Here is a 139,332-nt window from a genome sequence, read left to right as displayed (position 1 = left end):
GCTATTCCTGGGATGCTGGATGTCCATCTTTCGCTGCCAGGAGGAGAAGCTGAGGCACAATGAGAGGGGAGCCTGCCCCGCAGGGCCAGGGCATGCTGCCTGGTTCCCAGCGAGCACGAGGCTCCCTCCCCACCTGTGAGGCCAGCAGCACCCATACTGTGTAGGACATGGACGCTGCGGGGGGCTTATCTGCCCGGCACTGTAGCCCGCGGGAAGTACAGCAGCCTGCTCTCTATTTATGCAATACCCCAGCAGCTACTGAGCATCACCTGCCTGCATGCACCCGCCTGGAGAGCTTGTATGAGCCGTGGGAAAGTCTGTAAGATACCATCTCTCCCCTGTGGCCCAGTCTGCCCCGTGCTGATGGCGCAGCGAGTGCTGCACTTGGCCCTTGGCAGACTCCCTCCCTGCCCCGCTCCATCCTGCTCCTCCCCTGGCTGCTCTAGTCTGCGCTGGAGCCCATGGTTGCACCCCACCACAAGCCTGTAGGCTCCAGGGTGCATGCTGCCCCGCCGGGGTGCTCGCAGGCAGGCAGCTGCCCACTGCCTCCGTTGGAGAGGGATGCCAGGCTGCCTGTGCTGGCTGCTCTGCTGTGGCATGGGGAGATGTTGGGCCTGCCTGATGGGAGAGTGTAAAGCCCTGCAGAGCGCAGCCCTGTTTCAGGGATGGTTTTCACGCCCAGCAGCTGGAACTGGAGCTGATGCTGGTCCCTGGTTGGGGAGAGTAGTGGGAAAAAGGCACTGGGAAAAGCTGATATGACAAAAGCAAAATAATCAATGGGAATGTATTGATTTTGTCAGTGTATGGAAACATCCCAGCCTTTCTCCTCACAGATAGCAACAGAGCTCAGCATGCCACAGCAGCCAAAGTGACACAGTCAAAATGAAACATTTCATACCGGTGTTTCAGTGTTTTCCAAAACAGAGTATTTCAGAGGCTGTGTAAATATGCTAAACATTGAAGTTTCGACTCTTTGTTCTGAACCGGGACAAAGGAAACACTGAACTGTCAGGACTTTCCACAAAACGGAAAGGCTGAGTGGCACCTGGGCCCCATGGGCCATCGATGGGGGTAGGCAGAGTACCATGGGCCCCAGCCCCACCGGCTGCCAGCCAGGTAGGTCTCACAGGCAGAGTCTGCAGATGGCTGCCTGCTGCTGGGAGCTGGAGCAGCCTGAGAGGAGTTGGCAGGGCAGGGGACAGCATCTCCTGCTCAGGGAGAAGCATCCTAAACAGCCCTTAATGGATGCCTCATGCCAGCCCTGCTGCCATCCTGCCTCTCTGAAGGGGAGCAGCACGCCATCTTGCCGGTGGCCTGCCCCGGTGGGGCTCTGGCGGTCAGTGCTGGGGGCATAGGCAATGCCAGGATGCTTTGAGAACCACAGGGGGTCTACATGGCAATGGTCATGGATCTCCCTGGGTGCACCGAGGGCGATGCCGTTGCAGCTCAGGGTGCCACAGCCCGAGGGCAGTCCCAGGGCCAGGGCTGTGCTGCTCAGCGGGGCCGTGGTGGCGGCGGCACACCTCTGCTGCAGTTGTTTTTCAGTCACTGAGGGTGGCACACCCCACTTCCTGCGCAGGCGGCCCCGGCGCTTCCTGCGCCTGCAGCTATAATTAGAAGGGCAGCCGGCGGCCAGGGGTGCAGAGCCCTCCCTCGGGGGCCACGGCACCCTCGGGGGGGCTCGCCAGGCCAGCGGGGCTGAGCCAGGCACCCATCCACCCGCCATGCTGCCAGCCAAGGGGTGCAGAGGTGGTGTCAGGGCAGCATCCTCTGCTTGACACCCCATCCTGGGGGCTGCCACCGTGGGGCCATCCCTGCCAGTGCAGGCATCAGTGGGCAGCAGGGACAAGCCTGCCCAGGCAGAGCCAGCACGCCAGGAGCTGGAGAAATCCCCTGCCAGCTTCCCACCTGGCACTTTGCACCTTCAAAGGTGCAGGCAGCTCTCTCTAACCTTCCCCCACCCTGCCACACAGGGAGGTGATTTTATCTTCGTAGGGCTGGTGGAAGAAGTGGAGTCTAAAAAACTTGCCTAAGGGCCCCAGCGGGGTCCGTGCCTTCTCAGGGCTCAGCCTTGGCCAGGCAGCCCTGCTTCAGAACCTCCCCAGGGTGCTGCTCTTCCTAGAGGGGACTGAGACCTTCACCGAAAGGTGGGGGAGCTTGTGGAGTGGGCTCCCCTTTTCCCCACGGTGTCAGCATGCTTCTGAGCATGGCTGGAAAGAAGGGGGTTCAAGCAGCTGCAGCTGTACACAGAGCAAAACTGTCTTGGTGTTCTTGCAGGGGTGCTTTGTGGGGGGTTTCTTAGTGGGTCTGCTTGTCAGGCTGAGGCTGGCAGTACCGCTGAATTGAGCATTGTGAGCCGACATGAATAATGAATAGCTGTCACATGAATATTTTAGAGACACAGTCCTGAGATATCCCAGTGCTGCCTTAGAGGAAAATGGAGGAAAAGTTGTCCAGAAAGAACAATGTTTCCTTTAGGCAAAAATGCACTGGTGTCATTGGTTTTTAAAAAAGAGCTGCTTGCTGCTGCTAAATAATTCTCAGGATTTGCATCAAAAACTGGAGCAGTGGTTTGGCTCCAAGGCAGAAGAAGTTGGGAGGGAAGCCAGCCCTTTTGACACAAGTTGATGATTAAAATTCTCTAGAAGGACAGCAGATTTTACTTCATCTATGCAATGGTTTTGCGAGAAGTCCCAAAGCCATGGCCACCCTCCAAAGAGCCGGCAGTGCTGGCACTCAGTTAACGCACTTCAAAGGAGCAGTGAGAGGTTCAGTGATGCACAGGGGTTGCTTGCTCTCCCAGGACAGCATTGCACTCCAGCCCGAGCACTGCTGTCAAAGAGCTGAGTTGTAAAAACAAGGCCCAGCAGCAAAAATTGTGCTCATTTTGCGTGCCATGGTAACTGCTACATCGTACAGGAGCAGGCTGCAAATCAACAGGTTTGTGCAACAGGAGAGCATGCCTCTCTCCTCCATGGTCTCCTTGGCTGTCCACGCTCTTGGCATGCACACAGAGGTACCAAGCTGCCTCTGATAGCTCTTGTGACAGCATCTCCTCCTCGGTGGCCCTTTTCACTGTGTGCAATTAATCCACTCATAAATGTCTTCCAGGAGAAGCAGGTCGTTGTGTTTAGGTAAAACCAGAAGAAGCCTATCTTGGTCAGGTAGGCACAGCAGAGCAATAGAAGTGGGATGAGAGACACTGCAATTAGAAATAGGCAATTAAGACCCTAGCTGAGGCTCTGATGTCTCTGTTACTTGTATCACCCAATCTGTATCTCCTTCAGCATTGCTCTGTCTAAAGCGATCCTCGCTGTGCTGCTGGCATCAGCAGACAGAGATAATTCCTTAGTGTTTATGAAGCACCCAGAAATGTATCTGTTGCAAGAATGAGGGCAATTTGGGTATTTCTTCAGCAGCTCCCACAGAGGTGGCAGAAAATATCTGCAGTGGCTGTCCCTGGAGCGCTTCAGTCTGGAAATGGGGAATGGCTTGGGAAAAAAAGGACAACGTGTGGGAAAAACATCCCAATCAAAATGCACAGATCTTTGCTTTTCAGGTTACTCTCAAACCTCACCGCCCCCAGGATGCGCAGAGGGTTGCAGGCAGTGGAGCAAGCCTGAGTCTCCTTTTCCCACCGTGCCAGCACTTCTGCCTGTCCCTGACTGTCTGTTTCCAGTTCATGCCACTGGCCATGGCTGTCTCTGTCCCACGGAGGTCCACTGAGCTCTGTGCTCCACTGGTGGCTGTGTCACCAGCCAAGGACACTGGCAGGGCCGAGGCCACGCTTCTGGGGCTGTGCCGATAGGATTATTAAAGTGTTTCACCCCTGGTTGGGGAGCCTGGGAATGGCATTGTGCATGCCTCGGCTGTGGGGTTAGAAGTGCTGCCAGACCCAAGATGTGCGGAAAGGCCGGGCTGGCTGGCTGCTCTGGTTGATGATTATGCAGTGTAGAAGGAAGGTAACTTTTAACTGAAGTATAAAAGAAATACAATAATGAGTGCTTATATTGCTGCCTTGGTGCCCACATAAAGACCTGAGATGGTTTTATTAAAGACTTGATTAAAAATGAATTTACTAAATCGCTGCGTGCTGTCTACGGCCCACCAGCCTTCCACTGAAGCACCTTTTGTAAATGAAAAGGTGAACACTGAGTCCCCTTTCATCTGTCTTATTTGCCTTTAGGAAGCAAAGGAGGGGCTAGGCCAGGCTGGCGGTGGTGGCAGAGCCTGGGATAAGCATGGCAAGGGTTCAGACGTACTTGGGAAATTATGCCGTATGGTTGCCGGCTTTGAAAAGGAGAAGAAGGGAAAAAACTGTGTCTTCCCAATGAGTGTTTATCATGGGGAGGCATCATGTAGTGCTGAGTGTGAGAAAAGACCCCTGCCCACAGGGTTTTGCACGCTGCCATGCTGCTGGCGGCCAGCACCTGAAGTTAAGCTTTGCCTGCCCTGTGTAGGCAGTGCCTGTGTTTTCCAGGGACTAGCTGGGTTATTCTCCGATTACAACTGATACATGTTACAGTTATGGTAAAAAATGTCTGGCCTTAACCCAACACCCATAAAGGAGAAATGGTTCATAAATCAGTTCACTGTGCAAGAACAGGTCGAGTTGTTTATTAATTTAACCTTCTCTCCCATCTTGACCCAGACTGGCCACAGTGGCTGCTGCTGAAACCCGTTTGATGGTTCCCTAGCTGGGTGGGCAACGTCTTCCGTGCTGCAGATGCCCAGGCTCTGGGTAGATTTTGGCAGCTACCTCGCAGCACACCTTCCACCTCTGCATCCAGGATGCCTCTTTGTCTCCGTCATATGCACTATTTGCTGTGGCAGGATGATGGAGGCGGGGATCCTGCACTGGACTGGGTGCCTTACAGGGTGCAGGGGCAACCTCAGCCCCCGGCAGCCTGCAGCTTCCCCCGGGGGGGATGCACAAAACCCCTGCCCCCATTGCCAGCTGCCGGGACAGGGTTTCGCACGCCTCACTGCTGGCGTTGTTTGCTTCCTGGAGATAGCATCTGTGCCAGGCCGAACCGGCAAGCGAAACCGGCCCCGGCAGCTGTCGGTGCTGCTGCCGTGGGCTCTGCCGGGGCTGCTCCGTGCAGCTCCGTGCGTTGCCTCTCCACCAGGGCCTCCTGCAGCAGCACAGGCCTCGGGGCGCAGCGTTCAGAGGTGCCCTGGGTTTATTGAGTGCCATGTGTTAATGGTGGGGCTCGTGGCTGCTGTGGGAGTAAGAGGGCTGGAGCTGGGCTGGGGGAGCGCTGGAGAGGCATGTGTCTGTGCTGAGAGCCATGGGGATGGATGGATGGATGGGTAGATGGATGGGTGGATGGACGGATGGATGGACAGGCAGGGCAGTATGGGGGTGGATGGACAAATGGGCAGGGCAGTGTAAGGAGGGATGGATGGATGGGCAGAGCAGCATAGGGAGGGAGGGATGGACGGATGGATGGATGGATGGATGGATGAATGGATGGATGGATGGATGGATGGACAGACAGAAGGGCAGGGCAGTGTGGGGGTGGGTAGACAGATAGGCAGGGCAGCATGGAGATGGAAAGAGGGACGTGCATGGGTGCAGGTGGACAGTTGGACAGGCATGCAGTGCGTGGATGGGTGCGGAGGGACGATCCGTGGACGCACGGGGCGATGGAGAGGCAGGCGGGATACGGGCGGCCCCGGGACGGCCGGTCACGGCGGGGCCGGTCACGGGCGGCCCCGGTCGCGGCGGGGGCGGTGCCGATGCCGCGGCGCCGCCCGGCGGCGGGCGTGGGGAGCGCGGGGCCGCCCCGGAACCCTCCTTCCCGGAACGCTGCTCCGCGGGCGCGGGGCGCGGCGGAAGAATCAGGACGGGGCCGCGGAAGTGGGGCGGCTGCCCCTGCCCCTTCCGTCTCGGGCGGCGGCGGCGGCGGCGGCGGCATGGGCAAGAAGCGGGGCGTGGGGCTTGGCCGGTGCCTGCAGCGGCAGCGGGGCTTGCAGCGCCGCGGTACCTCCGCGTGGGTAGGCCGGGGGGCGGCGGGGGCGCGGGGCGGGGGGCCGGGGGCCGGCGCGGCCCGGGCTGACGGCGGCGTCTTGTCCCGGCAGCTGCATGCCAGCGAGGTGGAGGGCGAACGCGGCCCGGAGCTGCGGTCTGCGCCGGAGCAGAGCCCGCTGGAGGAGTTCCTGGCCACGGCCGAGCTGGCCGGCACCCGCTTCGAGGCCGGTGAGGGGCCTGCGACCGTGGGGCGGGGGTCCCGGGCAGGGGTCCCGAGGCTGGGGGGCCAGGACCGGCTCCCGGAGTGCCGGGGGCGGGAGTAGGGCTGGGGCTGGCAATGGGCTTGGCCAGGTGGGGGACCCCGGGAGCGGCCCTGGGGTCCTGAGCCAGGGCTGGGGGCCGCAGGGGCAAGGTGGTGGGGGGCAGCAGCGGCCAGCAGGGCTGGGGGCTGGTGGGGATCGGGACAGGGACAGGTGGCTTTGGGTGACCCTCTCTCCTTTCCTGCAGAGCGTCTGAACATCCAGATCGTCTCAGCGCAGAGCCGCACTGGCCTGCTGACGGCCCAGGAGGCCCACCACGTCCGGCAGATGCAGGAGGAGAACCGGCAGTTCCTGCGCATCCCACGGAGGCAAGTCCTGCAGGGCCGGGCCTGGTTCCTCTTCTGCTGAGGGGGCCCGGCCCCTCGCTGGCTGCAAGCCTAGGGACAGCCCCCTGCTTTGTCAGTACCCTGTTTTTGGGAAGCCATGCCTAGCCTGCATGAGACTGCTGTAACATGCAGCACAGGCGCCTGCCTGCATGCGGGTGCTGCCAGCCCCAGTCCCTCTGTCCTGAGTGTGTGGGTTTCCTGCTCAAAGCCTGGTGCTGCTGGAGCATCCAGGCCACCTAGTAATCCTTTCCAGAGGTCTGCGTGTGGTGGACAGAGCGATGAGTCCTCCATCTTAAATGCCTTACGAATCTTATCTCATAAAGCTGTTTTTTCAAGATCTAGTGTGCATAGGGGAGCGTCCTTTTAGTTTGTAGAGTTTAGAAGGAATGAGGGGAAGGGACACCTTTTTAGGTATACTTAAAGCTGCTGAAAACAGGTGCACACACAACTGGAATATAACCATCTCAGTGTAGCTGAATATGTGGTGCTTGTGTTCTTTATGGATGTTTGCTGCAGTAGTGTAACAGGTCTAACTGCTGCTTCTGACCACTCAGTCCAAAATGTGCTTGTTACAGGCCACAGTGGAGTAGGACAACCAGTGCGGAGGACTTGAAGCAAGCTGAGAGGGAGAGCTTTCTTGAATGGAGGCGACAGCTTGCCCGGTGAGTATGCCACTTGTGTCTGGGTGAGTAGCTGGTGGTGTTTGGAGGCACAGGAAGCAGTGGGTTGTATTTATCCTTACAGACTGATTGAACTAACGTCAGTAGCTCCCTGTACTTGTTGTGGAAGGCTGGACATCCCAGCCACAGTTCAGACACGTCTTTGTGGTGAGCTCTGCAAAGCTGTTTTGTGTGTGCATGTTCTTGTATTGGTTACAGTTAAAATTCTTGAGGATGGAGTGTGATGCTCTGTTTTTGCCTGTGAAGGTGAGGAGTGGTGAATGTCTTCTAAGAGCAACAGCGCTGCTCTGAATAGAGTGTGGTGCTGCCAGCCTGTGTACAGCAGCTTGTGCTGGTCTGGCGCTGCACCTGCTGGCCTGGAGAGTTGGTGGTATCTGCTCGCACCCTGCGAACCCACGCTTGCCCTAGGTGAAGTCATTCAGGTGTGGTGTACGCAAGTCAAGGGTTGTACAGAGCCGCTTCAGGTACTATCTCCAAAGTCATGATTTTTTTTCCAGGTGGTACTCGATTGAGTAATAATTGCTGGCATTTGGGATAACTTCTCTGGTCTATTCCTGCAGCTCTGAAATTTCACGGGCAGATATTTGATGAGTTTTTGCTCTTTCCATTGTTTACCACTTTTCCAGTGGTGCGGTCAGGAGTCACTGTGTCACTGCTGAACCAGTGTCACACCAGTTTACCCAGGCGCTTGGTCTATTTCTAAAACTAGCAGAAATAGGATCTACTATATGAGTCTGATTTGGTAGCGCTTTCTGAAACTAAAGCCTTCTGGATCTAAGGAAGGGCTGGTGGTGTACTTACTGTCTGACATGAGTCAAATATGTCTTTTTTTCTATTTTGCCTTAGCCTTGAGGAAGAAAAAAAGTTAATTCTAACTCCGTTTGAAAGAAACTTGGAATTTTGGCGTCAGCTTTGGAGAGTCATTGAAAGAAGGTAAAATATATTAATGTATGCTTTTTAAAAGTAACATTTAATATGTTTTCCTGAATTGAAAGGTTTTGAGCTTCAGGTCTCTGAACACAGGAAAAACAATTACAGTCAATAATGTTCTGTTATCAGCACTGAAGTGATTTTCAAGTGATCAAAATGTGACGTGAAGAAGGGCAGCTGCTTGGTGGTGCACACTAGCTGTCAGCACTGTGATTCTGCAGATGGTTCGCTGTGAGACCCTGGTGATTCTTCAGATGCTGCTGCTCTTGGCTTCTTCCAGTAACTTTGTGTGGGAGGCCTCTTTTGAGAATGTGTCTCTCGGGTCTTTTGCCAAGATTTACCCTTTGCTGTCTTTGTCAACCACACAGCTGCAGCCTGATGTTCAGGGGCAGGAGGCAAGGGAGATCAACTAAATAACATTGGGAAAGAAAGAGCCTCTTGATCCTTGGCCTCTTGCCACACAGAGAAATTGCAGCAGTGCACAAAAGACAACAGCCTGTCATATCACACAAATCATTTTGTTTGCTCTGCCAAGCTGTAATACAATAGGAGTGCTATCTGCTATGTTAATCTAACTGGGGCATTTAATTTCACTACTAATTAAGTTTGAGATCATCTCATCTGATTTTCCTAAAATTGAAAAATACTTCACCAGTGAGGTCATGGTGAGCTGGTACTTTAACAGAAGTGGCTTTGTGCTGGGTGCTGCTCAGCGTTTGGCTGGGAGAGGGCTGCATAGGGAGCATCCAGCAGAGTATCATGTTGTGCAATGTGAGTGTATTGTGTGTTTTGAGGTGGCTGGAATGTGTTATTAATGCCTTTCTACTCCTGTTGGAGCTTTTTATTTCATGTAGAATGAGGATGCTGTCTCAGAATTGAATGGAAAAGTTGTCCAGTCCCTTACTTTGCCAGATAATTTGATCTGTTGTCAGCCTTTTCTTGTGTTTGCTTCAAACTAGCTCCCAGCGGTGGGGTTCAGTTACTTCTCTGTGTCCCATCCCAGCACCATGGTGTCAGCTTTCTCTTGGATTGATCTTTCAATTTCTGTAACTGTTCAGTACCTTTTTGTACCCATGTGGCTTTTAAATTAATCCCTTGGGGGGTTTATTGATCTTTTTTGTTGTTGTTCTGTTTATATGTAACCAACTGCCTAGTGAGGCATGAAATTCTTCTATTCAATTCATGGTGTTCTGAAGCTGTCCTGAGTTAACAGAAATCCCTGTCAAACAAATAGAATCAGCACATGGCCACCAGTATTTTAAATTACCTGCCTGGAGAAATTCTAATGGAAGAGGCTGCAGTTAAATTTTCCCCTTCCCTTTGAAAAAAGAAGCATGGATGCATCTGGTGTCTGAAGCCAGTACAGTTTAATTCATGTGTAGAACCGGTGGGCGTTGCTCATATATGTGGTAACAGCCTGGTGTCTGGATTTGGAAAATGTTACCTAAAAGCACTCTTGCGAGGCCTTGCTTGCATGGGGGATCAACATATTTTACTGGAGTCTAAGAATATTCTTTCACTCTTCTATGCTTTTTGTGACAAGAAGAGCACAAAGGAAGTTCTGAAAATGCCTGATAGCAAACCCTTATAATGTGCAGGTCATTTGTGGGAGACTTTGTACGTCTTGCTCCATGCAAAGGGGGCAACAGTGTTCTAGAATATCTTGCTGTGCAGAAAAACCACCTCTTCTTCCTCTCTGTAGGCACCCCGCTGCAGTTTGGGGATGAGACTAGAAAGAATATCAGAAATAAAATCACAGTTTTTAGTAATGTTCTAAAGGATAGAATACCACTACTCTGGTTCTTGGCTGCTGAGCATTTCTGAAGGGTAGATGGGTTGGCAGAACTCGTGTGCTTCCTTTCCCCTTGCCGGCTGTACGGGAGAATTAGCCAACTGAGGCAGAAATTCTGTGCAGTAGTACTGTCTTGTAGCATGAGTGTTGCTCTGTTGGGGCATGTGGGATACTGAGGTGCTTCGTTAATTCAGTAAAGGTACTTAGTAGGATAATACAGTTAAAACCATTAAAATTCCAAGCAAAACCTAAAAGCAAGTAACGTGCCTTGCTGCTTTCTTTGAGGCAAGGTAAGGAAGAGTACTTTATGGGGCTTTTTTTTATTTTTGCAGTGATATCGTAGTCCAGATAGTAGATGCTAGAAATCCCCTTCTGTTTAGATGCCAAGATCTGGTAAGTAAACCACTTTCTTGAATGTTGTCTTCATTTTATTTCTTAGAGTTTATATGATTTCTTTTTTGTTTAACACATTCAGCCACCTTGAAGCTGGTCTGCTGTTGTGCCTAACTGGATATCTTATTTATTTGTGCAAGTATTCTGGCATCAAGTTCTTTTTCTTCAATGTTTTTTGATATTTCACGCAGAATGTTGTGGATTTAGAGGCAGTTCTGCAGGCGTTATATTGCAGATATTACATTGCTCTTTATTTCCCACCAGGAGTGTCTGCGCTTACAGGAATTGTTCTGTTTAAAAGCATAGTGGAATATGAAAATGGATGAGGATTACTGCAATGAAAGTGAAGGATGAAAAGTTATTGAAATGACAACTTTCTAATGATAGACTAGAGAACTCCGTGCATCAGTGAGATATGAAATCGCTCAAATAGTTGATCTTAGGAGTTCCTGCTGTGAGGTCTGATGGATATCTTGTCGTAGCACTAAGCAGACAAGGTGTTTGCACACACGGCCAGAAACAACCCCTGCAGCATGATCTGATCAGTCCTTGTAGCTGTCTGCTGAGCACCAGTCCCATCTAGCCCAGGGGACAGCAGGCTTAGCTACACTTGTGTGGAGCTGGATGGGGTAACTTGTCTTGCTGCTCTTAGATCACCTTATGGGGAGGAGTTGTCCAAACCAGAGCACGAGCTGATCCTTCTCTTGTTTTCTTCAGGAAGGTTACGTTAAGGAAGTCAGCAATGACAAGGAGAACATGATCCTGATAAACAAAGCAGATTTGCTGACTGAGGAGCAGCGGGATGCTTGGGCACAGTTCTTTGAGAAAGAGGGCGTTAAGGTGGTGTTCTGGTCAGCTTTGGCAGAGTGCAAACGGCTGTCCGGAGAAGTAAAGGTATTGTACATGACCAAGTCCAACTGGATATGTGCTGGCTGCCTCTGATAACTTGCTTTGTAGTTATGCTTGTGATATACACCTAAGCACCTTTCTAGGAAAGGCACAGTATTTGTCTCAAGGAAGGATTATTCTAAGGACCTATGTGACTGTAAAACAGCATTTTAATGATGGATTCAGAGAGAAAAGTGAGGAGAGTAAAATGGTGAACGAAGTTGTACTCCATTCAGTTGCTGTTCGTAGTGCTTGCAGTTTCTGTTTCAAAGTTAACGATATTATAAATAATACTGAAGTAGAATGTAAATTTGTTCCTTAAGGCTATGAATTCATAGCTACAGAAACAGCCCTTGTAGATATGTTTGCAAACTCTTAACTCATTGACAGAACTGGAGTCCTTTCTAAGAGGGATGGATGCTGTGAGGGATGTGGTTATCTGTACAGAGGATTTTTTTCTCTCAGGGAGGGGAAGCGTTTCTTAGAAAACGTAAAGCATCTGCAAGCTTTCTTTGCCCAGTGGAACAAACTTTGCTGCTGCCCTGAGTTATGTGTTATCAACAGGTGCCACACGCAGGTTTTACTGGATTAATCTGTTACAGCCATCGTTATTTTGCTATGGAATATCCCATATCACCTTCCAAAAATACCTCATCTACCCAGCTGGGTTACAGTCCTTGGATAAAATGTTTTTTACAGATTGGTTTAAAAGTGAGACTGAATTGTTGGCTCTGTTTTCTTTTTTGGAAAGAAATGTCAAAATACTGTTGTTATGAAAAGGTCTTCCTTTTTGAATGTGAACTGTTTGCAGGGAAGAAATGTAAAGAGTTGGGCTGAAAAGAAGACAGCTTGAAATTATTTTAAAGAAATGTTTAGAACTAAAGCAAAATGGTTTTGTCTTTACATTTCACCTATGAAATACTGTTCACACAGGAACTAGACACTGAAGATGTGGCAGAGGACTTGAGTGATTCTGAGGATGAAAGCTCCAGCCAAGAAGAAGACGGCACAGCACAAGATAGCACAGAAAGCATACCCACAGGCAGTGCTTTGCAAACTGTAAACCAAGTTCTGGTTAGTGATGATGATAGTAGTGATGAATATGAAGACTGTGAAGATGATGAAGAGGAGGCCTGGCAAACTTGTTCTGAAGATGAAGGTGGGGATAAAGTAAAGATCCTTCACCCAGTGAGGATGGAAAGCAGGACTGATGGTGCTGCAGTGCAGCATGTAGTGTGGGAGCAGAACAGGAACATCAGGAACTTCAGCCATCTGGTAGAGAGACGTGAGCTGCTGGAGATATTCAAAACCATGCACAACGGACCAAGGGTGAAGGATGGGGAAGTAAATGTTGGGCTGGTGAGTTGGACTTTGTGCTTAAATGGAACTTGCTTAAACAAAATTTTAATTCCACATGCCTTCCTGTAGCTGGGCTTCCTATAAGGGTAAAAAAAACTAGGAAGCACAGATCACTGAGGGTTTTGTGCAAAGATGAATTCTGAAGGTCCTGGAGCTCAATGTTCCCCACTGCTTGCCTTAATTTTTTTAGTATGTTTTATTAAAGTACTTTTGTGTCAGAGCTCTGCCAGTCTTCTGGCATTGCCCTGCCTTATATCACTGTTACCATTCCACTTTTTTGTCATCTAGGTGGGTTACCCTAATGTTGGCAAAAGTTCAACCATCAACACAATCCTTGGAAATAAGAAGGTGTCAGTGTCTGCTACTCCTGGCCGTACGAAACACTTTCAGGTATTGCTAACAAAGAGCATTGATCTGTTGGGGTTTTTTTCCACCCCCTCAGTGAAAGAGAGTGTCATTATCAACGAATTGTAACCAGGTGGACTCCAAGAACTCTATCTGCCAACCTGAACTCTGCCCAGCAGTTTAGGTTGGAGAGGGGTTCAGCTTGATATATATAATTTTGAAACTATAGTTCTTGTTTCCAAACTCTTGCTGCAGTTTGAGAGTTGCTCATGAGAGCTGCTGTGCAGTGGGAGATATTTTCCACCTCCTGATTTTATATAGGTAGCTTGGCCCTTTTTGTTCCTCAGCATCAGTCATGAGGAAAGAACCTCTGAAAAGTGAGTGCTCCTCTCTGTAGTTTAAGGTCAAGCTTTCAAACCATCCTTCTTGTACGCAGTCATTGCTGTGAATAAGTCTATGCTGATGTTTTCATATTGATCAAGCTCTTAATTTTGAGGTAGCAACTCCAGTGCTATAATGAGCCTTGTGGGACTTGTACTTGTGTAATCTCCTACCTTTTTCAAAAGGTCCAGCACAGTTAAAGGTTTCTGGAGTGCTTTCTCCTCTCCCATCAGTTTGGAGAGCTGAAGATCTTGCTGCCCCTATCTGGACACCTTATTTATGAACCTTGGAAGCGCTGCTGTCTTCTACATCACATTGCCTTAATTCATTGGCTGGGGCTAGCAGGGCAGATGTCCATGTTAGTAGAATTTTTGCTTATTCTCATTTGCATCCTTGTTCCATGTGTATGTTTGCTATTTTGGTGTTTTTGTTCATTCCTTTTTCCTCCATGGACACTGACTTGCCTTGGTGAACTCATCGGTTATTTATTGTGTAGACCCTGTATGTGGAGCCTGGCCTGTGCCTATGTGATTGCCCTGGTCTGGTGATGCCATCTTTCATCTCTACCAAGGCAGAAATGATTTGTTCTGGAATTCTGCCTATAGACCAGATGAGGGACCATGTCCCACCCATTTCTCTAATATCCTTTGCGTGGGGTTTGTGAGAGAGTCTGCAAGTGCTGGATCTGGAGTACGCAATGTTGCGTGTTCCAGCCCTGCTAGGGGCACATGTGCTCTTCTGATGAGGGTGGTGGGGACTCATATTGGATAAAACAGCACTGCTGTGTTGGTCTTTACCCATCTCATTTCAGGTTTGTCTTGTTGTCAGCTTTGCGTCATTTTTCTAGTGTGCAACAAAATCCAGAAGTCATTCTTAATGTGTGCTCTTGGAGTGACTGGGGCAAGGTTAGTTCTGTAGCTGAAAATCACCAGGTGGTTTCCTTCACTAGCTTACGTTTGCCAGCATATCCCGCGAAACATTTTGGAAGCAACCTATGGAATAAATATCATAAGGCCAAGGGAAGATGAAGATCCAGATCGAAAGCCAACAGCTGAAGAGCTGCTAACAGCATATGGATGTGAGTGATGATCCCTTTAAAACCTGTCACCTACACTGTGTGCACGGTCCTGAACATGGAGAACTTTTTAAAGTTAGGCCCAGCTTGGGTTTGTCATGCATTGGACTTCCCCATTAGAACTTGCCCTCTGCTCAGGAAGGGCCTTTGTTAAAAGCTGATCTCATGTGTTTGTTGCAGTGTGCTTTGCCAGTTTTGTCCAATAGATGTAGTGATTGTGTTGAGGATGTTGGTGAAGTGCCTTGCCAGTCTGTGTAGTGTGGTGCTCTCATCCTTTTAGATAGCCTCCCATCAACTGTGTCTTGAATTAGGCTTCAAAGAATGCCGTGAAGGTTTATCTCCCTTGTCAGATTCTCTGATCCAATTAATCTTCTCTGGCCTTAAAACAAAAATAAAAGATCACCAGAAAACCTGCTGGTAGGGAGATGTCAGCTCTCATTCCTTTCAGGTTAGGATGTTTCTGCAGTACCTCTACAGTCAGCAACGTTCCCTTTTTTTCCCTGCTTTCCCCAACAGAAGCCTCTTTCTAAGGGAGTTTTTTGAGAAGGGATACAGATGTGCAGTTAGGCAGCAGAGATTAGTGTATTAATTCTCTTGTTGTACTGACACAGAATGTGCTTTGGAATTGTTTTCCAGACATGAGAGGCTTTATGACAGCTCATGGACAGCCAGACCAGCCAAGATCAGCTCGATATGTGTTAAAAGACTATGTCAGTGTAAGTGCTTCCTACATCTGGGTTTTCTTTCCTGCTAGGAGGTGAATTAAATGTTTCACTGGAGCAGGAAGAAGCACGAGAAAGTGAATCAGTGTATGTTAAAGTACTCATTACATCAGGCTATTTTTATGTTTTAAAGGAATAAATGAAATTCTCCTGCTGCTTACTCTTAAAAAGATGATTGCTTAAAAACAAGGTGCTAGCTAAATAAATTATCATATCCCTACAATAGGTAGCAGATATTCAGGAAACAAACCCACTTTGTACAGTTGGATCAGTTTTTGGTGCGAAGGACTGCAGTTACAAGTACTGTAATACTTCAAGCTACTCCAGCCCCTCTCAGCAACTTATTTTTGAGTATTTCTTAATAAGATCCTTCAGTACTTCTGAGAGTTTTGCACTGCATTGTTTGCAGCTGGATGTTGCGGCTGGAAATGGTGATTTGAAGTAGAGGTAGAATGGTGCTTTAACTTAAAAGTCAAGCCAGTTGTTGCCTGGGAGGAGGAATAAAATGTACTGATAGTCTGCCAGCCTGAGGCCCTGGACTTCCAGGGCCCTTCTTAGGTCTGGACTTGTTTTCTTTCCTCTCTAGGTCTCTCTCTGAGTTTTTTTTGTAATAACTGTATCCCATTGCTTTCACAGGGGAAGCTGTTATATTGCCATCCACCTCCTGGCATTGACCCAAATGATTTTCAGCACCAGCATCGAGGATGCCCAGAGAGCAGAACTGTGCAAGCCAGTGGACACGTGAAGCCTGAGAAGAATACCAAAGCAAAACAAATTGAAAATGTGGTGGACAAAACATTTTTCCACCAGGTAAATTCTGGAGGAGATTTATTCTAGGAGTTTTTACAGCAGCACATCTGTTTCATAGTTACTGGAAAAAATAACTCTGAGGGTTGTTAATGGGGTTATATGCTGTTGGCATCTCCACATAATTTCTACCCAAGAGCTCTCCGTTCTTTTTATCTCCTAAATCACTGGGAATGTCCTAGGTGACTGAAAGATAGCTAATGAAGGGTGCATAGTTGATTTTTTAAAAAAAAAAAAAAATTCAATGAAGTAACCCTCATCTTTATGGGCCTAACATCAATCCTGAGCAAACAGGAGAGTGGCTGGGAAGAAAGACAAAGGAGGGTGGTGTGAAACAGCAACTGACTAGGAACATGGGTTTGGACTAACAGGTCCTTCAAACTAACTTTCCTTTCATCTCAGTGACTTATTTAGGGGACATGATAAGATTCTGTAAGACAATTGATTTAGTACTCCCTGATTGTTTTGATTCAGAACCTGAAATCAGATGAAAAGAACACAGATTTAAAATCTAATTGAGAAATCTCAAAATTCAAAAAGTGGAAAATGGGAATTTCACTTGTATGCTTCTTATTAGGTCCCACAGGGATCTGTTTTGCCCCTATGCTACTGAAAAGATTTATTAATGACTCGTCAGATCCATAACCGATTATGTCTGCATACCTGACAAAGATCAGAACAGGGTGTTTAGCAGTGAAGAGGATGGGTCACAGATAGTGTGGTGCTTGATGTTCTGCTTCATTAGCTGGATATGAACAGTATTTGTTTCAGCACAGCTAAAGATAGTCGTGCATATTGAAAACAAGAACTCAGGCCCTTTTCAAAAAGCAGTGAGCTGTTTCGGAAAGCTACAACCTGAAAAGAATTTTTTGGATTGCCAGACTCTTCCTCTGGCTGCCCCAAATGCTGGAATGAGCTGTGAGCCCCAGCAGTGCTACCCACGCTCCAGACTTGAGCAAGCTATTTTAGTCTCTGGCTTTCACAGACGCCAGATTTATTTGCAAAGACAATTTGTTGTGTGCAAAGCAGAGACTGTGAGAATCAGAGAATCAGTCCTAGTGCCGTAGCTAATGTCTGTCAGAGCTCAGTGTCTCTTGACACTCTGCCCCTGCTTGCAGTGGTAGACGCCGAGGACCTGGCACAGCGAGGCATGGCTGCAGACAGAACTGGAGCGTGCTGGCAGGCTTTGACGTAGCTGTGTGGTGTGACCTGCTCAGCCCCCAGCTCCAGAGCTGCAGGAAAGGTCTTTGCAAGGTTTGAGCTTGCCTGTGTCTGGTTGTAGTCATATATCGCAGTTCCTTGTGGTTAAATACCTTCTCATCAGTCACTGGTGATTATGTCTCTTCTTCCAGGAGAACGTTCGTGCCCTGATGAAAGGGGTCCGGGCTGCAATGGGATACCGCCCTGGCAGCGGCCTCGTCCCTGTGACTGCGCCCAATTCTGGGAATGTGGTAGGAAAGCCCTGGAAAAAACATGGAAACAGGAACAAGAAGGAGAAAATTCGCAGGATCACTAAGCACCTAGAGGCTTAGCTGTGGCACCGGTATCTGGCCTTTACAGGGCAGGGACTGCACTGTCCTGCGAGCCTGAACTGAGGGGAAAAAGGATAAGTGGGCACTGCTAGCTCACCTGGGAGCTCTGTGCTGTGGATTGGCCTGGGCAGGGGATAAGAGTGGGCTCTGATTGCTGGAGCTCATCCCTTCCAAGAACAAAAGAGACCTGGCTGTTCCTGTTATCTGGAAGCCAGCCCAGACATTTGACTGCTGCTGAAACATCCTTTCAATGGGAGCAGATGGAGCCATGCGGGAGTGTGTTTTCCTTCCATAAAGGATGTATTTTATAGCTGTTGGGATCAGAGTAAGCCCTGTAAAACTGGCTAAAGATCTTTAAACAGTTGAATCTCAATGAGTGATGTTTGTTATGTTTTGAGATGCTATTGCTCATCTCTTTTTTAACATTTATTTGTTGATTTGACAGAACATCTTAGCGTTATGAAAATTGAGGTAAAAGGATCTTCATTTCCCTCTTCCTTCTCTGCTGTACCAGCCCTATTCTGTAGAACCTGGTGCTGAAACTACTCCCTGTCTCCCAGCTTAAGGCAGAGCAGAGCACAGCACACCATGCAAGGAAAATGCTGCTTTTACCTCCTTTACATTGAGCTGGCATCAGTTGTTTTTCTGTGTGACTTCCCGTTGGTATTTTAAAACATTAGCTCTGTGTGATTAGCCAAAAATCTGGTGCTAATATGTCCTTAAATATATCTGAGATTTTACTTCCTATATGGCGTCATGTTTTGCCTTATTGACGTGTTAGGCATTGACCTAGTTGCAGAAGTGTTGTAACAGCAAATTTTAATGCGTACATTAGTAGTTGACACTAAAAAGACTGTACTTAGGGTCATACTTAAGCAAGATTTACTCCTTGGTTGCCCTGCTGAGAAAATGTTTGTCTGCTTGGTCAGCGCTCTTCATTCCTAGTCCAGAGCAGGGAGTAATGATAGGACTGGAAAGGCTCACAAAGATAAGTTGTGTTTTCTTTTTAGGTGGCAAAGCAGAGTGATGGACGACACTGGTCTCTGATACAAAAAAAAAACCCCAGGATTGCTGCCTTGTAATTTTGTACTTTTCAGGCCTTAAGTGTGGATGGAGGGATGAAAGCCACTGCTGAGCAAAGCCACAGCAGATGTGGGGCGTGCAACTAAGCTGATTTTGGCTTTGTGACCCTTTGTGCTTGTCCTGTATAGCCAGTTTGCACTGTGTGTGCAGAGGGTCCCCTGACAGCAGAGCTCTCACCTTGGCTCCTCCTTCCCCTAGAGCCCCTGCTCTCACATTCTTAATTACATCACTGGAGGGAAGATATTTCCCTGCCACCTGTAAAACTAAAGCATAATTATACTGAATGAATATGGTATTTTAGGTCTGTGTACCATAGTGGAAAGTAGATTCTCAGGAGAGACTATTTAATCTGGTTCTCATGGAGAAGGTGATTTTTGCCTTTGTTTCCTGAAGAGGTTGTGCCCTAGCCAAATCAGTCTCTGATCAGACTTTCTCACCCTCCTAGGAGAAATGGTTTCTGCTTTTGTCTGTTATAATACTTCAGGAACCTGATTGCTTAGAAATGCCCATTTATTTTTGTCCTGTCTTTTGTGAAGCTACTATCTGTCAAATTGCCCATCAAACTGAAGTTGTAGTATCCTTTATTGAAGATTTAAAATATTTTTTCTCTTCTACTTCTCTCCTTCAAAGCATTTTCAATTCTTTGTTCTCATTGCACATACCTGAGTCGTCGTCTTCTGCATTATCAGCCCTTTCCTGCCAGCTGGGCCTCCATGAGCCCTCCTTGCTGGACAGGCTGGGTCCTGGTGTAGACCCTTCCAAATCTAGTGAATAACAGCAATCCGTAGGGCCTGAGGCTCAGGATGACTCTGCTTGTTGCTCTCAGAAACCTTTGGCCGCAAGACCTGCCAAACCTCTTGCAGTGTTTGCATGAGTGCAGGGAGGATAATGTAAATACGACTGAGCAAATAATGTTTGCTCGGGTTTGTTAAATGCAAACTGCTCCTTGCTGTGCTAAAGGACTCTTGCCTTGATAGAAGGAGGACCATAAACAAGAGTTGTGGACCTAAACGATTGTTAGTATTTTATGCAGCTATTGAGCAGTGAGCAAACTAGGTACTGGGCAAGAATTGTGGTTAAAATAATGCTTTCCTGTGGTGGTTTTGTCTGTTGCTGTACCACATCTGCTCTGCCCTACCCTTGCCAGGGAATGCCAGCCGGACTGTTGACAGCTCAATACAGTGCATGCAAGCAGCTGGCAGGTGTGAGGCAATGTGGGGGCTGCTCTGTTGTCAGGAGCCTGCACAAAGGAGACCTTGTGCTTTGCCCCAGCCACCTGCTGAAGGAGCCTCTCTGCTGTTCCCGTTGATTTCCACAGAAAGCAAGTTTCCATTTTTGAGTGTTGCTTTCTTAAAGTGCCTTGAGCATGTAGAGGGAGTGTGTGGGCTGCAGCTGGCTCCAGTCTGTTCTTTGGGATCCACAGCACTTTCAGCACCCCAGCAGTCTGCCCCCGTTTTAGGGGGCTTTGCTTTATAATGCAAACAGTTTGGTTTTCTGGCTGATGATGTCACCTGCTGCACTGATATCTGCAGCAGAAGCGCAGAGCTGGTTTGGGAATAGGGTTTGAAGCTGAACTTCTTTTTTAGTGTCTTGTACATGCATCATGAAGTACAATTCTCCCTGCAGGGCAGGAGCTGGAGCTGCCATTCTCCTCCAGGTTTCTTCCACCCATTTTAGGGAGCCCTAGTCTGACCAGGAGTCTGGCCCTCCCCTGGGGGAGCAGCTGGGTGCTGTGCTGTGGGCAGAGGGTAGTGCTGGGTGCTGTACCTGTGGGGCGGTGTCAGCAGCCTGTGGTGGCACTCCCTGCCCAAGGGTGTCGGAGCCAGCTATACAGGGGATGCTGGCTGTGCGGCACAGTGGCTCTGCTGCCTGGCCAGTGGCTTGCCTGGCCAGGGGACCAGGCTGTGTGTCCTGGGGCCTCTGGATGCTGGCTATGCTGTGCTGGATCGCTGCCCACTCGTCGTAACTCCCCGGGGCTGGCCTGGGCTGCAGGAGGCTGTGGGGCTGCTCTGCTCTGACATCCTGCAGCAATGGGCACGGCTGGGGCAGCCTGTCCCTCTGCCCTAGGCTGTCCTGTGGGTGCCCATGGCAGGGCCAGCAGCAGGCGTTCGTCCTCTGCCTCCCGTACAGCTTCCTGGGCCACATCTACAACACAGCTGGGCGCTGCTCATCAGCCCACTTGATATCCCGGTGGGCAAGGCTTTGTGTGGCAGTGTGGACATCCCCCTGCACCCTGCCCAGCCTCTGTTGTAGCCATGGGACCCACATCTGCCTGCCAGAGGTGCTGCTCTGCTGCCCTGGGGTGCTGAGCCTGGAGGGGGGCAGGATTTGGCAGCCTGGCTCAGGACAGCATGGCAAATGCAGCGCCTCACATGGGGAGCTGTGAGCTGCTGCCTGAGGTTTTGCATTTCCGGGAGGTTCAGCCTCCCTGCGCTGTCACGCCTCTCCCCAGATCCTCACAGGCTCACGTGGCTGTGGCTGACATCATCTGCTTCCTGCCCACCCTCTTTCCCCTGTGCCCACCCTCTCTCCCCCGTGCCCACCCGAGTCCCAGAAGACAGCAGGTTTGTGCAGAGGTGCCCCTCCTGCCATCGCTGCGGGTCAGTGGCAGCCTGCTGTGAGCTGAGGACTTTGCGGGGCACCGCATGCCCCCGGCTGGGCAGCTCAGTGCGGGCACCTTGGGGATGGCAGTGCCTGGGGTAGCGATGTGGCACCCTGGGTGAGCAGGGGGGGCTGGGTGACCCCTGGGATGGGCGAGAAGTGGGGGACCCAGTGCAGCCTGTGAGGGTGGGATGGGGCAAAGCCTGTCCCTGAGGATGACACCCTGAAAGAGGGTCTGTGTCCTACGCAGGTCTGCCCCACCGGTGGAGGATGCGACAGCTGTTGTGAGACAGCTTGCTCACCCTGCCCCTATCATGGGTGCTGGCAGGTCTCTGCTGGCACCCAGCCTTCCTGGGAACAACTCCAAGGATCCTGCCGGAGGCTGCTCGGGGCAGTGTTTGAGGTGAGCTGCCCGCTCCTCCTGGGCAGCAGGCAGAGCCTGGGCGAACACAGGCAGAGATGCCAGGCTCTGAGCACCAGCAGGTGTGGTTGTATTTTCCCCTTTAGCACCCTTGGTGCCACCCAAGCTGGTGTCTCGGGTTCCTGGGGCTTTATGTCCCTGGGGGGCCCTAGGCTGGTCCAGGGGTGCTTTGTGGTCTCCCAGGTCTAAGCCCAGCCCCTGCACCCCTGGGGGTGGGGCCCAGGAGAGGCAGCCCCTGCACACTGTGGCACTTCTAGTCTTGGCAGGAGGCGGGTGAACTCCTTGGGATCATTGGAGGGCCTGGAGCAGCTGGTGGGGACGGGGCTCCTGCTGGGTGGTGTGTGCTGGGTACTCTCCAGGTGGACTGTGATGGAGGGCTTCCCCTGCCTTCCCTGTTTCTACTCCTTCCCTCAGGACAACAGGAAAGTGCTGGGGTTTGTCCTGGGGCTGCTCTCTGCCTTCATTTCCCTCACAGCTAGGATCCCTGCGTTCTCCAGGGCAGTAAGTGTCTTCCTGGCACAGCTGCCCTCGTGCCCCCCAGTCCCAGGCAGGGCTCCCCAGCTGTGACAGTGACTCCCGTGTCCTGTTGCAAAAGCTCTGGGGGAACATGGGGTGCCATGCCCCCTAGAAAATACCTTCCAGCTGCTTGGTCCTCAGGGCACCTGCAGGGTTTGGCACAGCAGCCCCCTTTCCAGTAGGGTGCAGTGTCCCCATGCTGGCTGCAGCAGGGTCCCAGTCTGGGGATGGGGTCTGTGGCTCCAAAGCAGGCTCAGGGTGGCTCAGTGCAGGGGGAAGCCGTGCCCGTGGAGGTGGCTATGGGCCACCCTCTGCTCAGCTGCAGGCAGCATTCTGTATGCAGCAATGTTTGTCACCCACAACCAGGAGCCGATGCATGTCCTGAGGGTCCTGCCCTGGCTCCTGATCCCCCTGGGCTCAGCTGCCCTGGATGTGGCTGTGTTCTTTCCCATCTCCTTTTCTGGGGCTCTCAGCTGGGATGAGGAGGTGGATGGGGCACAGCTCTTCTCCTCCCCCTGGTGCCTGGGCTGCAGGAAGGGGGCTCTGCTGTCACTCCAGAAATACCCTTAATGCGGCCTCAGCTCCTGTTCCTTGCCTGTATGGCCAAGAGCCAGATGGGCCAGCAGCTTGTACCAGAGGTCCCCAATGCCTGGGCCCTCCTGGCTGGAGAGGAGGAGGAAAAGGATGGGGGAGCAGAGGAAGAAGAGGTTTTTTTCTTTCAGGTTGAAGGGTGGAAGGGAGAGCTGCCCTGCTCAGTAGTGTTACTGCTTTGCCTTCCCAGGGGAGGGTGGTATGGAGGAGTAGTAGTACACAGGGTTAGCAAGCTGCAGGGCACAGCTGGCACTGGGAGTGTCGCCCTCATCACAGGGCCACATGCATTTTCCTGCTGTGCTGACCTGGCGCGGGTTGGTACTGTTCTGTAGCTCGTAGATGCTCCCCTGGCCGCAGCAGCTGCTGTGAGGGGGAGGCTGTTGGGGATCCATCGCTCTGGGAGGTGGGGAGAGCCTGGCTGCAGGATCTGACTGTGTCAGCTCAGCACCGTCTTGCACCCACCCAGGTCCCCAGTTATTGGTGTGGCTACAGTGACACCACTGTTGGAAGGGGGTGGGCGCTGTCCCCCTTGGCGCAGGCTGTAGTGTGGGCGCAGCTCTCCTGGTTGTAGCTGATGTGGCTTGCTCTCCTTTGCAGACTGCAAACTGGGCCCCACTTAACACGTTTCTAAAACCCAGATCTGGGTGCAGGATGGTGGCAACCAGCCACTGCCTAGACCTGATGATCAGGCTGGTGCAGCAGGTGAGAGGCTGCCAGGGCTCAGTGCACACCCAGGGCTAGGGCAGCATCCGTGGGGGGGGTCAAGGATGCTCCTGCCCCTCTGGAGAGAATGGGCTCTCTGCAGATGACTGTGAGGTGTGTGCCTGCATGTGTGCGGAAGGAGAGGATGCATCTGCCTTGCTGTCCTGCACAGCATGGAGAGTCCAGCAGCTTGTGGATGCTGTTGCAATGTGAGTCCTGATGTGCTGTGAATGCACTGGGGCCGTACCAAAAAGTGCTTTCCCCAGGGGTATTTCCCTTTGACCTCTTGCTTTCTGTCCCCTGTCCCAGGGGACAGAGCACGCTGTGCTGTCCTTATCCAGCTCCTCCAATGCTGACTCCATCAACTCAGAGCCTGAGGTCAGTGCCTGCTCCTGACTCTTCAGATGCTGTTTCTTCTCCCTTTGGGACTCTGCCCTGGTGTAGTGTGTACATTAAGGCATCCACCCCATACGGTGACAGCCTTGGGCATCGAGGGTGGGTCAGAGCACTGTTCAGATGGGTCCGTCCCAGAGCAGTGCCCAGGACACTGCTGAGGCACGTGGGCTTCTTTCTAGAGCAGAGCTCAGGAAAGGAGCGTGGAGGCTAGTTTATTCTATCAAGGTGTGGGCAAACCACCATGGCATCTCTGCATCCCCTCACACAGGTGTGCTAGCCCTGCTTGCAGCCTCACCTGCCCAAGCAAGGAGTCTCCATCCATGGGTGCTCCTGACAAGGCTGGAGCCAGGGTGAGCTCCAGGCTGTCCCAGGCTCACTCAAAGGTCTTTTTACTCTGGCTGAGCTGTAGCTATCATGGCCCTGCAGAGAAGTTGCTATGAAATGAGGGATTTCACAGGGCTCTGTGGGTGGTCCATTGGCCCTTCTCTTTCCACTGTGCCTACTAGTTAGTGGAGTTTTATTATCAGGAGATAGGCAAGACTTCTATCTTTTCAGAGCTCCTTTGCTACCTCCTGGTAGTCTTGCTTAGTTTCTCCTAAGGGCTTTTCCCACTTGGGCTGCTGCTGTTGGCTGCGAGAGGGTTTCAGTGCAGGTGTCCCTGGTGCAACACTGGCCTCAGTTCTGCCCTGGAGGTTCAGAAGGCTGTCCTTCACACCCAGGACTTGCCATTGCATGTCAGAGCTGCTGCCTAGGCTGCCCATCTACTAGAATATATGCTTTGCAGGGTCTGTTTTGGGGGAAAGCAATATTTCTTACTCTATCAGTGAAAATGAAGGCATTGCAGGTGAGCAAGTGAGGGGGATGCCAGGATGCACTACCAACTGCAAACCCCTGAGCTTCTCTGCTGTGGGGCACCATGGCTTCTCTAATGCCACAGTCCACGGCAAGTGGTGAACAAGGCTCACTTCCCTCAGCTTTGCAGAGCCAGCATTATACAAAAAAGTCCTTTTCCCATCTGCAGACCAGACATTGTGGCTGGGCAGGGTCACGGTCATGCTTCTGTGACCTTTTCCCGACATCTCAGCACAAGGATCAGTGGGACAGTGACTTTTGCACAAGGGAGTCCCTCAGTGAGGGACTGCCGCGTGTGCATCTCACCAGCTTTCTGCAGTCACAGCCTGGATCAAAAATACTTCATTATTCCCCTGGAGGAGGCTGAAATCCTTCTCTCCTGCCGTTAGGGGCCGGCCTTTACAAGGCAGAGGGAGGGCAGCCCTGGCCATGCAAGCGGGTGTCCCCAGCGCAGCAGTGTTGGGTCCCGTTGCAGTTAGGGATCCCAGCAGAGGTGCAGGTCCCCAGGGACTCCCCTGGCAGTGCCCCTGCAGAGCAGCGCAGGAGCCAGCTGTCCCAGCCAGCCTGCTCAAGAAGGAGGTCAAGAGGACCACAGTGGGCAAAGCAGCTTTTGCCCTGGTAAGTCAGGGGCTGGGTCCAGGGCCTGTCAGGCTGCTTCTGCTGAAGTTAAGCAACTTTTTCCTATCGTCCTGAAACACCATTGCTTTAAAGTAAGAAGCAGCCTTTTGGGTGTTTTGTTTTTTTTTTTTTTCTCTGCTCAAATCTCCTTCCCTGCTCCCTTGAGCTTTAAGCCATTGCCAGGCCCCAGCAAGTTCCCCAGCCCTATGTGTCTGCAAGGGGCAGTGTTATTCTCTGCAAGCCGCCACCCCCCCCAGCATGGTGGCTTCTGTCCAGTTTTTTTCCTAAGATTTTTTCAGCAGCAGAAAATATTGGGGAAAAATATCATCAGGCTGCTGGGAAAGAGGCAGGGAGCTGTTCCCCAGGGCACCTTAGAACATTGATTTCAGGGCTAAATGCCTGAGGTGTTCAAGAGATCTTGGGATGTGAAGAGAGGTCATGGTGAGGACAAGAGGAAAAGAAACCACTCCTGAGTCAGAGGAACTCTGCCCCAGTGTTTTTTCTTGCTGTGGCTGTGGGAAAAGGGTCTGTCCTGTGGGTCATGTCAGGACAGGAGGGCTGTGCTTGCTGGGTGGAGCAGACTTGGGTTTGCACTCCTGGAAATGTCCTCCTCTGATCCCCAGCCCCTTGTCACTCAGGAGTCAGAGCAGTTGAGACAAGAAAACAGAAATGTCGCCTGTCCCTGTTGGGGAGTTCCCATGCTCCAGCCAGGCTTTTGGTGCCTGCACAGAGCAAAGGGAAGCTGGAAGCCTCTGCAGAGCCTCTTTGTGTTGGCTGGTGTTGGTGAACCAGCTGTGCTTTGTCTGGGGCTTCATGGGGTTTTTAGCAAGGGTTGTCTCTGCTTGGTGGCTCTTGGAACCAGCTGTGCTCACAGGAACACAGGGGAGCATGCGTTCAGCAACTGTTGCTGTGGGGTGTCCCAGGGAAAAGGGATTCTCCCTCTCTTGACACACCCCATGTCTTGCTCGGCCACTGCTCCATGTGCTCCTGAGCCCTTTCCTCACGTTGCCTGGGTGAGGAGGGAAGTGCATGAGAAAAATGGAAACCAGTGGTGTTCTGCTTTGAGCTTTGCTTGCATTGTTGTGGAGAAAGAGAGAACCAAATAGTTTATAGTTTCAAATGTAGCCAGTTCCCCTTTCTGGGAAGAGGTGGCACAGGCCCTGTGGTACTGCCTGATCCTTTCTCTTTGCAGTGGGAGTTTGAAGACGTGATGGTGCAGTGGAGCCGGCCCAGCCCTGCTGCTCAGTCTCACTCCGTGCTGTGCCCAGGCACCTTCAGACAACCTACAGCCCCTCCGAGACACCCTGAGCACCCATTCCTCTGACTGTGCAAGCAGTGAACAGCAGAAGGTGCTTCCTCAGGGCTCCCCTGGGAGATGTGATAAGCTTTGGGGTGCCATTACAGGCTGCTGTGCCATGCCTGGAGCACTGCCTGGGTGGAGCAGTGACAGCTCCCATGATCTTCTCTCATCCTTGTCCTGCTGTAATGGAGTGGGTGGTTTCACGTTCCCTGCCACTGTTGGCCACACTCTCTGGCATTGGGGCTGTGGGAGGGGGGCAGTCTCACAGGTGGGTTTAAACCCAGCAGTTTCCCCTTTTGGTTGGGTTGGTGTTTTCCTCAGCGTTGGGGGTTACAAGAGCCCAGTCATGCTCTGCAGGCTCTGGAATTGAAGCATCCTGATCTGCCCAGCAAGGCAGGAGATAGGGACAGTCCCTACTGTGGCTTCCCGCTGGTGGTTGCCATGCTTCCCAGTCATCTCTGACTGCTGAACACTAGCACTGTGAACCTGGGACCAGTGAGACAAAAACCCGCCTGGAAAGTTATGTATGTCTTAAGTGCTGTATGTAGGGGCCTGACCTATCGTTCATGGTCTGCCTGGCAGATACCATCTACTCCCACCAGCTGCTATAAGGCAGAGTGCTGCCAGTTCTTGCAATGGGGAGGTGAATTTCTGTCCTGGGATGATTTTGTTCTTCAAAATGTGTGTGGTGCAGACCAGAGGAAGCTGCAGAAACACAGGAGCCCACACAAAGGTCTGGAGGGAGCAGCCAGTTTGCATTCAAGTGCCTTGGGCCCCATGTGCACTGGTGAGGTTGCAGCTGCAGTGCAGGAATCCCCAGGACCCTGCAGCCCACGTTGAAGGTTTTGTTGCACTTGAAATGCTGCTTTGTCTCAAACCTCATCTGTATCTTTCAAATCAATGGGCTGTGATCTGCTGCACCAGCCCTGGGATTTTGGGAGGGGAAGCCCTGGGTGTGTTGGACACTCAGCTGGAGCAAGAAGATCCAGGATGGGGACTTGAGGACCTGCCTGGCTGCTCTCCTGTTCTCTCTGTTATGGAGCACAGGGGAAGAGAAGAGCTTCCCGGACAGGAGAGAAGTGGAGAGCACAACTAGGACCAGTTTGCTCCCGGCAGCCAGAGCTTAACACTTTGCTGCAGGATGGGTGGTGGCGGCTTCTACAAGCAGCACATCAGCTACAGCCCTGGGCTGACAGTGTCTCACATGGGCTTTTCTGAGGTGCTGGTGGCTTGTTGCTGTCCTTCTTTCCCAATGGCATGCATCCTGCCCTGGCCCCTGGGCTCTGCTCTGGCTGAATAAACTGGAAGGAAGAAAGAAGCAGGAGACCATGGTGTTTCAATGCAATGCTCAAAGTTCATCAAGCCATGGTGCCTGGCACTGCCATCGCTCCAGGTGAACAGCTGAGCTGGCACCTGACTCAGGCAGTGGAAAATGCCTGAGGGTAGTGAGACCCTGCCTGGTTTGCCTGCAGCAGCAAAAGGAGCCTTTGCAGAACTCCTGCTGATAAGAAGTGCCTACATTCATGTTTCCAAAGGCCCGAGTGAATTGCTGAGTGGTGAGGCTCAGAAATCCAGACGCCAGACAATGGAAAGGCTGGAAACATAAAGGAAAGGAAATTCTTCTGCTGTATTGCCTTTCCTATGGCGATAAGATAACCCAAAGTGAAACAAAAGTCTCCACTGCAGACGTTGGGGTGGGCACCTCAGTCGCTTTTGAAGGCAGGAGGATGTCTGCATCAGGGGGGATCTCCTGTGCCAGTGGGGCACAGCCGATGTGCATGGCTGTCACACAGCTGTGCACTGCACTGCAGTGTTTGTGGTGCTTTGCAATGAATCTTGAAACAACAGGTAACCTGCCCTGCTCCAGCTCCATCCTATGGGCCCTTCCATGCCCTTCATTTATGCACTGACAAGAGAAACCTTACTTTTCTCAGCTCTTCCAGAGCATTTAAAGTGAGGCCACAACATTTGCTAGTGATAAATACTTATTGGGTGTGTGAATATCACAAAGCTGGTGGCAGAATGTGTTGAAGGTGTTTAGTACTGCTGCATGTTAGGGAAGTGGAGACAGGGACAGAGAGCGTTTCCTTGTGAGCAGGGCTGGGAGCAGGATTAGCTGCTGCCATTGAGGAGGCTGGTTGTGGGAGTGTGGTGCCTGCTAGGGCATGTGTGTGTACAATGCTGGACATATCCCATAGCACCCAGAGCTATGTCAGCTATGAGAAGAGGAGCAAGGGGCATGGATGGCATCTGAGTAAGGAACGACTATATGGGGCGAGCCTCTGAAGAGGTGTCCTGTCCTAAGGAGGGGATGCGGCGGGGTGGGTACCATCGGGGCAGCAGAGGAAAGGAAAGGACAAGTGCTGCATCTCAAAGCACAGGGGCAGGGAGTTCTGAAATGAAACTGGCCAGAGACAAGTTCAGGCTACAGCCTGCATACTCAGAGAAAGCCCAAATTAACTGCGGAAATCATTGTGGGCTATTTTGGGCAGTAAGTCTGGGATGAATGATGAGAAGAGTTCAAGGAGGCAGGCCAGGGCTGCTGCTCTGGTCCAGGGAGCCTGCTGGGCTGTGGCCTCTGGGAGCAGCAGGGCAGGCTTCAGGAGGTCACCCTGCACTGCCCTGCTCCACTCTGGCCCCAGAGGAGAGTCTCTGGTCTGCCCCATCATTAACAATTAAACTGCAGACAACAGCAGGATGGGCGCTGTGCCCAGCAGGGCAATGCCTACTCCCTTCTTGTGGAGGGTCCCAGGATGGGAGCTGTGAAGGGGTGCAATGCTGTTTGCTCAGGCTGTGAGAAGGGATGGTGCAGGCTGTGGGGACCCTGGCGAAAGGAGGAGCTGTGTGGGAGGGTGCTGGTGCTCAGGCACATCACACATTACTGTGGTTTGTAGCTCTGCAGCGACTGCACAAGCTCTCTGCCCTGGGGCACAGCGAGGGGAAATTAGTGGTCTCAGCCCTTTCAGATCTTGCATTCAGTCCCCCTGGGTATTTTTCCCTTCAGTTTTACACTGATGGCCCAGCTTTAGAAAGCAGAGGGCTGAGCTGTAGGTATAAGGAGATGTGCAGGAATCAGGACAGCAGCAACTTTGGTCAGATGGTTGTGATGCTTCTTGTAGCACCTGGCAATCTGTCCCTTCTTCCTGCCTTGGGAGGCAGGACCTGGTAGCAGAGCAAAAAAGGGCACAAAGCACCATAATACCATGCAGGATTGCACATCTGTGCAGCGTGGTTTGCTGTAACCTCTCTGCCCATTCCCTGTAGCCCTCTGTGACTGGCACTAGCATCTCTGGTGGGGATCACCCCTCCAGCAACCAGCATCACACTTGGGGAAATGAAGAGCTTTTCCCCGTGCAGAGCACGCTGGAGCGTTCCCAGCACTGCTGCCAGGCCAGACCTGCTGTGGCCACATGTTGTACAAGCAGTCACACAATAAGGTTGGCTGCCTGCACCTGGTGTGGCCCCTGTGCTCTTGCCCCTCCCGCACAGGTGAACTGAGTGGGCCAGGCAGGCATCCCCCATGGGACATCACTGGGGGCTTGTGCTGGCTGTCCCGATGGCTTCACAGCTGCCTTTGGGATCTTCTCCTGCCCTGTGGCTTGCAGCAAGGTTGAGCTGAGCGCCTGCTGCTCCCTGCTGTGCCGAGGCAGATGGTTTGTGGGTATCCGGACCCACTCAAGAGGCTCTTTTGGCCCTCCCAGCCCTGCTGGGGAGGGTCCCCGTGTGGCCTTGCAGCAGGGAGGAATGCAGTGATGACAGGAGTGATCTGCTCTCCTGCCTGTGGGGATGATCTGCAGGCAGAGGTGGGCTTGTGGGCTGCTCTTGGACTTCCTGGCTCTTCAGGAGAGGATCCTCTTTGCCCTGGGACTGGGAACAATGTGCCTCCTGTTGCAATGTGTGTTTCAGGGTCAGTCTGAGTGTCCCAGGGTCAGGATGGCTGCTGGGTCCCTTGTACTGTGGCGGCATGAAGCTGAGTGCCTTTGAAGTACCCTGCACTGCTCTCTGCACTGCTGCTCAGCAGGATCTGAGCAGCCATTGTGCAAAGCAAAACAAACCCTTCCTATCGTGTCAGAGGCTCAGAGGGTGGCTCTGCTTCCAGCTTTGGGACTGAAGAGCAAACACCCTGCCAGACCCAGCTGATAACCATCTCCCCTTGCAAAAGAGTTCAAGTCCCCTTGCCTGGCAGGTGATGTGACCTTATCAGCACTTGAAGGCTCCCGATAAAGGGATCAATCTAACTCCAACGGCATCCCCACCGGGGCTGCAAACGCAATGTACGGGGTGCAGCCAAAATGAGCACAGCCGGGGCCCTGTGTGCTCTTTTGCCTTTGGGAGGGTCGCAGCTGCCCGGACCCCATGTGGCGCAGTGCCGGGGCTGGGAACAATAGCAGCCGCAGCAGTGCTGTGGCCAGGGTGGGTGATTACCAAAAACCATGTGCTTACCCCGGCTGCAACAGAGGCAATTTGTCAAAGTCCCATTTTCCTTTCCCTGATAAGATAGGACTCGCAGAGTACAATAATGCTTTCCTGAGATACAATTGTGGCTCTTCTACCCGGCATACACGCAGGGGAGGCTAATTTTGGTCTCGCTGGGCTGGCGGGGGCTGAGAGGAGGCCTTCATCTGTGTTGGCGCTACGGTCCAAGGGGCAAAGCAGCTCTCTGAGCCCCAAAGTCCAGGACAGCCCCAGGGTCATGCTGGCTCCCACGGGCTGGCATGCTCACTCCCTGCTCCTGGAGGGTGCCACGGCTGCAGAAAGAGCTGTTACCACTAGCCTCGTGATATGGAGCTGATACGATGCAGCACGATGCCGCAGTCCTGCTGATGCGTGGTAACCCGTGCCCTGGGGTTGGGGCATCCAGGGCCACCAGCCCCCCCTTACCCTTGCAGGCACCCAGTGCATATAGCTGTACCCTCATGCCCTCTTCCCCTCCATGCTGTCCTAAAGATGGCACTGTGATGCGAGGCCAGTGTTCATGTCCTGGTGGAGGAAAGCTGCCCGTTCCCAGCTGTCTGCACCACAGCTTGCTGGCCAAGCGCAGGCAGGAAGGCAATCTCTGCTGCCTGCTACAAGGCAGTCCCTCTGTGGGCAGCTCTGGTGCAACCACAGTCTCAAGAAGAAAGCAGTAAATGGCACCACTGACAAAGTCTAACCTTATGAAATCCCTGGCCTCACTGGGAACCGGACCTTTTAAATAATATATATAATATTTGTAGATGCTGGATCTGGCCTTTCTTGGGAGGGTTAGGAGCAGCACGCCCCTCCGGTGGAGCCGATGTTTCCATTTTGGCATATTGCTTGGGATGCACTTTCTGCGCAGGCTGAAATCTGAGCCTGAGATAGTATTACTACTATCTTCATGAACCACATTCACCAGTCTGATAATGTGACCCAACAAAAGGTCAATGGAAAAGCTAATATAATTTATTGGCTGATTTAAAAAAAAATCTAATCATCTGTTTTTCCTTTTTCCTGACCCCCCCCACCCGCACCCAGTGCCCTGCTGACATTTTCCAGCCATTCCCAAAACAATGGCCAGGGTGGGAATGCTCCGAGTGGGCGCAGCTTTGGAGGAGGCTTTTCCTGAGGGGCTGCAGCCGCATCTGTCTGCTCGCGCACCCCCTCCCTGAGAATTGTGCAGGGGATGTTGTGCTCAGCTGAGGTCATTGGCCTGGCCAGGGACAGGGCTGGCGCCAGGTTGGGTTTGGGCAGACAGTGTGGGCTTCAGTGTGTTTGCTGGGCATCCTCTGCTCCACGGGGTGACTTGAGCTCACCTGCTTTGAGCTCCAAGGAGGATCTTCACATCTACTGGTTCCGTAGCTGTGGACAGGAGGGAAGGACGGTCCAGCCAGGTCCCCAGGTGTCAGGCACAGCTGCTGGAGCAGGGTGGCCTGATGTCTTGGATGAAGCCATCAAGGGCCCCAAGATCATCCTCTCCATGGACACAGCCCTTTGGGGAGGTCTCCATCAGCACGTGCTGTGCTGCCTCACGGGAAGGCTGCGGGAAGTCCCAGTGTGGTGCACAGGTGTGTGCACAAGGGTGCATTCCTCTGCATGCATGTGTGAGCAGGTAGGACTCGCTGTCATGCAAGCACCCCTCTTTGCAAAGTCCTCCCTTCAGGTTTCTCAGCCACAAAGAGCGTGCTGCCGCTTGCTCAGCCCTGGGCAGAGCGCTGAAAGCTGCTTCACCCCGTAGCTACTCAGCAACCACTCCTCTCCTCATGCCTGCACTGGCTGCAGAGCCCCGAGAGGTGTCTGGAGCAATCAAGCAGCCAGATGGTTTGTCAGGGCACAACCTGTCCAGAGGAGGAAGATGAGCTTGCTTCATTAGGGTTGATCTGCAAAAGTAACCAGTCATTACTTATGCTAATACCTTACAGATGCAAAAGAAAGGACCCCAGAGGGCAAGGGATGGTGGAAAGGATCCAGCAGCTTCTCATTCAGCAGTAGCTGATGCTTAGAAATAGTGGCTTTGGAGCTGCCTCTCTGCTGAGCCATGGGAGGGAGAGCACAGGGAAACCATTTTCTGGCATGGGTTGGGGGAAGGCGAAAGCCCAGAGCTGCCCGTTTCTGTCAGGCTGCAGCACTGCTGAGCTCTGTCATGGTGCTACCATGGCCTGGCATGGAAAACCCTGGCTCCTGTCAGCAAAATGACTGTCCGCCCTGGCTTCTTCGCAGGTCTCCAGGTCCAGCTGTTGCTGAGGAAACGCTGGAGAGATGGAGGGATCCCAAGCAGTATGGCTTGGAAAGCATCTTCTAAAGTTTCTAGTTTCAGAAAAGCAAAATAAGCCTCAAACATGACCTCACCTTGTGTTTTGTAAAGCTGGTTTGAGCATGTTTGTGCATGAGGCTGGCTGTAGCCTGGGGGCTCCCTGGTCATGCAGCTCTGCCTGCTGCCCATTCTGCTTGGTGCTTTGGGCTGTTGCTGCCTGCCAGCAAACCCAGCCTCCCAGACACGGGGGAGCTGGGCTCCCAAGCTGGGGATGCTCCTCTGCCTCGCTTGGGGAGCTCAGGAAGAGAGGAGAGCTGGAGGCAAAAACCCAAGGCTGGGCTCTGTCACAGGTAGCCCTGGGTTCTTCAAGCCTTTCACAAGCAGGAGCCTTTGGATGCTGTTGTGCCCAACAGCCTAGTGCACAGGTACCCCTGGCCAAGGCCAACAGCAGACATCCCTTGTGCAGAGCTGCCTGCCTCTTGTTGCTCTGCAGTTACCAGGCCGTGCTGCTTGTGTTCCCAAGGCTTACTGCTCATCCTAGAAACTGCTTTTCAGTGTCCTGTGGGTGAGCTGATCTTCTCTGGCCTTTGCACAAGACATTCTTTGCCCACCAGCACATTTAACTCCCGCTCCGTTCCAGCTGGTGCCAGGCCATGCAGGCTGGGCATGCTGGTCCTGATGGCAGCGATGCCGCTGGTCTGCGGGGCGAATTGGAGCCACTGGGGCGGCAGAGGGCATTGCAGAGGCACAGATTCTCAGACCGTAATAAACTTGTGGACTTTATCCATTTAGTTGAAACAACAGAGAAGAAAAAGTTATTAGTGACGATGACTGACAGTGGGCCAAATGACCAGACAGCGTAACCTGCCTAGCCTCCTTCTCCAAGGCACCATGCCAAGGAGAGGAGAAGCACACAGGCTCTGACCTCTCTGAAAGCAGGCACGACCCAGCCTTGCTCTGGAGAGCACGAGGCAGAAAAAAGGCTTCTCAGCCCTCCAGTTTGTTGTAACAGCACCAACCACCGGTCTGCCGGGTGGTTTCCCAGGAGGTGCTGTGAGAACAAGGTTGCATAAGTTACTTCAGCAATAACTCTGCTTGCTCTGCCCTGGACCACACTGTTAAAATCATGTCCTGTCTCCAGGCACAGCAGGGGTTAGGAGTTGTTCCTTACCCTGGAAGCACAGGGAGATCTTTGGTTTGAGTTCTGTGAGAAGCTGTGGATGCCAATCGTCCCCCATCCTGCCCATGTTGCATTCCTTGGTGGCATGGCAGTAAAAGGGAGATTTGTGTTTGATTCCCTGATGGGAGGGTACATAAGCTGTCTCCTCACCCTGAATTTCATTGCGCTTTAGCTCCTTACTGCATGCTTGCCCGCTCTGGGCCAGCCCCAGTCAGAAATGGCCAGGATGGTGGTCTGCATGGAACTTCAGCCTGGCCCAGGATGGCTGCAAGAGCTGCTGCTTCTCTGAAATTGATGTTGAAGGACAGAAGGTGAAAGCAAATGTTGTATATGCTATAAAAATCAAATCCAGTTTTTTTTGTTGTTGTTGTTCAGTAGGGAAAATTTGCTATGATAAATATGTCTCGGAAACTGGGAATCCAAACAGCAATTGTTCAAAGACATTTTTCCGGTGCTGCAGATCTAAAGCTGCTCATCACAGCACAGCCCTTGTCAGGCTACGTGTAACAGGGATCGCGTCCTCGCTTCCCGCCAAGGGTATAAAAGCAAGGCACTAATTCGCAGATCTTGAAGAATGTGCCAGTGGTATTTCAGCAGCTCTAATGCTCTGCAGCCTGTGAAGGCTGCACGGTAACTGAAAGGAAATATCTTTGTTTTAATTCACTTGGCTTTATTCCTAATTCACTCTTTGATGCCATCAGCCTGGGATAATACATTTTCAGAGATATGCTTGAAATTAAGGAAATGAGTCTGATTAAGTCCTTTAAACATACTTTGAGGGAGAAATGTACAACAATAGAGGTATTAAAGGCCCTGCTTTCAGGCATTTCTAATATGAAATCAAAACATCGCGCTGCTGGATGGTGAGGTCCGTTAGCAGTGTGCGTGCATTCTTCAGCTGGAGAGGGTATCTCCTTCTCCAGCTAGGCAAGTTGCCAGAGAGCTTGAATCTGTCCTCTGTGCTGGGTGGGCAATGAGAGGCAGATTTATTTCATAACCCCTTACTTGCAGCAAATAATAAATGCACAAGCACTTGCCCTTTGCCAATTGTACTCTGCTAGGTAAAAGTGATGGTTTCTCAAGAGTCTTGCATCTGAGGCTTGCCTGCATGGTTTCTTTAGCTCTGTTTACATAGGTGCTTTATTTTTCTTAGCTGTCTTGAGGTAGTTTATCTGTAAATAAGTTACCTAGTATGGTGTTTACGCTGTCCATTGGTATGGGTGGAGCTCTCCCTTTTTACTGGAATACTTCCCAGTGAAGTCAGTAGCTTTGCAGGTACCTGCTGGGTCCCCTTGGCAATTTTTCCCTCTGGCTGGGGCAACGGCTACTAAATTCAAACCTCCTTCATAATGCCTTTGCACTGCTGTTACCACACCAGCGCTGCTGTTGTGCCCAAGGATTTCAGCCCGGCCTGGAGGCTGGGTGTGACAAGCCCTGTGCAAGCCATCAGGAGACGGTGTCCTCGGTGGAGACAATCCATCAGCGAGCTTTTGGGTGCGCGCTGCATGGCAGCGTTAAGAAATAATAGAGTGCAGGTGTGAAAGCAGGTAAAGGCATTCAGATCCCACTTTTCTTTAGGTATGATATGGGCTAGGTGAAGTCTGACAGTCCTATTGACTGAAAGACTTCTGCATAATTCCAAATAAAGAAGGGGGGGGGAAGGGACAAGCACCAATAAAAAAGACGTGCCAAGTAGCTACACAGTGATTCAGTTATGGCTTTGTGGCAGCAGGGATCCAGGACAGGAGAGGGGATGGTAACTTCTGGGGAGGGAATAGTCTTTAAAGGCCCTGAGATGTAACCTGGAGACAGGCATGACCTCCTTTACTGCTTCCCATGGCAGTCGTGGGGCTAGCAAGAAGACTGGGAAAGCACAGTATTATTTATTCCATCTGCTATAACAAGTGACTATTTAAGATATCGTTTCAGTAAATGGAGCAATGAATTCCCCTTTCACTCTCCTGCTGAAAGCATGTGACTTATGAGATATGCTGCTGTTGTAATAGAAATAACTAGCCAGGCTATTTTAAACCAAGAACTGGATGTCTGGGGAAAAGGGGGAAAAAGGATTGGGTGGCATGAGAGAAAAGAGAAGCTTCATCTGTGACAGTCTTGGGCCTTTTGTACAATTTGCTCTTTAAGCTGTTTCACAAGCTTTTCTGGCAGAGAAGTGATAATAAATTGTTTAACAACTCAGGCTTGCCAAAGTAGTTTAAGGAGCTTTCAAAGGAGACTTTTAAAGACTCGTGGCTTTCAACTGCATGTGAATCATCTTCTTGAAGACTGAAACTGTAACTGCAGGCTGCTAACCACTCTTTCTTGGGTCGCCATATACCTGTCTGTGCTTCCACAAGCTCTGGCACTCAGTTCAAGAGTCAGATGTTCTCATGCAGACCCCATGCCCACGTCCCAGAGCCCAGTGCAGCAGCAATGCCATTGTTGTTGCCAACCTACTGAACTTGAAAATCTCAGCTGGCAGAGCCTGCAAGCAACTGAGGTTCAGGAAAACAAATAAAGGTAGGAGGACAAAAGACACATCCACCCACAGCCAATGCCTTCCCCTCTGTGACTTGGGGAAGGCATGGAGACTTATCCATTCTCAGCCCCTTTTCTTATACGGCTCTTTTTATTTGCCTAAGGATGTATGGGGATTAGACAGAGAGGGCCATGGGGACTTCATCCCCTAAACATGTAACACCTTTGCCAGGCAAGTCAAACAAACAAGGCCAGAGATGTCCCACAGGAGGCCTCACGGCTGTCCCCGGAGAGGGCTTGGTGCCATGGGACCAGCGGAGGTGTGCCTGTAGCATTGTAGCATCTGGGACCAGATGTGGCCAGCTGGGCGCCTGTGCACTGCGGAGGTGGGCCTGTAACCTCCTCTGAGCTAAGGCACATATTTATACAGCCCTACCAGAAAAGGCAGGGTGGAACATGCTAATATACACACATTAAAGAGACTGAATAAATAAACAGTAAGTCTTGATTTATTTTCTCTGCTACTTGGATATCTTAGGTTTGGCACAAGATAGATTCTGTACACAAATGTGATCTCCAGATAGGGTCTTGTCCTGGCTGGTTTAGAAATCATGTGCAAAGGAGAAAAATCTTTGCAAATGTTCTTAAAGCAAAATGATTTTTACACTGTGTACTGCTGAAGCATGTGAAATCCTTGGCCCCTGTCAGCTGGGTAATATACAGCAGGTAACAAAGCGAGTCTCTGCCCTGAAGGATTTACAGTTTAAGATGAGAGATAACAGTGGATACAGTCACACTGGGAAAGCACATAAAATATTATTACTCAGCCTGAGACTCACTAAATGCTGCAGACATAATGAGCATCGCTCAGCACATCTGTGCCACCGTCTGGGAGAGTGCAGGGTTTGGTGGGGCAAAGCTGGACACGGAGAACAGTGTACACCCTCGACACTTTGCAAAAGGTGGTGGGAGGGAGCAGTTGAGAAACATCACCTATGCAAAATGTTCTAGTCACAGAAAGTTGTAAGTTTTACTGTGGGACCTGTACCCAGCTCAAGTTCAGGTGGAATATATGTGACTATGAAATCAAAACAGTCACGGGAAGCCCATTAAGAAAGGCTGCTGGGAGTGACCTAAGCAGGCTGTTACAGCTCCTCCTTCCTCAAGCCCCATGCTGCTTGCCTGCTCCCACCTTACTGAGCAAAGTCTTGAGGAATTACACTAGCTGTGACCAGCTGTAACATTTCCAGAAGTGGTGACAGTGCGGGACTGCGTGCTCTGGCTCACTTCTTCCTGTCAACCAGCCTCACTAAGGTGAACTGAACAGAGGAAAAACTGTTATTTCTCTTGTAATTTTTTCCTATTCTTATTCCTACCAGGTTGAACACCTGATATTTTAAAAGCACCAAACACCATGATTTCTATGTAGGTCATAACTCAGGATGCCCTGTGACCCTTCTCTTCCCTAAAGAAGCTGCAGCCAGCAGTGCTGCAGGAGAGCAGTGCTTGCCAAGCACTTCCAGCAGTTCAAACCAGCGTGAACGCCTGGAAAGCAGCTGAGAAACAGCTTAAGGTGATGGGTGGAGGGAACGTGCCAACCACAAAATTAATCTCTGAATTAATAAAAGCAGGCATGGTTTGAGGTTTGTGAAGCAATAAACAAGTTCAAGTTTGCCAGAGACTGAAAAAGAAAAGCAATTAGGTGTTAAGGGAAACCTTCTAATGGGGGTAAAGATAATACAGTAGAGTATGCAATGGGTTGAAAAATGTGACGAGAAATTAACCTTTAATTGAAAAATGACTGAAGGAATTTTGACGAAGAACACAGAAATTTATGTATCAAAGCAAATCTTTCTATTTTTGCTACTAATAGGGAACGACAGAATAAGAACTTCTGTTTAATAGCACTAATAACGTAATAATATTTTTACGGTAAGTCACATGGTAGACTCCCTTCACCAGTCAATGCTTAGTCCAAAGAAATCTCCTCTTTGGCTTCCCCTCATCATAGTCATGTTTCTGGGTCTGTAGGGATGTCTGCTATTTCTGCTTATGAGGTTTGCCTCGCCTCTGTTTTTCTCTTTCCATCAATACCCAGGTGGAATGGTACCCATTTCAATCTCCCTGCCTTTGGATGAGTCTACTGGGGACGCTGCTGCCAAGCTTGCAAGGCTAAAAGCAGTTATGAGCAAAAGCGAGCCTGAGGAAATACTTCAGTGCGATCTGAATGGAAATTGGGGGAGTTCTTCATCCATGTGTTATTGCTCACAATTTCAGCATCACAAAAGGAGGCTTTTCTGATTTTAAAATGAAACAAAACATCCTGCTCAAAAGGGGAGGTATAGGCAACAATAAAGAATTGTATATGGGTGGAAATTTGGCAAGCTGATAGCAATGGGTTAGATCAACAGTTTCGAAACAGGAATAATGAATTAGGGATATTCAGTGAAAAAATATATATGGCCAATACAATTGATCACCACCCAGTGGTGTTTCCTTGAGGTATAAAGAAAATCCCAGCAGTGATGTCGGCTGGATGTTAGACAAAGACAATAACAATTCAGTGAAAAAAAAAAAAGCTGAAACTACTCAGTAATTTTTTATTGTCTTTGTTTGGAAAGTGGACAGAACGATGTCCCCATATTTAATGGGGGGTTTTGTCTTTGTCTTTTTGTCTTCCACGTGCAACCGGAGTGAATGAAAATCTCTGGTTAATACCCACCTTTAAAGCTTGCAGGCAAAAGTTTTTTAAAAAATGCCTGAGAAGATCACCAGTCACCAAACCCTTAGTACTGATTTCTCAGCAAATACTGCATCACTGAATGTCCAGAGATTCAGGGGAAGAAACTGTTGAGTCAATGTATAAAAACCAGTAACTGATGTGTCCCAGGTAAGCAGGAACGGAAGCTTGGCTAGGCTGACACCAACCTTTGGCAAAATCGGTGAGGAGGGCAACAAAGCATGCAGTGAACGCAAAATTAAACTACAATAGTACTAGAGTTAACACGTTAACAGAAAATAGATTGGTTTACTTTTTTTTTTTGAGTAGAAGAAGGCAACCACTCTGATTTGAGCCAGAGCAGCTCAGTATTATGCCTAATCCATGGGCGGCTGCCAGAAGGGGCAGTTTTGTTTCTCCTTTTCCTCTCATGCTCCTAAATAGTAGTCATGTGTCTGCCTGGTGAATCAGTTCAACTCACTGGTCCAACTGAAAATGATGCCTTTTCTTTTCTTTTTATTATTGGCAGATCTTCCTGATGGATCCCTGTGCTGGGCTGACTTACCTCAGAGCTGTGGGGTCATTGAAGCTGGTGCGGGAAGCCGAGAGTGCTGCTGGCACAATGGGGTGCTCTGCCAGGTGGATGTAGCCCCTGTTCAGTCACTGCTGGGGTTGCATGTGATGAGATATAATGGTCAACGGCCGCCTTAATCTGCAACGGAGGAGAACTACTGGAAAAAAAATAGTACTATGTGAAAGTAAATATAGACAGTGTTGTGGTTTACAGCCCCCCTAAATGGTTTACAGCGTTCTTAAAAATCTTTAACTGATGCATCTGAAAACTTAACCCGCCATCCACCTGAGGGTATGTTTAGTGAAGTCACGCAGGTGTCCCTTCTTGCCTTTACACTATTGATTACCTTTATGTGTTACCTGGAAGTAGTAAAAATAATTCCTGATAATGTGTCTGGAGAGATGCATAAGTCAGTGGGACAGGGACGGAGTGGGCCGTCAGGCATGCTGCCCTAGCTGGCTCTCTTGGCTGGGCGTTTCTGAGCAATGCAAATTTTATAAAATTAAACACCGGCTTCTAGTCACTGAGAGCACAGCGCGCACAAGTCCCAGCTGAGCACGCCACGGAGGGCAGTGACACGGGAGAAGGCTGCTGATGAGGAAGATACAGGCAGCTGAGCACTGGGCATGTTCCTTGGACACCATTACCTTTCCAGATAAGTGTATCATTAGCTGGCAGCAAAAGTATTTCACATAAGTAGAGATGGGTTATTAAAGGCAGGTTGTATCTGACAGTGGCGTGTGCAAATCCCTTGTCACTCCTGTCAGACTGAGGGGAAGAGGAGCTGACCCTCCTGCTGGCTTTTTTAAACAGGGGGGCCTGGATTGTGTCCCAGCCCTAGCCTGGGGTCTGCGAGGGAGCCCCTCGGCGGGTGGTGCCTCTGCTGGGACATCCCAGGGTGCGCTGAGGGACGCTCACCTCTTACAGGGAGGTTTCCATGAGCCGTTCCCCACCCTCCGTCGCCACTGTGTAACATACAGAGTGGTTGTACAAAGTTATATAGTGGCCCGCTCCTGTGGGTGCTGGGGTTGACTGCCAAGCCCACGATGCATGAATGCCTGTGCTGGATGGGGTCGGTTCCCCCCAGAGAGGCTTTAAAGCGCTTGGCCCAGCAGCGGGGTCCCATGCCTGCAGCGCTGCTCCCCATCCCACGGCGAATGACGGCTGGGGGATCCCAGGACGGTCACTTGAGGAGCTGGCCCCCGGCTCCATGGGGATGTCTGCCCTGCAGCTTTTAGGGGCAATGTCCAGCTCCCCAGCCCCTGCAGGATGCCCCACAACCAGCACCGTGGCCTGAGGGACCCCCACGAGCCTCCGCTCCCACGCTGGTGTGAGGCCTTGCAGCCCACTGCCCACTGCCAACCCTGGCCAAGACAAAGACTCCGGCGCTGCCCCATGTCTGGGGGTCTCCGGAGAGCTCCACCCCTGCTCCCGGAGGGGAAAGTGCTTCCCTGGGCCCCACTGCCCCACAGTCCTACCCCACAGAGCTCACACAGCCATGCCTCCCACAGCCATGGCCCCCACAGCCATGGCCCCCCATAGCCATACCCTCCATAGCTATGTGCCCCCACACCCGTGTCCCCCATAGCCATGTTCCCCACACCCATGCCCCCTACAGCCATGTCCCCCCATGGCCGTGACCCCCCATAACCATGCTCCCCCCTCCAAGACCCCACCTTGCCCCCACCCCCCGTGCGTCTCCCCTGCCCCGCCCCTGCCCAAACCCCGCCCCCTCCCCGGGCGAGGCCCCGCCCCTCCTCCGGCCCCGCCCAGCCCTGGAGCCGCGGCACCCGCTCTTCCGGCGCGTGACCGGGGTGGTGTGGGGGTGGCGTCACTTCCGCGCCCCTCCCTGCCCCCGCCCAGCGCGGCCGGCGCGTGGAGCCGGTTGGCGGCGGGTCCGATCGCGCCGCGCACGAGGCAGCCGCGGTCGCGCCGCCGGGCTGGCGGGGGGGGGGCGGGGGAGAGCCGGTCCCGCGCCCGCTCGGGTCCCGCGCCCGCCCCGCCGGCATGGGGCTCGGCTGGGGGCGCCAGCGGTGAGTGGGGCCGCGGGGCGGCGCGGCGCGGCCGGCAGGTGAGGGGGGGCCGCGGACTGTGCCGGGCCGCACCGGGCCGGGCCTCCGTCGGCGGCCGTAGCCCCGCGCCTGGGCTCGGTGGGGCCGCCAGCATCGCCCTGCAGCCGCTCCGGCCGCTCGCAGCGGCCCGGCCCTCCCAGGCGCGGGGGTCGTGGCGGGGCCTCCGCCCGGCCCCCCCACCCCCGCAATAGCGGCCCCCGGCGCCCTCGCAGCCGGTCCCGCGGCTGGGGTCGCCCGGGGCGGGGCGGCAGCGGCCGCCCGGGATTCCCCGGCCGCCGGTCTGCCGACACGTGGGGCACCGGCCCGGCGGCCCGCCCGTCCCTTCCCGCCGCCCGGCCGGGTCTAGCAGCCCCGGGCCCGCTGGGGCACCTCCGGCAGCCGGGCCGGAGTCCCAACCCTGCCCTGCCCGCAGCCCGGCCCTGCTCACCGGGCACGGACCCCCGAACCCCGGCCGCTTGGGCAGAGCTCGGCGGGGCCGGCGGGGAGCGTCCGTGGCCGCGTCCCGAGGATGAAACTTCCCCGGCAAAGTGCAAGAAAAGGGCTCAGGGCGCCTCGTCCGTTTTCAGCGGATGAGTGCGGGCGTTACGCCGCCGGCGGCAGGGGCTGCGGGGCGCCCCTCGGCCCGCCGAGCTGGCCATGGCGGTGGCACGCTGCCGGCGCCTCTGACAGCCGCCGCCTCCCAGGGAGGGGGCCTGCTTGTGCAGGGGCAAGCGACCGCCAGCGGGGAGCTGAAACGGAATTGACGAGGCAGTTTTAAAAGCTGCGTTGGTGCTTAAGGTGATGAGGAAGAATTTGGGTGTCCGCAGTATTGGCTCTAAAAGCCTGCGGCTGCCAGCGGTGCTCCGGCTTGCCGGCCGGGTCGGTGCGTCCCTGCAGGTGCTGCGGTTGGAGGGACGGACGACACCGTCTCCCTCAGCTGAGGTAGTGCAGCTTCCAGCAGCGGGAGGTTGCTGACTCTGAGCTGCTCGAACGTGAGCGCCGGCAGCTGTCCGGCCGCGCCAACAGGCTGCTTCCTTTTCATCTGAGCTTGCTGAGAATTTTGTTTCAGTTCTAGAATTTGTTAACGTGTTTTCTTCGCTATATGTGCTGGCATACTGTATGGTGTTTTCTTAGCTAGGGCCGTTAAGATTAAGTTTCATTACACCTATTTGTTCTTCTGACTGTATTTTTTTTATTGTAGGTGACTCAGCCGTTGTATGTCTGAGATTTGTCCACACACTGACTCTTCAGACAGGTTAGCTATGTTTTTCTGCCATCAGTTCCATCATAACTGAAAATATTGCTACTTTTACCTTTTATTGAAGTAAAGCTGACTTTTGCACCGCACTGTGTTATCTCCTGTATTGATTCTCTTGAAGTTGTGGAGAAACAGCTTTTTTGGCATCATCTAGATGTACCCTGTGGTGTAAGTCAGGCCCTCACAGACGTAGTGTCCGTGTCGCAGTGTCACCGGTGACAGCGGTAGATGTGGGCTGCATGTACCCTGAGGAGACATTTGGGTGGGTAGCGTGACAGTAAGGGCCACCTGCTGCTAGTTTTGAAAGCTGCTTTTTCTTGCTGGCTAGTTACAAATGTAACTTTATGTAAAGTTTAAAGATGGTGTACTGTGTAGCCTTTGAACTGAATAATTGGCTTAGAAATCTGTTGGTGCTGACTTAACTCTCCTGACTAATACGAAGTGTATTGTTAAGATGGCTTGGGGAAATAAAGATGTGTATTGTTGGTGCAGTCACCTGTGAGGAAGAACGCTGGTTTCTGGCAGCATGCAGTGTTCCAGCGTGAGCGCCTAGGTCAGCTAGGAAAAACTGATGTGCTCCAAAGCATTCAGCTTTTGAAGTGCTTCTGAAAACGGGTGAGAGGGGTGATCTTGCTAACTTTGGTTTTGGCCAAAGCTGACTGTCCATCCTGCAAGGAGGAGAAAGCAGTGAAAGGGATCTGAGCAATTCTGCAGGCTCTGTCTCCAGCATTGCTGCTGGACAGCAGCTGCCGCCTTCCTGAATGCCTCCCAGGAGCAGCGGTGCTGCTCTGTGTGCCCCGCTTAGTGTCTCCCAGTGGTGCTCTCTGGACTTCGAGCTCATTATGCTCTCACCCTTTAATTTTTTTGTTAGTTGTCTTCTAGAGTCAAGTGTCTCTTCCTGTATTTCTTTTTCATTCGTCCCTTTCTCCTCTAGGGAGGGCTTGATGCCTTGGGTGGGCGCTAATTCATCCCTAAGCTGAGGAGCGAGGGCGGAAGTGTCCGAGCTGCTGGTCGGGCAGTGCACGGTGCCTGGTGGGGGAGGGTGGGGGCTGCCTAGCGGAGTGGGAAGTTGCATCATGATGGCTCAATCATGAGTACGATTGAGAAACTTTGTGATTCAGTCCTCGTCTGCTAGCGTGCCATGTGACAGGCATGGTGCATGAGACAAGCGGTTTTGCTGTGGTCCTAATAAATTATTTTAAAAAAGAAATAAAAAAGTCTGTATTGACATGGAGCCCTCAGGTGAATTTTTCTCATTTGCCTCGAGGATGTAGTATCCTCACTGTCTTCTGTGTGGCATATAAAACAGTCAACAAGACACAGATTTTCAGTGGTATGGACAGAAATTCCATTTATTCTGTGGGAGTAAAATTATCGTTTTATTGTTACAGCCAGGTCCAAGTGGGTTGCCCAGGTCATAGAGGGAATCTGTACTAGAACTGGGGGCTGATGTGGAAAGGCCAGGTTTTCATGAAGCATCTTGACCATTGCACTGCTGTTCCTTTTTCTGGCAACCTTCAGATGCTGTTTGTTTTATTCCTCTGAAATACCAACAGTGGATTACTTTGACTCAGCTTGTCCAAGGTCTGTTGTAGGAATTATTACTTCTGGTGTCAAGAATGCCTGAGTTGAGTGGTGCACTTAAGCATCTTTAAGAGCAGGCCAGGCAGAACTCTTCTAACACTGTCCTTGTTAAATGCCTGTCTGGTATGAACTTGATGGTAGCTGCCATGGAGGCAAGAGGTTTCATTCCTTTAGTGTCCTTTAGTTAATTCTTCTAAAATTCTGAGTTTTGGAAATTAGAAAAAAGGGCTCCCTTAGATTTCATCTTCTCACTGCCCAAACAGTATCAGGGTAACGTGAAAACGTATGCTTCTGCAGTGTACATTAAGCCATTCAAAAGATGAGTCTCAAAGGCTTGCGCTGGAGAACTGAGTGTGCGTGTGTGTAAGTGTCTGCTTTTTTGGGCGGGGATTACCGGTCTCCACAGCATGGAGTCTAGTATGGCCAAGCCTGCACTGGATCTATAGGCATGGTGTTGTGCAAATTAGTAGTCTTTTTGTTCTTCCAGTGGCGCAAAAACCCCAACATTCTGACTAGTGCTTGGGTCTGATTATGTTTAGCGTGGTAGAGTTTGTACAAAACAAATCCTAGGTCAAAAATCCTAATTTCCCAATTAGACATTAAAAAAAAATTTTTAAATAACGGTAATGCTAAAGGGTTTCCCTTTCACCACTACACAATGAGCTAAAAATAGTTTTCATTCATAAAAAAGCTACTTCCTTTGTTAAATAATCTGCTTAGCAGAGAACAAAAGTTCAGTTTGTAGTAAACTGTAGTTGTATTATAGCTTCAAGTCTGACACCTTTATTCTTGATTGGAATAAGACCATAAACTTTAATCTTTGGTAGCTGAAAGGCAGGCTTAAAAAAAAGACAGGTGATATGCAGTTACACTTCAGGAGTTATGGGTGTGGTCCACACAAAAATCTGAAGTGCTGTATGTTGCTGCTCCTTTTCTAAAACACGTGACTTCAGCACCATCTGGACGGAGCGCTGTGCGTGGATTGGGATTGGGAAGGGGATCTCTGTGGCCGTGGAGTCTAGCTGCTTGCTCTGAAGTGATGCAGGTCCACTTCCAGGTACTGGAAATGGTAGCAAGTGGAGAATGTATGTATCTCCAGAAGGTGCAGAACATTTAAAGTGCTCGGTGCCTGTTTTCTTGTCCTGTCTAACGTAGTGTCATGCAAGTGCTTAATCTTATTAATACTTGTGATAAGGTGGTATTGTACACTAGAGCGTATTTCCATTAGATGTTCTTGTGTCAGCTGGCCCCGATTAGCTTCACTGTACGATTCTCAAAACAGCTCAAAAAATGCAAAAATATTATCTAGAAATAATCAGAAGTACTAGAAGGTTGGCAAAAGATGAGTCTTCAGAGAGTTATACTGGAAGTGAGCTCAGAAACAGTTCACTTCTCATTTTTTTCCATCAGCTGAGATTAATAGGCAAACATTCTGTTTTCAAGTGCTTGGAAGATAACTACGAGAGTAACAGCATGAACTGATTTGTGGGAAGACTAATTGCATCCAAAGTCTAATGCTGTTTTACTGCAGAGCAGAAGGCTTTGTGGCTATGGCAGAAGCAGGGGGGGTCTTGTCTCCTGATTGATCAATTTATTTGTTTAGTAAGGTTTTCCACATTTTAATGGCGTCATAAGTAAATGGAAACATGATCTGGGGGAAGTAGTCTAGGAAACATACAAAATTGGGTAGATGATCCTATTCAGAGAACAGTAATTATTGATTTAGAGTTGAAATGAGAGGTTATGTTGAAGGGTTCTGTCCTGGGTGTGGTTGCCTTTAATGGAAGTGTCAGTCAACTGGCTGATTAAATGTGCTTATTAAATTCTCAGGGACTGTGTGTTAGAGGACATGATGAGAGTTCAAAATAACCTGAAAAATAGGATGAAATTCAATAGGGACAAATGCAGAGTACTGCACTTAGGGAGGAATTGTCAGCTGTGCAAATGCAGGGTGAGGAATAACGGGTTAGGTACTAGAAAAAGGACCTGGGGGTGTACTGGATCACAAGTTGAACATGAGTCAGTGTCATGCTATTTGCAGAAAAGGCAAATATCTTACTGGGATGGTTAAACGGGAGAATTGTCTGAGAGATGTAAAGTTTAAATCTGTTGGCTTTATTTGTTGTTGGTATACTCTGCAGTGCACAGACAGCATCTGTTTTGGGTGCCAGATTTCAAAGAGTTCAGAGGAGAGAAATGTAAATGATCAGAGTCCAAGGACAAAACTTTATAAAGTTGGAAGAAAATCTGAGTTATTTTGGCAAGAGGTGAGGAGGTTAAGGGCAATGTAAGATATTTTAAGTGTTTAAGATCTGTAAAAAGGAAATGCTATTTTCAATGACTGTGATGGGCAGTTGAAATGGGATTAAAGTTTCATCAAGGAAAACACCAAATAAACTTTTAACTTTCTCACAGCAAAAATGGTACTTTAAGAAGTCTTTTATTGGTGGCCATTAAGAACAAGTTCATGTGTTGAGAAAGACAAGTATAGTTGTGTTAGGTTGTGGAATAGACTAAACTCTCTGATGTCCCTTTCATCTCATTTTATAGGATTCTGGTGTTAGCCTGTCAAGTTTAGGCAAATGAGGGGGAAATACACAAGATTCTTTTTGTCCATCGCTTGGGCATATCATATCACGTGGGTTTGGACCTTGCACAGGTTCATATGGCTAGATCGTGGTGCTTATATCAGTTTGGAAACATACGGTGTTCTGGATGTTACTCTTTTTGGGATGCTGCCTCTTGCAAATGGAGCTAATTTTCTTGTGCTGTTGGGATGTTCTAAACCTGTGGTAGAGGTACTACAGGATGGCAAGGTGTGGGTGTGTGTGACTTCAGTGTAGCAGAGCATTGAGGAATTTTCAATAATTTTAGTAGTCTCAGTAGTTTCAGATTACTACTTTAGACTTTAGATGGTAATCCTAATGCTTCTGATCCATACTTAGAAAGGTCCAATTTTGGCTTTGAAGGTCTCTTTGAAGGACACGTACTTTGGGATATTTACCAGTACAGGCAGCCTAAGTGAGGATGGATGGATTTCAAAGTGGGAAGTCCAACTGCAAGTCTAGCCATGCTATTTTATTTATTATTTTCATGCACTCTTAAAATTGCTTTTGACTGCAGTAGACTACATGACAAAATAAAGGATCCAACTATTACTTCTATTTCAGTGATTTGTAAGATTACTGGGATGTGTGGAAACATTTAAATGAATCCTATGCATTTTGCTGTCATACCGTGTCTCCAAATCAATGAAGAAATATAGAGTTTCCTTTGTGAAATCTGCCCTTTAGATATGCCACAATGTTTAATGTCAGCAATAGCAAGAGCTTATCTTCTGGAGGATGTTTAATGCAGTAGGAGATAGTAGGAGCTGAAATTTCAGTGATGTAGATCAGGGTTGGCTTCCGATGTGGTAATTGTAGGGTATGTTGGCAGTTAGGTTGAGTTACCTGCTTGACTTTACCTTCACCCTGTAGTAGGATTTATTTAACTGTATAACTTTTGGGTACAGATAAATTTCCTGAAAAGCCTTATTGTTGAATTGCTAGAGAATTCTTTCTCTGAGCAGAAGGAAGACAGAGGAATCTTAGAGGAGTGGAGGAATCTTAACATATCTGCCATTGTCACTAAGTTGTGAAGGCTTGATCCAAAGCCCAGTGAATTCAAAGGGTTGTTCCATTGGCTTGAGCAGTCTTTGGCTGAGGGTGCTGCTGTCTAAAACTGGTTCTTCTGTCACTATAACAGTACTCCAGATCTGACAAGCCAACAAAAAGTTGCTTTCAGACCAACTGGTAATTCAAACAGGAACATAAAAGGGCTGTCAAATGTGCAGTCTTGCAGAGTGCATTCTTTGGATTAACCCTACCTTCAGCTGGTCCATTTGCCAAGGACCAGAAAAAAATTTAGTGTTTCAAGAGAGGGGCTTGATATTACTTTCCTGCAGCATAGCTGTGTTTTATTACTAGAGTCAATCACTGAGCCTTAATACTGGCAATACTGAAGACCTGTGGTGCGAAAAGAAGTAATGGTTTCGACTCCATTTTGGACAGCCAGGCTTTAAATGCCAGCAGTGTATGGATGAAACACAGCTGCTGCCTATTTGTTGTTCTGTACAGTTGTACTGCTGTGACAGTTTTCTAGGGCTTGGGTGAGATCAACCCATGGTGAAGAGCATGCGTCTGGAGCAGAGGCAGATGTAATGTGTCTGAGTGAACAGAAGCACTGGGAAAACCCCTCTTGTGCAGTCTCTGTTGGTTGAATGCATACTTGGGCTCCTGACTTCCGAAGCTTCATTAGTTCATATACAAATCTTATTTTTATTTGAAATACAAATTGCATTTTCTTATGACTGTGTCTGTTCCAGCAGAAATAGCTTTATTAGAGTAATAAACAGGCAAAAATTTAGGAACACACATAATGCTTCACCACAGAAATTGTATGCCTTTTGTAGGGGGAGAGTACAATATAAAATAACTCACGATCTTGTTAGCTTGACAGAGAGCTTACTCTATATAGCAAGCAAGCGTAGGTATCCCTGTAGTGCCCTTCCCTGGGCCACCCTTTCCTTTATCCAGCAACATCCCTTCCCCAGAGAGACAGCTTTTGTCAGTAGCAAGACTGCTGGCATTAATTGCTTTCTGAGCATACATTATGAAGGATTTTTGTGCCTCAAGCTGGTAGTGGACTGCTAGTAGCATTTGTAACACCAGTTCTTGGCCTGTGGTCATTTCAGTAGTGATTATCTGGTGCGTTAAATTGCTGCTGTCTCTTTGCTAGAGATTGCTGATCCACTGAACGCCAGTGGTAGAATGGATCATAGGAATGTCTTGTGCAGATTTCAGTGCAAAATGTTTTGAATTTGCATAGTCTGCATCTTGCACATGGAACAAACAGATTGCCTCAGTTTCTTCTGATTGCTGTTACCCTCTGATGGTGTGAATGTCTGGGAAGCAACGGTATATTAAATGCCACGATTGCCTGTCCAGCTGAAGGCAGGCAACGCTTGTTATATGTAACATCGATGGATGTGGTAGAACTATAGTCAGACAGTAGTTGTGCTGGTTGATTAGCCACTGTCAACAGAAGCTGTATCAGGTTGAGAGTGTTTTAGTGTGCATCCTGAGAAAATGCTTTCCATTGACTTACTGCTAAATTGGAAGTAGTTCACCTTTTGTAAAGCTCATTTTCCTTGCAGACTGTGATTTTTGACATTGTGAGCATCGAGTTATACCTAGGCAGTTGAGTTTGTGAAGATCATGGGGCAGTATTTTGTGGTGAGTCACCTGCTCGGTGTTCACTGTCTCCTCTCATCTTATCTTTGCTAGATTCCTGAAGTGTGTGTGTGTTATATCTATGCTTTCCTCCATCAGGAAACATCCTCATTCCTTAGATGCTAATTTTGATTTTAGCTAAGTTAGTATTTCTTAATTTTGAGAGTGTGGCAGTGTATCTATTAAATACAGCTATGAAAATAGGCTTAATACAGAATCACAGAACAGTAGGGTTGGAAGGCACCTCTGGAGATCATCTTGTCCAACCCCCTTGCTTGAGCAGGGGCACCCAGAGCAGGGGGCACAGGAATGCATCCAGTCAGGTTTTTAATGTCTCCAGGGAAGGGACTCCACAGCCTCTCTGGACAGCCTCTTCCACTGCTCTGTCACCCTCAAGTAAAGAAGTTTTTTCTCATATTGAGGTGGAACTTCCTGTGTTCCAGCTTGTGCCCATTGGCCCTTGTTCTGTCATTGGGCACTAATAAAAAGAGCCTAGTCCCATCATCCTGACGCCTACCCTTTAGATATTTATAGGTATTTATGAAATCCCCTCTCAGACTTCTCTTGTCTAGGCTGAACAAACCAGGTCTCTCAGCCTTTCCTCATAAGGCAGATGCTCCAGTCCCCTGATCGACTTGGTCAAGGAGTACCACATCCTTCTTAAACAGGGGGGCCCAGAACTGGACACAGCACTCCAAATGTGGCCTCACTAGGGCAGAGTAGAGGGGGAGGATAACCTCTCTCGACCTGCTGGCCACATTCCTTTTAATGCAGCCCAGGATATTGTTGGCCTTCTTGGCCCCAAGGGCACGGTGCTGGCTCGTGGTCAGCTTGCTGTCCCCCAGCACTCCCAGGTCCTTCTCAACAGAGCCGCTTTCCAGTAGCTCAGCCCGCAGCCTGTACTGGTGCATGGGATTGTTCCTGCCCAGGTGCAGGAGCACTTGTTCTTGTTGAATTTCATGAGGTTCCCCTCGGCCCAGCTCTCCAGCCTGTCCAGGTCTCGCTGGATGGCAGCCCAGGCTTCTGGCGTATCAGCCATTCCTCCCAGCTCGGTATCATCAGCAAAATTGCTGAGGGTGTGCTCTGTCCCTTTGTCCAGGTCATTGATGAATGCTGAAAATGACTGGACCCAGCACAGACCCCTGTGGAACACGACTAGTGACAGGCCTCCATCCAAACTCTGCTCCATCGATCACATCCCGCTAAGTTCTGTTGAGCCTTTTCTCTGTCCACCTCACTGTCCACTCATCCAACCCACACTCCCTTAGCTTGCCTGTGAGGAAGCTATGGGAGACAGTGTCGAATGCCTTACTGAAGTCGAGATAGACAACATCTACTGCTCTCCCTCTGTCGACCCAGCCAGTCATGCCATCATAGAAGCCTTTCAGGTTCGTCAAGCATGATCTTCCCTTGGTTGAATCCATGTTGACTGTTTCTGATAACCTTCTTGTCCTCTACATGCCTGGAGATGATGTCCAGGATGAACTGCTCCATCACCTTTCTGGGGATGGTGGTGAGGCTGACTGGCCTATAGTTCCCCAGGTCCTCCTTCTTGCCCTTTTTGAAGATTGGAGTGACATTTGCTGTCCTCCAGTCCTCGGGCACCTCTCCTGTCCTCCACGACCTTTCAAGGATGATGGAGAGTGGCTCAGCAAGAACATCCGCCAGCTCCCTCAGCACTTGCGGGTGCATCCCTTCGGGGCCCATGGATTTGCAAGGATCCAGTTTGCATAGGCGATCTCTGACCCAATCCTTCTCAACCAACGGTAAGTCTTCCTTTCTCCAGATTTGTCCTCTCGTCTCTGGGGGCTGAGATGCCTGAGGGCCAGCCTTAGCAGTAAAGGCCAAGGCAAAGAAGGCATTCAGTAACATCGCCTTCTCTGCATCCTGTGTCAGCAGGGCCCCTTCCTTGTTCAGCAGTGGGCCCACTGTGTCCCCAGTCTTCCTTTTACTGCTGGTGTATTTAAAGCAGCCCTTCTTATCTTTGACATGCCTTGCCAGATTTAATTCCAAGTGGGCCTTGGCCTGCCTCATCGCATCTCTAAATACCTATAACATCAACTTCAAAGATAGTATAAATACAGTAACTTGTGCCTGATTCCATTCTTAATATTCCATAGAAATAATGTTCAGAGCTTCAGGCTTTTTCAGAACCTTTTGATTGTTTTGCTTTCATTCAGAAAAAGTAGTTGCTTGTGAATTTCCTGAGTGCTGTGGCCAAGGAGGACCCAAGGTGCATATTCATGCAGCAAGTTGTGATAGTGTTGCAGTCAGGTCTCTCCTAAGTTATTTTGTTCTACCTTGATAAATGAAGGTGTTTTTTAAAACTGTGGTGGTTTGCAGGTAACATGGGAGTTAAGTTAATGTCTGTCAGAAAGTTGCATGTGTGGATTTCTAACTGTATTAATTACTTGTTTGCTAGGATTAATTACTGGTTTGCTGGATAAAGTCTACTGCACCTGGATCTGGCTCCTCTGCTGTAGTTTCTATAAGGAGCATACAAGTTTGAGGACTCTGCAGAGACTCTACAAGGGGTTTAGTTTATGCCTAAGTCGTATGATCCTGTTGAAGCTTCAGGGTGAGGTGCCAGCTTTGACAGAGCTGCCCTGTGGTCACTTTTATGGAAACTGTGAATGTCTACCCCCTCTTCCTCTGTGTAGAAAAGCAGGGTAAAAAAAAAAACATTGCTTGCTTTGTGTTTGAAGTGTTTTCAGATATATTCTGTGCTCTGCCCTTGATCCCTTTACTGTGAGGTTCAAAATGTAAGACAGGGTTGGGGATTTGGATGCTGTGGCACCATCTGGAACAGAAGCATTATCTTCATCCTGTAAACCAGAAATCCAGAAAGACCTGTGCTCGTCGGAAGTGGCATGTGGGGGTAGTCCTGATGAGAACTTCTCATGTTCTAGAGAGATTTCAGGGATCTGGGACTTGAGGATGAGGGATGAGGAATTTAGTGCTTATATAATTGGAAGTTTAATTCCTTGATAACTTATGAAAAGTCATTCAAATGTTTGTTTTAAATCTCTCATCTTGTGAGCTACCATTGTTCAGACATTCTTGTATGAAAACATACTGGTTATGGTAAGTGGAATCGCAGACTTGCAGGATGGTTGAAGTTGAAAGAGTCCTCTGGAGGTCGTGTCGCCCGGTACCCCTGCTCAAGCAGGGCCACCTAGAGCCAGTTGCCCAGAACTATGTCCACATGGAATATATTTTTGTGTAATAAACATGGTGGTATTTAATATTTCTATGCCATAGATTATTATTTTTTAACATCAGCGCTTAATGTAACCAGCAGGTGCTTCTAGGAATGTGTGACTTCTCTTCCACTTACTTGTAAAGACTGAGTATGTATGAGGGAAGACAGACAGTCCTGCTCTTGAAAAATGGTTTTTAACCAGTCTTAATTAGCTATTTGTGTAGTGTAGTGTTTTCTGGGTTTTTTTGGTAGAATTAGGGTGTTATTCTTATGGGGGAGGAGACATTGTAAGAAAGATATATAGCAGAACTGTGAAATGTGCTGAAAGGATGATCAGAAGTATGGCGTGACCTCTGTAAGGGAAACTGTTAGTCATTTCTGTATGGAGAAAACTGAAGGGTAGGGGATAAACAGTTTATAACAGAAAAGCAGGTGGCAGGGAGGGAGTAAATAAGGAATGACTTCACTGCTCCTTCAAATACAAGTAGGAGGCTTCAGCTGAAACCAGCAGATGGAGGGTCAAAATAAGGAAAGAAAAAAATTTTTCCCTGTGAACTCAGGAATTCTTTGCTGCAGGATGTTGGCATGCTTAAAATGTGCCCCAAAATAATTTAAAACATTAAGAAAGATCCACTTAGTATTAAATAAGATGATACGGTATTTGGATGATGAAACTCTTGAACTGCAACACACTGGGACTGGAGAAAATCTACTGGGTAGTATCATTATATGACTCTCCCTGTGATGGCTTCTTGATGGCTGCCCTTCAGGATGCTGGGCTAAATGCACATTTGATCTGACCTTTCAGGGACTGTTATTTTGTTGCTCTATTCGTCTTCAGCCAGGCTTTCTGTTCATGGGTTACTTCCATTCAAAGGGTATAGAGTAAAAGCTCCTCACACATGTAATATATGCGGAGGATTGTGGCAGTCCTTAACAGTGCTTCAGAAAGCTGGCCTCTGATTTTGCCTGATATTTATGAAAAAAACAAGGCAGGTGTGGGAAATCTGAGTGGAGCATCTGGACCAGAAGTATCTAAGAGGCTACTTCTGAATATTTAGATAGACAGTGGTGATATTTCAGTTAGTGAAGTCAATGCTTGAGGAAAGAGTGCTTCTTGATACATTTAAAGTACAACATTTCAGTCTTAATTTTAAGAAAACTAACTCTTCTCCTTGTGGCAGAGAAGATGGATACCGTTACAACTCTTAGTACTGTTATAAAAAAGGTTATAGGCTAGGAAAGAAAAAAACTTCTAAAAAACACAGCTCAAATGTGGGTGTAAATATTGCCCTAGACATGATGTGTTAAAGGAGAATCTCTCCTTTTAGGTAAGTGAGCAGGATAAAAGTTAACTATAAAAGGGGTGATAACCAAAAGCCATTGCTTACTGGAAGAAGCAAGTGTGAAAACCGTTACTGGCTGTCATCATCAGTGCTGAGAAGACTGCGGCAGTTGAAGGGAGATCACGTGTCAGATTTCTGCAGAGTCTGTTTCCATTCTACAGATGATGTCTCCCACTGCTGATGCTGTGGAAATCATTCCCAAGGGGTACACAAGTGCTGCGAAGTATCATTTAGACCGAGCTATTTAAGGCAGTGATGGAATGTGTTATAGTAGGCTGCTGTGAGTTCATTTAATTTCACAGATTGTAGAAGCCCTTCTCTGAGGGATAACTGTACTAAATTGCTAAAGCTCTTCTGGGTTTGTAGGACTGTTCTGAACGACTGGGACATAGTAGCTAGGTGGACGTGGGCCAAAGTTTACATTACAGGCATGGAGGAGTTGTGTTAAATGTTGCAGTCCTGTACATCTGTTCTCTTCTTGTCTTTGTCGAGCTTCAGTTCATGGAGATAGAGTGTAGCTTTTCCCCCTTGGTTTTCTCATCTTACCTCATACGGTAGTTCTGACAGCAAATTAATCATTTTCAGGAGCTAAGCTGTCAGGCTGTACAAATTCCTGTGCATAAGAAAAGTCTTCTACAGCAGTCTAATCTCTGAACAGAACTTGTGTGCAGATTTTTCTGTTACTTATTTCAGTTATAATTTGATCAACGCAAATTGTCCTGCTTGGCATCTTAAATTGTATTAAATTCTTTGATACAATCTTTTGACTTTAATTTTTAGTGGTGTTATATGATATTCAGAGTTTTAGCAATTTCTGTCATGCATAGTGTTTCTATTGATTGGTGGGTTGGTTGCACACAAGAAGAGCTCCTTAGAGTGTTTCTGATCTGAGTAAAGTGAATGTGCTGCATACTTAAGGCTTTGTATCAATTTGTTATGACTGTTCAAAAAAATTGTACTTTCAGTAAACGTTAGTAAACCCAGGTTTAAGTGCTGAAGTTTAACCTATTTGCATACGTAGCTCTTCTTACAGAACACATTTTTAGAAGTAAGCACAATTCGGTGCTATTTCTGTTAATCTGGAAGATACTCTGCATGTATGTACTTAGCAGTCACGTAGTTGAACTTCAGGAATATTTAAGTTTTACAGCATGACTTCAGGAAAGAGTGAAGAAATACTGCTGCTTTGTCTTGGAAAGCTCAGCTGAAAGCAATGAAAGGTACTAAGTCATATTTATGATGGGAAAAGAAGGATGCCATAGCAGATTGCGTGCTTATGATGTGTATGACTGGTTCTTGAACTACGCTGTAGTCATAGCTACGTGCCATCTATATGTGCTTTTGAGGAAACAAAAGTAAAATATCTAAACTTTAGAGGAAAGTTCATCTCTTGTGATTAGTCTGGTTGTGCTTGATGATCTCCTTGTAGGCAAGCAGAAATTTGATTCAAATGTTATGTTAATCTCAAAAATATTTTCCAAGAATTTAGAGGAAGAGGAAAAAAAGTCATTGCCTCCTTTTACTGAGCATCCATACTACAAAAGCAAATATATCCCAGGAAGCAGATACTCTACATTGCACAATAAGGCGGCAGCCACGCAGGAAAGGTTGGGCTCTTGGCACAGCCCCTGAGGGGAAATGCTTCCTTGAAAAGACCCATTGTTGCTGGATCTGGGTCTTCAGACTCCCAAACCTCCACTAGAATATTTGCAGTTCTCTCGGTGCTGGGACGGGGCACCTGTGCCATCTTCATTATCTGACCATAATAGTCTTGGTTATTTAATCAAGTAGAAAGACTGAGTAAAGTTCATGCCCTGTGTGAGAACAGAATGTCTTTTTGGAAACAGCTTCAGTGCTCCGCTATTGAAAACTCATGCTGGGTGTAATGGCGCCATGCCTTACCCAAGGTATTTGAAACCATTTAACTTTCTCTTCCAAGAATAAATAAAACATTTCATTGTCCCTTTTGTCAAAGTCTGTGAATTCTAACCCAAATGTTCAGTATGCTCTTCCAAGAGAGGAAAGAAACAATAAGCATCTAAAATTAAATTTATGCTTTATTGGATTCCCTGACTGTGGAACAGACTTTCTTTCCTTCATGGCAGCCAGGTAGGAGATCCAGAGATCTAAAAAGGAAACAAGGAAGGACTGTATTTTTGTGGGAGTAAGCGTTGGACAATTTTGACTTTTGATGCTTGGTTTATCAGTTGAAAATTTTCATTAATGTAAATAGGTGCTGCTTGAAGTAAGGTAAATGAGACGCCAGGAAAGTTAGGTGGTCCTGGGTCCTTAGTTGTCCTTGATAAGAATGACTGCTTTCCTAAGTTCTCTTCTAACATACCTTCAACTTGTGTATGTTATATTAATAGCAAATTTCTAAGTGGTCTGAAAATAACAATCTGAAGAGCAGTTAGAAAGTAAGTCTTGAGAATAGTATTGGATGTAGTACCTTGTTATCATTATGAATTGCAGTACTGAGTTTATTGTTAGATGTAGAATTATCTTTCCTTAATGTAGCATGTATTCTACTATAAACATTGCAATTGCTATTGCAGCCTGCAAAAAGTATACTTTACAAAGAATACACTCTACAAATGTAAATACAATTTTGGTTTGGTGATTGTTGGATACAATGGTCTTCCTTAAGCCTAAACACAGAAACAAAAGCTTGTATTATAACAGAAAGCCCAAGATGGGAAGTGATAAAATAGGTATTGAGTGGAGGGCTTTGTTAAAATTTAGCTCGTGTACTTGTAAAATTTCCATGTATTCATTAAACCATTATGTCATTCTTATTGTTAGAGCTTGGTTGGTTGACTAAAGTGTTAAGCTTTGTTTGTAGTACAAATTATAATCTTAACTTCCTTCAAAATATAGCTGGAGGATTTTTGATCTTCCATAGATCTTTTAGCTTGTAGGTCGTATCCAAACATTTCTTTTACATTATGTGGATAAGTTGTATTTAAGGGTTCAGCTGCAAGCGACTGGAGAACCGTAAATCACAATGACTTCCATTCATGTAAGGTGCATTTCTCAGATTGAAGGGGCTTCTTAAGGAGAGTATCTTTTATGTTTGTAGTCTGGGCTACACACATACAATAAATATTAATGTGTTAAAATAATACTGAAAGCATTACAAATATTTAAATTAACACACGTAAGCTCATCCTAGTGTATGTTGAAGTAAAGCGTGTTAACCTTTGTTTTTACCATCATAAAAATGTGATACCCTCAGGCTATTGGCAAAGCTGTATATCAGCTATGAAGTGATCTATTTCAGTTTTGAAGTAATCTTTGAGTGACATGGCTTTTATGTTTTGGGGGCAGGCAAAGACAGGATCTCGTGTGTGGTGTCAGACGCACCAGGTGGCATGAGAGGAGTCTAGCACTGTGCTGCAGCTCAGTTCTGATGGACCCCTCTGAGGCCAGGGTGTAGTGTAATCCCATCTACTCCAAATCATGGCTGTGGTCCTGGATACCAAGTGGAAGTTGTCACTGCAGCAGTGGTGCACAGAAGAGATGCAAAAATGCTGAGTGCAGGCACATGGGTGCTCAGAAGTTTCTTGAGGACAGTAAGAATCCATAAAAAGGACCTTTGGAAACTGTTTCCTCTGAGGAGATACTAAAGAGTGAGGGATGATGAATCCTGATAACAGCCCGTTTGGAGACAAGATGGCACAATGTGGATTTTAGCAGGGCATTCTTACAGCCTTTAAAATCAACCCCTAGCTTTTGTAATTGCAAGTCTGTTTTAAAATGGTAATTTTAAAGTTTTTGGTGTCTGCAGGTTCTGCCAATCTTTTAAAAAGCAGCCAGTGGAATAATTTTAAGAAATAGTACATTATTTTTATAGATGCTGAAATAGGATCTCTTATGTAAAGGAGGAAGACTGGAAAATAAAAATGGGACTTAAGTCCAAGGCACTGTGGGCAGAAGCTTTGGTTTCAGCTCTTGAAAGTTTGAAATGTTCTGTTCAAGTTTGCTTTTTTTTGTGATTGATTTTTAAAGTGTGCAGCATCTTATAGGATACAGTTTGAGAAGAATGTGCTCCTAAATATTTTTTAATCTTTATTTTTTCTGATCCTTATGTCTTCTTAGCCTTGTGTCCTTGTCTATTTATTTATTGGTACAGCATGTTTTAAATGAAGTCAATGTTTTAGTTTCAGCTTTTCAGGTATTGTGTGTGGAACTCATTGGCAGTTGGCATGGGCAGCAGCTGCAAGCTCAAGTAGTAATAGCTGATAAGACTTTTCCTTCTATTTTCATAGCTCCATTTAACTGTGCTTTTTCTAGAGTATGGTCTCTTAAGCTATACCTAGAACTTCTTTCCTTGGCTGCTGGCAATTCTGATACCAGATTAAACATTACATGTATTGAAAGTAATGTATTGAATGCAACTTTGCATGGTCAGTGCTGCCAAGTCTTGTGTAGACCAGGAGGTCTCATTAGCAGGATGGCAAAGGAGATCTTGGGTCAAGAACAGATTCTCCTCCCCCCTGCCCTGATAAATGTTTCTGTGGTCTGGGGGAGAGAATTCTTAATCTTTCTGGAATAATTTTGAAGAAGAATTTTCATTGTTTTTTTTTGCTGCTAGTAGCTGTAAAAGAGGTACTTCTCTTTTAATGCATACGGACATGTTATAATGTTAAAATTTTGAAATACACTTCATATTCAGAGAAACTTTTGGCATTCAGCCTGAGATGTGAGTGCAAAACTGTCTTCCAAAGCCCATCTCCTTGCATGTGCCAAGTGCTCCCGTGCGGCACCTGATCCACAGCCCTTGTGGGGTGATGTGGAAAGTTGGCTTCTAAGGAAGGGCAAAAACATGCTCTGTGAATTGCTCTGTAAAATTAACTGCCATCTTCTTCTGCTAATGGTCAGCTGTAGCCCAAGCTGTGTTTTCATCTTTCCTAATAAACTGAATGTATTTTGAAATGAATGTGTTCTCAGAAAATACATTCGCACATCTTCCTGGCTTGTTACTGCTCTTCTAGTTTTTGAGTACTACTTCAGCTTTTAATTCCATAACTGCCAGTATGGCAGAGATTGAATGTTATTTGGTGTTTTGTTTATGTAAAGCAGTGGCTTACCTCCTGTAAGTCCATTGCATGAATGCCAAAAACCTTTACCATAACATGTGGAAAAAATGGACTCAGTGTGGTAACTGCTCTGAGTGTGTGGGAATTGCGTGTTACTGGGACAGGAATAAGCCCTAGAGGTAAACATTGCTTTGTAAAGTCTGTTACCTTGCTCGTTGATTCCTTCTCTCATGGTAAAGGGTTGGAAGTATGGCTCTAAAGTTCAGAAGTGTTTAATTTTCGAGTGACTGAAATAATGTTTGGCTTTCTAGTTTCAAAATGAAACAGGGTTTTTCTGTGTTTCGACAGCTAGTCAGGATATAGTTGAAGATGATGGCTGTCTGCTATGCAACAGGCACACTCTGCAGTTAAGAATGACTGTTCAAGACATTTTTTTAAATTCAGAAATCTGAAAGAGTTGTAATGACATCAGGCCATTTAGAAACTTAATTTTCAACTCCAGAGCTGTGAAGTGTCTCTTAATGGAGGATATATTTATTGTAAATAAGTTCGTGAAAAGGACTTAGTCTTTCAGTAGCCCTTAAAGACACCATAATGACACCTTTTGGGCCCAGGAGAGCCAGACTGGTCACTTAGTAACACACTAGATCAGGTTCCAGGAATGTGATTCATGTTTGATCTATATAATGATTTATTCCTAGTCAGGCCAATTTTTTGGTCTTCATTCTCTTCATGTAGAAATTTACTGTGCTTGGTTTATTTAATGACAGTGACTACCTAGGGAACTGAGGAAGATTGACTCACATTAACATTTGCACATAAGTGGTTTTTAAATTTGGCCTCTTTCATGCATGTGTCTCACTTTTCCTGTCTGCATTGCTAGATCTTTTCGTTTGCCCTTTGTGTTCTTACCAAAGCAGTGCTGATTTGATTCTTGTCTTGTACAGAAAAGTAACCTACTTCTGCAACATTCGGGTAGGGACCAAGTTACCTGTTTTAGCTTCATAGCACTTGATCTCTAATGGTTGTCTAATTTGGTGTATGTGATTGCTTCATTATGCTCTGTAATAAACTGTAAAATACTTAGTGAGAAATGTGTGTATTTCTTAACTGCTGCCTTTGACATTGATCAGCTCCTCAAAATGAATGTTGTTGTCTTCACTCGCAACAGCTGTAAATGCAAGGAAGGGTTTGGTCAGAAGCATATATGCTTTTAGCTGGGCAGATAATATCAGGACTCGTGCATAGACCTGAAACTGTCTGCAGGCTCCTGGTGAGGCATTTGTGGTTTGAATAGAAAGAGCTGGACCGGGTGGCTGATGCCTGGAAGCGCAGCCTCCGCGCCAGCCCGGCCACAGTCTTGCAATTGTTCGTCCACACTGGAGGGAAGAGGGAAAAAAAAGCATTCCAAGCAGTGCCAAATTTTCTTTGATATGTTAATCTTTTGATAACAGTTTGAAAAGCCCTTGGAGACTTTTTTTAGATTTTAGACAAAATAGTTCATTTGTCAGGACTTCCCTTGTAGATAGGGTCTCAGTTATTAAGAACTGCCTCACTAGCTCATGATAACAAAAGCAAGTGCAGAGGACAGCTGCTGGACTGCTTGTTGGTAAGAGAAACTCTCTTAGTTACTGATCCTGAGGGGTTGTTAGGAATATCTGAAAAGAATAAAATAAGGAATGTTTAAGTTTGTAAGTTTATTAACTTGTGTATTTTACAGAAGATGAATGACGACAGAGCATAAGCATATGTAACAACTCGGTAATGTTTTATGCATAGTAAAATTCATGTATGGATAAAGAATTGAGCTGTCAAAATTATAGTTTTATCTGAGAAGCTTGGTATTTAAATTACCCAGTGACTGCATGAGATCTCAAAATTTTCTTCTTTTGTAGCTGTAGTCTTTTCAGTCCATGGAATTTTTCTCTTGAAATTATGAAACTTCCAGTTAAACTGGAAAACTGGAAGAATAAACTGATGGCAACAATGTATGTATGCTAAAGCAGAATTAGTTTTTAAGGATTATGGATTTGGGATGAATGCTGAGGAGAACAGAGGGAAGATCTCTTTGCTTCCCATCCTCCAAATCAAATTCAGTAAAACTTGCACTCAAGTAGTTTGTTAATTATGCCAGCTATTAGAAAACTGACTGCAGATAAGCTAGTAGTCCCTTAAAAGCATGGCTTGCAGAACTCTTCAGGCATACTGATTGAGACTTACTGTAGTTCTTTAACAATGTTTTCCTTAATAAATATGCCATGAGTTCACTTGCACCTTATATGCTGTTGCTACAAACGTTTATTGCCTATAAGTATTTTGGTAGAATGGCTCGCGATCCTCGTTGTTCAGTCAGGGTAGATCAACAAATAGATATTGGTGTAGTAATTCAGAAAAGGTGCAACATTTTCTTCACTGTGAGGGATGCATGTAGTTTTAAGGTCTGTGCACTGCTGTAATTTCTCCAGCGATCCAATTTGTGATTTACTTTAGCTCCAAAATAATATCAACTTAAATCTGAAACTGCAGATGCTGTCTTAACTCATAGCTACATACTTTTCAGGACAGAGGCAAATAGCAAATGCAGTTTAACTTAATTTTTATATGCCTTTTTTACAAAGTTGCAGATTTACCATTTAAGCTTGTGATTCAAATGTATGCTTGTAGAAGTTCGGACACTGTTCAGCTGGTCGCTATATCATTTGCTAAATTTGTACCGATGTCCTAAGGTGTTGCAAGTGATTTCATTCTCTTAGTCTCAGTGGCAAAAAACATTCCTTTTCAGACCTTTGTGATACTTCCTACTTTTCTGACTCTAGAGTATGCTTAGCTATACAATAGTTGCTCAATGAGTAAAAATTATGTAAGTGGAACGACAGTAACTTTCACCATTTCCATTGTTTTTGGCCCCTTTCTTTAAAAGGAACAAATAGTGCTTTTGGCTTGCTGTTTTCAGTTCGTTTAAGAGGGAAAGGATTTCTCTAGCTATTCACTCCAGGGAACTTGTGCTGGAGAGAGACTGAGTGGCAGCCCTTGCCTCGGAGGCACTTTATATCTGAATATTCCTGAGTCCTTGTTGCTGTTTCTGAGTGGGTTTCAACCTCACTTTAATTCGACTACTAATAAAATGTCATACTCCCTTGAATTCTGAAAAGTCCAAGGCTTACATTTAAATATTGAATTAAATATTAAAGTATTGAAACGTTTAATTTCCCATCATATTATAGAAGGAAGTAAAGATCAAATGCAGATTGCTGAAGTCTCTTCTGAATTGGTGAGATGCTGCTACTTCTTTCTTCAGTCTGACCTGGCAGCCTGAAGTCACTGCCAAAGGGGGCAACCCTGTGGGGCCCACGGTGGTGGTGTTCGACCCCGACTTTCAGCAGGGCAGAGAGAAACAAACCCGAAGTAGTTATGCATTTGAACTCTTGATGATGTACCAAAAGGGATAAGATTGGAGAAAGCGTGCTGTTCTTCATTGCTGAATAGTAATGATTCTCATGACCCATTAACTAAGAAAAGATCTCTAATGTTTTCTAAGTTTAGAGATTTGAATTTGAGTTTGGAAAATTACAGGCAGTGTGTGAAATATTGAGAATGTGTTAGTTGAAGGTTGCTCAGCAAATGAGTATGTATAAAAAAAAAAAAAATTGCAGATGGAGCTAATGATGTGAGTCAAAAATAGCCTCCTAATGCTCCTCATGTATTCCCCGTGTGATTCTACCCAGCTGTTCAAAGAACTCATTGAATCACAGGAATTATTGTTGGTGCTCTCAGTGCTGAGATTTCCCTTTGTGCTTCAGACCAATGACTTGATGCTCCTTCCTAGCTGTGGAACAGACCTAAATTAAAGCAATTGCACTCCTCTCTTATGCTGCTGCAGTATCCTGTAAGGTGCCTGTTCTGACGTGTTGGCCATATGGAAATCTCAGTTGAGATTTATTGATCTTGAAGCTGTTTGCATTTATTTTGCCACCTGGTGCTTTCCTGTATCAAGTACAGTTGTTGCTAGATATGGTCATCAAGATTAGAGTTTTGCCTGCAGGCGCTGTTTTGATGTTGCAGTACACTATAGCAGGGAAATGCGTGTTTGTTTAAGAGCAGACTAGTTCAAGTGTGATAAATCTAACAATTCTCTCATGGAGCTGTGAACTCCATTAGAAGTATAATTCTGTAAAAACACAACTTTTTCTGGTTGCGCGACTTCTTGATTGAAAATGTGATTTGTATGGTGTACACAAAGTTGTTTGATGTTATTAATTCAAAGATCGTTCTAGGAGCATTCTTAGCAATCCTGTGTAGGTTTAGGGCAGATTTTAACTGGTTTCATATATATATTATCTTTCCCAGGATAAAATCCGTTTAGTGAAGAAAAGTGACAATTTAAACAAAAACGTGTTTTAGAACTTGCATGACTTGTGTAACATTGGTGCACATCTTTTGGCTTAATTTCCGAATTAATCTGCTGTAAGAAAGGTATTCATAGTTCAATATTGGATAGTAATAGAAAATTTTCAGTTTAATGAAGCACGGAGCGTGTGAGCTGGTGTTTCTGTCAAAGTCGTTACCAAATGAGCTTCCTTCCATACAGCACGAAATACAAACTGTATCAAGCACTCAATTTATGAAGTGCCGAGTTTTTTTACCTGTGACCGAGGCCTGTGTTGTGATGCAGTTCTTTGCTTCAAGTGTGTGTTTCTTCCACTAGGACCTTATTTAGAAGTGGGAATAGATTTCTGAGGGAACCCAGATTTGGGCAGCAAAATAAACCTTTTCTGTTGGATTCCTGCTTCATTTGTTGGCTTAATTAGAAAGGAGGTGGCAGATTGCACAAAGCACTCCAGGATGTGATGTTGATAAACTGCAGGAGTTGGGAGGGAAGGACCTTTTGAAGTTGGCATTGCTGCTGAATGTAAGTGCCTGGATCCAGGGACTCACTTTGAGAGGATCTGACTTGGAGTCTGGTGAATTGATTTGTGAAAATATTGGGGAGTTAATGAAAGCAAAGAATTTGGTAATGGTTGTGCTTTTATCATAATGCTTCCTAATGCTAAGTATTTTCAATAGTGGCATCCTAGTCTTCAGTGGACAACTGGGATGAAGTTAAGTGGATGGCTTTCACCTTGATGTTGTTTTTTTTTAATTTTTGTAACAGCCTTCTGTCTGAAAAATGACAATTAAAATAACTATTTGCTATGACAGTGAACTCTTAATACTTGAGGAATGCCTATATGCTATGGGAGTAAGTGTGGCATTCTGAGAGATTTATGTATGTGCAGTAAATAAAATCAAAGGCTGTACAAAGTCAGTGCAGAGAATGATAGTTAATCCATGTCTTGGCAAGCGAGCACTGGCTATTCAGTCATTTTAACTATAGTAGGTGGTCCTGTGGAAATAGGATATGGGTGCATTAATTATAAATTGTATAAAACTAACATGTTCAGGGATGCCCAAATGAAGGTTAGATTCAGTTTCAATTTCAAAAATGTAGCTTTTTGACTTGGTATCTTTGATTTTCTTTATTTATGTGATGTTGAAACTTCTGATGGACCTCATAGTATGTTGTAGCCTTTTGTTTGTAGTTCTTCCCATTTGGAATAGGGATCTGTGTGCACTATGCTCATCTCATTGGTAGCTTCATATTTTTCCATGCCTTTCCCTATTCATGAAACTTGCAGTCATAATCTCTCCTCAAAGCACCCCTCAAGATTTGCAACTATGAGAGATTTATGATAAGAAATTAACCCATTGATACAAATTGAATGGCAAAAGAATTGGAAAGAAGGGGAAAGACTAACTGACCATTAAACATGTCTTGATTTAGAAATATTAAACTGGGGATTAAACTTTTATTGGCATGTACTTATTTTTCTGCTCAGATGCCTTTCTTCTTGAAGGATAGCCTGGCTTCTGAAAGCATCTGATTTGAGCTATTATATACATAATGATAGAGATGTGTAATCTTGACCTACTTATAAGCTTTCTTTTTACAGGTTTGATTTGTTTCCATCATGAAGATTGTAGAACGTACCGAAAACTGCTTGCTGCATGCAAAATGTAACCAAATTAAATTTGTACAAACTCTCTCCCCTCCTTCAAAGCCTGCTGTTTCTGCAGCATTTCACTTGTATTCATCCAGTGTTCAGTCTTAAAGCTTTACTGGATCTCCTTGGGTTAGTACTACTGGGAACTAGTAACAGTGCAGATTTAAGATCTATACTGATATGTTGTCAGTGTGTTTTTATTTGTATGTGCTTACAGAAGATATCTCGAAACAACCTAATACTTAGGTATAAAATCAATCATGTTGTTTCAATTTTTAATGTTTGTTGTTAAAGGTCTTCCATATCTCAAGTCGAGAAGTTTCATATCATACTAAACATGGAGAAAGAAGAAAAGAAATTTGTCAATAAAGCAGAGGAAGATGAGATGGTAATGAATTCTGTTCATCTATTTTTATACAGTGAAAGAAACGCATTTTCATAGTTTTCTCTCTAATTGGGGCATATCACATCAGGAAGCGGACTGTCTCAGTTTAAACCAGGTTAGCAATTTTTTAAAGTTATCCTTGATAATCTTTTTTGGTATTAAGAAACCTAGTCTTAGGATAGGGAATGGTTTTGTTGAAAGCCTTTGCAAAGGTGCTGGGTTGGCTATGTTGAGGTCAGTAGTCCAACAGATAACACATTTTCGTATATAACAGCTTTTTTTTTTTTTAAAGGAAAATGGAAGGTAAGTGGGTTGTGGGGTTTGGTGTTTTTTTCTTTTTTTTTTTCTCCCCCTCCTTCAAATCCTGGAGCGCTTTTCTTGTCATTTAAAACAGGTTAATGCTTCATAATCTGACTGTACTCTGCATAATCCTGCATGTTCATATTCATGCAGATAAGACTCACTCCCTAAGCATGGCAAGATGTTTTATGGGTATTCAGTAGTACATAAACTTTGCTTCCTACTGGAGCAATGATATCTCTTATTGTTTGTCTGGGAAGATGCAGCAGTTAGCTTTGACAGGAAAACAATTGCAGATGATCTTTAAATTTCTAGTCCATTCTAGAGACAGCAGAAACTACTTGGGGTATACAGGGATTTTTGGTTTTTAAAAAAATGGTAGATTCCTGGGAACTCAAGTCCTTGTTCCATCTTTGTGCATGCTGCTAGGAAAAGCTGCTCTTCACTAGACCAGCTCTAATATGGAGAGTAGGCAAATGCACTTCACAACAAAAAAATGAAACTGAGATGCTTATGGTCTGATCACTAACATAAATCCTTTTCAGAGGAAATAATTTTGTTTTGCCCCCAGAGAAGCATTAACCTCTCCCACTATCTTTCACCCACCTGTTTTTGTTGGTAAGGAGTGAATACTGGCTCCAGTGTTTTGGGGGTAACAGAGAATGGGTTTTTCTGTTTTTTGTCAGCTGAGAAGGCTGCAAAGTAAACTTGTTGAAAAACCTTTTCTTAGGAAAGCAGTTTAAACAATTTCTAATACTGTTTAATGAAAAGTACAAAAAATCTGCAAAAAGTTGGTGTCAATATGAACAATGTGGGTGGGACTCAATGGGAAACTTCATTGCTCTTTTGCAGTAGGAAATATAATCTAACAATGTAATGTGAAACTCAGGAATGTAACACAGCATCTACTAAGTCACTGAATTGTTTTCTGTTCCTGGCTGTCATCAGGTTAAGTTGGTACTTGCCTTTGACCAAGGCACACTTAATACTTTGTGGTTTTTTTAAATTTTTTCCAACTGGTGCAAGTTACAGAACCTTTGACAGTGTACCTTGCTGTTTCTAATGTTTCACAGTAGCATTTCTTGTTAAATGGCAAGCAAAATAAGCCAGTTTCTCTACTAAAAAGCAGTGTTGGATAAATATATTTACAGGCTTGCTCAGAGAGTTTGAAATTCAGTTAGCACCAGTATTTCAAAACTCTGCTAGCTAATCAAATGCTAATGTGGTGAATTCAGCATTTGACAAAACCACTGATGCTTTCGGTCTTAAATGCTTAGCTGACTTGTGCTGTATCATGGTCAAAAATTTGGTCATTCACGTAGAGTTAAGGAGGGTTGTGTTGCTACCTCAGTCCTTAGGGAGCAGTGCAGAGAGGAGACAGGTCCTGCAATGAAATGTTTTCAACAATGTGGATGTTCAGCCTTTGTGAGGCTTTTACTGATGTTTGTATTTCTGACTGAGCAAAACAGTGTTCCTTTTTTTTTTTGCTAGTCGATCATGTATTAAGTTTTTAAAATATTTCCTTCCCCCAGAAAAGGAGAAAATGGCTTTGAAATTTGATTCACTTCAAATACCACACTTCATGAAAAATGAATGTTGGCTTCATGAGCCAGAGTAATTAAGAGGGCCATTGTTTTGTTATTTGTTTCTCTATTTCCATGCAGGAGATCTGTGGCTACGATCTGTGTCGCTGGAAGTTGGTGCTAGTTACTGTAGGGGTGATCTGTTCTGGTGGCTTTCTTCTCCTTCTCCTCTACTGGATGCCTCAGTGGCGTGTGAAAGCAACGTGCAAAAGGACTACGCTTAAAGACTGTGAAGTAGTTCTGCTGAGAACAACCGTAAGTCTATAGGAGGGTGTCCTTCTCCCAGTTAGCGGCTAAACATCCCTCTTGCTGCTTGTTAAAATACACAAATCCTTGCCTGCAACGTAGACATGATTTTGTTTTACAGCACTGCAGAACTGTGCTCCTTGGTGTACTGTACATAGCTTTGCTGCCCATATGGGAAGACAGAGCTCTTTGCAGAGGACGTAGCAAAAAGTCTTTGCTTTTGGATTTTATGAATGAAGTACCTGAATGCTGTTGTCATCAAAAGTTACAGAACAGATACCTTGTTCGTATAACCTGATAACATGGTTTTCAGGTTTTCCCTCCCTTGTTAGGCAAAGTTACATTTGTTGAATTAAGGTGTAACTGTGGACCCAAGTGCGTTTGATTTCCAGTGACTCTCTCCCTTCACAATTGCTGTGTACAGTCCCTGGTTATGATCTTATGTTAAGTCCTTGGTTATTTGAAGCTGCAGGGTGGGTGCAGCTGAAAGCATAGGAATCCCATTGTTCCTCCTCCTAGAGGAACAACTATATTAAATTGTGAAGGGCTGAAGATGTCAAAATTCAAGTACCAAGACTCATTGCTTGGAAAAAAAAAAAGTTACAGTGCAAAAAAAAAAAGCTTTTAGAATCATGGAAAGAAAATGTATTCTTAATGTAGCTGATGTTAACTCAGGGATATCTTGTGTAGTTATGTATGGGCTCTGCTGATCTGTCATCTGTTGTTCACATATTTTGCTATAGCTGTTGTAGTAAAATGCTGTTCAAATGCTGTTTCAACCAACTCATTTCCTCCCCCCTCTTTTTAAGGATGAATTCAAGATATGGTTTTGTGCAAAGGTTCGCATTATGCCTTCTTTGGGAGCCAACCCTTTACAGAATCCTAACCCTATTGTACACAAGGTTTCAAATGGCCATGCTGTTCATTTCTGTGAATCTGCTGCAGAAGAGAATAAAAGCGATTTGAAAAAGTGTTCGCCTGTAAGTAAATCTGCAATACTATGCTTGCTAATTTTCAACAGATCTCAAGCATTGTCTAGAGTGAACGCACACAATGCAGTACAGGTGAGCTGCTACTTGTTTCTGAAAGGTACCTCATTCTTTGGAGCACAAATCTTTTCCTCAATAAGCTGTAACTGGAAATTGTAGAATGCTTGAGAGATTATTTTGAAAGAGAAGTATATGTTTTTCAGTGAAGTTTTTCTAAATTCACTTTCTATTACTGTTCAGAATAAAGTCAGTCAAAAGAGAGGTGTTAAGCAGTCCTAGTTTAATATCTGTGTCTGTTGCCCTTGCAGATTCGTTATTTCACGCATCATAGTGTGAAGTATTTCTGGAATGATTCAATTCAAAGTTTTGATGTTGTACGGTAAGAATACTTTTTTCTTTTGTGTTGTACTTCAAACCGCATTTTTTAAAAATACAATAGCATGCCTAAGAACATGGTGAAAATTGGTATCATATTCTGACCAGCTGTTTTAGCTCATTGAGTCTTTGTTTGAGCCATAGTGAGAGCAGGGAGATTTTAACTTGGCACGACTTTGGAAGGAAGATATTTGTTTAATCTACCATTATTGAGCATGATTTGTATAGGGTGACAGGCTGCATGCCTCTGCAGGCTTTTTGCCTGTTCTTGGAGTGTTAACTGAGAATCAGAACACCTGTTTATAGCCAGTAGTTCTCCTTCTGTAAACTCTTAAAAAACTTTCCTTCTGATGGAATAACTTATATTTTGCATTGCTGCTGAGCTAGACTGAAAGGAGTATCTGGGAGGAGGGGAATTCGCCAAATACCTTGTAGTTCACCTTTGTGTAGGTCTTCTGCTACATTTTAGTCCAGTTGAGCTGAATTTGATCCCTCTTTTGTTACTCTTCAGTAACAAAACCAGTTTTTTTGCATTGATAGAAAACCTCTTTCAGTGGGCAGCACTAGCTGTGCTCACTGAATGTGATGTGCTGTATTTTCTTTTATTCAGCCCCACCATTGCATGATGTTAGGGTTGAAGAAGGAAGTTCTTTTTTCTGATGCTACAAATGTTTCTATGTTTTAAAAAAATGTGTGCAAATAGTATGGAAAGTTATCAGCAATGACCACAATTTAAAGAAATTATTGTAATACAAGCAGTTACAAAACTGAACACCGCTTCTCTGGGAGTGTGGAAATGTGTCAGTTCATGTGTAGATAATTAAAAGCTTTGTGTGCGTTTTTTTATGTTAAGCCTTCCATGAATTACAGTCGTGCAGGTAGTGATGCTTGTCATTTTGCATTACAGGGTCCTGTTTTTATGCCTATAGTGTTGCTAATTTAAAATGTTCAAAGGGAATATTTCCCACAGATGAGATTTAAAAAACCTCAAAACTATACTTTTATGCTAAGAACAGGTATGGGAAAAATATCGTAAAACTCCACGCCTTTAGAAAAAGATGTTATTCCTTAGCATTAAAGCAGTGACTTGAAACTTGGCATTTGTTGGCTGTTTGACTGTGCCTTTTGATGTTCTTGTGATAACTCTGCCAATTTATAAGCCGTGGAAAAATCTCAGATATGCCTGTGAAGTTATGTGAGCATTCATTCAATTGCATTCTTGCTGATATGCCAAACTTTCATGTGTTTGATGTATTAGCAAAGACTGAGCCTCTCCCCTTGTTCAGTCAGGTACTGTAGCTCAGCTGGACACCATTATTTACCAACTGGATAATAAGGAGGAGAAACAGCTGGATCTGGGACGTACCCGATACTGGCAAAGTACAAAGTCACTTTTGCACAAGGTCAAATAAGAATGGGAGTTTGCTATAACTTTTCTCTAAACTGAATTAGGTCTTGTCATGTAGTACCATACTAGATACCGCTGCAAAATAATAACTGACCTTATGAATGATAAATATTCTGAAAAGAAGTCTTAAAAATTTGTCCTTCATTGAGATACTTTTTCTTAATCTGCTCTTCAGTTCATGTAAAAACCAGAAATTGGTATTACCCAATAACATGGTAGAGAATCAAGTTTGTAAAGAGACAGTATATGAGACTGAGTGCTTGATCATAAAATCCATAAGGCAAGCAACACAGCTGTAGTTGTGATCTAAGCACAATACTGCATCATGAAGATAGATTAACTCTGTGCAGTTAATTATGCACGTATCCAGAGACAGAACAGTTTGATCACATAATTAAAGACTTAGCACACTACAGAAGGGAGGCAAATTAAGATTTCTTGGCCAACTAATTTGGTTATGAGGGCTTGGGTTTCATATCATTGTTCTTTTTATAATAATGTAATATTAAGATGACTGTTTTAAACACAGGAAATGCAAGTGTAATTGTTCTTCAACTAAATCAGACTTGGTCACATAGCCAAAGAGGATGCAACTTTGACCTTTTATGTCTGTTTTGTTTTAGCTAATGTCAACTGAATCTCTGAGTGAGTTGATGAGTGCTTTATGTAATAAACTGTCTGCACATGTGATTTTTTTTTTTTTTAATGCCTTGGGAATCAGTAACAGTAGTGTAAAAAGGAGATAACATCCTGTCAGAAGCTTTGTCTTTGCATGGACACTACACACATAGGTGTGCATATCTGCATATCACAGAATGGTAGGGGTTGGAAGGCACCTCTGGAGATCATCTTGTCCAAGCCCCTTGCTTGAGCAGGGGCACCCAGAGCAGGGGGCACAGGAATGCATCCAGTCAGGTTTTTAATGTCTCCAGGGAAGGGACTCCACAACCTCTCTGGACAGCCTCTTCCACCTCTCTGTCACCCTCAAGTAAAGAAGTTTTTTCTCATATTGAGGTGGAACTTCCTGTGTTCCAGCTTGTGCCCATTGGCCCTTGTTCTGTCATTGGGCACTAATAAAAAGAGCCTAGTCCCATCATCCTGACGCCTACCCTTTAGATATTTATAGGTATTTATGAAATCCCCTCTCAGACTTCTCTTGTCCAGGCTGAACAGACCCAGGTCTCTCAGCCTTTCCTCATAAGGCAGATGCTCCAGTCCCCTGATCATCTTGGTAGCTCTCTGCTGGACTTGGTCAAGGAGTACCACATCCTTCTTAAACAGGGGGGCCCAGAACTGGACACAGCACTCCAAATGTGGCCTCACTAGGGCAGAGTAGAGGGGGAGGATAACCTCTCTCGACCTGCTGGCCACATTCCTTTTAATGCAGCCCAGGATATTGTTGGCCTTCTTGGCCCCAAGGGCACGGTGCTGGCTCGTGGTCAGCTTGCTGTCCCCCAGCACTCCCAAGTCTGTCTCAACAGAGCCGCTTTCCAGTAGCTCAGCCCGCAGCCTGTACTGGTGCATGGGATTGTTCCTGCCCAGGTGCAGGACCTTGCAGTTGCTCTTGTTGAATTTCAGGAGGTTCCCCTCGGCCCAGCTCTCCAGCCTGTCCAGGTCTCGCTGGATGGCAGCCCAGGCTTCTGGCGTATCAGCCATTCCTCCCAGCTCGGTATCATCAGCAAAATTGCTGAGGGTGTGCTCTGTCCCTTTGTCCAGGTCATTGATGAATGCTGAAAATGACTGGACCCAGCACAGACCCCTGTGGAACATGACTAGTGACAGGCCTCCATCCAAACTCTGCTCCATTGATCACAAACCTCTGAGTTCTGCTGTTCAGCCAGTTCTCTGTCCACCTCACTGTTGACTCATTGAATTTGTACTTCCTAAGCTTAACCTATAAAGACTTAGTTTTAGGGACCCTTCTTAATCCTATTGTTACATTCCTTTTAGTGCAGGAAAAGAAAAATTGAATCATTTGGGATAGAATGGGAGGAAAGGCGTGGTTATTAACAGAGAATTTTATATTTATTCAGCTAAAAATCGCAATGTTAAAATCCTTGAATTTGAAAAATTTCATGGAAATCTTGTAAACCGGGGACCAGATTAACATATCAACATTTTCATCCTCTGCTCTTTTATGAGGGGTTGGTGGAAACATGATCCTAGCCTTTGCAATAGTGAGGATGTTTAAAGCTTTCCCTGTGTTCTAGAGAATAGAAATAATTGTTACTATGTATGCACAATAAAGAGGTTTTTCTTCACTGGATGAACTCTGAATTATTTTTAGTAGCTAACTTAATAGATACCCCATATAAAAAAAGATCTGTGGTGAGTAGTGCTGGTTTTGTCATGTTATCTATGAAAGCCTTTTGCAAGGTAATGATGTTTTCATGTGCATCCTAAGTATGTCCACTAGAAAATGTCTGGATATTGAGCATAATATGCCTGACTTACTGAGTTTGGTAGTTGAAATGATCCCATAGCTATAAACATAATGACATTTCAGGTGTTCCTGCTTATCTGCAGATCTTCTAAATTACAGCATTTGCTTTCACAGTATGTAGAAAAGTCTTGTAAAGATGAGTCTTCCAGTGATAAGGAAGTACTTAAAATGTAAACTGTACTCTACCTAGTCATGGATAAAGTCTTGATAGGAAGATGTTCCAAAATAGCTTCAGCATATGTTTATTTGATAAATTGTTTAATAATTGTTTCTAAAATGGTTCCATTACTACTTAGAAAGAAATGAAGATAATTTGAAGGACTATTAATCCATATTGATTTTATATGTTTTATAAAACTTGATCACTTTTTCTTTTTAGAGGCCTTTGAATATAGTTATGCTTTTATTTTACTTAATTTTTAAAGCGTATCTCCATTTTGATTGAAATAGATATGACTGTCCTACAGAGCGAGGCATGTCAACAAGAGGACTGCTTTGAACATCTCATTGGTGTCTGCACTTGTGACAAAAATAGTGAGAAAAACATTAACCCATAGACTTTGTTCTTTTATAATACAATGTAGCTCTTGGCAAAGACCCAGCTCTTCTGAGTTTCTGAACACTTAATTTTTTAAAATATCAGGTTTCTTAAATAACTCATTGACTTTTTCCCTTACTTAGAGGTCTAGATGAATCTACATTATGTTCTTCAGTTCATAACGAACACAGCACAGGACTGACAAAGGAAATGCATGATTACAGGTAATATTACAGTATTTGAGGGAAGAATTTTTGTCATTCCATTACCTGTGCTCAGAGTGTAACAAAACTAGAAAAGAATCAAGTAATTAGTGTTTACAGATGGGCTTCTTCAAAGAAGGCTGTTAGAGGTATGAAATTCTTGGTTTTCTTACCTATATGTTGAGTAGGAGCTAGACTCTGATGCTGTGTTGACTTACTTTTCTCAAACTATGCTGACCATGGGAATTGGAACTATTGCTCAAAGTAATTTAGAATATATTGCTGAAATTGTATTTATTACTTAATGTTTTGAAATAAAATGAGTGTACAAAAAGAATAGCAAGCAGTTATGTTTTCAATCATGTTGGCAGACACAGTGAAATTTGGCAGTTGGTGTAAAACAAAGTAGTTGTTTTTTCCATATAACTCACCTTTAAGTGACTTAAGTGTTACTATAAGATAGTGTCATTGTTGAAGGGCACGTAGGGGTTCAGAGGCAAATAGACTGATTCCCAGTGGAAAAGTCCATCAAGAGTTCTTTAGCTGGAAAGATGCTAATTATTTGTCTTGAGCTGCAGATTCTTGAAGGCTTGAAGGGAACACTGAAGGAGATCACTTTGCTGCTTCTTGGTTTTTTCCCCATCCTTGGCTAGGGGTTATTCTGAGAGGGGATAGTGTGCTAGATGGATAATAAGGAATACTAGATGCCAGGAAGCAGCAAACCTGGCCTAAACTGTAACTAATTTCTTATTTTAGGAAGATCAAGATGAAACTTCAAAGGTCTCAGGACTTCGACTTTAATTTTAAAAGTTTAGTTAGTATCAAAGGTGTGTCCCATAGCTTGCATGGATCTGTCTCTGGCTGTCTGGGGCTAAGTGTATTCCCTACTTTTTCTTTTAACTCTGGTTGGCAAAAAAAGTATTAATTTTTTAATGTGCTGTTTTAGACTAATGGTGTAAATTTTCCTGTCAAGGGACACAGCTGAAGTGCACGGCTAGAGAAGAACTTAGTCTAGAAAAAAAACTTTAAAATGTAACTTCAATGGTACATAGTTCAGGAATTTCTGAGTTCTCAAATGTGAACAGCCAGCCGGAGTATATGTTGTGAAAATGTAGATATAGACTTAATTATTGGTGTTCTAATTTATTGATACACTACCCAAACTAGGATAGTTCTGTTGCATTCCCGGTTTATTTTTTGCAAATGAGACCTTCTTGCAGTTTAAAATACGGAAGCATCTCCTTGTTCATCATTTCATTTTCTGTCACTTTTTGTTCTTTTCCTACAATAAAAGCCTTTTCCGTAAGAACATCCTTTAAGGGCTTATTCATGTCAATGTCATTTAACCATCTTAGATCCCATCAGAGGTTAGTTTCTTGCTCCCCCTTTCATGATTTGCCTTTCTTCATGCTAAGAATAAAACTAAGACACAGAACCATGGAAACAGTGTCTTACTGCAGACTAAGAGTTAACACTTGTTTGAGCTTAAGTTAATGAGAATCCCATATTGGCTTTCAGAATGACGTGTTTAATAACCTCAGACCACAGTTTACAGGGAAATCTTACTATGAAAGTACCTAAAAATTAAGTTACAGTTTAAATTGAAGTATAAAATAATTGTATTTTTATTAGAACATCTCACTGGGTAAATGTCTTCTGATGAACACCTTCTGAAACAATATGATAAATAAGAGGGGCCACAGATTAATATGAGAAGGTATAAAATACTACTTAATGGAATTACTTTGAAGTGAATAAGATTTCTAATAAAAATTTTAACTAATTTTTTTTTTAATGCAGAAAAGCATTCTATGGAGTAAATGAAATTGCTGTGAAAGTGCCTTCCATTTTTAAGCTTCTGATTAAGGAGGTAAGATCTTCTCTTTAACAATGAAAAAAAATCATTAGAAGTTATTTTAAGTGCAATAACTATTGGATTGGTCTTCAAATAATAATGTAAAACAGAAACCTTCCCCCAGAGCCCAGCACTGTACATCACTGAACATCAGGTGTTCCTTTCATTTTGTTTGAGTTGTAAGGGAAAATGCTCGCAGTTTTAAAAGCATGTATTTGTGTATTATTTTAGTGAGAACTGTGCTTTTGAGGGGTTGAGGAAGTAGTGAAAAAGAGGGATCAGTTTGGCAAAATAGACAAAAGTAACTTGCAAAGAACTGACAGGTTTATCTCCTCCGTGGAGGACGAGTATGATTCTAACTATCTTTGGACTGAGAATGCTTGTGACCTTTTGGTGTAACTTTAATGTTCTGTCACCCTTCTAGGTTCTCAACCCTTTTTACATTTTTCAGTTGTTCAGTGTGATATTGTGGATCACTGATGAATATCACTACTATGCATTAGCAATTGTGATTATGTCTGTAATATCCATTGTTAGCTCACTCTACACCATTAGAAAGGTAAGTTCAAAGAAAACAGATGCATCTTTTCAGCTTTCAACTGATTGGTTTATTTTGATGTGAAATTGCCTACAAATTCATTAAGAATTTTTCAGAGCTATACAGGTAGAATATTGTTATGGGTTTTCCCTCTGAGCTGAAAGAATTTTGATTTAACATTCTCTTCAAGGCCCTTCTCTGCTGACTTTCCATGCTGCTGAATCAGTAGGTTGACCTCAGTAACAGAAATACTACCTCACTGAAATAAAACTTGGGCATAAGTTCATGTACCAAGTTGTATTGACTCTAGTGATTTCATCTTGCATTGTTTCCTTCTGTTTGAAAAAGACCAACAGAACTGAGCACCAGCCAAATGTGTGGATTGTTAAATTGGTGATACATTTTCCTCTGTAGATTTAGCTGTAGCTGGTGGGGAAATCAAATTAGTAATTATCCTTAAATTACAATCTCTAAATTGAGACCAGAGACCCCCAAAAAACCAAAACAACCCACCTCTTACCTTAATCCAAGTTCATAGAACTGCAGTTTTTACTTACGTACGTTAATAATCAAATGTTTTTGTAACACTTTTCATGGCAGTGTATGTTTGCTTCCAGTATGCTGTTAAAAGTAGGAACCTGTACTGGTCGATGCACTCAGACTTTGTGCCCGTAAGTTTCCTAAACTATGTTCAAGAGAATGTTTTCAGTAACATTTTGTTGTAAAAGAATGTTAGTAAAAGAATCTCATCACTTCTGCTTGTAGAGAAGAAAAAGGATTTAGAAGGAGAAGCTGTGCTTTTAAATAATGAACTGTTTTTTTGCCTTTGCAGCAATATGTTATGTTACATGACATGGTAGCAGCTCACAGCATTGTCAGGGTTTCTGTCTGCAGAGGAAACCAAGGTAAATTTCACAGGTGGTTTGGAAGGTTGAGTTTAAATTGGTCAGTAAGTGTGAGTGTAAAGTTGGTGTGCATCTGTGCTTTCTTTGATCAGCTTGAAATGCTTGCATTCTTAGCACAATTGCATGGGAAAGAGAAGTTGCAAAGTAGAATTTAGATAGGATAGTCACCTGTTCAGGATTATACTTCTAGAAGGTATTTTTAGTGAGTATCAGGTTTGTTCTAGATCAGATATTTGTCCTATTCCTGTTTCTCATTATCTGTCACTCCACACATGTAATTGTCATTGTAATTTCTTTCTTGGCTTAGACATGCATGCGCTAGTTTTCCATTACAATTTATTACCCAGGAGGGGCTGCAGATTGATTTCTGGATTCTTGCTCATGTGGATACCACAGTAGCTGAGGATAGTTAGGTTGTGGTGTGTGATATCGTTTTGTAAGACCTACATTAATGTTGGACTTGTGTCTGTATACTAAAGTTATGCTTCAGTTAATTGTTAATATCTTTTGTACAAACTTGATTCCTTTAATTTGTTATGATAAACTATATCCATGTGCTCTACAGTTTAATTTGTGGTGGAATTGGGTTTATCAATGGATTTTCTGTATCTTTTAAAAAAATTTTCAGAACACCATTAATAAAATGGAGTATAATCTCAATTGTCACCAGTTGGATATTAGCCGTGAGGATCTTGATCAGGTTTTGTAGATGGTGACTATTTTCAGGTAAACTTGTTTGTGTTTTAACACCCAGAAATAGAAGAAATCCTTTCCACCGACCTTGTGCCTGGGGATATCATGTTGATTCCATCTAATGGAACAATTATGCCCTGTGATGCAGTACTTCTCAGTGGTACTTGCATTGTAAATGAAAGTATGTTAACAGGTAAAGTGAACTTGATACAGTTTTGCATGGCTAAATGTGTTAGTTTATACCTGTGTGCATGCTTACCTTGCAGTATGCTCTAGCAGAAGGGGGTATATTTATTTTGCTTGAAGGGTATGTTCTTGCAGTTACGTATGCTCCTAAGTATCACATACTTGTGTTCTGCTTATCTGCAACGGCTACGTGGTACTGCTTGGCAACTCCAAAAAGGAGTGATCATTTCCTGTTGAAAAGCTTTCTTGGTAGTTTGTCTTCCAGCCTCTTGACTTGGTGTTCTCAGTGCAGATTGAGTTCTGTGGTATGTTTCATCAGAAACTTTTTGCCCAAACTTCTTAGCTGCTTCCTACAATGAAGGTAGTGAGTAGAATGCTCTGCTGTATTTAAAAACAGAAATTATCACAAGTTGTGCCTGCATGCTGTGAAACCAGGGACCTGATATATTTGAAGGACAGCTTCAGTGAATAGGATGGACTTTTCGGTATTCCTAGGAAATCTGTCTAAACTGGCAGCATTTAGAAAATTGTAGTTCAGAGATTGTGCGTTTTATTGTGTTCAATTCTTTGAATATACTTGAGCCTCTTGTTACTGCTAGCAACTGATAAAAATTGATTACAGCCCTAGCTTGAGTGTACTCGGTCACCAAAGGAGCTGAGAATAATTTTCTTCAGCTTCTAGTTTTTCTGAGTAAAGATGGGTGATGTCTTGCAGCAGGAGAAGGAAGTTTGTCCTGTTTTCTTTCAATGAACTGTATTTTACATCTATCTGATTTGAAGTAAGAGGCACAAAAGCTGTATTGGTGAATAACAGAGTTAAACAGGATTTGGATAGGAATCTGGCAAGCAGAAGCTAATAGGTGAAAGACTACTTAATAATGTGCTGAAAGGAAGGTGGCTTCTTCCAAAACTCTGCTTCTGTGCTGATGAAGTGAGATTAATTGTTCTACTTGAAGTTGTGAAGGAAAACATGTCTATTCTTATTTGATCTTGCCTAGAGACTCTTTTTCCTTTTAAGGTGAAAGTGTTCCTGTCACAAAGATTAATCTACCAAATCCTTCAGAATATCCGAAAGCAATGGGAGATGAAAGATACAGTCCAGAAGTGCATAAACGGCATACTTTGTTCTGTGGAACCAATGTCATTCAAACCCGCTTTTATACTGGAGAATTGGTCAAAGCTCTAGTAGTGAGAACAGGTACAATTAAGTTTATCACTTGTTAACATACTTCGAGCTTTTGTAGGTGTATGTTATCTGATACTTTGGAGTATTGTGTTGAATGTTGTGAAGCTTGGATAAATGAGTATACTGCAAATAATTTCATAGATGTTTTACAACAATAATAGAAGTAGGTAATGGCCTGGAGAGTATCAGCTGGCAAGCAAGAAAGTGAATCGGTCTTTAGCATAAATTCTAAACTTACCTGAATGCTTTTTCAAGTTCTGTAGGTGTCTTATGGTATGTTGGTTGAACTACATATGCCTCTCTGAAAAAGTCTGGCATACCCTCGGATTGGGTGGGGGGAGGGGCTCGGCTTATTTTAGCAAATTCATTGGCAATTTCAAATGTTTTTCTTCGCTCATAGTTTTGTCAAAGCACGTAACACTTACTTAAAAAAATGTTTGATACAGCCCTTTCTACAGAAGTGCTTATTCATGCTATGGTAAAGGTATGGTTTTAGATAATACAGATGTTCTATTAATACTGCTGTAGTTGCAGGATTCTGCTTTACCAAGATGCTGTTAAGAAACCCATCACAAAATAGATGAATGTATTGCAGCTTGAATTATAGCTTAGAATTAGAATAAATTTGACTACGCTGACAGAATACTACTTAAAGCAAGTTTTCCAACAAATAACTTCATCCTGATTAGCCTCTTTTCTCTGGTGTCTTCTTTTCACCTTCTGTTAGTTTGCTTTAGCAGTAAATCTTCTGATATTTTAATTAAATTCATTAATGTCTTTCTAGAGGCTTTTATTAGTCTTTTTTTCAAAGAAAAGTATTTCCCTTCTCTGGAACATGCCTCCCCTTTAATAATATCCATCTCAACTTATCTTGTTAATTAAATAAGAGGTTTTTATGTGCCCAGCCTGTTGTGTAAATACAGAACAGTGGTCCAAAACAGGAACAGAAATGAACTGCTGAAGACTTATCCTTCCTGCGGAGCAGAAGAAAGAGTATTTTTGTGTGTTGTGGGTTTTCTTTTTTTAAAAAAGTCTGGAACCATGGTCTGGAACTCTTACACGGAGAATTGTAATTGCTTCCAACACACTGAGTCTTAACTACTCTGATGTCTGAAGTAATTTTTTTCATCTGTTCTTTGCCCATGACAGGTCACAGTTAGCTCCTGTGTTGTAAACAGGTTGTGGACCCTGTTCAGATTTTACTTATAGACAAGTATGCTTTTTTCTGCTATGACTACAAAAAGAAAGAGGAGCAAAGGGATGTAAAATCCTTTCTATTCTTCTGTCTGGTTTACAGGGATGACTTTTAGGCAAGTAGGGAATTTCTCACTTCACAGAACTGGATAGGTGTCACAGTGCTTGTAGCTTCTCACTTCTGAGATGCCTGATAGTAAGAACTAAAGTAATTCTTACCTAGTGAGATAAAAGTAAAAATCCCTTTATCTGAGGAAAGGGGTGCCACAAAATTGAAGGTACTAGAAAATTTAATCCTTAAAAGAATTCTAGGAGAGCAGAACTCCATATGGTTGTGTGCAAAGATGTGTATCTTGTAAATCAGGATATAAGATGGATCTGCTGGGACTGTACTCACAGTACTCATCAGAGTTAAACCTTTAACATGAAATGTTTGATGTTACAGCTGAAATATACATAAAATACAGATTAACTAAAAGCATTGATTTTTTTTCTCCTGAAACTCAGTTCATGGATATGTTAGTGCGTATGTTGTTGTGGCTGTTATTATAATTGTAAAGAATTCAAAACTGGTAATTTTTTTTTTTCAGATAACAGAAATGTTAGCTGACGGTATATGTATGTCCATCGTGTTCTCAAGACACCACATGGGGTTTTCGTTTATTGTTTTATCCTGGTGTGTCTAGCCTATGTGGCTACAGAATCTTCTGCAAAACCATTAAAAAGAAATCAGAAGTAGTTCTGTTTTTTTTTTTTCGGTGTGTCAATTACAAAGCATTCATAACTAACTACTCAAGTACATAATGACATGCCGAACTTCTCTGAACAGGCCCATGGTTTGTATTCTGCAGTAGCAAATTCAAAGCCTGGAGGCTTCATGCCTTGTTCCTCCTGTGATGAACTCACTCTCTTTAAGATTGATGCAGTATTTGCTGTTCTGGTAGAATCTTGTGTGCCACATATCTGTGTGGAGGGCTTAGCCTTTGCTTGGGAAGGCCTAGCCTTTGCTGTGATGTCTTGCAGAATGAGAAGCTGTCAAGGAGCTGTCACTAATGCCAGCAGACCTGACATTGATATTGAGGTTGTAGTAAGACTTAAGTCGAAACATTTTGTATCTGCTCAGGGCATACAAAATTGGGCAGTGGTATTAGCCTCTTCACATGTTGAGGCAAAGGTTCAAGGAGGATCTCAGGGTGTCTGTTGGTTGTCTGAATCAAAGACCCTTAGAAGTCTAGTCTCTGAGTTTAGGTGTCAAAGTGCGTCAAGAGGTGGGTTTTTCCGAAAGATGATTCTCTGCATTACTGTTTTCTTCTGCATCTTTCTTTCTGGCTGTCAAGGGAACTTACGGAGATTTGCTATTTAAATATTTAAGGTTGCACTCTATGAGTAACTTGATTTTCTTTTTGCAAGGACTGGCTTAATTAGACAACTAATAAATATACGCACTAGTTATATTGTTGCACTGTGAGGGACAAACTCTTCCAGGCCAAACCATTTGAGAGTTTATTGCTGCTGTAGAACAGGGGTTCATTTGCAACAGCTGCATGTCCTTGCCGTAGGAGAGAAACACTTAGTATGATGTGCACGTACATTTTTGAAGCACCTTAATTACGGTATTGCAAAACATCTGTTACTGTATATTGAGAAACAATCTTAATGAAATGAGTAGCTTAAGGGTTTCATTGAGGTTTTTAATATATTTTAATAGCTTTGCTCTTGTTTATACTTTATTAACTTACTCCTTTTATTTCTAGGCTTTAGTACTGCTAAAGGACAGCTTGTTCGTTCCATACTGTATCCAAAGCCAACTGATTTTAAACTCTACAGAGATGCCTATTTGTTTCTTCTGTCTCTGGTAGTGGTGGCAGGCATTGGGTTTCTTTACACGGTCGTCAATAGCATCTTAAAAGAGGTATGTTTTCATTTCAGGTTCAGAACTGCCATATTTTAGAAAAGGGTTGATCATGGTTTCCAGCATATCTCAGATGATGAGAAACAATTCAATTTTAAGTGAAAATTCCTTTTGCTTTATGTTCATCTTTCTCGTTCTGTTGATACAACTTACTGAGAAAAAAACTTAGCAGAGAAGCAGAATTTGAATATTTTACAGTGAAATTTGAGTTTACCTCAGTTTTTACTGACCCAATTAGTAGATTTTTATCTTTATTATATGTAAGATTACCCTCTGACTAATATCCACTTGGAAGAAATAGGATACAGCATATTAAAGCATATGCTGCAGGCAAAATATCCTTACTGAGAAATTGATACCTGATAACAGCAATTTTTTTTTCTTTCAAAAAATTTTGCATTTTTCAGTTACTGTTGTAAAGTAATAAATTTACAGGGGAAAAAGTGAAAACTTGAAGTTATGGACTGTGGATAATTTAGCACTGGAATATCATGGTTGGTGATGGTGGGTGAAGATTGTGCTAGGTTTCTGGGCAATCCAGAATGTGCTGTACTGTGGAAAGCAATGCGTGGATTTTGTGTTTGGTAACGGTGATGTAACGGTTCAATGGGGTAGTGAATCTTTAAGTAGTGAGTTCTTGTTCATTAACTCTGACCTTTATTGCAGGTTCCAGCTGATACCATCATCATTGAGTCTCTTGACATTATCACTATCACGGTGCCTCCAGCGCTCCCTGCTGCCATGACTGCTGGCATTGTTTATGCACAAAGAAGGTTGAAAAAAATTGGCATCTTCTGCATCAGCCCGCAAAGGATAAATATTTGTGGCCAGCTGAATCTTGTGTGTTTTGATAAGGTTAGGTGAATTTTGAAACTTTGTATTGCTACCTGGAGAGGCATTGTATTATAAACAGGGATTTGTATAGACTAGCAAACTGCAAGTAATGAATTTTCTTTCATATACGTTAGATAATTTTTGTTGTGTTAACTTGCAAGTACTCAGTGTTTACCACCTGCTAATTCACTTCATTTAGTTTGCTCTATACAGTTGTTTCAATACAGAGTGACTTCCTTATCTCAAGACTCCTAAGTCCTAACTTACTACTAGCACCCCAGGAATGTGAGAGTAGGCGTTTTTAGTAAGAGTTTTATTTAGTATACAGGCTTCTGGAAAATTGAAGTGTGAGGTCAGACTTGTTTCTCACTTTCATTTATTTCAATGCATAGCCAAACCAGCATATTTTGTTACTGTTCTGTAACAAAAACATGAGTGAAAGACAGTAATGCCACTAGCCAGAGTCATTTGCTTTTAGCTAATTCTTAAATACAATTTATTTTCCTCCTTAGATTTCTATCTGTCTTAAATATCCACACTAAATTTATTATTTCCTGTGTAAATATATTCCAGTTACTGTTTCAACTATGTAAGAAAGTAGTACTAAGGGCTCAGTACTATTTTCTGTTGTCCGCAACACTGAATACAGAGATGATGAGCTATCATCTTTGGATTTTAAGGGTCTGTTTCTTTGTCCTGTCTCCAAGGAGGGGCATGATTGCTTTTAATTGTTTTTATTTTTAAGTTATTTAACAGAGTTGGAACTTAGTCACTAGGAAAAAAAGCAAGGCAGATACTGTATTTCCTGTCCTGAAGCCTTGATTTTTAATGAAGACAAAATAAAAGATATTGTTCAGGTGTAATTTGGCTTATTAGGTGGTAATTTTTGCTTTACCTGAGGATAACTTGTTTTCTGAAGGCTTTTTTTTCTTGCTGTGCCCCTTGGTTTATTTTGCAGACTGGCACACTTACTGAGGATGGCTTGGATCTTTGGGGAATTCAACGGGTAGAAAATGCTCGGTAAGGAAATGCTCAGAGGTGATAGCAGAGATGATACTTAGTTGTGCTTTAACAGCTTCAGCAGAATAGAATAGAAAGTTCAATGTGAGCTCATATATGTTTGCATTTCTGTAATGAGCTGTAAGAATGCAACTGAAAATATGGTTTAGGTGTAATGAAAGTTATAACTCTCTCAGGAGGCTGAGGTGGAATTTCATTTGTTAAAGTCTGAGTCCTCATTAGGTTCATACTGCAGAAATGATGCAGTTGGAGTATAGCATATTTCCTTAATCCTGTCCTAAGTGATGACCTCTTGGCCTGCTAAAATGAATTAGCTCAGCTAATTGAGTTAAGTACAAAGTGATGAGAAGCCTCTGTATGAGGAACCAAACTAGACAGTGAATTAACACAGTTTTTGAAGGAGACAAAAGTTGTGACTTTCTGAAGGTTCCAGCCCAGAGTCTTAATGTTTTCTGTGATGTGTGAAAATATAAGTGAAGAGACTCGTGCAGTCAATTTTCTTCTGTTAATCTAAACAAACTTTTTGAATTGGCTCATAATAAATAATTATAGTGCTAAGTATATTTTAACTTCATTGTTTTAGTTTCCTTTTGCCGGAAGAGAGGGCTTGCAGTGAGAGCTTGCTGAAGTCTGAGTTTGTTGCTTGCATGGCAACTTGTCATTCCCTTACAAAAATTGAAGGGGTACTTTCTGGGGATCCACTTGACTTGAAGATGTTTGACGCAATAGGATGGGTAAGTGTCTGCCTGTGTCAAGAGAAGGAACATTTTTAAGATTAGTAATCTGAAATTTCCTATGCTGTTACATACAAGATAAGCCATTACATGCTGTTTCAAGCTGTAAAACGGTGGGCTTTTGACAATGCCCATGTGTCAAAGGAAGTCTTAATATGTAAATGTTCCAAAGATGTGTTCTGTGCAACAATTAAAAGAACTGAAAGAATAGGAAGAGCTAATTTACTGCTTTCTGATGTTGTGTGTGGCAAGGTTTCAGTGCATATAATAAACATGTAAAATAGCTAAGTGGATCTTAAGTTAACTGCTAAATTAAGACACTTAATTCTCACAGGAAATCTTGTTTAGAAAGATCATTGCACCTTGGGCTGACTTCCAAGGCTGTTTTTTCCTGAAAATTACATCATGAGAAAATGAGTTAGTGAATGTATAAAACCAGTTGATTATTTTTAATACAGATTTTAGAAGAAGCAACTGAAGAGGAAACAGCTCTTCATAATCGAATCATGCCGACAGTAGTTCGACCTTCAAAACAACTTTTCCCAGAATCCAAGCAAGCAACAGATCAAGAAATGGTATAAAAATTCAAAGCAATTCTTTGAATTAAAGTAATCCTCCATGTTAAACAAATACATTTTACCTTATGCTGTGGTTCTGGCTGATATAATTCAAAGAGGATCAAAACTGTGTGGGTTTTGATGGCAAAGATAGAGAAGACATGTTTAAACCGTTGTTGAAGGTAGTGGTTCTGTATATGCCACTTTCAAGGTGAGCAGACTGCTTGCAAGCTTTATTAGCCTTACAGACTGGTTGTGAAGTGCTGTAATGCTTTTTGAGCCTACGCATTTTAGTATTGGTATCATTACCAAATTCTTACTGTGTTAATGAAGTGCTTAGGTGTGCTCACCTTGCAGTTTCAGTTAAAACAATCATTTGTTAATGTCACTGCATAGTATGGAATTCTTGCCACCTGTACCTTAGAGATGTATGTTTTAATTAAGTGCAGATTTAAAATGTTCTTTTATCTTCACTTTGAAGTACTTTTTTGAAACAGCAGGGGAAATTTAAGCGTGTGACTGTGTATCCAGATTATTACAGAGCAGGGTAGTGGGAAGGTATAGCACGTTGGTTCCTCTGTATGAGTCTTGTTCTAAGTGGATAGAAGCACCTTTCTCTGTTCAGAACTCAGTGTACATACACAGCGGTAATTATTATGCAGTAGTTGATGCATGAACATTCATGAAACCTATTACATGATGATTTTTCTACACTTAATAATCATGGACTTATTCTGAAATACCATAGAACTTTAATCATTTACATAGGCTAAACAGACACAGGTTGGACTGTGAAAGGTCTTGCAAGTTCTAATCAAGAAATCAAGCTCTGAAGTTCTACTGTGTCTTACTTAAAGTAAAGGATACTAAGGAGATGCAGTATATTTGTGTTCAGCTTTCATGAAACCCATTGCAAATACAGTGTGACTTTATGCAGAGAGTACTGTGTAGATTAATTACTGATTGATGTTGAAATAATTTGTAGCTGAAAAAATACTTAAAAATTAATATTTACAGTTAAATGTATTTTTTCTTTTTTTAGGAATTATTTGAGCTTTCGGTAAGTATGCTGTTCCAATTAAACCTGTACCTCTTTTTTCAGAATGTATGTGGATGTAACCCTTTTCTTCCTTCCTTCCTGTATGACACAGACCAGTTATGAGATTGGAATTGTGCGTCAGTTTCCATTTTCTTCAGTTTTGCAACGTATGTGTGTAATAGCGAGAGTTCTAGGGGAGAAGAGAATGGATGCTTACATGAAAGGTGCCCCTGAAGTGATTGCCAGCTTGTGTAAGCAGGAGACAGGTAGAGGAACAAACTATTTTTATTTCTTGTGTAGCTCAGCTGCAATATGAATGATTTTAATAACACTAAACTTGACCTTTTTAAAGTTCCTGCTGACTTCGAGTGTGTCCTGGAAGAATACACTAAGCAGGGCTTCCGAGTTATTGCTCTTGCTCACAGAAAATTGGAGTCCAAGCTCACATGGCACAAAGTCCAGACTATTAATAGGTAAGAGTGACTTCACTTTTTTAATAAGTAACAGGCTTTAAAAGCTGCATGCTTTGAAGTAATTATGTAATGTTTATTTTTGTTTAAATCAATTACTACTCTTCCTTAGCTTTCTTCTGTCTTGTCATATGTAGTTCTGTGCATTCTTCCTTTGTACCCTGGACAATACATGGAAATTTAAGATAAGGAAGTTTTTCTGCAATAATGTGAATTCTGAGGAGCATTTTTAAGCTTGAAATTAACTGTAATAATAATTCTTCATGAGGCTTAATTTATGCTAATGTGGCAGAAAACCTCTTCTGATTTCTTTGTTACTTGAACATAGTTATCATCTGTGTCTATTGAAGATAATGACATGTAGTGGAAACCCTCCTGTGCATGTTTTAGTTTCTTCATCTGCTGTAGGCAGCATGTCCATTTTCTCATCATAAACCTTGCCAGAAACGTTTGGAAGGTAAAAAGGTTTCTTCCTTCAAAGAGCAGTATTTCGTGTTAATTTTCAGCTGCTCCTAGTTTTGTGGATAATGCTGTCATTGTCACAGTGTTTGAGGGTGTAGTGTTGCTATGAAAATGCTGGCTCTGCAAAACAGTACAAAGCATAGAAATGGGTTTTCCAATTTCATGTGTGAAAATGTACAGTAGCAGCAGAATACCCAAGATGTGGAAATGCGCTAGCTTTCATGTAAAACAAAGTTAAATAGTTGCTTTACTTAATTAGCTAATGTCTATTAATCTTAATGGGCTTGCTAACATAATTTGGTAGCTTTGTATGTTAAGGGTCAGGTAATTTGGAAATCAGAGATCAGTGTTCTACATAAATACTAAAATTTGGCTGGAATGCAGTTTGTTTCAGAGTATTTTCTTCTAGCAGTGATCTCTCTTGTTGAGAATGTAATTTCTTTTAGAAAGAATTCTTGTGGAAGAAACTAAACAACTGCACATGAGAGGAAGCAAATTTTTCTCATACTGGTTTTAAACTAAAAGCAGTGAGAGAAGTATAAATTAATATTAATGACGATACCTCTCAGGTTGCTTTTTATAATGCAAATTATTCACGCTTCTAATGGTTAAAAAAATTCATTTTACTTTGATAAACAGAAAATCAGGCTCTTTAAAAGCTACATCTAATAATTGTTCTTTTCCTTGCCTCCTTTTCTGCAGAGATGCTATTGAAAGCAACATGGATTTTATGGGATTAATTATAATGCAAAACAAACTAAAGCAAGAAACCCCTGCTGTACTTGAAGATTTGCATAAAGCCAACATTCGCACTGTCATGGTTACAGGTTAGCATGTAAACATTCACGCTCAAAAAGATAAAAATCCATCTCTTTTTGGTGGTCTTGTAATTATAGTGTATGAAGAAAAATTTTAGCATCAGTAAGCTGAGATTACACTGTATGTATCAGAAGAGGGAAGTTTAGAAACTTTGGTGAGAATATCAGATGCTAACCTGTTTCTTTCTGGGTGAATGTCACTTAGGTAAGTCAGAGATCAGAAACCAGCATGGGTGTTAATTCTACTTCGTAGCTTCCTCTCCCATGCTTCATGCACAAGTTACTTTATACTAAATTGAAGGGTGAAAAACCTTGGAGATTTTCCGAATCAGACTAGGTAAAAGTCCTCTTATGACTGACTGTGCTTTGAGAGGGAGGTTGGACTAGATGACCTCCTGAGGGTCCCTACCATTTTAAGTTATAAGTCACTTTGTAATTTTTCTTTTTGTAAAAATTGCTTCTTATGTTCCCCTCCATGGGCTAGGTGTCTGCTCAGTGTTTTGCATGCAATATATATGTGTGTGTGTGTGTGTTTTAAATCACAGGTATTGCAACTTTGGAGTAGTGTTTTGATAGGCTAGCAATACAACTGGGTGTTTGTCTTGCATGATCTGTGACCATGTTTAAAAAGCTGTACTTTGAAGGGCTCCATGTTTTCTTGATTTTAGATTTGGTCCATAAGAGATCTTTGGGGCTGAAAGCAGCATACAAAGTTTCTAGTGATGTTAGTGCAGGGGAGGAGTTTAACGGGCTAGACTTTGAATTTTGTCTGTAGACTTCATTTGCCCTAAGGTTGTCACTGGCATGTTAGGCAGTTCTCCTCCTAGTTTAAAACTGCCTTTGTTAGCTTTTCTTTTACATGGAATATCAGTGTATGTTATTGATCCCTTTCTAACTCAAACCGTTTTATGTGCTTTTAACAGGGGATAATATGTTAACTGCTATCTCTGTGGCCAGAGACTGTGGAATGATTCTACCTCAGGATAAGGTCATTATTGCTGAAGCACTACCTCCAAAGGACGGGCAGGCTGCCAGGATCAACTGGCATTATGCAGATACCCTCGCAAAATGCACTAGTTCATCACCAGCCATAAACTCAGAGGTAATCTGAGCGTTGTTATGCCCTTAGAATGTAAGCAGTTAGTTTTACTGTTGAGTTTCTTTCTTTTTATCTTACTCCATTAAGGAGCAAATCTGCTGTCAAGTGTCAAATCAAATGTCCTAGTTAACTTTCAGATCTTAAAATACGAAGAGTAGTAAAACAGCTGGGGGAGTTGGTTTTTCAACTGTGATGTGACATTTGATGTTTTAATTGTGCAGAAGACTGTTTTGTTTCCACATTTCTTTCTTTAAGATTGTTCTAGCTGCTTGTAGTTGAAACACTAAACCACATTTTCTTACTACTAAATAAGAGGTTTTCATTGTATTGAGTTTTTCTTCCAAGTAACATTCTTAGAAACTTCCTCTAGTGTGGGATCTCTAGGAATACCCCTCTGTGTATTAGCTTGTAATTAAGATGTCTGTATAAATACACTACAGCTAGAGATTTAAACTACTTTTGATAGGATATTCCGGTTAAATTGGTCCATGAAAGCCTTGAGGATCTCCAGATGACCAAATACCATTTTGCAATGAACGGAAAGTCATTTGCAGTGATTTTGGAGCATTTTCAGGACCTGGTACCCAAGGTGAGCGTTTTATTTGAGCATGAGTGCTTTTGATGGTGAACAAACTTTGCCCTGTGAGCATTAAGAAATCTTCTGTCTTCCAGCTTGTGTTACATGGCACTGTGTTTGCTCGTATGGCGCCTGATCAGAAAACTCAGCTGGTGGAAGCTTTACAAAATGTAGAGTAAGTATTTGCTTATGCATAGAAAGCGGGAGGGTTGACAGAGCGTTTGGTGTGGTAGGAGAAAAAATTTTGTATGCTTCTAGCTATTTTGCCAAATGAAAAAGGCTAGGTTAATATAACTTCCTTGAGTTGGTATGTCAGCCTATTAGCTGAGCAGGAGTGAGAGTAGTACCATCTGCTGGCTAGTTGTGAAAGTTTCAGACTTTTCATGAAGTTACAAATGATGAATAACTAGACTGACTAATATAGTTTACAAATCTGGTTGCTTGGCTTAATAAACAAATCCATCAAATGTCTTCCATGTATTAAAGAAGTACCGATGGCATGACTTCTGTTCACATATGGTCAGTATATAGTCTGTTGGTGTCAGGCCTTGCGGCTACACAAAACAGTACAAAAGTCTCTGCATAGAGCAAAGATGCTTTAGACCACCTTGGAATGACAGAAGGCTGATAACCATACTGGTTTGACTGACCTGGCTAAGCCATGTTACTTTTCTGTCGACTTCTTTATATGTATAATGGGAACAGTAATTGCTTTCAGCATTAACAATCACTCGTTGTTATGCAAACCCTGAATGAGTCAAATAATATAGATTGAGTTAATGAAATAAGCTAAATGGACTATGATTAAGGAATGGTCTGGGATGCTGACATCTGTTTGGTTTTTATAGTTACTATGTGGGCATGTGTGGAGATGGAGCAAATGACTGTGGCGTAAGTATATTTTTATTTTCTGTATAGAACTCTTCAGTTAAATGTTACAGCTGAAAGCAAGTTTTTAAATGTTCCCTATTTCAATCTCAACTGGCAGGCGCTAAAGAGGGCACATGGTGGTATATCTTTGTCTGAACTTGAGGCTTCTGTGGCATCACCATTCACTTCCAGAACACCTAGTATTTCCTGCGTGCCAAAGCTGATCAGGTAATGCCACCTACTGTGACCTTAAACATCTCTGTGTAACTCGTTTTGTATACCCTGTGTTAGTGTATATTCGATGCTGTAGGAGGCCAGTTTGAATTAAAGAACAAGCAATACATTTTTAGTAGTTCTGCTTCTAACAGAACTACTCAGACTCAAGCTGAGAAAAGGCTTGTGATAGCATGATTTACTGTTTTGTTATAAACCCTTTTGTCCATGTAAAGTTAATTTTTTAGAGTGTGAGTGAGCTTCTACACGTTAGTATTTAAGTTGGCGTCTTAGTGACTGTGTTTCCATAAAGGCTGTGTGTAATTGCAAGCAGTAAAGCTCTTCAGATAACTGCTCAGCACCATACAAAGCAGAAAACTAATTTTCTAAATAAGGTTTGACCGACTTTTTACTCTAGAATCGGAAGTTAGGTAATAATTTTGGATAAGGGTCAGCCAGAGAAGAATCTAGTTAAGTCTGTGTGGAACTAATGAAGTAATGCATAATCAGAAACATTTCTGAAGTCAGCAACTCTGTGGCTGACTGCGTGTTCAATTTGTGTAGAAAACTAGTGCTTCATAGATGGTTTTGCAAGCAGACCTTCATTTTAAAAGCTCTGGAAAAACCACGTAAAGTCCAGAGAACACTGAAGTAATCAGAAGGCATGCTCACAACTTTGATGTACTTGGAAGTGTACCACTCTGACCCCTTTTTCTCCATATGTCTTCAGCCTAATGTCCCTCAAAGGATTTGCTGATATGTTTAATTGCAGCTAATGTTTTGCTGAGCAGAGTTTAGCTGCTTGCTCAGAAAGCTTTCTAGTTACATGATTGCGTTTGTTTTGACAGGGAAGGCCGTGCTGCTTTAATAACTTCCTTCTGTGTATTTAAGTTCATGGCATTATACAGCATTATCCAGTACATCAGTGTTACTCTGCTATATTCTGTAAGTATTTAATTGTGCTTAAGCAGTGTCAACATAATTCAGAGATCTGAAAATTGATAGATATTTAATAAAAATTGTTGCAAGTTTTTTGAGTACACAAGACCCACATTCTAAAAACCGTCTTTGGACTAAAAGTATTGTTAGCATTTTTTGCCCTTTTTTTTTCATATTAACTATATGAAAAACATGGTAGTATCTATTTTAAAAAGAATAACTAATGCCTGTGAATAGAAAGTCTCTACTGTGGGAAGTCCAAATAAGCATATAAATTGAACAAAAGTACAATTTTCTGTTATTTAAAAACTGCCAGTGTTTTAAAATAGCCTGACTCTATTTAAGGGCAATGCATTCCTTTTACATAAGGATTGAAAGAGAACAGCTGCAAGTATTGAGTAAGGAGGGGGGAGAAAAGTGAAGTGGAGTATTTCCTATTAATATGATTGGATTCACAGAATGGCATGTAGTAGAAATCCTGTATTTTAATTTGTATCCTGAGTAAGTTACACATGCAAAGTATTAAAGGACCTCTGAGGTAGAAATTCTGACAACTGTATGATTACATAGCTCTCTAAACACCATAACCTTACTGTGAGCCTAAGCTATTTCATGGGTTTATAAGATTCAGTAATATAAGTTTGATTGCAAACAAATTTCAATTACAAATAGCTTATGCATCTTGAAACAGAAATTGTTTCATACCTTGCCACTTCAGGAATTGATCTGTGAAGTGTAGAGTTCTCAAGACTCCTGCAGATAAAGGAAGCTGGTTTGATAAGAGACTGTCTTGTTTATAGAGTGAAATTTAGAGAATTAATGCCATAGGAATGTCACTGTAAGTTGTTCCTTGGTGTGAAGAAATTACCAATGTTTCAGTTGTGATTTCTGTCTAGATCCTGAGCAATTTGGGAGATTTCCAGTTTCTCTTCATTGATTTGGCAATCATTTTGGTGGTTGTCTTCACTAGTAAGTATTGTGCTGAATACCCCTGCTGGCTTCTATAAAGCAGTTTTTGCTTGGTCAAATTGTCTTTAATATGGAGTATTTTGGAGTAAGCACGGTGACATACAGTTAAGATGTAACGACTACTACAGGATATGCATTAAAAAAACCCAGACCACTGTGTACTGAGTTAGATTAATCTGAAGTTGGTGAAATGCCCTCATACAAAAAGCAGGTTGTAGGCCTGATCTTAGGACAGTAGTTCTTCACAGTGCAGGAAGTCATAAATCTTTTTGATTTTGATTTTGATTTGATTTTGGAATCAAACAAGGAGTTGTTCCAACATTATCTTTTCTCAAATGTTTTGATTTCTTGCGTTTTCAGTTTAACTCCTGTCCACAAAATGTTACACTCAAACTATTACCTAATGAAATATTTGATTCCACATACGAACCTAGCACTCAGTTTACAGGCGAGCAGTAGAATTCCATTTTCAAGTTTAATAGAAACTGCTGATTTGAAGCAATGGCAGACCAAAACTGAGGAGATGAGCTGTAAGTGCTTGTGCCAGACAAAGGGAATTTGGCCAGACACTACTAATTCCTTAAGTCTCATGGCTTCTATTATTGTTCCCTGCTGTCCTGTGCTGCTGGGGGTAACCAGCCTGTAGAAGGCACTGTGGCATTATTCTAGTGCAGTATAATCTTTTCAAAGTGGTTTCACACTTGCAGTTCTGGACTAATTTTTAAAGTGATGTCATGAGCAAGCCATTCTGATTCCACAGAATGTGAACAGGGTAACTCTTGAAAACCATAATGATGTAATGTGTAATTTATTTTCCTTTCTCTTTGCAGTGAGTCTGAACCCTGCTTGGAAGGAGCTTGTTGCACGAAGGCCTCCATCAGGTCTTATCTCAGGTCCACTTCTGTGTTCTGTTTTGTCTCAGATCATCATCTGCCTTGCTTTCCAGACCTTCGGGTTTTTTTGGGTCAAACAGCAGCCCTGGTATGAGCCTTGGACAATGGAATCTGAGTAAGTGTTTCAGTGACTCCATGCAGGATACAGTTAGGATTGGAAAGCTAGAGGCAATAATTGCTCCCTTCTTTACTGACACCCTTTGGGGACTTTGTAAATAAAGCTTCTGTATGGCAGCTTGGTAGTCTGCTGAATTTTTTGTGAAAAGCATACTAAAACATAGGAGTTACCCAATGGCTGAAATACAAAATTGGGTCAGAGCCAGTCTCGCAGGGTCTGAAGAATCCTCTTTGGGACAGTTGAGATTGAAATTTGAAATTAATGGTTCAGACCTATTTTAACTCTACTATGCTATAAAGTTTTGTCTTCCTGTTAGAGCTCCAGTAAATAAAATTTTATATTTCTGAGAATGAAGAGGTGTTTTCATCTTTTAGATGGCAATATTTTCTTACCTGTCTTCAAAGTGAATCTACAGTGATAGCTTCTAAACAGCTCATGTAGTGAACTTACAAGCTGGAAGCGTAAAAGAACTTGAAGCTCAGAATTCACAAAGATTGCTACAACCTTGATGCTGCTTTGAGTTCTTCCTTACTACCTGTAATAGGTTTTCAAGGATAAGCTTTAACTACTGTAGCTATTTGTTCTGTCATTACTTTTGTTAATAAGTAGGCCTTGTTTGCCTCTTCTCCTTAACTCTGTTAATTTTTTTTAATATTGTAGTGCATGTAATGTGTTGGATGCCACAAACACCAGTTCTGCACACCATGAGAATGAGACTCTTCATGATGAACATTATATTAAAAATTACGAAAACACAACTTTGTTTTTTATATCCAGCTTTCAGTACCTCATAGTTGCAATTGTCTTTTCTAAAGGAAAGCCCTTTAGACAACCATGCTACAAAAACTGTAAGTACTTTCTTACTATACACAATTCAAAGTAAAACTCCAAGTGACTCTGCACTTACTCATCCATAGCTTGCTTATAGTTCTGTTGTGCCACTTCAGCAGCAGTAGTGCTGCTAGGGGAACATAATACAACTATCCTCTGATAATCAGAGATGGAAACAGGGAAGTATTAAACTGTATAGAGAAATTTGTGTTAATAGTTGCTTTGTTTGTAGAAGTGTTCCAGCTCCACAGGTGAGCCAGTGAGAAATTGAGTCTGACCTTCTGTCTGTGTTTATCAGCACAACTTGTAATGCCAAAATCTACCTGAAAGGGGTTTAGAGGGAGAAGAGAGATTAATTCCAGGGAGTAATGAACCCATGATACATGGAAAAAAACTGTCTAAAACTCTGAATGCGAGATGTCCAACTAAACTTTTTTTTTTACAGTTCTGTTTGTTGTATCTGTGATAGTGCTTTATGTCTTCATATTCTTCATCATGTTGCATCCTGTTGAATCTATTGACACATTTCTTGAGGTAAGATTCAGCAGATATGCTGGTCTCTGTACTTCCTGGGATAACTGTTTGGCTGCGTTGTGGGCAAGCTTGATCCTTTTAGAGCTTTAACTTTGCATCTCTGTGGGGGAAGGGAGAATTTATAACTCTCAGCCTGTTTTGAATGTGTGTTTACTTCATACGTGTGTTGCTAACCTCTGGCAGCTTTTTCTCACAGCTCGTGTGCGTGCCATATGAGTGGCGCCTAAGAATTCTCGTCATTGTTGTTCTCAATGCAATTGTATCCGTGTTGACGGAGGTAAGATATTAAGGTGGAAAAAATGCTTGTCTGTTAAGTGGGGTTTTTCTTAGAGTGCATGTTTGTCTTTTTAGAAGGCCTCTCTTCACAACATGCCACTATAAGCGGCCACTGTTTTCTTGTTAAGTTTGTATTCCTAAAAATATCCTTGTAGGCTAGATTTAAGGTGTCACGGCTTTCTGTGTTAAAAGCATAATTTTAAAACCTTTTTTATTAACAAAAAAATAAAGGGGGAAAAGTTGAAAGGTATAAATTACTTCAACTGTTTCATAGGACAATACTCTCCATATTTGTTTGCTGCGTTAATTCAGTTCAGAGTAACCTAACATAGTAAAGAACTGTACAAAATCCATAAGGGAGCCCATCTTCATTCAGTTGGGTCATATGTATAGCTTATTGTTCAGAATAATGCAGGTCTATATAACTTTTTCATCTTATCTGATCCAAGTCCAGAGGTAGAGATGCTCATGTAGATCTGCTTTTTCTAGCCCTGAGCTTGTCCAAAGTCAGTCACTCTGGATATTGACCTCTTCTGCTGTAATTCCAGAGTTAATGTGGGCAGAAACACGCCCTGCCTGTCATCCGGGTACTCCTATGTTGTTTCCAAGAATCAGAGTCTGACAATTACATCTTCCAGAAGGAGTCTGGATTCAGAGCCAGTCATTTATTCCTGTGGTTAGCTCTTCATGTTAAATTGATGCCTTGTTTCCAACCTGAATACATTTGGGTTTTGGCTGCAGCCATTAGTTACTTTTTTTTTCACTATTTCTTTTTCTGCAAGATGAAAAAGCCTTTCAACATTATCTAGCACTTGCACAGTACAATTATGTCTTTTTACTGTGTAACATATTCTGCAGCTTCTAGTCAGTATTTCCATTACTATGTGAGGGATTGCTATCAAGGTAACCGGCATAATGTTTGCTTGGATAATATCATTTTGACCTTTGAAGATTACTACAGCATTAATATTCTTTGCAGTTGACTATTTTTTCCCGTTTTATTCGTGACTTAGTAGAAATAAAATAATTTGATACTTTAACCAAATTACCAAGGGTTTGTGTTCAAAATGTTGTTCCAGTTAGAATTTGCAATATATGCTATTATGTTGCTTCCTATTAGAACATGTTGTTCAGTGTTTTCACATGATAGGCGATGCCATGTTTTGGAAAAGACAAGTTATTAGATATTAAATTTTTTGGCCTTTGCCTCGTTGTTAACAAGTTTATCGTTTCCTAAAGATCCTGTGCCCTTTCTTATACTTTCCTATACTTACTCTAACCCTGCTTGTGATGGAGTTTTTCTTTATGCCATTTAATAATTTTTTTCTAGTTTTCTTTTTTGCCTCCTTTTTTATTAGTGAAAAGTTAAATTTTATGTATATTGCTGTCTTTTGCTACTGAAACAAAATAGTTATTCTGAAGCTGCAGAATCATGGCTTTTTTTGTCATCTGGTAAGTTTAAACCAAGCCTCCTAGATAGAACTATTTCTTCCTGTTTACTTTTTCTAGTTAGTTTTGATGTTTTTCTTGCCATCTCTGGGAAATCAACTTTTTTTAAGCACTAAAATTATTCCTTGGAATTCAGCTTTGTGTTGATACACGGAGTGTAAACAGGTGGTGGTTACAATTTTCAGTCCAGTGATAAACTTGACTGAGAGAAATAAATTAAACTTTGTGTGTGCTGAAAAATTACTTTGTTCTGCAGATGATCTTTCTAACTTTTATACAAACTGGTCATGTTTGTCTTCTGGAAGCGTAAGGGCTCTGGTAGAAAGTCTGTACACTGTGTCAGGCCACATATCAGCATGTGTCTCTCAAGAACAAGTGGTTCTCTCATTTAAATGTTCACAAGGTTCCACTCCTGGGCCTTGTTAGTTGCTACATCAAAAGCATAACCTAAGCAATATAATTACTGTAGAGTGTTTGCTTTCACCCAGTATTTCAAACCCCACCCCACTCTTTTTCCTGTGCAGGTGTGAGTTGGCATCTTTCAATGCTTTAGTCACTTCACTGTCATTACCAAACCTGGTAGAATGATTTGTCACATTCCTTTTAACCAGACTTTCCTATTTATCTTGTTGCCCATACTTCAGGAGTGGAATAAAAGTAACTATAGAGTTTATTTTTCTTGACATTAATTGTTTGGGATGTTCTGCTTTGACTTAAAGCCTATTTCCTCCACTTCCACTGTTAGTTGAATGCTTTGTTTAGACAGAGAGATAAGTTGTCATACTGTACAGCAGGTGTCCAACAGAAGTGTTGTCTAGTGATCCTCAAATCCCAAACCTTGTTTTACGACACATGCTTCACCTTCCATAATTTCAACCTGCCATTGTCCCACCTTTTGAATTGTACTTGTCCAACCCCAGCAGTATTACTTTAGGCTCCCTGAAGCTTTTTCATGTGGTGCCAACTCACTGGGTCCAATGTGTTGTGTAGAAATGCAGGCTATTAAGTTCCTTCACTTCCAGGATAGCTCATGGCCCTCTGTCCTTGTGTGCCACGCTGGATTTCCTGCTCACTACACTTTTTCATTACAGAGTTACTGGGTACCACAGGTCATATTCTTAGTATCTAGGAAAGGCTGCTGATGGCATCTCCTTACTTCTCTTAACTAGGTACTCTGTAGGTATATCACCTATAGTTCGTTATGCTGAAACGAATCCCTCCATAATTGCCTCTTTAAGTGTCTCATAATGATGAGATACATGAGGGACTGGATCTATCCTCTTTTGTCACACTCACTAGTTTGACATTTGTGTCACACTATGATCATGTGTAACTTCTTAACTGCTTCTACAACAGAAATGGTTTCTGACTGATTGTCCCAAACATGTTTTCTGAAATGCTGTGTCAAGCTTTAGCTCCTTCCATGTGGGTGCCAGACTAGGTTCTCAAAGCACGCATATTCTTTCTACCAGATGAGAGAAAATATTGCACAACAAAAGCAGATCCTAGCAGTTGTTCCTCCTTACCCTGATGCCTGGTATAGACATACTTAAACCAGACTGGCTTAAAAAATGAACATCTAACAAGCTGAAGAGTTGTTAGCAAATGCTTTATAAAAGCGCTATAAAAGTCTGATGTATTATAAAATCTTAAGCATTATAAAACCTATTATAAAAGTCTGGACAATTCAGCTCTCCTTTCTCAATGGCAGATGTTAGAAATTAAATCTGTCCAAAGATCAGAGTTGCAGGCTCAAGGCCATGGAAGATACAGGTTCACACCTGTGTTCCCAGATTTGTTCAAAGCTCTCAAGTCTGCCCACACAGCCATATGAGAATAACCAGATGTACTGAACATACTGTTCAACTTCTGCCCGCTCTTCCAAAATCTGGAACAGCTCCTACAGAATTCCTGCTGGTGGCTCAGCTTTGCCACCCCACTGAAGCTTTTCTGGGAGAGTCACTGGTTTAAAACTAACTACTGTAGCTTTGTTTGTATAAAGTATACTATAAAGTTAAAGATGGTTTCAGTGGAAGCTGCTTTAAGCACTTGTGTCTGCAGTGCTTCACAGGTTTTCTTAAGAATATTAAAACACATTCAGAATGTGTATTTGATTTTTACCTGTATCGATGGATGCAGTTTTGGTCATTGTTGTTGTTTATTTAAAGTACATGTTCATATTCTTAAATCTTATGTGAGCACTTTAAGAATGAAAATGTTTATCACTTACGTACTGACAAGCATTGTAAACTCTCCATTTTGCCTGGCACTGAATTAGTTATGCCTAACACAATATTTCAGGTTTTGTTTGTAATGTGCGCGCTAACAACAAATGATCATTAGTTTCTTTAATTCTTCCCGCTCACTGCAATGTCTCACAGAATGTCCTCCTTGATATGATCCTTTGGAAGGTTGTGTTCAATCGAGACAAACAAGGAGAATATCGCCTCACCATACCCCAGCCGCCTCAGGTTGGAGACTAGTATTTTGCTGTCATCATTTGAGTGCATGCAGATTTATTCAGTTTTGCCTTTTTTATGATCTGTGTCTGTTGCTATGTCTTAAGCTTAAGACTGTTTAAATGAGATTTCTGCAACTTCAGTATTAAAAGGAGAGGCTTCTGGTTTTATATTTTTCTCCTATATACAGAGCTTAAAGAATTTAGCCCTGTATAAAAGAACTGTGAAGCAAACACAGAGGATTGCTTTTAAGACTTTTCCTGCTTTATCTTCAGTTTGCACATTAGCAAATTTTACTTGCCTTGTCACAAGTTAGCATGCTTGGACTGGAGAACATCTTGATTTGCTTGGAAGAAGAATTGCTGATGCTGTGTCTAATCCAGCTCTTCATTAAACTAATTTGGTTTAGGGTTTTAGAACATTGTCTTGTGAGAGCAGTAACTTACAGCGTGTACAAATAAACCGAAACAAAATGGCAGATGAAAGTACGTTATTACTACTTCAGATGGTTTAGGAGACTGAAGGATTTAGATTCTGCTTTTCAGGTAACCATGAATCTTGGTGTGGTCTGCCCCTCTGTCATTAATACATGAAGGAAATCTTTTTTAGGCCTGTTGGCTTATTACTTCAGCTGGTTGTATGTTTGTTCTTGTTAAAATTACAATGGTTCTCAGCACTCAATTTTATTAAATGTATTCACTTCAGATTTACATTTGTCTTTTTGAGGCTGTTCAGGGAAAAAAATTGCATTTTGTTCACTGAAGAATGGAAGTTGTGCTTAAGGCTCATGTTTGGTTCAGTTCACCAATTGATAGAAATTCAGAGTTTGAAGAAAACCATAGAATATATACCCATTAAATGTCAGCTGTGCAGACTACAGGTGCTCCCTGCAACATGAGAGGGATCCAGTCTTGCGAATAAGGAATGGTGTTTCTCTTCTCCAGCTAGTTGTTACACGCATTTAGGACTGGGAGAGGAAAAATAGGGAGGAAGACTTCAGTTCAGTAATTTGTGTCTGTTTTAATAACTATTCATACCTGTAAGACTTAAGTTTCACAGTATCAGCAAGTTAAATTCTGCCACTTTTGGGTGGCTGCCTGCCTTCAGTTAAACAACTTAAATTAAAAAGCGTTTTGAGGCTCTGGGAATTTGACTGCTTTTTCCAGACTGAGCTTTTGTTCTTCAATAGTAGTAGTGTGTAATGGTGCCTGTTACACCTGTGTTTATTGGAAGTATTATAAAATATGCATAAAAGCTGTTGGTGCCCTTAAATGTTATGATAATGCAGAATACCTGGTTTTTTCTTAATGTTTTGTTTTAAATGTTATTGCTACCATTGTATAGAAGAGATGACCCAACAGAAGAGTTTCTGTACTATACTTTCTAGGTTCAGTGTGACAATAAAATAGTAAATTAGAAACTACAAAATAATAGTTTTTCTTCTAGCGACTTACTGTATTGTTGTATTAATTTTTTTCGTATGGTAATCCAGTTTTTAAATCTGTTCACTTCTGCAGGAGGCTGTGGATCGCTGTGGAGTCTGGTTCCTTCCTTCCGTGTTTGGCTGTAGAGAGAAGACACCAAAAGCCAAGTATATGCATCTAGCTCAGGAACTGCTGGTTGATCCAGAATGGCCACCAAAACCCAGAACAACAACAGAAGCGAAAGTACCATCCCAATAAAATGGTTCATATCAAATCATCACTGTAATGTAACAGTGGATCTTGGTGGCATGTCTTTAGTAGTATTCAGAAGAATGTAATTTTTAGGCTTTATTTGAAATTGCAGTATACTAAATGTCAAAATTGTAATGCAAATATTTCCAACTGTTTTGTCTCTCTGAATACAAGGTTCAGAGTCAGACATCTTATGGCTATAAATTTTTAAAATGTAGGTTACCTTAGACAGAAGAAAAATGATTGTGTTTCCTTCTACCTTCTTTCACATTTCATTATTCCTAAATGAGATCTCTTTGAAGGTTTACACTGCAGGGCAGTTAAAATAGGTTCACTTTATTTGCCTGGGGTATCTTAATCATTGTTCTAACTGGCTTACCCAGGCCCATGTTCATGTAAACCCAATGATGTAATGGTTTCATGGTAGTACTAGAGGCACATAACCTTGTCATGCTTTTTTTTTTTAAATATTCACTGTTGAAAAGCTCCATGGTTGAAAACCGTGCCTCAGAACGGTTCTAAAGTTTTGGTGTGTGTACCTCTAAGTTTGTTCCTACTAGTAAGGAGTGTTTCCAGGTGTAAAGTTTGGATTTTAAGTTTTAATTCTTTAGTCTGCCACAGCAGGAACTGGGAATGCTATAGAAGCAATATGCTCTATGCTCTTGACAAGAAAGCACATTGGTTTCAAGTGGGTTCTCAGTTTCTTTTCTAGCTAACCCCAAGGAAGGGCTTAGGTGGCCCTCAGAGGAGGAGACATTTGGCTACACCAAAATTTTTGGAGAAAGAAAGCTGGAGAATCTTAACACTTTCTTCTGTCTCATGTTTTATTACATTTAGCTATGCATTTCTCCACAGGCCTTGCTTTTTCCAGCAGAAGGGATGGATTATCCCTTTGTGGACCACATTTTATTTGTAAATCTTAAGATAATTTTCCTATATACCTTGAAGTAGTAAGGCTGGAGTTACTGCTGCAAGGGAAACGGGGGTGGGAGGGAGGAATACATTCACATGCCCACGCTTGGGATTTGTGCATGTTAAGAACATATGCATTTCATAGAGTCTGCCAGTGTCTTAAGCACTATATGTAGCTGTATGAAACAAAATTAAGAGAAAATAGATGAGCTAAAATCTGTCTTGCTGCAGAACTGTGAGGCTTATGTGGATTTTATTTTAAAAAAAAAAAAGCCTCCATCACCAATAATGCTGCTTAAGTGCTTGGGGTAGCGATACATCCTTTTGCCATTAGGCGGTGTCAAAACATAAGACCACTGGAAAAATAGATCTGAAAGATGTAGAGGCAGGCATCATCTTCATGTGCAGAGCTTAAAACTTTTCTCTCTTTTTTTTTTTTTAAACCACAAATTACTTATCTCCAAACCATCTTCAACTTGCTAAACTTTCAGAAAAGTCATCTTTAGTGTCTTTGGGAAGATGATAAAAACACAGACTCTTGATCAGTCTGTTTTGACCAGCTGCAGCTGACTGGTTCAGACACCTCCAAGCCTCTGGAGGGGATCTGGGATCTGGAGAAGTCATAATTCTGTAGAGAACTTTTAGAGGAGGAAGTTGGGTCCCTTAGAGTAGTTGTGGAAAGCGGGCTCCAAACTCCCTGGCCAGCTGGGATACATTTCAATTGTGTGTATTCTAATGATGGAATTTGAGGTTTTGTTTTGTGTGGGTTTTTTTAAATTAAATTTTATTTTTTTAAATTCTTGTGGAGATGATCCTATTCCAGCATTGCTTTAATAAGGGGAATTTTTCAGGTTGGGCCTGATTCCCTTGTGCTGTTCTGTAAGGCAGTATGGACAGTGTCCCCCACTGCTCATGTTTCTGCAGTGTTGAACATACTGTGCCAATGGGGAATTTAAAAGTGGTGCTAAATGGTTTGGAAAACTTTTAAACCTTCAAGTTCTAGGAAAGTTACTAGCACTTGCTCCTCATAAAGAGGATGCATATAGTGTATTATCCTCTAGTCCAGCTGTCAACTCTTTTCCTGATTTTTTTTTTTTCTGTTGTTTGGTTTTGAGGGGTGGAGCAGGGGAAAGAGGGAAGTGGTTTTCTTAACATTTATTCAACGGATCAATGTAAAACTTTTATCCTGGCTTCTTAGGGTCATAAACATCAAACATCATCAGTACCTTTTAAGGGGTCTGCTGTTGCAGACTTGGATAAATTTATTAATCATGAACTTGAGACAGGTGGCTAATTTCTGTCAATACTGATTTTGCAAACTCTTTGTAGCATGGAATAATTGATGAAGAATAATTCATAGCTGCGTAAGTAGTATTCAAATTTAAAGAAAAGTAATATTTTAGTTGAAAAATGTTGTGAAGCTATGCATCTTGGACCTGGGAGCTGTGACATCCTTAAATGCGTAAGCTTCTGCTTTCTATTTCATTGACCATTTTAGCTTGGTTGTTCCCTCAGAAGTGAAAGAAAATATGTCTTTCCCTTTTATATGCTTTTGCTTAATACTTTCTCTAAACTGATCATTTCTCTCAGCTTGTTTAGTTTGTGAAGCTAGTCTTTCAATCTTACTCTAGTTTATTAAACTTATCTAGAAAGTGAGGAGGAAGCAGCTTATTAAGGTGGGCTTGTCTTTGGAGAATGTTTTAGGGAGCTCTTACTAAAATGGATATTGCCCAGTGTCTCCACTTGGTTGAGTGACGAATGGGTCATGAGCCTACTAAACTTGAGTATTTTGCAAAAGGGAGCTAGTTTCCTCAAGGTATGCGTTGAGAGTTAGTAAATGTTCTTGAGGTTGCATGCTTGAGCTCTGACCTATTTGCTTCTGACGCTTTGTCAAGAATAATAAATCGGCTTTTCTGAGAATCCTTCTTGTTGTTGCAAGTCAGCCACAGAATAAGCTTTTGCATCTTCTGCAATTATTGGGATTTATGCCTTCCTGCCCAAGAGCTGAGTTTGGCCACCTATAATTTTTCTCATTTTGAGCAGTTTAGTTTTTCTGGTTTTCAGAAATGCAGCAAATTAGATTTGCACTAGTGTATTCAGTTTCTGCTTTGAAGTAAGATGAAATTCAGTTTGTAGTGAAAAGAATCTCTTCTAATGTTCATCTTGGAAGTCTAAATTCAGGTGAATAGACCAATTTAGTGATCTCCACTAGATACTTGGTAGACGTTTTCTTCCTGCTGTATATTTTGGCCTTATATTGAGGAGTTTGATTTACTATTAAATTATTTGTGTATGCAGACTTTAATCTGTATGTATTTTACTTTGATGTATTAGGATTTGTAAATATTACTGATTTTTTAAAATATTATTTATGCAGATACTTAAAGGACTGGTCTACCCAGAAAAGCAATTGCTAAATAATAAATATTACTTTTTAGAAATAAATTGTAAGATCATTAAATTGTATATCCCTCAGGGTTATTTTTAAAGTTGGTTTTTTCTTCTTCCCTTCAGATTCAATTATTAGTAACTCTAGTTCCATGTGCTATAGAACTAAATCTACTGTAAAGAAAATGCTGCGCATAATGTTTGAGTAGAGGCGACTAAAAACACCCACAGAACTGATTGTCCATATTCATAGTAACCTTAAATTGGAAACTCTTACTGTTGCACTTTTTCAAAGTTGTTGGATTTTAAATTCTATTTATTTTTTTCTTTCTTCATGAAGGTTGTGCTGAACAGTCATCCCAAATTGGGTAAATAATCCTGTACTGTATATGTGTATACAGTATAATACTAAACAGATGTGGAGTCCTTTTTATGCTGCAAATTTTTAATGCTTGTGTTGGTCATCACAAAATGAGAGAGCTAAAGTTCTGTAGGATTTCTCCCATGAGATTCTGAATTGTAAACTTAGGCTTTTGTATGTCTAAGGAAAAGCTGTGGGTTTTTGACAATTTTTAGAGTCTTGAATATGTTGATTTTATACAGTAAAGCTTCAGGTTTTTAAAGCTATTTTCAACAAACTGCAGCTTGTTTGATAATTATGTGAACCACAAATTACTCGGTTTGTCATGAATTCGTCGAGCCTAACACAGATTAAAAGGTTTATCATTGCAGCGCTCTCTAGAAGCTCAGCTTCCTTTTTATTTTTAAATCTGAAATGATACTACATCTTTGTATTTAAGATATGTATTGCTGCTCTAGAATGGTACCCTGTTTTCACGAGGCATACATAAAGAACTGTACAATAGAATTGTAAATAGACTTGTAAATCATTTTTGTGACTGAAGCTCTTTGAAAATAAAATTAAAATGAACAGATATTTTAACTCTTTCCATTAGTTTCATGAAATTGTTTTTACTCTTTATACAATTAGATCCAAAGCTTATTGAAGAATACAGACTTACTCCCACTGATGTCGTGGGTATCTTGTTCAGTATCTCTGTATTTTTGAAGATGGGGTGGAGAAGTATGTACGCCGTGCGTTAGACGTGCACACAGTAGCACTGCTCTTCTGCAGTAGGACAATACTGACTGTGCTTCTATCTGGTGGCTTATGAGAGCCATTTTAAAGCCAGACCTCGTACATGTGAAAGCAACTTATAACAGAAGGTGGAAACACAGACGTTCCTTCTGTTCTCTGATGCATGGGAGGCATTATCTTGAAAAGACTCCTGGGCAAACGTTCCTGGTTGTGAGCTGGCACTGTTGTCCCAGTCATCTTCAGAAAAATCACACAGAAATGAAGACATATTTTCCATCCTGTGGTTCACCTTCTGTTTAAACATTCATTAACAGAGCACATTATTTTAAACTTGAAGATGTTTGAAATACCTGGTTACTCCATTACAAAAACTTAATCTTTTAATTTCAAGCTAATATTTTGAAAACTTAAAGCTTTTCTCTCTTCAGAATCTTTCAGGCTTTAGACTTTATTGGCCTGTGAGTACAGAAGACCTGGAAGAAAAACAGAAGCTAAATGGGTCAGCCCTGGATTGCTTAGCCAAAGGGTTAAGTAGAACACACTTCATTCCTTACTCAAATTGCTTTGACTCCAATCCTGCAAGAAAGTAAAAGAGCAGCCTTGTGAAGGTACATATCAGTCGCTTGGTTGTTTAAAGTAGATGTGTCCACTCCTTCAAAACATAATGCACCTGTGTAGCAGACTACGGTGAAACTAAGTGTCTAACAGATTTGAAATTTTTCTGATTGTCATTCATGTTGAAATATAGATTGCTGACTCTAGCCAGATTTGCATTGCGTTGGCTGAAGTACCAACCTAATGTCTAATCTCATATCTAATATCACTGTCGAAGAAGCTACAAGTACGTTTTGTGCTGTTGAAAGTTTGAAGTCACACATGCTCCTGTTTCGTGAGTGGTCTCAAGTTCCACTTTTGCAGTTGCATACAACCTATGGATGCTGGTTGCTTACACAACTAAATGTAGGCAAAATCTGCTCTGGAGCTTAAAATATTCTTTGGCCTTTCACAGTAGTTATGCAAATATGGGTGAAAGTCTTATCTAGAGGATGTGTTTTGCTGTTTTACTTCCCATTTAAAGTGCAGAATCATGGTGAAGCCTGATTGCCTGCTATGCTCCTGGTAAGTTCCTCTAACAAGCAGATAAGTTTCTACAGTACGGTTCAAAATTCCTTTTCATGCTCATATGAGTTTAGGAATTTGCAAGAAAGTAAGAAGGTTAAGCACCATAATAAGTAAGTGTGCTTGGTATTCTATGAAACTATGTTAAAAACTTATTTGTGATTTTTAATATACTAGCAGTATTAATGTATTACTTCTGTCATCTTTTCATAGTCTGCAGAAATATTAAAGGGATGGTAGAAAGGGAAAGAGGCTGTAGACCAGAACATGGTAAATCATTAGCCAGGCTGGTGCCCTTTCTGGAATGGCAGGAGTTTCACGTGAGGGTTTGAGAAGATTTTCACACACAGGAATGTATAAGCATGACCCTTACGTGGATCTTACTCTATTCTCTGCTCTTAAAATCTTCGTTTGTGGAAGCTTAAGTATTGCTTCAAAAAATACCATTAGCAGCTCTAGATGTTTGAGATCCATAGGATTATCCAGTCCCTGTGCCAGTCATATGCTTGTGGCCTTAATCTCTTGCAAAGAATTGCTACCATTGCGTTGTTTGTGAAAATGTGTCTAACTGTGTCTCATTGAATACTCTTACCTTTTGTTATGAGACCAGGAAGGTGGACACCTCCAGTCTACAGACTAGTGTTAGCTTGTTTCTTGTTTTACAGACTCTGGTCTGCAGTTGTGCCCTCTGAGGGACCTGCATTTGCAGTCTGTAGCACAACAATGTGGCATTTTTTTCCCCCCATTTTGTTCTCTACATCCTTATTTCTCTGATCTCCCTGAATCTGGCAGTTCTGTGGTCTTGGGTTGATTTGGTGCAGATTGAGATGCCAGTCAGGGCTTGAAACAAATTTCTTGTTGTGTTTCTGCCACGTGTGGAGGGTTGTGCTCATGCACCACCCAGAAGCAGGTCACCAGCTGCCTGGCCTGTGTGCTGTGGGGGCTGTGTTCCTCATCGCCATGCTGGGTGGGGAGATAGGTAGGATCAGGGACAGGCTGACTTAAGAGCTTCTCTACTGAGGCGAAGGCATTGCTGGTTTATGCGAGGTGGTCAGTGTTGGAGATGTATGATGGGGGATTGCTAGGAGGACAAGATTCTCTGAGACATATTTTGACATGGAAAAGTCCTTTGGGAAGGGTGAAATGCCAAGGCCTTTTTTTGGTAGTCACCAAAAAGTCTCATTCAAAGAGTTGTAGAAAGGCCAGTGAGAGCTTGCCTTGCCAAACCTTGTTGCTGGTAGTTGATATCACTAGGTGTCATGTCCTTCCCTTCCCCAGGAAAGGATGCAGATTTTACCAGTCAGTACTCTGAAACTAACCAAGGGTTTTTAAAGTACTTTTCCTTTTTTTTGATGCATCAGCTGTTCTTGCTGCATGGTGGTATGTTCTTGTCAACAGTTCAGGCACGTGAGAAGCTCTGCTCTCCTACCTGACTTCTTTTTAAGTGATTGTGTTTGTACCCATGTCTGTGTGTGGGGTTGGTATGGGACAGCTTCATCTTTGCCCCTAGAAAATGGTGTACTGGGAGGTAGCCCTCCTCTCCCCCAGTGTTCTCAGGCTGAAGACTGACATGGTGTCAGCTATTCCAGTTAGCTGGACAAGTTCTGCAGATCTATTTCCAGTAGTCCCAGCTGCTGCTTCTCCTGCTCATCAGCCAGGTGCTTGACTTCCACGTTTCTGATACTTGTTGATTTCACTAAGGAAGTATTTTCTAACTGTGGAGGATTTGTTTGACTTGGTCTTTTAAATATTATTGTTATAGCTGCAATGATTGCTTTCCTGTTCCTTTCCTTTTGTATAGATTTAAAAAAAAAAAACCAAAAACCAACCTGTCCAACTTTGGTATGTTTCATGCAGATCTACCTTTATGGTACAGCTTTCTAGCAAACCTCATGGTATTCCTTTCCTCTCATTTCATTGTATTTTTAATACCACTGTTAAGCTGTTGCGATGAGACTTGTTGCTTATCAAAGGCCCCTACTGTCCTGTGCTGCATAAGCTCTTGTGTGTTATTTCGGGATATGTCAAAAATAGCCTGTTGCTTCTTGTGTTCTTGGGCTGTTCCAAGAAGCGATCACTTGCAGATGCTGAGAGATGATATAACAGAACTGTGTGCTGTTTTGCTTTTGGCCACTTAAAATATAGGACACCCTTTTTACCTCCATTATCTATTTTTGCAGGCTAGACTTTATTTTTAAACCTCAGGTAACCTACAATAAAAAATATTTGATCATTTTTTTAAAGACTTCCTGTGTGTTACTTAGCATAATGCTTTTCTGTTCAAATAAATATATGCCTTGTGACTACTTAAGAGTTTCATCATGATTTTCATATGGTTTTATTATGCTTGACTAGTATAAATATAAGCAAGGAATACTTGATTTACAAAGGCGCTTTATCTGTACTTTTCATTGTAAGCTGGGTGTCTTAGAAATATTTGCAGTCCACAGTAATAGAGATTTTGAAGTTTGCTTTCAAGCCAAGAGAAATTTTGCACACATCTGCAGGTTTTATGATATATTTACACAACTTTGTCGGCTGCTAAGTTATTAACTACATGTGATCACATCCTGACTCTCTCTTATTTCAACAGCTAATGTTTCTGGCACTTCAGCAAGGATGTTGGTGTTTCGTTTGTCAGTGGTGATCAAGCTTTTCTTCCAGTTGGATGCATTTATTTGCCTGGAGAAGTGTGACTGCTCTTCAAAAAATGCAATTTATTGCTCTGGTCCCCACATAAAAGACCTGGAATCATTAAATTTGCCTTGCAACATGACAGAAATTCACGTAATAGACACTAATGTAACATACTTGCAGGATGCTTTTTCTAGGATGGTGGAACTGCAGCATCTCATCTTGTCTTCAAACAACATCTCTCTTATTTCACCAATGGCTTTCAAAGGCTTGAGAAGGCTAAAAGCCCTCAAGTTGCTAGATAATAAGCTGGTCGAACTTCCCCCGCAAGTGTTTGATGACCTGGTACAGCTTCAGCAACTGATCATTGAAAATAACAGGCTAAAATCCATTGAAGAAAATCTGTTTGACAAACTAGCTAGTTTGGAGGACCTTTTATTGAACAAAAACCAACTAACAGCACTTCCTAGTGGCGTGCTAAAGAATCTTGCCAAACTGAAAGTATTGAACTTGTCAAGAAATTATTTGGCAGCACTGCCTAGAAATATATTTAGTGCGTTAACCAGGCTTGAGAAGCTGATGCTGTATTTTAATAGGCTGTCTTCAGTAGAATCTGGTATGTTTGATAGCCTGAAGGAGCTGCTGGAACTCTTCCTACATTCCAATAACATCCAGTCCATCGCCCCTGATGCATTTCATTGTCTTCATAAACTGAGAAGCCTAACACTCTCCAGGAACAAGCTTGAGGCTTTGCCTCCTGGGCTCTTTCTGCACTTGCATGACCTGTCTAAATTGACCTTGTATGGGAACCCACTGAAGTCTCTTCCAGAAGTATTGTTTGGAGAAATGAGGCATCTTGGTAGCCTGTGGCTGTATCACACAAAGCTTTCAACAATACCAGATTTTGTGTTCAGTAACTTGACAAATTTAGAGCTTCTTGTGCTGAGTTTTAATCCAGAGCTTAGTGTTCTTCCTAAGAATGTATTCAGTGGTCTAAATAAACTGCGGGGCCTTTCTCTGCATACAAATAATATTTCCAGTCTGCCAGAGGGCATCTTCCTGAGCCTTCCAAAACTGCAGAACATCTCCCTTTTTCATTCGAGGCTTGAGGCTCTTCCTAGAAACCTCTTTCATAATCTCAAGCACCTTCAGAAGGTTTACCTCAATAGTACTAAGCTGCAGTCTCTTCCTGGAGATCTCTTTACTGCTTTACCTGAGCTGCAAGAAGTCTCCCTTGACGACAACCCTTGGAAATGCGATTGCCAAATTCTTGGCTTCCAAGAGTGGCTCCAAAAAAGCATGGAGATTGTTAAAAATGTGCCATCTCTAACATGTGACAGCCCACTGGTGCTACAGAATATTTCTGTTGTGGCATTAACAGATCATCACCTGAAGTGCCTGCCAACCACAGCCATTGCATACCAGATGTTCAGAAAAACTTATTCCCAGGCTTTGGCTTCTCCTGTGATGGAGCACTTGACATCATCTTGGGAGACTACTGTAACAGTGATGTCTGGAATGGATACCAGCACACCCACAGCAGTTCCTCTTGCAACTCCAGGTTTTACCTACTCACATGTTCAAGATGTTAGATGGCCTAGGTTTCATTTATCAGATGTTCCAACTCAAGATTCTCCCATCATAGTAGAAACCAACAGTGTTAGAGGAACAGATTTAACTACTCTTGGCTGGTGGGATGAATTGCCAGCCCGCAGGAGTGCTAAGCCCTATTTTAATACCAGAATTGCTTCTTGTCAGCTATTCTTGTGTCTTTATGCTTTGATTGTAGCACTCCAGGGTGCAACCATTGTACTCAGCCTGTATGTGATGGGTATAACCAGGCAGTTCTTGCACTCCAGAAATATTCCTGCTCAGCCTGTAGTTCTGATAAAATTTTTAAGGAGACGGAGAATACCAGCCAAAGAGAGGATTAGAAGCACTGTTTTGCATGCATTTTGAGCATTTGGGCAGTGCACACTTGATTCAGATACGGATTACACATCTTCATAGCAAGAACTATGAAGACCTTGTTTTTACAGTATAATGAAAGTGCACTTTTATGTTCCTTACAGTGTTTGTGAAAAGTGATTGTAATCACTGTATGTTGCTACAGCACTTGGTGCGTGAACCCAGAGGGAGAGCTGAAAGAAAATCTGTGGTCACTTCTACGTGTGTGCTGCTTGTTTCCTGCTTTGGACTGCGGCCCTGTCCCTGCCAGACACCGCTGCCTGCTGTCACACTCAATGTAAGGAAGTTGACATAGGAACACGGCTTTAGCTGTGCTTTAAAGGTTGCCTGTAGTACTCCAAATGCTATTATGCCTTACACTGCCTGCATTGTTTTGTCTCCTTATTGAGAAAAGGAATAGTATTTTTGGGAGGAGATGCTGGAAAAGACCTTTTAAAACTAGAGGTGGGGGCGGAATGATGAGGTGCAAATGTCTTAGTTTGTGCTTTCTGCCCTCAACCCCTTCCTAGGACGTGGCAGGAGGAAGGCACTGTTAAAGCTAACGGTGCTCTCCACCAGCTTGACCAGAAGATAAGTAAGATGCTGGGCTAGGAAGTATAATCTTGATGTATTTTGTTGTTTGTTTGTTTTTTGGAAACTTTGTAACATTATTACCAATCTGAATTCTAAGTAAACACTTTCATCCTTAAACTTTGACCAGTAGTCTGAAAAAGCAAGGTGTTACTCGCTGCATGGTGCAGCAAGTCTTGAAATCAAAGTGCCAAGCAGATGCCCAGGACTGGGGCTTGGCTCTAGAGGAGTATGTTTGTTTTGAGTACTGGTCATGAGTGAGCTGGGAGAGAAGGGGATGGTCCCTCCTGGGCTTGGTTAGCAAAACATAGGCATGCAGCCAAGTGGCAGGGAGCCTGCCTGATCTGAGGGCCCTGAAGTGTTGCCACCTTTTTTGAAGTTGGCTGGGGAACACACACATCTCCATCAAACTGCATTATGCAGCAGCGTATTCAGTCTACGTACTTTTCACCCTATAGTATTGCTCCCTGACTTCCAGCCCTTTCAAGTATTGATATGCAAAGACAGCTACGAGGCAATAGTGTGGGTCTTGGTCTTCGTACTGAAATGTTTTTTAATATTTTGAATGGTAGCTGTCAGACTGCATGTGCTTTGGTAGCTCTTGGGTTTAGCAGTGTTTATCTTAGTTATGTGACTTGGCTTGTTCTTAAAAGCTCTGACGTGCTCAAAAGCTAGGGCTGGCTTAAAGAGCCTCTGAATGTTGTTCCCTTGGGCAGAAGACCCTGTCCTCTAGGACTCCTTTTGTAACCTTACTGACTTTCTAACTATTGAGGTCTTTCCTGGATGGCCTTGACATGGGACTTCACAAGGCTGAGCTGAAGAGAGTTTGCATATGCTGCAGGTTTGTGGCTTGTTCTCTGTTGTGTGCTACTCCAGGCAATGAGAATAAACTATAGACTGTTTTTTCAGGGTGCATTGCTGCTGGACTTGAATTAACTCTTCTGGGCTGCAAAAAGAGGTAATGTGCTTCTATGGTGTTAAATAACGATTGTCTTGTTGGTGAGGTTTAAAAAAACTTGGCAAGCCTAGCTTAAATGCTAGGTAGAGCCATCTCTAAAGGAGGAGAAATGCAGGTCACTGCAGCTGGTGTGAAGCAAACTGAGACTGGATTCATAAACAGAAGCACCAAAATTTTTATTGCAATGTATTTAAAAGAAGCACAAAGCCCACATGAAGTTTTCTTGGTGCTGGTTCTGGGTTGTCACATGCTAGTGCTTAAAAGGAGGCTGTTGTTACAAATTTAGGTTCTTGGTTGGGCAACTGTAATGATCACTTAGTGTTGTTCCAGCTCCAGCGCCATTGTACTGGTGCCACGCAAGCATCTGCTTGCAGCAGGCAGGAGATAAGTATAATCTGGACTAACGAGGAAATTGTCTTACAAACTGTGCTGGTTATTGAAGGCACTGAAGAAGTGTGCTCCTGGCTACAGGCACTCAGGTCCACACTGTCTTGACCTCTAAGAGAAAACAACAGTTTGGTTGCCATATGGGCGTACGATACCCTGATGCCTGGCCTCTGGAAGAGCAGTGGGTTAGCAGCAGCTGCCATCCTTCTGAACCCTTCTTTGGCCACCCCAGCCCTGCAGCGGGGCCAGCTGGGTCTCCGTGCTGCTCCTTTGGCTTCCGTTCAGCAGTTGCTGAGCTCTGGCACGTGGGGGCTTTGGCATGCGGCTGTGTACAGTCAAATGCTCAGAGGAGGATGATTCCTCTTTACATGCTGTCATCGGGCTTTCCCCATGCTTGAGCCAGATGGGGAAGTGAAGTCAGCAGACAACAAAAGGCTGGAGCAATAAGAGCCTGGGGTGTTTTACTAACTCTTCCTCTGAGGTGTCCTGTTTTGAGCTGCCTCTGATTCATTGCTTGTTGCCCAGTGCAGCTCAGCCCTTCCTGCAAAACTCCCTGGCCTGGTAAATCCAAGGACATGCTTATTCATATCCCATCTCCATTTTGCCTGGAAAAGGGATGGTCTTCCAGGTCAGTGTGATAGCGGCTGTGGCAGGCGGGGAGGCAGCAGGGGGAGGGCTCCTTGGGAAAAGTGCAGCTGCATCTTGGAGCCTCTCCCTGGGCAGCATTGCCTTGCTGCTGTCCCAAGGCACTGATGACTTGCCATTGCCAGGTATTGGCAAGGCTTTTCCTGGTCCCTGCAGCCCACACCTCCATGATCTACTGCCCAGCCTTTGCCAGCAGCCTGGGCGTGGGGGGACAGCGGGCTGGAAAAGGTTGGAGGTATCTAATCCCTGGTCTGGGGGCCCCTGCTGCTGGGGAAAGGGTGGATGCAAAGCATGTCTGCGCTCTGGCTGAGGGGATCAGCTCCACACCCTTGGCTCCTGTACAGGATGCAGAGTCATGGTTAACAGCTCTGTGTGTTAACTAGACCTCTGAGTCCAGGAGCTGCCTCTGGGACCGCATCCTAGTCGGGAGCGCTTTGGGCTTGTCACCAATGCAGACTCGTTGAGTTACAGGTCTTCTGTAACTCGCTTGGTTCCCTCAAACATTTGTTTCTGTGGTGGTCGCTCCTCCTCTCTCTGCTTCAGGAAGCCCTGGAGCAGCAGGAGCTCTGGCTCCCTGTGCCGGGCCATGGGCGTACCCAGCATGTTTCCAGCCCAATGTCACTGCAGGTGCCATTCTCCTTTTCTTGAACACACGAGTCCCAGAAGAGCGACGTAATGAGGAGGGAATTAACTGCTGCCGTAAGTGCTGGCAGCTCGCTGCCTGTTTCCCAGGTGCTGCAGGGCCCTTCCAAGCCACCAGCACCCACATGCTGTACTCATGTCCCCAGCATCTCTGCCCTTTCTGTGTCACCTCTGCCATGTAACCTGTAGCTGCTGGAGGGCCGTTGGTGCTTGCAGAAGGGAGTGAGCTCAGGTGCATGCCTACTACATGCAGCTCAGCACCAGCAGGTACCATCAACACCGGAACCTGCACCTTGAATCCTCCCTCTCCTGCTGGCAAAAAGAAGCCAAGTAATGGCAGGTGTGCTCAGGGAAGACACCCAGGAACGTGTGAGACCACTGGCTGCGAGGCAGGAACTCTGTCAGCCTTTGGCTGATGCTATGGAGCATTGGCCATGTCTCCTCTAGGCCTCTGACCAGCACACATCGCCTGGGGAAGCTGATGCAGCAGCTGTGATACTGGAGCACAGCATTTCCTAGGGATGACAGAATAGCTGGGAGGGGGTGCAGCCAAAAGCACATACCTGTGGGACAAGGCTGAGGTTGCAAGTGTCTACAGGCTCCCAAAGTGATCAGGAGCCCTGAAGCTCCTCCTTTGCCCCTGCTCTGTCCAGAGGTGGGCAAGCTATGGAGGTGTTATGCCTCCATTTTCCTAGCCCGAGGCTGGGTTCACATCCCCTTCCCTCTGGGTGTTTATGGGTGCATGAGCTCTGGCACAGCCTCTTGCCTGGGACATGGTGGGTGGGGGTCTGCTGCTCCAGTGGCACCTGGAAGCATCCCACCACTGGGCTCAACCTCTCCTGTCCAATTGCTGCTGTAGGACTGTCATGTTTCTTCATGCTGGGCCAGGCTTCCAGCTCTGCCTTTGTGTTTCTCTAGATGAAAAAAGCCCAGGGCAGGGAGCCAGCAACAGCCGGCAGCGGCTCTGCCGCCTGCTGTGTGCTCCTCTGCCGGCTGACCCTGGGCACTGGGGAGAGATGGGAGCCCCTTCCCCCTTGGGGTGTCGGGAAGGGGTCCTTGAGGCACTCCCTGGTGCTAGGGATGGTTTGATGGAGAATGGGATGAAGCTGGTCCAGCAAACATCTAGCACACAAGCAGGGACGGCCTCCCACCATTGGCTTCTGCTCCAGCCAGTTCTCCCCCCGCCTCACAGCGCCCATCGGACAAGCTCTTTCCGCTTTGGATTATCTCTCCAGGCGGACTTGGCCACAAGCCCCACATTCCTTCCAGCCTAGCGCTGCACTGAGCCCGTGCCAAGCCCTGTGTGCTGCTGCTATTGCTCAGGTCTTAGGCCAGGACTGAGCCCTGCTGGCGCTTGAGATCCTAAATGCCATTTTCCTTGAGCTCCAGGAGGGTTGTGGTGGTTTTTGTGTTGGTGCTTAGATGGAGGTTAGCCTGATGTCCATCCCTGCTGCCCATCCTGGAGGGACCTGGGCTGCTGCTCCTTCCCTGCACACGCACTTCCCCAGGGAAGGCAGGGCACGTCCCTATCCCTTGGGTAGATACAGATGGGGCATCCTGTACCCCTGAGTAGAGAGGCAGCCCTGGCCCTGTGTTCCTCAAGCAGGGAGCTGAAAACACTGTGGGGGTTAGATTGCCAGCCCTGTGAAGGAGCTCTTGTTTGTGCTCCTCAAAGGATTAGGGTGGGCATGTGTGGGGAAGGGGCTGCTAGTGCCCCTCTAATGGATGGTGGGAGCCCCAGCACTGGCCCCTGAGGGACTAATGTATCTTCCTTCACCCCTCAGCTGTGGCTTGAGCCTATGTGTCCTGCTGCACAGCTCAGGCATGGAGGTGTCCCCCTATGCTGGAGCACTGAGGGGACCCCCTCCTCTGGCCCCTAGCCCAGCCCTCCATCCTCCTCCTCTGCTTCAGCAGAGCAGAGTTTGGCCTGATGCCCTGGGCCAGCTGGTCTCTGCAAGCACCAGGGGCCATGGTGGGGGTTTCTCATAGGGGGGTGGGTGGCTTGCAGTAGTGCAAAATAATGGGGGGGAGGGGGTGTTTGTCCTAGCCTTGTGCTGTGGGGAGTGATGGGGCCTGGGGACATCCCATCCCCCCGAGGGGTGTGAATTCAGGCAGGAGCTAGAGGTGTGCAGGGAGCAGGGGGTGGGAGGGAACCGAGGCTGCTGGGCTGTTCAGCCCTGCGGCGTGGGTGAGCGTGCTCAGCTGTTTGGCAGATGAGCAATGCACTCTCCTAGCCAAGCCCACAAGCTGCTAATTTTAGCAATTACATGAATTTTTCCAAGCAGTCTCGAGTCCCTTCATGATTCAGAGCCACTCGGCTTTGCTTCGCCCACCACCCTGGCCATGGGGATGTGCTGGAGGTATGCCAGCATGGATGCACCAATGACTGTCCCACTGTCCAGTGGCAAGGCTGACCTCCTTGGAAACAGTGATGCTGCTGTTCCGGGGCTCCTGGGACCTCCCTGGCTGGTGGCATTTCAGGGCTGAGTTTGGTGATGGGGGAACACCAGGGCTTGTGCAAGAGGTCACAGGATAGGGAGGAGCCCTGGTGGGGCTGGGAACCCCAACTGTGTTAAATGCAAGTGGCTCAGCGTGGCCAAGGGTTGCCTGCTCCTGGCCATGCCAACCTCTGGGACCACCAGCCAGGGTTACGTCAAAGTGCAAGAGGTAGCGCTAGCTGGGACTACTTGCCACAGGACCTCCAGCCCTCCTGTGGGCTCAGCAGCAGGCGGATAAATGCCTGCAGAAAGTCCTGGGGGCTCTTGGGTGCAAGGGCACGGCACCTCCAGCCCGGGCTGCAACTGCTGGCAGTGGCTGGGCTGTGGGGCAGCACTCTGTGCTGTTGCTTTTTCCCTACATAGCAGCGTCTGGCCACTGCCTTTTGTGAGGAATCAAAAAACCATGTTTGTGCAGGCAGCAGAGATGGTGAGGAGGTCTGGGGGCTTTGGAGGAAGGAGCCGATCCCCCAGCTCAGCCATGACCCCAGGTGTTGCTGCCATCCCTGTCTCCTGGGGGTGCAGGGTCTGGCAGATGCCCACCCTTAGGCTCCATTGTTCCCTCAGAGGCGTAGGGACATGGCGGTGACTCCACACTGTCCCAAGCTTGGTCTGGGGGTTCAGTGTTTCTCTGCCTGGGGTGGCTGGAGCGGGGGAAGGTCCCCAGAGCACTGCTAGACCTGAGGGCTTTCGCATGGCATGAGGCTTGCTCAGCTCCATCCAGCATCGTGTGAGCTCCCAGCTATGTGGAGAGGCCTCCTTTTGCAAAACGCTTATCTCACCCTCAGTAATATCCACATGCTGTCTCTGGGAGCTGCCTCTCCCCTCCAGATGTGCAGAGCATGTCCATCTGTCTGTCCTGAGCTCTCATACCACAGGCAGTAGCTCTACTTCCCTGCCTGCTCCCCATTCCTCTCCCTTGCACATAGCCTGGGGCAAGCTCCTGTGCGCTCACCTCTGGGAGCAGTTCCCTCTCCACCGTGGCTGTGGTGCACGGGCTTGTGCCATTACTCAGCCTCGCTTTATTTTTAGGGTTGTCTTGAAAACAGACTTGTCCTTCCCAGCCAGGGGCCAGAGCCACGTTCCTGAGGCCTGGCTAGAGGCAGCTGGGTTTTTGGCAGGGCTTTTACCTGGGCTCCTCTGAAACTTTGGGTGCTCTACGTGGCTGTTAGTACCATAATCTGATCACCTCCTTCCTGGGGGCAGGATGGTTGAGGGCAGCCCCCCTGTGTCCCCATCCCTGCGTCTCCCCTGGGGCAGCGCTGCTTGGAAGGAGCGGAGTCCGACATTTCTCTGTTGGACTGGACTCGGGGTGGTGGTTTTTCAGAAGTGCTGGGGTTTAATTTCTGTGTTGCCTTGCTAAAAAAACTGTGCTTCAGGGGTGAGTCAGAGCTGGCAGGAGCCCAGCAGTGCTGGCGCTGATGGCGGGCAGACAGAGCTGGCGATAAGGGTGCGATAAGGCCACAAGAACCCTGCCCTCGTGCTGGGGCTGCAAGGAGTGGGCAGCTCCCAAGCCTGCTGCCTGACCTCTAGCTGCACTGCTGTCAAGGAAGCGGGGAGATTATTTTGGGAACCACGGTGCTGGGAAAATCTGCTATGTCAACAGAGTCTGAGCTAAAACGCTTGTGGGTGGTGTTCTCAAAATGCCCCTTCTCCATGCCCAAATCCCTGGCCATTGCCCCAGGAGCAGGCAGGGACCATGGCTGGGGAGTAGCCCCAGCCTCGGTGCTCACTCCCCAGCCGGGGAGGGGTCGGTCCCTGGCCATGTGGCATGTCCCATGGCAGCCAGGCCCCCATGCAATCTGACATATTGGCAGCAGTTGCCTTCAGCTGAGGTCCCACTTCCTACCCTTTTCCCATGGTCCCTGTTGCCTTCCTCAGAGTCTGGCTGGAAAATCCCCTCTCTGTCCCTGCAGATTGTTTTTTATCTGTCTGATCTCCACTTTGAACAGTGTCCCCATCCCCTGCGCTGCCCTGTGCCCTCCCACCCCTCACAGCACACTGTGGTACAAGGATGGAGGCAGGCTTCCACCACCCCCACCACCCCCCGGCTCTCCAGCGGCAGCCCCGTGTTGTTCCCATCTCCAGCAGCTCGTTAGCACCAGCTGGGACCTGAGCAGGGGCTGTTGCAGCCAGCAGAATCATGGGTGGGCTGAGACAGGATTAGACATGGTCAGGAAAATTCCAGCTGCCCCGTGGTTAGCACAGGGTTGTTCCGGCTCTTGGAAGCCCGACTGGCCACGCACGCTGGCTTACCCCAGCTGCTTCCTCCTGAATATCCATTCTTGGTGGCTGCTGGACTGGGGCTGCCCAGGAGAGGTGGGCGAGGGGGGGGGACCTGGGCTGGATGGGGGGGACCAAGGGCACCCCCATGCACCCTTGTGGGGTGGAGGGGGCAGGGGTTAGGGTTGGCAGAAGGCTCCTCTGAACAAGTGGAAGGGATTGTGCCCTGCTTCCCAAACACCCCTGGGTGCTGGACTCCATCACCCATGTGTCAGGGCTGCTGAGGATGAAGAGAAGCATATGGGGGGCTGCAGCGCAGCCACATCAGCCCCTGGGAGATGGCAGCGTGTGCCACGTTGGGGCTGCAAGGCTGTCTGCAATCGGCAGCAAGGGGATTTCTCAGTGCCTGCAGGCACAGCGGTGCTGGTGGTATGTGCTCTGGCTTGCTGAGGGCTCTGAAGCTGCCTGGCCTCCAGCTGGCACCAGCAATGCTGATGACCCCTGCTTGGTGCCCGCTCCCTCGCTGGGCTGGGTGAGATGCCTGCAGGGCAGAGCGCTGGAGTGGGTGCTTGCAAGTTCCTGGCCTGTTTTGGTCTGCAGCTGGGGGGAGTGAACAAGAGCTGTGACACTTGGCAGGGTTGGAGTGCTGGGGGACTGCCGGTGCTGCCGGCCCTGGGCTGGGGCACTGCCAGAGGTCCTGATACTTGCAGGGGCCATAGCTGGGGAGGCAAGCACTGTGCATGTGCAAGGCGATGCCATGGAGCAGCCCCAGTGTGAATGCATGCTAGCAAAGAGCAGGATTGTACCTGGGAGCCTGGCTTTGCCTCACCTGCCCCCAGGGTCAGGGCACCCGCCCATGTCCCACCAGGAACCAGGGGGGCTCCCAGGGCTAAGCAGCTACTTGGGCACTGGCTGGTGTGAGCAGTGTGTTCGCAGGTCTGGATGCTTGTCTTCAAACAAGGGTACTGAAGTTCAGGAGGGGGAAACCCAAAACTCCATCCTTGAGACGATTGCTGTGTTAACAAGGAAATCTGAGTTGGAAGCAGCTCTGCTCCAGCGCTTTCCCTAACCCCGACGCTGCCCCTGTGCTGATTCATTGATTTGGACGGGTTATATACTGGGAGGGGAAGCATGAACCACACTCGGCTCTCGCCAGCACGGAGCTGTGCTCGCTCAGCGCTCGCAGCTGCAGGACACTCGGGTAAGTCTCCTCTCCGCTACTGCCCTTGTGAGGGGCCCTGGGCCCGGGGGACTCCTGGGGCAGCTCCAAGGGGTGGTGGTGGTGCAGTGGCGGGATGTGCATGTTCAGCATCTTTTGATTTGATCGAGATGTTTGTCTTGTAAGGGTTCTCCAGCAAGGTGAGACCACTTAGGCATTGTGGGAGCTGAGTTACATAGGTGGTATCTCTTAAATAATAACCAATAGCGAAACTTAAGGGGAACAAAGCAACATTTAGGGGGGCTGAGGTTAGGAGCAGTGGGTACTGAGGGGCTGAGCAGTAGGGCATATTCAGCCCCTTGCTCTGTAAGCTTTTTGTCCTTAGAAGAAAAGAGGAGGTAAATTGTTTTCAGCTGCCTTTTCTGACGGCTGTTCCAGCGTGGAAGCTCTCTGAGCTGCCTTACCAGGGAGTGACATGAGCAGGGCTTTTGATGTGCAGAGCATTTGAAGAAGTTTATAAATGGCTTGCTATGAACAAAGCTGTTCTTGGATGCAGATTGTTTCCATATGGGAAACATAAACTGCACTGACTTGTGGAGGGTTCCTCCCTCCCTGCTGGAGAGCAAGCGTCTTCCCTGGAGGAAGCAGGGGTGGATGGCAGGGGCTGTGCCTCAGCACCCTGGGGTGCTGCGCCAGCCAGGGTGCTGTGCCCGGATCCCTGCACTGCCAGACTTGCCCATCTGGCTGAGCCATGCTTGGGGACAAGGGAGCTGTGGGTTTTCTCCCTTTTTCCCCCAAGACTCCAGGGTTCCCTTGAGCACCACCCCTGGGATCAGCCCACAAACAGGTGCCCACACCAGACACCCCACTCTTATGGCTGAAAGGGGTCAGAGCCCTTGCTGCTGGGCAGAGCCAGGAGGGTGCTCGGGGGGGCATCTTCCTTCCTGCCCCCACCCAGCATCCCTGGGACCTGCTCAGCTGTGGGTGCTGCAGGCCAGCTCTGGTGAAGGTCTCGGCTGTTCGGTGGGGCCAGGAGGCCACTGCCGCTGGTAGCAGCTCGCCACACTTGCTGCAGAACTGGAAACCGCACTCCTGGCTGCTGGAGGAGCTGAGCGAGGGGGACGCCAGGGATGCCACTAATAGCTGTGGTATGGCAGCCAGGCGCCACAGCCCCTGGCTTGGTCCTGCTCTGCGCTCCCTCCTAGGCTGTGCCCAGCCCTGCCTGCCCCCAGCCTTTCTCGCCTGCCCTCCTCTGCCGTGCTGCTGTGTGGCCCAGGCTCGGTGGCCGTTTTCAGGGAGAAAGAGCTCCCAACCCTGGCAGCGGCCCTGCAGGCTGGGAAATCACAGGGGTTGAGCCCCCCTCCTTTGTTTTTGCTGCAGGCCCAATGGAGCAGGGAGGCTGGTGGTGGTGGCTGCTGCTTCTGCTGGGGATCCAGCTGGCCGGCAGCCAGTGCCCAGAGCAGTGCCAGTGTGTCCGCACCGCCCAGGTGGAGTGCTCTGGTGCTGGCATCACTGCAGTCCCCAGCCCCATCCCCGCAAACGCCATGACCCTCCAGATCATCAACACGCGTATTGCCGAGCTTGGCGACGCGTCCTTTGGCAACGCCTCCCTGCTGATTGGGCTGCGCATCGAGAAGAACAACCTGTCGCGCATCAGCCCCGGGGCCTTCCAGCACCTGCCTGACCTGCGCTACCTCAGCCTGGCCAGTAACAAGCTGCAGGAGCTCCCCGTGCAGGTCTTCGAGCCCCTGGACAAGCTGGAGTCGCTGCTTCTCTCCAGCAACCAGATCCTCCAGGTAGAGCCTTCCCACTTTGCCCACCTGAGCAACCTTAAGGAGCTGCAGCTGCACGGGAACAACCTGCAGGACCTGAAGGAGGGGGTGTTTGACCAGCTCACCAGCCTCACCAAACTCAACCTGGCCAGGAACAACATTGACCGCCTGCCGCCCCGGGCCTTTGAGCGGCTGGCGCGGCTGCAGGTGCTGCGGCTCTATGAGAACCGGCTCCGGCAGATCCCAGCGGGCACCTTCGATGGGCTGCCAGAGCTACAGGAGCTGGGGCTGCACCAGAACCAGCTGGAGACACTGTCCCCAGAGCTCTTCATGCACAACAGGAACCTGCAGAAGCTCTACCTGTCCAACAACCTCCTTACCGCCCTGCCAAGCGGTGTCTTCTTGCCCCTGCGCACCCTCGCCAAGATCACCCTGCACGTCAACCGCCTGCGGGACATCTCTCCTGGTGCCTTTGGGCCCATGCCCGATCTGCGGGAGCTGTGGCTCTATGAGAATGAGCTTTCCACCCTCCCCAATGCTGTCTTCAGCAACCTCACTCAGCTGCAGCTCCTGGTCCTCAGCAAGAACCGGCTGCGCTCAGTGGCACCAGGGGCTTTCCAGGGCTTGGGGGAGCTGCTGGAGCTGTCGCTGCACTCCAATGCACTGCGCCGCCTGGACACCCAGGTGCTGAAGGGGCTGCCCAAGCTGCAGAACATCTCACTGCATCACAACCAGCTGCAGGCGCTGCCACGGGGCCTCTTCGAGGCCACCCCGGGGGTGCGGAACCTGCAGCTTCACTCCAATGCTCTGGAGTACCTGCCTGCCGGCATCTTCTCCCCCCTGGCCGCCCTGCGGGACGTGAAGCTGCACAACAACTCCTGGCGCTGCGATGAGGGCATCCTGCCCCTGTGGGGATGGCTGAAGGACAACACCCACAAGGTGGGCGAGACACCCCCCCTCTGTGCCCAGCCCCCTGCCCTGCGCGGTGCCCCCATTGCAGGGCTGCCGCGGGACCATCTCCTTGCCTCCCAGCCTCCCACTGCCTCTCCCCATTCCAGCATCCCACTCCCTGCTCGCCCCTCTGAGGTAGCATTGCCAGAGGGTGCCTGGACGGAGTCCCCTGTGGGGCTGCCGGTCTCCCCCCGGGAGGAGGAGGAGGAAGAGGAGGAGGAGAGGGGGCAGTGGGGGCTGACGCGCATGCAGAGCGGGGTGGTGGTGACGGTCATCGTGCTGGTGTGTGTGGCCCTGCTCGCTGCTCTTGTGGCACTGGTGGTCTATGGCTGTAGGAAGAAGAGCCACGTTGTGCTCATGAGGATGAAGGCACCTAACGAAGCCTGAGCACCCGGCAGACCCTGGGGGGAGCGCTGCTGTCGGGGGTCCCCTCCCCATGGGGCCAAGGGGCACGACAGCAGCTTTGCATCAGCTGCCCTCACTGACTTGGACAGGCTGCCATCACCCCGTGTGCTGCGTGTCCGCCTGTCCTGCTCTGCTTTGCCCTGTCCCTGCTCTGCAGCAGGGCATCCCCCTGGGTGCCCTGTCTCAGCTGCCTTCTGTCCCCAGCACCTCCTGCCCCCAGCGCAGCCGCTGTGCCCGTTCTCTGCCCAGGGGCAGCTGCCGGGCTGGAGTCTGGGAGGGAACCCTCAAACAGGGAATCACAATCTGGCCATATGGTGCTTGCCCTGAATGACAGGACTTTCCCACCTTTCACCTTGTATTGTCCCCTCCAGCACTGCCTGCTCTTGCACTGCCTGCTGCCCTCTCCAGCCCCTGTTCCCCATCTTCCCCCATACCCCATACCTCCATTCTCTGCCCCTGCCTGGGTAGGCAGGTGCTAGCCATCACGCAGGGCTGGGAGCTGAGCAAACGCCTTCACCCCCGGCACAACCGTGTCTGCTTGTGCTGCTTTGTAGCTCGCCAGCATGCGGGTGGGGATCCCCGCAGGGCTGGGCTGCCTGGGCCTGGCGCTGCTGCTAGGGTGGCACACCCTGACTGACTCGGCTGCGTCCAAGCTGCCCTCCCTACCTGCAGGCAGCGCGGGCCAGAGCACAGCCGGCATCTTCCCTCACCCCAAGCAACCTGCTTCCCTCGCGCTTGTGCTTGTCCTGCCTGGAGAGCCATGGGGCCACGTGCCGGTGTCTGGCACGGCTGCAGATCCCCTGAGCCCTCGCCTTGTATTGGTGCTAACCCTCCTGCAGCCCTGCCCCTGCCTGCAGCACCCTGCCCCAACCCTGCAGGTGGTCGGGGGGCTCACACCAGCCCCTGCTGCAGGGGAATTCTAGAGGTGGGGTGTGGGGCATACACAGAGCTGGACCCCCTGCCTGGCCATGCTGGCCACCCCTTTCCCTGTGAGGGCTGTCTGCCAGGGGCTGGGAGAGGCTCCTGCACTTGTGCCCCAGGGCTGCTGGAGCATGCTTGGGCTGCTCCTGCTGCACTCTGTCCCTGGTCCTCGCTGCCTCAGCACCCTCGTGTGTACCCTGCCAGCTAGTGAGCAGCCTGGCCCTGCTCTGCCTGGCAAAGCTACATCCTCTCCTCTCCACTCTTCTTCCCATCCCGAGTGTCCCCCTGTGTGTGTGCCCAGTCCTGCTCCCTGCTCACAGCCCTCAGACAGCAGGGATGCTGGTGGTGCATGCCAGCTGGTAGCGGGGTCAGCCAGTGCTGGCTGCTCTGCAAATGCAAGAAGGGGCCACACTGTCCCCCCCGCAGCACCTGTGTCCAGTGGCCACCGTACCTCCTCCAGCCATGGCAAGGCCACAGAGGAGTGCAGCTCACCTCTGAGAGCGGTGTGGCAGCATCGGGCTTGCTGAGAATTGCTGCCACGGGTCACACGTGGTGTGCACCCTGTGGTGCTGGCTGCTCACAGCGCCCCAGGAGCTAGCACTGGCACAAGCATCCCCATACTCGTGCACATAATGGGATGCTCCTCTGGGCTGGGTCCTGAATGGTGGCGGGAGACGTGGGGCTGTGCTGGGGAACTGTTGGGTGCTGCTCTGTGACCTCTCCATTAAAGCACAGTTGTCCACCCCCCAGTGCCAAGAGCTGTTCATTCACCACTCCTCGGTGTGCAGCCAGGGAATGACCCAGCAGGGACAGGAGTTGTGCTTGATTTCATTTGCTAAGAGGATTTTTTTCATCTTGACAAAAAGCCTGTACAGGCTGGTGGGTTTGGGAGTTAGTGGGCTGTGCCGCAGAGCCTGCGATGGCCTGGGCTCTGACCTGGGGCGAGGGACCCAGGAGGGCTCAGCCATCCAACAGCAGCAGGATGGTTTTTGGAGGTCGGGGTGAGCTTCTTGGTGGAGACACAACTGCTTCCTGTGCAGTCCTCTCCCTGGGGCAGGGCCCCGAGGGTTTGCCCAGCTCCACCCCCGGGTGGTGGGGTGCTCCCTTGGCTCCCTTCAGAGCTGGCTGCTGCTGGCTCGTCAGCTGAGTTTCTCTGTGCGTCACTGTCTGCTCCATCAGTCTGGCTGAATGCATGAAAGTGCCCCTCCTCCTGCCCCTGGGGTGCCTGCTTGGCCGCTGCCATCCCAGCCTGTTGCAACACAGGCCCTTGCAGGGCAGCCCTTAAGGTGGTGTATGCTGCTCCGCTGGGCAGGCCGCAAGCTCCCTGAGAGTCCAGCTGGTCCGTGGGTCCCGTTGGCCACCCCACTGCTGGCTGGGTTCATGTCCCAGGCTGAAAAGCACCTGCTGCATCTCAGCACGATGGTCCCAGGATGGTCCCCTCCCCATGGCATTGCTTTGCCTTGCTAAGCGGCACCTGGTCCCCTCATGCAAAGGACATTTGCTAGCCCCATTCCCCACTGAAATTTAATAAAGTCCGGGGGGGGACTCTTGGGGGGCTGCTGCAAGCAAATGTGCTAACCTCAGTGTGGGACCTGTGCCACCCGTGGCAGCAGCGCCCTGCTACAGTCCCAGGGCCAGTGGATGTCTGGGACTGGAACCCCGCTTCCCTGCCAGGATGGTCTCTGGCAGCTGCCTCTGGCCTCACCTCCAGTCCCTCTGGGGTCAGGTTATTTTTCAAAGCATTCCAAGGACACAGGTTGTTGTTGCTGATAAGCAGCGAAAGGCAGCTCCGCCCCAGCAGGAACTGCTCGTCCGCTGGCTTCCCATCCGCTTCAGAAAACATCGTCCCATCTCAGCGAGTGGCGTAACTGCAAACCTGCCGCAGGCTTGGTAGCGGCCCCCCACGATGCCACGCTCGGTAAGTGGCAGCCACACTGCTCGGGTGGTCTGGGGGGGCCTGGGACAGGTGGGGGAGTCGCTGTTGGCTCTCTGTGAAAACAAGTGAGGTGATGGAAAGGAAAAGCAAGCCCAACACTGCTCTCAAGCACTGATGTAAGTCCAGAATACCTGCGCTTGTGCAGGGTGTCTGCAGGTGGGCATCACTGTGGGGCAGGCAGCATCCCCCGTCACCTGGCAGCACTGGCACGTGCCCTGAGTAAGGAGGGACAGGCAGAGGTCTGGAGGCAACCACTTTGTTCAGGTGGTCAAAAAGTGCCTCCCATGGGCTGGGAAGAGGCATTTGGTCAAGCCAAATATCCCTCGGGCAGGTTTGATGCTGCTCTGGTTGCTTGCAGAGAAAGAAGTACTTGATGGGCAATTAGAAATACAACCAGTGAAGCTCGCATTGAGCGCAGCCCTGCAGTGCTGTCCCTAGCACCCAGCACATCCCCGTGCTTCACACATTCCCCTGCCCCAGCGGCCAGGTCTGTGCCTGCAGAGACATCTCGTGAGGCAGCGGGTTCCTCTGAGACTCCTGCGGGACCCCACACCTCCCACCTCAGCCACTGCTCTGCAAGATGTGGGGACTGTCAGCGAGGGTGGGGCCACCCTGGTTGTCACAGGGCGGGCTGGAGCAGGGCTGGGGAGCAGGGGAAGACCCCCAACCCACCACATGGGGCAGGTGTGGAGAGATCTGGGAGGGAAGCACTCCCCATTCCTGTAAGGGGAGCACTGGGGTGGTGTGGGGGTCTGGAGCTGGAGGGATGCCCCATGGACGGGACAGCTGCCCATGCTGGCAGCACCCCAAGGCTTGCTCCCCTGTTTTTCTGGGTGCAAAAGCTTCTTCCCCAGCAACACCTGCCTGTGGATACAGACTTCTGCCCTGCTGAGGCAGGGGCTGAAGCTCTGCTCCTTTTCCAGTGCAGGCTGGTGGTCTATGCACTGCTGGGGCTGGGGTCCCTACTGGTGAGGGGGCTGCCCCTGCCCTGCCCCCCTGCCTGCCAGTGCTACGACACCTCCAAAGTCTTCTGCTCGGATGAGAGGATGCAGGAGATCCCAGCAGGCCTGCCAGGGAATGCCACCCAGCTCTTCTTCGTGGAGACAGCCCTGAGCAGCGTACGCAGCAGGGCCCTGGGCTCCAGCACCACCCTCACCAAGCTCGTCTTCCTCAACAATGACATCGAGGAGCTGGAGGCTGGTGCCTTTCAGGGGCTGCCCAGCCTCACTGAGCTGGAGGTGTCAGGCAACCCCTTGCCCGTGTTCAGCCCTGGGGTGCTGGTGGGGCTGCCCAGGCTCAGCAAACTCTCCCTGGGTGCCAATACCATCCGCTCTCTGCAGCCGGGGCTCTTCACCACCACCTGCCACCTGCAGGACCTGCGTTTGCCAGGGAACAAGATCGAGGCACTGCCCCCCAGCATCTTCCGCCCGCTCCGGCAACTCCAGACCCTGGATCTCTCACAAAATGCCCTAGCTGAGCTGCCACCTGGGCTGCTGGCCCCCCTTGCTGCCCTCCGCCTCCTAAAGCTCAGTGACAACCAGCTGTCATGGGTGCCCCCCGGCGCTTTCAGGGCACTGGGCCAGCTGGCCGAGCTCTACCTGGATGGTAACCAGCTGGAGGAGCTGCCAGCCGGTGCCTTTGCTGGGCTGGGGGGGCTGCGGCGGCTGCAGCTGCAGCACAACGCCCTGGGCAGCCTAGCCCCTGACATCTTTGCTGGTCTCCCCAACCTCACCGTCCTCAGCCTGGAGGGCAACCGCCTGGCCACCTTGCCCGCCGCCCTCCTTGCCAGCACCCCTCACCTCTTCCACCTCTCAGTGGCCCACAACCAGCTGCAGACGCTGCCCCAGGGACTCTTCACCAACCTGTCAGCACTGCAGACCCTGGCACTCTCGCACAACGCCATGGTCCATCTCCCCACCGGGGTTTTCCAGGGGCTGGTGGGGCTGGTGGCACTGCAGCTGAGCCACAACAACCTCTCCAGCCTGCCGGCTGGGCTGCTGGCTGGGCTGCCCCTCCTGGCCTCCCTGGCACTGGACCACAACCGCCTGGCCCGCCTGCCCCCGGGGCTCTTTGATGCCAATGAGGAGCTGGTGCGCGTGGGCCTGGCCAACAACCCCTGGGCCTGTGACTGCCACCTGACCTATCTCCTGGGCTGGCTGCAGAGCTTCGCTGAACCCCTTATCCATGCACAAGCCTCCTGCACTAGCCCGGCCACCCTCCAAGGACAGTCCCTGCTGGAGGTCCCCATGGGGCATCTGGAGTGCCCGGGAGAGCCCACCAACGCCCCGGAGGTGGGCTGGGATGGGGTGCCAGGGGAGGATGCTCCAGGGCAGTGCACCTACAGCAACCCCGAGGGCACCCTAAGTGTGGCCTGCAATGCCACGAGCTGCCAGCCGCTCAGCCTTTGCCTTCCTCCTCTTCCTCCTCCCAGGCAAGTGATGGGGCCAGGGCTGGTGTACCAGGGCACCTGGGAGCTGCGTTCCCGCTGTGGCATGCTGCAGGTCAGCGTCATCATCACAGCGCAGAGCAGGGATGAGGCCACATCGCCAGGTCTCCCCCCTGCACCCTAGGGCTTGGGCAGGCACCCGCTTCTGCTCTGCTCTTGCATTGGCAGCCTCTGAACCAGTCTGGCAACTGGCACCCTGTCTTGCTCTGCTACCCCTACCACAGTCACCAGCTGTCACTGAGCTCTCTGCAAGAGCTGGCTTGGTGGTACTTATTCTCGCAGCTATGTGTTTCCTGTGTATTTCAAATATCATTAAAATGCGTACATTATTTCTGTGCAACCAGTTCCCATCATGGAGAGAGGAAACACTTCCCCATCTCTGCCTGTGCATCTGGGGGAAGTGACGGTCACTGTGGTCCAACGGGGACTTGGCTGGGGCTGTGCGTGGTGTCCCATGGGTGCAGATGCCTGGTGTCGAGTAGGTGCTGCTGTGTGGTGTGCTCATCTCTGCCCGCTGCAGCTCTCCAGCTTCTCCTCCTTCCCCGTTTCCCTCAGCAGTGCAGAGGCTCAGCTGCAGCCTGGCACCAACCCCCAGGGCACGGGTTTGGTGTGGGGTGGGCGAGCGCTGCCAGCTGCCCAGCGAGGGGCACAGGCTGCCTGGCTGCCGGGTGGGCTCCGGCCCAGGGCTGTGCACCAGCACGTCCCCCACCCACCCTGGCAGGGCTTGGCCCACAGCCCTGCCCTGGGTCCTTGTGGTCTGCCCCAGGGAGCCACGGGGACCCGCGGAGATGGGGTGTAAAGTCCCAGCAGAGCTGCCCGTCGAGGGGGTGGCAGGTAAGGTGGGCGCTCCCCTAAGAGAGCAGGTGCGTGTGCGCGCACATGCGTGTCCTTGGGTGCGTGTGTGTGTGCGCGCGTGGGCGCCGCCCGTGTGCGTGGGTGCAAGGCGCCGCCCAGCAGCCAGCAGCGCCCTGCTGCCGGCGGCGCCGAGGCCCGGCGGTGTCGCGGCACCATCTTGCGGCCGGTGGGACGATACGGGCTCTCCTGGGCCAGAGCAGGCAGAGCTGGAAGAACGCCTGCCTGTGCCCCCTGCCTCCTGCCTGCAGCAGCAGGGGTCCTGGGGTCCTTGCTTGGGGCTGTGCTGGTTTTGCTGCCGGACTGCGCGTCTCTGCCAGCCCCTTCCCTGCTGCTGCCCAGCCGGAGGGCTGGGGGCAAAGTGGAAGCTCCGTGTTGTGCTAGCTCCTGGGAGGCAGGTGGGTGATGCTGCACCCCCAGACACAACGCCACACGGCCACCCTGCCACCTCTCCCACACAAGGGACTGCCACCCTACTGTGGCCATCTCCCAGGCCAGGTGATGCTGGTGTGGCTACCTCCAAGCCTGAACCAGGGAGGCTGGGGCTGGCTGCAGCTCCCCAGCCCTGGCACCGCTGCCACACCGTGGGGTTGTATGTTGTCCGTGGCCCAGGGAAGCTGGTGTCACTCCTACTGCAAGCTCCAGCCGCTTGTGCACCCTGGCTCTGCTAGCGTACAGCCTCTGGATCAGGTACCAAGTGGGGATGCATACAGGGTTGATGTTGGAAAGGGGTAAGGCTGTTGAAAACATGCAAAAGTTTGCAGGGTTTCAAAATTTGCTGTGAAAGCCCAGGAGCAACAGCTGAACCTTAACAAAAGCACCTGAAAACCAAAGAAGAAACACTTAAATGCAATTAGTGCAATTATCTGGTGGGAAGTAATTTTAAGTCTTTGCATCAAATGGAGTGGGTTTTTTCCACAAGACATCCTGCGCTGGCCAGGAGCCCTGGCTGTCACCGTGGGAGGGCCTTTGGCTTGTGCTAGGGTGGAGGGGAGATCAGCACTCTGCCCCAACCCTGTGGTCGGTGAGGTGTGGGGCTACGGAGCAGAGCCCAGCGCCTGGGTGTCAGTGTGTCTGTCCGGCCACAGAAATCATCACTGTTATAAGTTTAAACAGATGGCTTCAGAGCAGCATCTTTAGCTGTATAAGCCAATTCCTGAGGAAGGAAACAGCTGGATATTTTTAATAGGAAAAGCTTTAAATAGGAAAAGCTCCTTTCTGTTGTGTTTGTGGGAGTGGTGCCTGTGGAGCTGGTGGAGATAGGGGACTGCAGAGAGCTTCAGCTACAAAACAGGCTGGCCTGGAGATCTTCAGGTTTCCCTGGATGTGACTAGTCAAGTGGCACCAGCAGATAATGTCTAAGGCGTATGTGTCTGTGTCCTCTCCGAGGGGTTTCTGCAAACGGCCTCCCATGCTGGGGTCACAGCCCTGCTGCCTGCTCCCCGGCTGTCCCCTTATCTCCCCTTGCAGACCTGCACCCTGACCTCCCACGAAACCAAGCCCTGTGCCTGGGCCGTGGATAAAGAGCTGGCCAGGTGATGGGACCCCCCGTCGCTCCTGGCATGGCAGGGCTGACTCCAGCAGCTGGCTCATCCGCAAGCACTCGGCCAAGTAAGTGATACAAAATAGTTATTTTTGCTCTTTAAAATGTGCCAGGAGGGGTGGCTCTGGGGGGCTGTTGATCGTGTTGTTGCAGCAAGGAGCAGGAGAGGCTGCAGTGCTGCGAGCGGGGGCTGTCCCTACATGTCCCTCTGCGCTGCTGGAGGGTGGGACAAGCAGGGGACCACAACCGAGGTCCACTGATGGACCAGTCAGCTGGGCTGAGGGAGGGTTTTAAAAGAGCTTTGCAGTTCAAAACTCTTAAATTCCATCCCCATGCACCCAGCCCAGCAATTCCCACCTGTGCATTTAACCCACTGCACTGCCGCTGCAGCTGACGTGAAGCAGGCATTTTTGCACCCACACCCCTGGCTCCTGCACCTGAGTCTCCCTGGGGAGAGCATGGGCAGGGATCAGCAATGACTTTGCCCTGGAGAGCTTTGTGGGGTAGCTGGCACGTACCTCACCTCCCACTGCTTTCTGTTCAAACCCAGCAGCTTTCAGCCTCCTGTATTTGTTGACCTCAACATCTTTCAAAAAAAAAATAGCTTTTCATAGCAAATTTACCCTCCCAGCATAAGGTTTTTTTTGCATGGTCAGCTTTGATGGACACCCAAGAAGCAACCCACAGCCCTTTCGCCTACTCCCACCCAGGGCTGTGAATCACAAGCTGGAAACTACTGTCCCAGGACGATGCTCCCTGCCATTAAATCCCAGCTAATGTGTTAGCTGAGTGTTTCCAAATGACTCGATGGAAAAGGCGGGCTTTATGTGAGTACTGGTGGATGTGCATCAGTGCATGACTTCCTAACTGCAGGTCAGAGCCCTAGATTTTAGGAATTAAAGAGTTAATCTGTGGACATTTCATAGCATTTTAACGAGTCTTGCTCTAAAGCTCACAGGTTAACCGTTTCTATCTGACAGAAGGGCATAACCAAGGCCAAAATATGATGCAATTAGCAAGAATTCTGAAAAGGAAACGCTTAGAAGCAATGTTTTAAATTACTCCCCTGCACTGAGAGAAGCACCAATGAAATAGCAAGTCCATCTAGCACAGTGTAGAAATTCTGAATAAACAAGGTTGTCTGGTCTTGGCTGGCTTCTGGGACCCTTTCTGGTCCCTCATTAACAAGCACAGGGCTGATTGCTTCTGTTGTTGCATGAATGGGCTATTGCCATGCTGAGTAACTGGACCTACCGGGGCAGGGCTAATGGGCAGCACCACTTTGCCTTCTTCACACAGACAGATGCTGAGCCTACAGCCCAAATGTGGGAGAAGGATGGTCCAGCCCTTGCCCCTCCTGGAGCGTCTTCCAGTGCCAAGCCATGAGCTGGCTTTCTCTCCCTTCCTCTCCATCCCTTGGTACCAACAGCAGTGCACTCTTTTAAATGCAGTGTATGTTGGCTTGTACAGTCTCTCTCATAAAATGAGTTATGATATGTGAATAGAAGAGTCCCAAGAGCTGAATGACAGCATGGTATGACAGAGTTGGTTTTTTTTGTTCTTCATAACTGATTTTTGAAACCTTTTTTTCAGGACAATGAACCAGCACTTCCTTTTGCTTTTCTTCCTCTCCTTCCCTCCCCATAAATGCCAAGATCAAATTGTGGGTGAAGATCTGTATGAAATGCCCAAAGACTACCAGGAGGTCTACAGAGGGACAAGAAATGACGTCAAAGAGATTCCAAAGATTACAAAGCCCTTCGTTTCTGAGATGATCTTTGTAGAAACCAGCATCACTGCTATAAGGAAAGGTGCCTTCAGGTACATGCCCAACCTGATCAAGATTTTGTTTATTGGCAACAAGATCAAGACAGTTGAACCTGGAGCCTTTGATAGTTTGAAGAAGCTGAGGGACTTGGAGATATCTGGTGCCTTGTTAGAAGAACTACCTGTGGGCACTTTCCAAAACCTCCCAAGCTTGCAAAAGCTGGAGCTGAGAGACAGCCACCTCAGATGCATCCCCAAAGGCCTGTTTAATGGGCTGGAAAATTTGGGAGAGCTCTCACTGCACATCAATGTAATCCATTCACTTCCAGAAGGCATTTTTGATTCTCTTGTCAATTTAACATTTTTGGACCTGGCTAGAAACAGGATCACAACTCTTCCTGGGGATGCCTTTAGCAAACTTCCCAGGCTGCAAGTCCTCCGGCTGTATGAGAATGAGTTGCAGGACCTCCCAGAGGGGCTGCTAGACAGTCAGCTGGGGCTGCTGGAGCTCAGCCTCCAGAGGAATAGGCTCAGGGCATTGCCACCCATGCTCCTGAGGAGCCTGTCTCACCTGGAGAAACTCCTCTTGGACAACAACCTCATCAGGGTTCTCCCACCTCAGGGCTTTTTTGGTTTAAAAAAATTGAAGCTGCTGACTCTGGGTTCAAACCACGTTACAGAGCTCCCTTGCTGCCTTTTTGATACCATGCCACACCTGCGTGAGCTTGACCTGGGCAGGAACAGTTTGGCCATGCTTCCAGATGGCATCTTTGTCAACCTCACATCTCTTGGCAAACTCATCTTGTCCCACAACCAGCTAGCAACCCTACCAAGAGGAGCCTTCACTGGGCTCAGCAAGCTCTCAGAACTCCAGCTGGACACAAATCAGCTCTCTGCTATGGATAATGAGGTCTTTGCCTCTCTCCCAAACCTGAAAACACTCAATCTTCGGAAGAACCAGCTGGAGAGTGTCCCCCGAGGTCTCCTGGACCCCCTGAAGAAGCTCAGCTCAGTGTATCTGAGTGGGAACCCATGGAGATGTGACTGCAATCTTTGCTACCTGCACAGCTGGATCCTGGGCAACAGTGAGAAGGTCAAATTGTCCACTCAAGTGTCATGCAAGAGTCCCCCCCACCTGGCAGGGCAGGCAGTGACATCACTGAGGGATGACCACTTAATCTGCCCAGCTACTCTGCCTCTTTCATCTTCTTTTGCCCCACCTCATCCATTCACCTCCACATCATCACAAGGGATATCAACCTTGCTGTCGCCTGGAGCCTTGCCCACTGCAGCACCAGCCATGATGTCACTGTCAGCCTTTCCCATCATGGCACTGCCAACCATGCTGTCACCTGTGGCCACCCCTGCCATGTTGCCAATCATGCCAATGGAGACCATCAGTGCTCCATCACCAACCATGCTATCTAAGGCCTTCATCACCACCCCATCATCAGGTGGGCTACCAAAGACTTCCATCACTGTACCATCATCAACCGTGCTGCCAAAGGCCTCTGTCACCCCCTCATCATCAGCTGTGCTGCCAAAGACTTCCATCAATACACCGTCACCAACTGTGCTGCCAAAGGCTTACATCAATACACTATCACCAGCTGTGCTGCCAAAGACCTCCATCAACACACCAACTGTGCTGCCAAAGACCTCCATTAACATGCCATCATCAACTGTGCTGCCCAAGGCTTCCATCACTGCTCCATCACCAGGTGTGCCACAGGAGGCCTTCAGCCTGCGTCCAACCCCATCCATCATAAGCCTTCAGCCTCCTGGGGCCACCAGGCCAAAGCCTGTACTGTCCACTCTGGCTTCTGCCACTACTCCAGTGCCAACCAGCCCACTGGCAGCCACCACCAGACAAGTGCCTCCTGCTCTTGTGGTGCCCACGGAGAGGCCAGCCACCATCCCATGGGGGAAACCCAGCACCTCTCTTGTCTCAGCACCTCCCATGGCACTCTGGCCACCCCCCAGGACTGCTGTGCTAGGCAGGGTCCCGCTGGCCTCACACTCCCCATCCCACCATGCTCCTGCAGCAGACAGGGAGCAGGATCATGCCACTGCATGGGGTTTGTCCATGGTTGGCACCCAGCCTACTATTACTGCCCCCCACCATGCTCCCACCCCTGCAGACACCATCCTGCTCCCGATGTCTCTTGTCCCCCTGCCACCAGACCATACAAGCCCCTGGCCGGCCTCCCAAACCCTGGCCCACAGTGGCCACCATGCCTGGGGCTTTGCCCTGCGGTCCAGCCCACAGCACTGCCAGGTCTCCCTGGCCCTGGGCCTGGCTGCACTGGTGCTGCAGGTGGGCTGCACGGTGCTATGGGGGATGCTCGCCCTTCTCCTTCACCAAGCCACCTGCTGCCAGGACCACCCCTTGCTGCCGGTGAGGCTGCTGAGACTTCAAGCTCTGGCTGCCCCGGGGTTACCCGAGCAAGCCCAGGCACCGCTTTGAGCCTGCATGACCTGGGAAATACCCATTGCCCTCCTTTGGGGTCTGGAGCTTGCTGGCAACGGAGTGTGTATGTCACAGGGTGCGGACCAGCATCGGTGTGGTGCAGTCCCCCAGGGATGGGTGTCCCAGCACCCAGACTGTTTTGAGGTGCCTCCCAGCTGGCCCCTGGAGATGCTGTGAGCCTGGAGAGCCTATGCCCAGTGTCACTGCCTGACGGGCCCTTCTGCCAAGCGACACTAGATGGCATCCCGACACAGGCAGTGGCTGCGACTGCCTGCCCAGGGCAACCGAAATGCTGGAGACCCGGCACCCTGCCGGCTGGGGACCTCGCTGGACCTCAGACACTGCCCGCTTTTGCTTGCAGGGTCTGGTCGGGGCTCCTGCCGGGATCTCCTCCCATCCCTGGCGGGTACCTGCAGGGTGCAAGCAGTCCTTGGGGAAGGACTTCTCAAGGCTTCCTGCCCCACACCCCAGCCTCTTCCCCGCGTCGTGTTACACGAGGTGTCAGTACCTGTATGTCTGTCATAACACTCTGACCTCTTCCCCTCTCTTTCTCCCTTTCCTCCTCACTGATATTAAAGCATCCCCTGCATCTCTGCCGTGCACTGAAGGGCTGGCAAGAGGAGTTTTTTCATCCCAGGGCTTTTCTCGTTGCGACCTGCTGCAGGGGATTCCTGTTGCTTGCTAAAGCATGGTGTGCGCAGTCAGTGCCGGCCATCAGGGACTGGGGTAGGACCAGGGCTGCACATCCTCCTGCAGGCAGCGATGCAGGGAGAAAATAGACATGCTTTTCTTCCCCCTCTTAAATCTCATGTGCCGAAAACCTCATTGTGATGCTGCCTGCCCTGGCAGAGTATAAGCATGACTGGCCACGTAGTGCTCATACCATAACTTCACCTGACACTGAGCCCTGACTGCCCGCTAAGTACCAGCTCTTCTGAAGCTCAGGAGGAGAGGGGTAACTCTCCTCGTAAATACAGGTTTGATGTGCGCCTTCACCTCTGCAGTCCTGGGATGCTGCCAGGGCCAGGAAAGTGCCAAACTTAAACAAAAGTGGTTGTTTTTTTGGGTTTTCTGGAAGTGCTGAAACTTTCACTAGAAAGATTTACCTTTAGCCCAAGAGATTTTTTCGCTGATGAACACAGGGGTTGTTCCTTGGTTTGGGTCTTTGGGTACCTTATTATCTCTAGGCTCTGTGCTGACTTTGCTCTGTGCCAGGCAAGCTGCTCCCAGATTTAATCACCCTGGTTCCTACAGGGTTGCAAGCATCTGTCTTCAACTCCTCGTGTTTGCTGCCAGCGCCTGCGCCATCCTGCTCTGCCTTTGGGTGTCCTTCCCCAGGTACAACGTGTGGGGCTGCCTGGCTTTGGGGGGGTCTCAGGGGGAAGAACCCCTGAAAATCAGTAGCCTGGACATGTGCTGGGCAAAGAGCCGTGGGGAAGTGTCTCAGAAACCTGGCTGGAGACCCCCAATGCCCTGCCTGTTGCAAGGCCAAGGGAGGTGGGAGGGGGCTTCATGTTAGGGTACGTGCTTGCAGCGATGCATGAGGGATGTGAATATATGCCTTTGCTAAGAGCCTGTGCAGTGTTACAGGCCCTCCGGCTGCTCCTTGAAGTCCTGCTGATGGCTGTGAAATACGGGAGGCAAACGCAGGGCAGCACATCTGGGCGGGATGGAGCTAGCGGCTCCGGCTCCGGGGCTGGCACGGTGGGTAATGAGACGCAGATGAGTGGGAAGGAGTGTTTTTCCTGGCAGTCCAGATGGGCTCGACTTAATACTTGATTTAGAGGGTTTGAAAGCAGGGCCTGGCTGCTGGGGAACAGACCCCGAGCACTTCCCAGGGCAGTGAGGGGGGGTCTGTGCTGGCTTTTCAGATATTTAATGGCCCAGTGCAGTCTAAACAGGGAAGTACTTTGGGGTGAGATTAGCACAACATAATCACATCTTAAAAGGTCTTCAGAGACACAAGGCACGTCCGCTCTCATATTAATTACTTGTTATTAATAAAGCTGGGGTCAGGCTAGAGGTGTTCACTCCGGAGCATGCTGATTCCCTCTGTGCAGAGCAGTGGTGTGTCTGAAAGCAGCACTAAGCTCCGCAGCCTCCACCTGTGCCCGTCCTGCTCTGGAAACCAAATGGCCAGCATTCCTACAGCCACCTTTAAAACTAATTTGCCCCATAATACCCCGAAAGGGCCACATCTTTCTAAGTCCCCAGAACATCTCTGAGTGCTGTAAAATAATAATAGCCAGGGTGTTCTCAGCACGGGAATTTCCTGCTATGATTGATTTCTAATTTGCAATGAAAATATAGCCGCCATGTTCCCAGGGACAGGCTGGTGCAGCTGGCTCGCAGGCAGGAGTCAGCTCCCTCCATTGCTGTGGGGCTGATCCCTGGAGGGCTTTGGCTCTGCTGGGCTGGGAGGAAATAGCAGCTGTTTTCCCCTGCTCCCTCTGGTGTCCCCTGGGAGGGAGGAGGCTGAGAGGCAGGAGGGATGCAGCATGTCCTAGGGGTGATGTGCCTGGGCACCCTGTGGGGGAACATGGTTGGGTTTCCTAATCGCTGAGCAAAGGCAGCCAGAGAGCACACGGGGATGGAGCAGAGTGTGGGAGATCTGCACCAGGGAGACAGACCAGTGTACAGGTTTGCTGCTTCAGAGCTGCACTTTGCTGCGATGCCAAGGAGAGGCTGTCCTCCCAGCAGGGAGGTACATGGCCAAGTAAGGTGCCATGGGAGTGCACAGCGCGCAGCACACCCTCCCTGCTCTGCTGTGTGCAGCCTGGGCATCCTTTTGCAGGACAGCCATTGCACTGAGTAGCACTTGATGAATTTTTAATCTGTGAATTTCTCTGGTTTCTCTGAACTAGGAAGATTTTAGCATCCACAGCACCCTGTGGTGAGGAGTGCCTAGGATTGCCGACACACCGAACAAGGCAGCACCTCCCTTGCTCTCCCCCTGCTTACTGTTCCTTGCATGGGATGCCCCTGGTTCTTGCACTGGAAAAAAAAAAAAGAGGTGAGCATCCCTGTGTGGCATCTCCAGGCTTCTTGTGACACTGTAAACCTCTTCCCAGTTTCTGTGACTGCCTGAAGTCCGCCTCAGGTGACAACCAGTTAGAAGCAGAGACATGACACTGTTCATGCATGTCCTTGAGTGGCACTGGGAACGGGGGTCCCCAGCATGGTCTGGGAGTCCCACAGCTGCTGCTGGCTCTCTTCCTGCCCCGTGCAGACGAGAT

At 46.5% G+C, this 139,332-nt stretch overlaps 5 protein-coding genes and 1 long non-coding RNA gene across 8 annotated transcripts; 5 read left to right on the top strand and 1 right to left on the bottom strand.

The window, feature by feature from the left end:
* The first annotated feature begins 5,847 nt into the window (after positions 1-5,847).
* Positions 5,848-18,271, top strand: LSG1 (large 60S subunit nuclear export GTPase 1). Its single transcript, XM_064457619.1, has 14 exons — positions 5,848-6,000; positions 6,085-6,202; positions 6,482-6,602; positions 7,196-7,282; positions 8,147-8,233; positions 10,355-10,415; positions 11,133-11,309; positions 12,237-12,662; positions 12,951-13,052; positions 13,885-14,028; positions 14,343-14,466; positions 15,100-15,179; positions 15,822-15,995; positions 17,345-18,271. Exons 1-14 carry the CDS (start codon positions 5,920-5,922, stop codon positions 17,522-17,524), a joined length of 1,962 nt encoding a protein of 653 aa, XP_064313689.1. The 5' UTR covers positions 5,848-5,919; the 3' UTR covers positions 17,525-18,271.
* On the bottom strand, positions 16,226-19,643 carry LOC135314379 (uncharacterized). Its single transcript, XR_010373879.1, has 2 exons — positions 19,270-19,643; positions 16,226-17,454 (listed from the first exon to the last, which is right to left on the bottom strand). It is a non-coding gene; the product is annotated as an uncharacterized LOC135314379 (long non-coding RNA).
* Positions 19,644-42,085: 22,442 nt separating this feature from the next.
* ATP13A3 (ATPase 13A3) lies at positions 42,086-106,082 on the top strand. Of its 2 annotated transcripts, none has more exons than XM_064457618.1 (33): positions 42,086-42,297; positions 43,517-43,570; positions 66,353-66,446; positions 68,408-68,581; positions 69,382-69,552; positions 69,870-69,940; positions 74,469-74,549; positions 76,329-76,398; positions 76,808-76,942; positions 77,754-77,826; positions 78,581-78,712; positions 79,724-79,903; positions 82,840-82,997; positions 83,664-83,852; positions 84,790-84,851; positions 85,435-85,585; positions 86,044-86,160; positions 87,185-87,202; positions 87,294-87,447; positions 87,534-87,654; positions 88,816-88,940; positions 89,855-90,033; positions 90,497-90,619; positions 90,703-90,782; positions 91,456-91,498; positions 91,596-91,705; positions 92,539-92,635; positions 93,526-93,598; positions 94,429-94,606; positions 95,270-95,457; positions 95,886-95,974; positions 96,171-96,251; positions 101,676-106,082. In XM_064457618.1, exons 2-33 carry the CDS (start codon positions 43,533-43,535, stop codon positions 101,838-101,840), a joined length of 3,720 nt encoding a protein of 1,239 aa, XP_064313688.1. In that variant the 5' UTR covers positions 42,086-42,297; positions 43,517-43,532; the 3' UTR covers positions 101,841-106,082. The 2 variants fall into 2 exon arrangements, with proteins under 2 accessions (XP_064313688.1, XP_064313687.1); XM_064457617.1 differs by lacking the exons at positions 42,086-42,297; positions 43,517-43,570 and adding exons at positions 61,608-61,626; positions 100,081-100,170.
* An 82-nt stretch (positions 106,083-106,164) lies between these two features.
* Positions 106,165-112,650, top strand: LOC104050340 (platelet glycoprotein V). Its single transcript, XM_009511165.2, has 2 exons — positions 106,165-106,841; positions 109,946-112,650. Exon 2 carries the CDS (start codon positions 109,972-109,974, stop codon positions 111,943-111,945), a length of 1,974 nt encoding a protein of 657 aa, XP_009509460.2. The 5' UTR covers positions 106,165-106,841; positions 109,946-109,971; the 3' UTR covers positions 111,946-112,650.
* Positions 112,651-117,369: 4,719 nt separating this feature from the next.
* LOC135314378 (leucine-rich repeat-containing protein 15-like) lies at positions 117,370-125,831 on the top strand. The gene is made up of 3 exons (XM_064457616.1): positions 117,370-119,970; positions 120,800-121,075; positions 122,414-125,831. Exons 2-3 carry the CDS (start codon positions 121,006-121,008, stop codon positions 124,141-124,143), a joined length of 1,800 nt encoding a protein of 599 aa, XP_064313686.1. The 5' UTR covers positions 117,370-119,970; positions 120,800-121,005; the 3' UTR covers positions 124,144-125,831.
* Positions 125,832-126,210: 379 nt separating this feature from the next.
* On the top strand, positions 126,211-136,713 carry LOC104046191 (carboxypeptidase N subunit 2-like). 2 transcript variants are annotated; one of them, XM_064457614.1, is made up of 3 exons: positions 126,211-127,000; positions 131,787-131,927; positions 133,453-136,713. In XM_064457614.1, exon 3 carries the CDS (start codon positions 133,457-133,459, stop codon positions 136,091-136,093), a length of 2,637 nt encoding a protein of 878 aa, XP_064313684.1. In that variant the 5' UTR covers positions 126,211-127,000; positions 131,787-131,927; positions 133,453-133,456; the 3' UTR covers positions 136,094-136,713. The 2 variants fall into 2 exon arrangements, with proteins under 2 accessions (XP_064313684.1, XP_064313685.1); XM_064457615.1 differs by lacking the exons at positions 131,787-131,927; positions 133,453-136,713 and adding an exon at positions 127,942-129,804 and having other exon boundaries at positions 126,260-127,000.
* The last annotated feature ends 2,619 nt before the right edge of the window (positions 136,714-139,332 follow it).

Source organism: Phalacrocorax carbo, chromosome 7, assembly GCF_963921805.1.
Source record: "Phalacrocorax carbo chromosome 7, bPhaCar2.1, whole genome shotgun sequence".
NCBI lineage: Eukaryota > Metazoa > Chordata > Aves > Suliformes > Phalacrocoracidae > Phalacrocorax > Phalacrocorax carbo.
This window is presented reverse-complemented; position numbering and strand designations above follow the sequence as displayed.

What these genes read in the sequence shown, in the direction of transcription:
- LOC135314378 (XM_064457616.1), top strand. Translation starts at nt 121,006, where the DNA reads ATGAACCACACTCGGCTCTCGCCAGCACGGAGCTGTGCTCGCTCAGCG. An exon ending in CGCAGCTGCAGGACACTCGG is followed by an intron (nt 121,076 to 122,413) that starts GTAAGTCTCCTC and finishes TTTTTGCTGCAG; the next exon opens with GCCCAATGGAGCAGGGAGGC.
- ATP13A3 (XM_064457617.1), top strand. Translation starts at nt 66,396, where the DNA reads ATGGAGAAAGAAGAAAAGAAATTTGTCAATAAAGCAGAGGAAGATGAG. An exon ending in AAGCAGAGGAAGATGAGATG is followed by an intron (nt 66,447 to 68,407) that starts GTAATGAATTCT and finishes ATTTCCATGCAG; the next exon opens with GAGATCTGTGGCTACGATCT. An exon ending in CACTCTACACCATTAGAAAG is followed by an intron (nt 76,943 to 77,753) that starts GTAAGTTCAAAG and finishes TTGCCTTTGCAG; the next exon opens with CAATATGTTATGTTACATGA.
- LOC104046191 (XM_064457614.1), top strand. Translation starts at nt 133,457, where the DNA reads ATGAACCAGCACTTCCTTTTGCTTTTCTTCCTCTCCTTCCCTCCCCAT.
- LOC104050340 (XM_009511165.2), top strand. Translation starts at nt 109,972, where the DNA reads ATGTTGGTGTTTCGTTTGTCAGTGGTGATCAAGCTTTTCTTCCAGTTG.
- LSG1 (XM_064457619.1), top strand. Translation starts at nt 5,920, where the DNA reads ATGGGCAAGAAGCGGGGCGTGGGGCTTGGCCGGTGCCTGCAGCGGCAG. An exon ending in GGGAAGTAAATGTTGGGCTG is followed by an intron (nt 12,663 to 12,950) that starts GTGAGTTGGACT and finishes TTTGTCATCTAG; the next exon opens with GTGGGTTACCCTAATGTTGG. An exon ending in ATGTCCCACCCATTTCTCTA is followed by an intron (nt 14,029 to 14,342) that starts ATATCCTTTGCG and finishes TCACTAGCTTAC; the next exon opens with GTTTGCCAGCATATCCCGCG.